The 121896-nt window shown below is 37.5% G+C and overlaps 1 protein-coding gene across 3 annotated transcripts; it reads right to left on the bottom strand.

Moving 5' to 3' along the window:
* Positions 1–1634: 1634 nt before the first annotated feature.
* On the bottom strand, positions 1635–55160 carry TNPO1 (transportin 1). Of its 3 annotated transcripts, none has more exons than XM_088054343.1 (26): positions 55088–55160; positions 54779–54995; positions 54524–54637; positions 51887–51962; positions 34812–34961; positions 31192–31298; positions 29957–30090; positions 27635–27716; positions 26838–26960; positions 26242–26360; positions 23888–23948; positions 23080–23248; positions 21398–21550; positions 19982–20207; positions 17267–17438; positions 15936–16022; positions 15044–15151; positions 14709–14867; positions 14528–14615; positions 13491–13589; positions 13182–13277; positions 10306–10381; positions 9410–9509; positions 7972–8046; positions 5106–5248; positions 1635–3594 (listed from the first exon to the last, which is right to left on the bottom strand). In XM_088054343.1, the coding sequence occupies exons 3-25, from the start codon at positions 54626–54628 to the stop codon at positions 5141–5143; spliced, it is 2673 nt and encodes an 890-aa protein (XP_087910469.1). In that variant the 5' UTR covers positions 54629–54637; positions 54779–54995; positions 55088–55160; the 3' UTR covers positions 1635–3594; positions 5106–5140. The 3 variants fall into 3 exon arrangements, with proteins under 3 accessions (XP_087910469.1, XP_005522771.1, XP_087910468.1); XM_005522714.3 differs by having other exon boundaries at positions 54813–54995; XM_088054342.1 differs by lacking the exons at positions 54779–54995; positions 55088–55160 and having other exon boundaries at positions 54524–54767.
* Between the last annotated feature and the right edge of the window lie 66736 nt (positions 55161–121896).

Here is a 121896-nt window from a genome sequence, read left to right as displayed (position 1 = left end):
ATGAACTAGTCTAATCTAATTCCAAAATGAAATGAAAATGAAATGAGCAGTTTCCTGACTGTGTTATGAAAAAACTTAACATTGAACTTCACTTAAGACTAATTTAACAGCAATTTTGAACTGCCAAAAAGATGCATTTATAAGGATTTTGAATACACTTTCTGTTACCAACTTAGGTTGATCAGCAGCTTTTTTTCACTCTCAGAATCCTCAAAACAGGAAAAAGGCATATATAAAAAACAGTAAACACTGACCTCCTGAGGTTCCTACAACAAAATTATTCAAGTAGAAAAACTACACCATTACGTAGCAGCGGCTATTTCTGTAGTTTAGCACACTAACAGCACTTTTTCAGTGTGTAAGGAGCAAATGAAGTAAGCCGTGCTTTTAGCATGCCAAGAGGCAAACACTGGAATGTAACAAAGACAAACTCACAATTCTACCAGTATAAACATTCAGTCAACATTCATGAACTGTCAAGACTACACCACAAGAATTAAGATGCTTTTTATATATCCCATGATGCAATAATTCAGTTTTAAACATTAATGCTGTTTCAGAACTTCTCTTACCTCACATTCCACTAAAAGGCTTCTGCAAATCTCTGGGCTATATTATGCATTAGGAATGTGGTTTATTTGCTTTAAAATACACCACGACAGAACTTACTGATACAAAAGACTACTTTGTTTATTCCTGTACTGGTTATTCCTGCTCTTTTAAATTATTTTCCTTGCTGTCATACCAGATCAGTTCACATTTGTACAAATATGTATTAAAACAAATATGTACAAAAGTGGCATCCTAAGATAATCCAGGGTGAGGTGGATTGGTTTTATTTGGCTAAAGGGGCTTTCTAAAATTTAAGTTAAACCCAGATTTTAGTTGTTATGCTACTATATTTTTTGGGTAGGTTTTCTATTCTACAAACTTTTTAATGTCATTTCTCTGTAACTCTTCCTTAATGTTCAAACACACTTAAAATTAAAGCAAGTTTGGGTCTAAAATAATACCCCACCTTGCTAAACATTGGGCTTGGGATATTCCCTTTCAAAATTAAAGTTTTTATTGAATTTTACTGATTTATATCAGAGTTATTAGTTGAGAAAGTATTTTTGATCTGCTATCAAAGTAATGTAACTTGAAAGCAAGTTATCACATGCAATTTTGATCAAATTCAGTAAATACTGAATGTACTGGCATTATCAAACCTATTTCATACAGTACATGTCCAAAGTAGCTTCAGGCATAATCCACTAAAATTTGCAAAGCCAAAAAAAACAAGGAGGGGGAACATAAAACATGCATGTGATCATGCACTGAAGGAAAAAAAAAGTCTACACTCTTTAAACAGCATTTGTAAGTTCACACTCACACAGCTCAAACTTCAGTGCAATGGCTAGATCATTCAACAGTCAAAGAACAGAACCATGCGAAGAAGAGCAAGTTCTTAAAAAAGCCCCAAACAAAAAAAAACCCAAAATAACTCAAACCAAACAAGAACAAAACCAAACCAAACAAAAAAAACAAAAAATACCCCTAAAAACCCAAACCAAATAAAAAAAACCAAAAACCAAAAATCCCCCACCCCCCAAAACCCACCTTAAATCCCCCCCCCAAAAAAAACAACCAAAGGAGAAAAAAAAAACCAAAAAGAAAAAAAAAAAAAACAAACCAGAAAACACCAGTTAAACCAAAAACTGTTATCCAGTATCCATTCTGCAATGCAAAGGTGAGAAACTAAATCTACAAAAAGGCTGTTATGGCTTAATTTCGTTTTGCAGATTAATAATGCAGCAATTGAAAAATGGAAAGGTGTGGCTTCACCTCTGACCAGCAGAGTTAAAAATCTCTCCATTTTCCTTTATCATCATGGGATACTCTTTAGGCAATCTAAATTAAGAAAGACTTGCCACTTCCAGATGGACACAAGATCAAGTGTACCAGTTACGATTTCACATTCACAGTACATAAGAAAATACACATGGAAGGAAAAGTAAAGAGTTAACTTAACAAGGATTTATTCACAGGAATACATGTAAGTAGAGAAAAAAAACCACAACAGAAAAGCTAAACAAATGAAATGAAGAGGATCCAAACCAACTTTCACTCTGTAGCTTTAAACTTGCACCCTTGTGCATATAATTACATCACAAAGGGCCACCAACATGCGCCGATACAGTGTAGATACCCTGCATTACATCCATTAACTTAAAACATCTCTTTAAGATCATGCTTTGAACAAAAAGAAAGCATAGAAGGTAATACGTTGAGTGGGAATAAACACAAATATAGCAATCTTGTCATCAACTTCTACAATTGTCTTTACGTGCCAACTAACATTTATGCAGCCTTTAACGGGTCTTACCATGTAACTCATTTTAGAGATTCTGATAAAATCACTAGTATATAACCATGCAGAAAGCACATCACACTGACAGCACAGAGGCAAATATTTTGCACAGCTATATCAGCTTTCCACATTGTGCAGGTTACACACAATACAATATCAATCTTATTCTTAACAGATCCTAAAAAGGTATTTCAAGGCCTAATTGTTAACTACAGTACTTTATATCTATATTCTTAATAAAAATAAATTCCACTGAATCTTAAAAACGAATTTTAAATGCAGGGCTATATTGAATTGGTAAACTGCAACACAAAACTGGCGCAACATAGGTAAATGTATACCAATTTCACTCTATTTGATGCAAGCATGCTACTTTCCCACTAATTAAAATTACTTCTGATCACTATGAGCCAGAACGCATGCCTGAACCTTAAACTGCAAGTTAAGAATAATTCCTTACTCTAGAAATCAAAACTAACAAAGTACAATAATAAAATCATATCCACTACCTTGGTTGTTTTTCTTAATGCAAAAATTAAGATGTCAATCTTTCCTTTGCAGTGTCCCTCTCCTTACCCCAAAAATGAAAGGAGTGACTTATTTGGCAGCTTGCAGGTTGCTTCATTTTGTCCAAGTTAACCTTTATTATTTTACGATGGGGTTTCTATACTGTACACCACAAGTGCCTGTTCCTAATACAGACACAAGCTGCATTTTAACTGTACTAACTTTGTTTGTGTAGTTCTTCATTAACATGCAAATACCTAGGAATCCCATCAAGCAGGATGAAATAATGTAGAAAACCCTTACTTAAAAAAAACAGAAAACAAAAAAGAAAGCCTTTTACTGTTTGTGACCCCCATTCTTAGGTTTCCTTTATTGTGCGCAAAATATTTTTCCTCTTTACGTATCCCTATAGTTCAATTATATGGTTTCTTATTTTGGTACAAATCCCCACAATATTCCAGAATGTGCTGTTTTGTGACTAGATTCTTTTTTTTTTTCTTCTTCACATCCAGTGCAGAGGTGTAATAGGAGACAGATTTCCACCCACAAAGGCTCCAGATGTTAAAACATTTCCCAACATCGACTTAATACAGTGACGGCAACACCTCCCTCCCGCCCCTCCCAGTAGGGTTGGGATTGTACTGTATTCCCTACTGGTTTACCCTTCCCCCCAGTAAAGGGTAACATTTTCCCTGGGTGCAGAGGCTCCCTCATAGTCTCCCAGACTGAAGGACCTGTAAAAGGAAAACATAACAGTGTAATTAAATCTTACCTTGAACCTCTGGCAGATAGGTACATAAACAAAGAGTCTTTTTTAAGCACTAAGTGCCAACCTCTAACTTAGAAATGGATTTATGCCTAATGTTCCCTTCTAAGTCTGTTAAGAAACCAGCCCATGTGTATCAGATAAATTATTATTCATGAAACAATAAATGCTTTGAAGCTACATTGACAGTTCCACTATTGTGCTAAACTCAGACCGAAGATAAAAGCAGCCCTATGTATTCTAACCAGTTTTCCTATTTTTAACACAAAATTATGAGGCAGTATGACATTGAGAAAGAATATTAAACATATATGCAACTGACCTAGCAACTTCCCTTTTGAGTGGATTAAATAAGATAGCCATAGCTTCTCTGCAGTTGAAGCTAAGAACAATGGCAGATTTTTTCACTTTGGTTTCCTTTTCATCAGGAAACCCTTATGTCAGAACTGAAATGCCCTCTTTGATAAGTATGTAGCTGTTTTATTTTTAATCCATTGTTCTGATCAAACATGTAATGCAAATAGGATGTTTTGTGACACTGACTTTGAAAAAATCTTAGGCTAACTTTTAAATAGCTGTCTGTTCCAACACTAAACAGAACAGCATGACACACTCTCATAATTTCAGTATAAAAATTCTACTAGAATTATCAAATTTGTATAAAAACTAAAAGAATAAACTAATTCACTCTCTTTTTTGGGTAATAAAATAATCTCTTCACAGTATCACACATGGGAAATTTGCTCTATACAGCATACACGTGGCATACAAAGCAAGGTGGTGTAATAACAGAGCTAGTCTGGAATGCATTTTCACTCTTCTTTGTCAAAGCTGAATCATTCTCCACACAGAAGTGTCTAACAATTCTGAGCTGACACAAGAAATGGAACATGGCAATAATAAATATATCAGCCTTCCCCAAACATCAAGCTTTAAAATTACTACAGTTACTGTAGTTACTAACATAGCATTCTTTATTCAGAGGAAAGATAATTTATTATGTAGTTAGGCAATTAGACTTCTCATAGCTACTGTGTTAACAAACCTGCTCTTTTATCCTAGAAGAGCATTCCCACTTAGACCACATCTGCCATCTATTAATTCATAATATGTAAGGTAGCCTGTGTCTTTAGTACGATGACTTGAGGATCATATTCATCACTCTGTCTATTAAGCTTGAACAAGCACTATGCTATACCTACACTTTCAACTTTCTTGATAAACTAATGTGTGTATCATGGACTCAGTTTTTCTTTCTCTCTCTCTCTGTAACAATAAAAAAAATCAGACAAATGCTTTTGCTACAGTCACCATTTAGGTACACTATCATCCCTTCTTTCTTTCCTTCATATAGGAAGGAAAGACAGCTCCTCCAGTGTAGGTCAGCAATTCTAGACTGATGAATTATTTATGTTTCATATGATGCAAACAGGGAGGAAGTCCCAGCTCTCTTTGGCAAGCAAAGACTCATGTGCTTACCTCTAATTATGGGACTGCAGCTACAGTGCATGAGGTTAAACTCCATAGTAAGCTGCAAGGCGCTCTTTTAAGGGAAGAGGAAACTGGTCAGAGAAACGCCTCCAATTCTCATCCCCAACTTGATTTTTAAATCCATGAAGAATCTAAAAATGAGAAAGGGTAAGTCAAAATAAGCAAAAACCAGAGGGTACATTCTTTACCAGCCTCATATGCAGTAAGCCACAAACTGTTGAGTTGTGCATCTGGCAATTCGAATTCTGCAGTATCATACTAAAATGCTACAAAGAAGCAAAGGAAGTAGAAGAAGGTCCTTCTTAATGTGTTTCTTTAAAGGTGACATAAAGAATATAGCTACCCACAGAAATTAGTGTATATATACATATTTATATATTTTTAATAGGTAACTTAAAACGTAATGTTAAGCCATTTCAGAACGTTTATTTTTATTTTTTTTCAATTCATTTTTCATCCATCCATCCATCCATCCATCCATCCATCCATCCATCCATCCATCCATCCACCCAGTTAATGTATTTTAAGACTACTGTGACACATTTATTTTTTAAGAAATGTGAAGTATATTCTGGGAAGTTGAGTTAAATGGCAGCCAGTTTTAGATAGAATGAATACCTGTCAATTTCTAGCACAAATATAAAATCTTTGAGAACTCCATTTTCTGCACAGAACCTGTAAGACAACTTCACTAGAAATGAAGCTCTTAAAATCTTCTTTGTTTTGAAAGAACAGGGATCTGCAGTCAATGGCAATCAAAAGCCAGTGAAAGAGGAAAACAAATAATCTACAGATTTCAGTCTGAATCTTCTGATGAAATAAACGAACTAAACATGAAATTACACTATCAGAAAAAATCTTAGTATGTTATTTCTTAAAGCAGCAAATACAAGACAAACATCAGAAATTACAAAAGCAGACAAAATTACTGTCCTTCATAGAAAATTATACCAAAAAAATATAAAGTTTGGTTTTCCCTTTTTACACTCAATGTAACTGAATTCTGGAACAGTGTGTCATGAAGACATCCTCAAATAAAAGGCAACATCAAAATTCAAGCTCATGGTAACAAGTTCACGCTCAACACAAGACTGCCAAGCAGTTTTTAAACAAGATGAAGTGGTAATGACATTACATGTACCACTTAACTTGCTGCTTTTCTCCCTCCCACAAGGATTCTTTCCTAAACCCGAAGAGTCACATTAACCAGCTGCTAAGAAACTACTGAAAATCTAAGAATGCTCAGGTATGACAAAAGGTTATGAGTCAGATTTTAACACTGGCAGCTCATCTATCCTTGCTCTTAGAAGTATTTTCTCTTCCAGTTCTAGTACTAAGGAATAAATTTAAAAAACAAACTAACCAAAACCTGGACAAATCCACTTTCTTTCCCTTGTTCCTGAAAGTCATAATTACTGTTGGAAAAACATCTAACTGGACTACAGCAATCACATATTCATGAAGAAGTAGTCTAAAAACCCTGCATGCAAGCACTGAAGAAAGCTTTGTCTCTTTTCCTGCAAGGCAAAACCCACAAAACCATTTTAAAATTTCTTAAGAAAGCAAGGATGTCCTTATGCCAAGTGACCAAGAACCACTCTGTTCAGTTTGAATGCATTGTATCCTAAACGGGTAACTTGGAAAGAATCTGAAAAAGAGAGGTTTAACATGCTGAAGGACCAGTGTAAAAACATGCAGTGAGACTGCTTTGGACAATCATCGCAGATTCAATCAAGGCCCTCCTTTTTAAGTTGTAATTGATGTTTCATTCTGCTGATATTAGAATACTCATAGCCGTGCCTTCTCCAGATCTAATTGGAAGCACACCAGTTACCTGAGGTTAACTAGGACACTAGGACAGTGAGATTTCTGTCTTTGCTCTTAAAGATGGGATAGAAAAGTTCTAGCTTCTGATTTGATGCCCACACATATCACTAATGGAAGAGTAAGTGCCAATACCAATTCAGGATCCTAATAAGTACTAAAGAATATGCCGTATTTTTGCTTGATAAATATCATGAACCTTATTTCTGACACAGAACTTCCTAAAAATGAGGATTTCACTTTAGAACTTGTGAGGTGAACCATTTCTCCCTCGTTTTTTCATTTAAGACACTAGTATCAAAATACAATGTATGGCATTCTGGTGCAGCCTTTTGGCTTTTACTACTTAATACAAGGTAAAAACTTTTCAATTTCAAAACTCAGACTTTTAAATAAAAGTTAAATAAATAAAAGTTTAAACTTTTGTTTAAATTCTACTGACACTTTGTCTAGGGATGTATTCTTGGGGCATGTTAGTTTCTTGAAATTTACTCAACCAAGAGGTATTCTGAGAATTAAGCAATCTCTTATTTTCAGCAGGAGTTAGGAGAAACAAGTAAGATACCACTGGGATATTTTTAATCTGAAACTTTTGTATGTCTCCAAAATAAAGTAGCCAACTTTGTGGCAAAGAATAGCCTTCAACTATACAAATCTTGTTTTCTGAAAAAAAGTCTTACATGTAGTATAAACTCCACTGTTCTTCCAAATGCAGGAAAAACATAGTAGGCTGGACATTATGAAAAGCTGTTTGAGGATCATTATCCCTTCAAAAAACACCTCAAGTGAACCTTGCAACTACTTACAAGAGTTTGGAATAATCCAAATGCATATAAGAAGATATAGGTTATAAAATGAAGTCAGGATATTCATGTTGCTTTTTCTGACATTTTATGACCTTGCATGAACCATGGAGGGCAGAGAAACCTCCATGACCACAGAGTAAGTGCTAGCAGTGAAACAGAAAGAAAGAAACGAGAGGATGTAAAACAACCACCACTAGAATATACTGTTATCTTGGCAACCTTACCTTACAGAACATGTCTCGAAGATCATCTTTTGGGCTAATCCACGATGCAACAGCATCACAAAAAAAAATAAAGTCCTACAAGATTAAATAATCATATAGGTTAGAAACCTCAATTTATACATCTGAAAACAACACTTGATGTTCATTCTGTGAACATCACAGATGGTCTTTGATCCTAATTCACAACTGCTCTTGCCTTTATGTATTTATTTTCCAGTTAATTCAGACAATGGTAAATTATTGTATTTGTATGAAATAATATGTATTATTGTATGAAATTGCTGAGTGTCTTAAACTAAACTACAGTGTAACCAACCCTAACTCTCCCCTCTGCACCATACTAGTATAATTTTAATTCTTTCAATACACGTACAAATGCAAGATCTACTTACTTTAGTCACAAGCAACAAATGCATCTCTCACACATTTCCATTTAGGGAAAAAAAGCTGTTTTATTTCTTTAAGTAGGTTTTTTCTGGGACATAGAAAACATTTATCATACAGGTTCAAAACTAAAGCCACCTCAAAATCCCTCTACTCCAGACATCTGCTGTTATGCTTTACCTCCTCCTACACCAATAGAACACCAGTCTCCAAAAATAATGTTGCTAGTGCACATAATAGGAGCTGGGGATGATGACTAGAGAGGAGGGGTGAGTTAATGAAAGGAGTCCTTATTTAACCCCTCTCTGTAACCTACATGAATGAACAGACAGTAGAAGACTGAAATGTAAAGTACAGAATAAGACTAAATGAAAATAACTGAAAATTTCAAAGCAAGGTAAACATTCAATTTTTGTGAAGAAGAATTCCAGAAAGAGGAAAGGGAAAGATCGGTTTTATTTTCCTCTTAGGAAATATTACATTGATACAGCTTTACTTTAGAGGTGTGGAGACTAAAGATCAAGTCATATTCTATTCTTCAGTTGTACCATTTATCTTAAAGAGATTCTTGTTCATTGTTCCATTGACTATTTGAAAAAATTACCCTAAGTTGAAACAGAATCTTCCCTACTCAAGTGTTAAGAACGAAGGGGTGGCTACTTGTTCTGTTTCTTGTTTTGAAAATCTAGGTTACATCTGGAAAATGGGTTTAAGAATATCAATTTTTACCTTATATTTGCATACAGATCCTGATCACAACCTGTCAGAAGTCTCAAAATACAGTTATTATAATCGAAGTTCATTGTTTACACAGTCATTGCCAGTAAAAAACAAAAACTGATTTTAACAATAATTCTCCCCTTCAGACAAACACTGAAGCATCTTGATATGGATCAATGACAATATAAACATTTTGGGCTCCTTGACCTTAAAATAAAGCTACATCATGTACTGCAGGGAATCTCTTCAAGGTAAACTTTTTCATATTCCACACATAGCTTTCACTAGGTTTCACATGCGTAAAGAAAAATTAGCATCTATTAATGTATCTTACTTGGACTACTCCACTGGGGTTGACTGTAATCATGGTACATATCCCACGGAATGCTGAATCCTTTTCCTCATTGTCTCTTATGTTTCGCAGAGAGGTACACCTAACGAATTGGAAAGGAAAACTTAGATAACTCTATTACTTTTCTTCAATCAAGTCAAAACTAGATGACAGTATCTGATGGAATAAGTCACACTGATAAGACAATCTGAAACACAATTATGAACACTTAGAAAAATACTTGTTGCACACAGTTTTTACTAGCATAATCCCATTAGGCATCACCTCCAGAATCTGGCTTTTTTGTTACACTGCAGTCAGAAAGTGTGACCTCTATTCCATTAAATACAAAAGAAACATGTATCTGAAATACTTATATAAACTATCATTATTGGAAGCGGAACAGAAAATACTGTCACAGTATGAATTATGTCAGATACCACTTACAGAACAGTTATTGAACTTTAACAGCAGCAAGCAAGCTATTTTATACGTTACAAATCTATAAACATATATTCCTTAACAGCATTTCAAGCCTCAGACTGAATTTTAGGTAATGCACAGTTTAAATTTTACAATATTTGCATGCATTGTATTATCATTCTGGTGGATTTTAAAATGCTCTTTCATAGTCAAGCTTTAACACAGCAAGCATGTGACAATCTTATCCCATGCATAAATTAGTCGTTAGCCACAACATAAAGAATACATGACGGCGCTACTAAAAACTCACAAACCTGATAGGACAAGATTAGTCACATGGTTGGCAATGATTAAGGATTGAGATTTTGTAACCAACTGAAAATATATCTAAAAGTGAGATAGAGAGAAGAAAGAAAGAAAGAAAGAAAGAGAGTGAAGAAAAATGAATTAAAAAAAAAAGATTGAATAATACACACCAGGGTCTTATAAACTGCTGTAGCATGGGGGCCACCTCTTGAGGACAAACGTAACCAAGACGACCAATTGTTATTGCTAAGGTAACGCAATCACGGTTATACACCACCAAACGCCAACCAAGACATGAGCAAATGAGGGGGAAGGAGAAAAAATAAAGAAAAAACAACAAATAACTCAGAAACAGAGGCCAACAGAATCTGTATATGATAATAAACATAAGATTTCACCAGTGCTGTTTATTACCACCCCCTAAATAAGAGGCAGCAACATATATGGTATACTCTCCAAGGTAAAAGAAAAATTAAAGAAGTATGAGAGAACACCAAAAACACAATTTTAAATCCAAAGGCGTTCTGATGTAAGCTATGATTCTGTCCCTCTTTAGAGTAATCATTTGCAGTAAATTTACCTCTACACATTCAACGTTTTTACTGAAATGTACTATTAATGAATATTGTTTAAAAAGGAAGTTAATAATTTTCAGTTTTAGTATCATGTTTTACTTTATCCAATATTTAGAATTCAAGGTTTTTACAGACCTAATATATCAATAAAAATACGTTTCCAAATACTTTTACATAGAATATATTGTGGTCTGTCTGAAAATCCTAAATAGACGGAACACTTCTCAAAGAGTAAAAAATGTTTGTCTTTTTCATAATCTCACAGAGAATTTAATTAAAAATGGTTGCCAACTCAAAGCAACTGACTGCAGAACATTAATTCTTTAATCCTTGTTTTTCTCCTGCTCACAGAAGTTTTCCTTATAAGACATACAAGAATCTGACTTCTCATACCAAAGCATAAGGACACGTGAAAAGCAAAATTGTTTTACCACATGATTAGGTATTTTTGTTCTTTCTTCTAAGGGATAGATCAAAGAAAGTATCATTATGCAAATGTGTTTTAATGGTGTTTGCTCAACTCACGAAAGATTAATCTTTAGAAAAAGGAGAGGGTGGGGAATAATGTATCAGAATTACTTGAAGCAAAATACATGAATAATACTAAAATCCAGCAGATTTGTATGAAGCAGAAAAAGGAAACCTATGTTCAAGGGACATACTATGCAACACTCTAATTAACAGGCATTTGTGAACAGTTTCATGAAACATGCAATAAAGCAGATGATGCTTTCTCAAATAAAAGTTTGGTGTAGGATATACTAGCAGCCTGAAACATTAATTCCATGTGATGCAATTCACTGTTAATGTAGTGATGTTACTCAATTTCCACATACAGTGTATAAATTTTTTTAGTATTTTACAAAACTTCACTGAAGTCAAATAAAAATACAATTTTAAGTTTAATCTGTAAATTCTTACAGCGACAGCCTGAACAGGGAATAGAAATCTCTGTCAAAGTCTTGTGTCAAAGTTGTTTTCACAACTGTTTTCATAATTAATTACACAGAAAGCTACTGCAAAACCAGTAATATTCTTGCACATACTAGTGGTACACAACAAAATATCCCACAACAAACTTATAATAAGTACACCACACTCAACATTTATTTGCAGTTATCCATCCACATTTAAAATAACTACTAAGAGAATTAAAAAAAAAAAAAAAAACCACAAAAAACTGTGTTCAGATGCTTCCAAAAATTCTCTTAACAATGATGGAAGCATACATTTAACTATTGGATGCCTCTCAGTTACAGGTATTACACAACTATCAGTGCAGAGGAGGGGAGTCAGGGCAGGGACAAGGAAAACTTAGATTGTTATAGTATTATATTGTTATACTATTCCACGGTATATTTCACAACTAGGTATTCGATTCAAAATTTTCTTTTCAAAAAGTAGCACCTATAATATGCTGTAAAACTAAGTAAATTTTCCTTCAGGTTCACCTTCCATACTAAATAGGATAGAGGGGCAGAGAAAGTGCAGCTTTTAAGTTTAGAAAATGCTGAAGGAAAAATATACTTTGCAAAAAAACTCTCTCCAAATTATCTCTTGCTTTACTCAGAAAGTGTAAGTGTACCATTGTATTTGCACCATATTCAATCATTTCAGATATAGCAATGAAACTGTCATTTTCTTACAAGACCATTTTCAAACAGAAGAAAAAAAAAAATCCTCAATTAGAAAAATAGTAAATAATAAACCCATCACCTATAAAACAATAAACTCATATCATCTATATATTTTTTGCTCTAGTATGGAAGGTGCTTTTCATACCAGAACATGCCCTCTATAAATGCAAAAGAAACAAGCCTCAGAAATTCCAATTCAGTAAGGCAATTGGGAATCACTCCCAATTTGGAATGCAAAGCCAGAACATAACATATGAATCCCATTATTAGAATTGTTTTCAAGAATTTGTTATTACATGACCAGGTAACAGAAATTAAACATAATTTCAGTTACATTGTGGTAAAACTGCCATCACAGATCTAGATTTTTGTGTGTGATATTTTAAGTTTGTCTTTCAAAAAATGTACTTTTAAGTAAATTCAACTCATTGTTTTATATATGCCAATTACACTTTTTTCCAACAGTAGACATATATATACAGTACACGTGTAAGGACACGCACACATCAAAATGAGTGAGAAAGTAAGTCCTAAGTGTTACTGCATACATTTGTCGTATTTAATACACAAATAAAACCAGAAGCATTATTAAACAGATGATAAACAGATATAACAAATGTTATAAAAAGAGAAAGCAATTAGAATCTAGATATATGATTTGCTGCAAGACTGAGACTTGTAAGAGCTTGTGCAAAACAGAGTTGCTTTTGCTTATAAAAGCCAAGTACATAAAAAAATCAGTTCTGGTGTGGTTCCCCTATACAAATTCAAAAAATAATTATTAAAAAAATTCTTCTAATTCCCTTCACCATGTACAGGTTATTTTTTGGGTACCTGTGTTCTCTAACAACGTCTTTGGTGTGTTGGGTCTGTTTATTATTTCTACAAGCTGGTGCAAGACCATTGGAATATAAGGCTGCATTTCTATACCTGAAACAACAATTAAAAAAAAATAATCAGAAGAAAATGACCATTAATATACATAATGTAAACAGAACACGCACTTAACTTACTAACAAGGACAAGGATCACAAATGTTATTTAAATAATAACATAAAGGTATCACTTTAAAAAAAATCACCCAAAATATCCAGACAAATAATTCTAAATGTGCAGAAATTTAAAGAAAAAACTAAATCTTACCCATCTGGATAGAGATTTCTCCAATTGCCCAGGTGGCATTGTTACACACAGAAATGAATTCAGGATTTAGGTTGGTTCCCAAAATTGGCATGAAATCAGCTAGAAAGAATAATATTTTAAAATCTCATCACACAATACAACCATCTTGTCCCATTACTTTAGGATTGTAAGGGGGGAAAAAAAGGGATACTTAAGAAAAAGAAAATGTAAGCCTATTTAAATACTTGGAAAGTATTACATTTGAATTAACAAGAGCTATATTCCAGCTCAATATTATATCAGATTAACCTAAGGAATTTAGAACCTAAGCAGATAAATGCAAATATTTTCAAATTATGCTTTTCAAACCTTCCTAACAGGGTTTATCTTCATGTAACTTTCATGTAGAAATCTTCTCTCCTTCCCTTGCTTAGGTGAGAGGAGAGGAAGAGAAGGAAAAAACCACAGCTGCAAGTACTATTGGTTTTATCATATGATTTAACATACCCCAAATCAACTGAATAACCATATATTAAGCTGCCCTTGAAAAAACAACAAAGACTAGAAGACAATCACATCTTTAATTAAATTTTAAGAAAAGTGAGTCAAAAAGGTCATTATAACATCTGCCAAATTAATTTGGTAAGTGTATCTCAAAAGTGTCTGTGGGAAAAAAGAGCAAATATTGTGGAAGTGTATCACTGATGCTACTTCCCACACAAATAAAAAACAAAACAGAAAACCAAGTAAAAGCTATTCTCTAGACCTTTTTTGATTTATGTATTATATCTATTTTCACTTAACAATAAATTCTAGCACAACAAAATGAGCTATAAAAATAAAGAAAAATGAACTTTTGCACTGTCCACAAAAATAGGAGCATGTTTTCTTAACATACAATTCAAGGGACAAAAGACTACAGATTCTTGTTACTAAAGGAAAATTACTATGTACAATACCATAAAAAGGCAACCCACAGAACAGAGAGCATAACAATGGCTAATACAACCTCTTAGACATTTGCAAAACAAGTTATTAAACGTGTAAAAGAAACCTACCGATGCAAGGTTTGACATGCTGAAAACATGCCTTTGTCAGGTCACCTAACAATGCAAAAGAACTCTGCCGTACCTCAGGCATTTTGTCCTAAAGAGAGGAAGAAAAAAATTACAATTCTAGAAGAGTTTCTGATTTTCTGAATAAAAATAATGTGTGGATCAAATAGCTTACTCATCTCACCTGCATGCATTGATACATTAGTGTCAGGATATTGCTGCGAGCCACTAGCTGTTCAATGTTGCCTCCAAGTCCTTCAGCTAAACCACTGAGTAAATCAAGAGCCACAATCATAAAATCTTTATCTGGAGCCTCATATTGGTCTGGCTGAGCATTATGCAACTGCAACAAATAAGTACACATTTTCAAAATTACACCAGATTTTCTCAGGAATATACATAAAAAAGTTGCAGAGCTGCACCTTCATTTAGCTATTCAATTTCCCCATACACCTCTAATTTTACATAGTTAACACTTTGGTTCAGTGAAGTAACTTTGGAATAGTTATAGCAAAATACCATGGCTTGTGCAAGCGTCTTCTGCACCAGATTTACACAACGCTGGTACACAGGTTCACAGTATGGAAGAAAGCCAGATTGCAAGGCAGTAGCAACTGACGACAGGCACTGGAATTTAAAAAAAAAGAGGAGAAAGAAAGCAGTCACTACTTGTCCTCACATCTCTGAAGAGTCTTTTACTTGGGAGAGGCAATTTGGAAGATATTAGGATTTTAAGTACACCAACATGTAACTGGTTAAGTAAATACAAACATAGAAAGGCAGTACCAATTTAGCTGAGCCAAGGCAACTATCAGCAAGTTGTTACTCACTCCTGTGTAAAACAGTTGAGAAAATTTCTCAGCAGCAGCATCTTCATAGAGGTAGCCAAGAAAATGCATACAAAACCAGTTACAATAATTCAGACAGCACTTACACTAAGCTGCAGTATCTTGGCCATGAACAAGCCCTTATATAACCTAAGAGTTACAAAACTAATTTTTCTAGAGGTGTTTTCCTCTAGAGGTGCTTCACACTCAGCAAGTACAGAGCATTAGACTACATGGCCTGGTTCATACCTTCAGCTTGTCTGACAATAGTTTTAATGGAGGGATGAAGGGAGAGCAAGGAGAGAGAAGACAAGAATAAAAGGAGGATAAAACCCTTTTTTTTCTAAAATAATCCTATCAAACAAAACCAAAATGGCAGAAAAAATCTAAAGGATTTCTGCTCAACCTAAGGACATTAATTCAGTCATAAAATTTTCTTACAACAGTCAGAATAATTTTTCTCCAATGGAAAACAGCTAAAACTATATAGTTTTTATAGTCATATTTCCTAGGAGGAACACCTTCAGTAAAAAACATAATTTCTAAAATAAGCTGATAAAAAATATTCACATTTTAATATTTACCTCTAATAAAGGGAAAAGATCTTTATCTTCATCCTTCAGCATGTTCCACTTCTGGATTAATGGAGGCATTAGCATCTGAATATATTCCTGTTTAGGATGAAAATGCATCAGCTGCTAGAACACTTTACTGCATACCACTTTATTTTAAAGTTAAAAAAGAACTGAGATATATTCTACTTTTTCCAAAAAAGGAACAAACAGGTGTACTGTAATTAAATTAATTGCTGTAATTCATAGAAATATTTTAGTACTAGAATTCAAAATTTGTGTTTGATATTTTTTTCCTAATGCACATAAAGTACCTTTACAGAGGGAATTTCCTCCTGCAGGTGTGGTTTCAGTATAGCTGCCTGGGTTATCTATCTGACTGCCACAAGGCATATAGAAAGCATTTTTATATTTACATTGTGGCTCCACATCTGCCACCTGCTTTTCTCAACCATCTTCTACTGCCCTGATGCTACAACCCTATCTCCACGACCACAAGTTCTGAAATATCTTCCTCAAACTAACCATGAAGAAAGTAATTTCCTATCCCTCCAGAAGGAGGCACTTAGCCCTCCTATATAAAGCTGGCTTCCTTGGCACTGCGCAGCCACAGTCATAAAGACATTAAGCAAGACACCTCAAGAATGCTCACAGAAGGTACCCAAAGAGCCAAGAGATTTTTCTATGTCCAAAGGTACAAAATTCTAACCAACTAAACAAAGTCCCACACTCATGAGGAGCTGCCATTTAGCTTCCTCCTGGTACTGTCAAATGTCAGGGTGGCCAGGCTCAGACAGAGACTGAAAAACAGGTCCTTTGATGATGTGGGGTCCAGAGGGCAAGTAATGCCCATGGAAACCATGGAAAAAACTAAAAATGTTTTTTTCTAGGGCATCTATGTCATTTGAAGCGCTACAGAGAAATAAAACAAGTTTCAATAACTGTCGTAAGATGCAAACATATGACAAGTACATCTACTAATTAATACATGTACACTACATGTAAAAAAAACCCCACCACATTTCCCTGTGTTATCTGTGCTTTATCCAAAGGGGTATCTACACTGATATCTCCTCTGAGCTAAAAAACTTGAAGCATGAAGACCATGATGAACAGCATATTTCACAACACACCACACTTTTGCTTGTTTACTCAAAATGGCAAATATCTGTGTAGTGGGAAAATTATGTGCAGTCTATGTATTTTATCTATAAGCATGTAGCACTAATACAAGGAACACAGAAATATCAGCATTTCTGGTTTATAACGTAAAGTGTAGTACAAAAAACACTGAAAAAGTTTTTTGAATATGGCAAGTCCTACAGAACATTAGGTATACTCACTGGTTTATTTAGATGATGTCCTACAGAATCTGCTAGGGTTCCTATAGCATCATAAAGAATGAGCAGGTTTTTATGCTGGTATTTACTAAATGCGAAGACCAAAGTGTCAAGTATATATGCAAGATAAGGAACAAGCTCTGTACAAGCCTCCTCTTCTAGAGTAGCAAAGGCACTAAAGGACAATAAAACAGGTTAGTACCTTGGAAATAATGAAAAAAGACTACCCCAAAATGTCCTACTTAAAATGCCATTTCTGTTTAAACATAAAGCTGTATTGAAGTCCTCAAATTCATGTAAAATATTCTTCCAAAAAGGTAATACTTAAATAACTTTGATCTTTTTTTGACTGAACACACAATCACCCATGAGGATCCAGCTCTTCCACTGTCAAGAACAAAATTTTAAATATTGCCATAAAACTCATCGGATACACAGAAGCCCCCACTAAAAAGAAAAGCATTAGCAGAAAAGTTTATTTTATACTAGCTAAAATAGAAAACACCACAACAAAAGCTGATTATTTAAGTTAAAAATGGACCACTGTCTTTAATGTACACAGTAGCTGCACCCATAGATTTTGGTGCTGCTGTGCCAGTAAATGCAAACGTTACCCTGTACCCTAAGCTGTTCACTGCATAGAAAAAGATACAGAAAGACATGGAAAACTAAAAGCAAATATAGAGGATGAATAGTTTTAGCTGCTTGTGGTCAAAGCACACATCATGACATAATGGAAACTTTTCAGTTTGTCTATCCAGTGTTTCAACAGCAGCTTTAAGAAAACCCATCCAAAATGAAACAAAACCAAAACCAGCCCCTCACACCAGAGACACTACTTCAAAGAAACATAAAGGAAAGAGAAAAAATTATGGAGTTATTGAAGATTTACTGGCCTAGCTTTGTCAATAAGATTATTATCAGCTTGTCTCTGCACTAAAAATGCATGCATCACTGCATGAAGTGAACAATCCACTGTGTGCTACCAAATACAGAAACACAGTTTTTTTAACACAAGAGGACTGGGAACTCTAAAAGGCTAGCATTCTTACTTAATTTATTTAATTATTTATTTTTATTTTATTATGAAGTATTCTTTCAGAAAGGCATACAACTTGAGCAGGAAAGCATTTCAATAAAATATCATTCTGTGTGTCACCAACTAAAGCAGCAGCTTCTTGAAAGTACAGAAGTGAATGTTAGACATCTGCTACCATAACAGACATTATGTTACATAAAAACATCCTGTGGCCAATCTTCAATTCGGTAAACATAAATAATGTATGCAACTATTCAGTGTTGGGATGAAGCTCTTTGTTGTTGTCCAAAAAGGTTCACTTTATTTCCTTACAATTTAAAAAGCTAGTAAATATGTTTTGACTCGTAACAACTCTACATTTTCCTTACAGTGATGTTTCCCAGTTTATTTTTAGCTGCAATAGTAAGTTTAGTGAATCTCTGCTCTAAAGAAAGTACCTCGAAACAAGAGTATGTCTGATACTGGACTTATAATAATAAAAAAAAAATCAGGTGTACTGTAATTTTTAATACTTCCTTTCTAGATTTCCTGGTTTCCATGGCCCATTGCATGTCCTTCATAAACACCACGTGAGGTTATTTAACTACACCATAACACAGCTGTGTTCACCATATGCAGATTTTCAGCCATGCTTTGGACAAGGAAAGCTTGAAGAGAAGTGGAAGACTTCCCTCTGGGTTTTTTTTTTGGTTGCTTGTTTGGTTTTTTTGTTGTTTGTTTTTTAGGGTTTTGCATTTGGGTTTGTTTTTTTTTCAGTAGAATAAATAGAGAAGTCATTAAAGCTACTCAAACTTGCTAGCCAAATTTTTGCAGATGTTTGGAGACAAAAAGGAAACAGTGTTTAATTCCTAAATTTTACTAACTACATTTCATAAAGTCAGTGTATCTGTCCTCAGGCAAGGATATATATTCCTTTTGAGCAAAGCTTAGCCCAAGAATCCTGAACTCATCACTGTCCTTAGGTACCAATGACATTTGGGGGTGGCTGATGATGATGATGTTTCTGATGTTCAGAGGCAGATATAACTGCTTCTTGAAGAAACACTGAAAGCTTGCTGTATATACTCCAGTCTGATAAAAACTGACACATAATTTTTTTCTTGATGCAATAGGGGATGTACACATTCCCATTCCATTAATGCTGTGTCCACTAATTAAGCAATTAATTTTCACTTTTTTTAAAGTAGACAAGGGGAAGAAGGGAATCTCACTTTCCAACATCTCGCTTCAAGAGAAAGAAAATACCCCTTGAAATAATCATAACTGAAATGTTTTGGTAATGCTGAGCTAAGTACAAACAGTTCAAGTAATCCAACGATAGGACAGCTTTCCACTGTAATCAGATCTGAGTTCATGGACGTTTTTAAAAAATGCCAAATTTCTGGTCAATGACACAGCAACTATTGAAAATAAGCGTTGCAAACAGCTAATTTAGTACAATAAATTATTTAGGCTGCTGTTCTACACACTCTGAAAACAAATTGCACAAGAGAAATAGACATTAACTTTTCCCATGTTATTATTATTTGGAAGAAAGTTGCCTCTACTCCAATTTAAGAGAAGGAATACATTAAGAGCTAGAAATGGAGTCATGCATTCACTGATAAGGACATGAAAATAGCCTATGGGAAACAAAAGCAGTGTCACGGATAGTGATGTTTGCTTAAGCTTTGGCTTACCTGCAGGCAGCTTCTTGTACTCTCTTGTTGCTATCCAAGATACGCTTTAGCAACTCAGTCATTAATGGCTTCAAGTATGTGTCTGGGGGTTGACTAACTACCCAGTGTGCATAGCGACTAAGAGTCCAGCATGTAATGGAGCGCACAAGAGCCTTTTTGTCAGAGAGGCACTGAATAAGGTGAGGGATTAGCTCTGGAAGATATGGAATCATACCCTGCATGCAGCCTGGAAAGAAAAATACAGCTAGTGAAGTATCATAATGAATGAAAAATTCTATTGTTTTGTGTTTTCTATGAGAGACAAATTTTCAATCTCTTTCACATAGGAACACAATATGCAAAGCTAAAAATACAAGTATTTTAACAAAGCAAGTCTACCTAATTTATATAATGTTCTAAAAACCCTTACATAAACAATAATTATAATTATTATAATATATAATAATTGAAATTATTAGACAATTAAATCTTCAATTAAAGTTACATTATTTCCAATTACATTTCTACTTCAGTGCTTCCCCAGTCTCCAGAAATTCTGCTTTATTGAATGTAGTATAGCAAGTACATCCAAATAGTTTCTAAAGCTGGAAGTTCCTACTTCAGTCTACTCAAGATTAAGCAAGAAAATACCAAGCAGAGAAAGACTGCCTTGACAACAAATCATCACATGAAAAAGGATTCCTTAAGAAATTCAAATTTCTTTGTTTTTCCTAAAATCATTCAAATATTGATCAAAAATAAAAGCTGCACCCTTCAAGTCAGCCAGGGAAGTAAGACACTGAAATTTGCCAGAAGTACTAACTTCCACCTTGCTGGACTTCAAACCAAAACGAACTAAAACTTTTCTAGTAACAGTAAAAAAAAGTATGTTCATTAGACAGTGAGGAGAAAAAAAAAAGATAACCCAGGCATGAACCCAAATCTACTTCAGCTTGCAAAAGGGACAGAGACGCTGGAACTTCAGGCAAAAAAACAAGCAAGACTGTGAGTAAGTAAAAAATAATGGAAGTTAGCCTATTTGAATTGGAGGACCACCTACAAAAGACATTTAGTGTACTGAAATGACAGAAGTGGTTTTCTCCGTTTCTGAAAACACTTAAAATCTAAGGCTAAAATTTATTAAATATTTATCTCCTATGAAATCAAGGTAGTATTTTGAGAGACATCAACAGCTCTATACCACAAAATTTAGAAAAGGAGAAATAAAATAAATTATGTAATCTATTTAACCTCCCAAACATGCATAAATTTGAAAATGAAAAATAAAATAATAGCAACCACCCATGAGCAGATTAAGAGAATAACCACCAAAACCAAACCAGCTAAGGACATATACTTGTTTGCATTATTAAATTCATCCAAGCTACTTTAGAACCAATTTAAAAATCAGCAACCTGGTATGAACTGTTGCCTTACCTTCAGCAATTGCACCAAGAACAAGGATACCAGATTCTTTAACTACCCACTCAGGGTGGAAGAGCAATTCCTTCAACAGTGGCAAGATGTGTGGCAGAAGTTCATCACGAAATACATTAGCTAGGACATCTAGAGCAGCAGCTGAACATTTCCCTGAAGGGAATTAACAGTGTTAATCTCTGCTTATTATACAAACCATTGTAGTTAGACAATATAATCCCCTTTTTAACTCTGAGCTGCCAGTGGATTCTCAGTGCACTAGGAGGGAAAATATTCACTACACTACAGAGGGATTCACTGTGCTCCTGTGCAAAACCATAGCTCTTAGAAAGCCATTTTTATTATAATATCAGTTCCTTCTTAATCTGTCATACAGAATTGCACTGGTCTAATTAGTAAGCAATGCTGCTAATTGTCAAGCTATGCTGGTGCTTCCTCTCTGTTCAAACTGGAAGTCAAATATAGAACACTGGATATAAAATAGGGCATACAATTATGATTTTCAGATAATACAAATTTTCTCAGATCCAGATAACAAATGTCATTACAGATTTCTGAATTGTTTTACTCTTTCTCTCTTGGATCACAATTCCTGAATAACCTCCACTTTCTCACTGTTTTAATCAAAACCATGGATCACAGGACACCTTATGTCATTTGAGCTCTTTCTCAGAAAAAGTGTATTTAGTTCCGCAATCTCCACACACAGCAGTGACAAAAAGAGTATTAAGAATATAAAACTACACATTTTTCCAAGATGCAGCTTTACAGAAACAAGCATATTGTACTCATATTTTCAACAACAATAATTCTTCAGATACATCAACCATAAGCCTGAAGTTATATTCAGCTGTTTTGAAAATTTGTGGCCTTGGGGAAAAAGACCTTATGTGGCTATGCCCACATCTCAAAGCATTATTCCACAATGAGTTTGCTTGCAAAGCAAATTCAAACCAGATCTGTCAGAATTTCACTAGCTATTTTCTGTCAATGAACTTAGAATAACAGTTTGTACTGTTTTCTTTCCTTATAACATAGCCTACTAGCCTACAACCCTCGACCTCCTACGACCCACACAACAGGCCGTCTGAACTCCGGTTTCCTCAGAGCCATCTCCTATCTTCACAACTAAAGTATTGTATTGAGAAGCAAAATCCTCACCGAGAAAAGAAATACCTGTAGTGGACATAGGTAGTAGAATGTTCACATGGGAATAAAAAACAAGCCAAACCAAACCAAACACAACCCAATTTTAGAGGGAAGACTGAAATTAAAGAAAGCATTATTAAGCTTGCTCCAGTTATCAATGTGCAAAGCTTTTTTTTCTCTTTTTAAACTGAATTTAAGCAAGTGATACAGGATTTTTATTATTTCACACAGTTAAAATTTTAAGTCTGAAAGCTCCATTGAATTGGATCAAATAAATATTTGTAACTCCATCTGCCATATTCAAAATAAGCTTACAGATGGATAGCTTTTGCCAGTACAGTTAAAAAAGTCCAAGTGTCATCTCAAAGGCTCTCCCCCTCCAATATACCCACCAATTATGTCAGCAGACAGTTATTTTTGAAGTCAAAAACAAAGCCTTGGTATTCCTTATATACAAACTTGTCTTTTTACTGTGGCTCTTGTATTATGCAAGTAGCTCTAGTTAAAGGATTTCACACATTACTTTGACCTACTTAAATTCCAGTCAGAAATAGTATCATCATCATCAAGTTCATCATCATCATCGTCATCATCTTCAATACCATCTTCTTCATGTTGCTGAGCTACAGTCTTCGAACGATGAAAACGAGGCCTTATATCCTGCTCACTATCTGGTATAGCTTCGTCTTCTTCAACATCCCCCTGTCATCAAATTGTTTTATTAGATAAACTAGTCGAACTGTATTGCCTAAGGAAGTTAACAATGTAGTTTTAGTTCAAGATTTTGTAAGTGTATAAAAGATTCACATCTCACCTGAGCTGCTCAACTAAAAAAATGCCAGTTTCTGTGTTCTACAGCTGCATTTACCAGAAAAGCAATAGGAAGATACAAGCAAGAGAGGTACGCTCACCCCCAAAGTAACCTTCTTGTTAAGAAATTACTCAAGGGCAATGAAAGAGAAAGAAGTGATAGAGAAATTTTGACACACAGACATATGTAATCATGGAAAAAGCCATGTATTCAACATAGAAGGCATTAGAATTAGCTCTGAACATTTTTTTAATACTGCATTCTTGCAGTAGTTCATGGTAACAGTATCGCAGCTCTGCCTAAATTTTGTGGGAGGGGACTGAGGCAAAGCAGGAGAGCCACAGATTATTTTCCAACAAACACAGCATCAATTGCATTTAGTATTTGCAACACTATACCTTGCCCCAGAAAGCTAATACTCTACTAAAGAGATGGTAGGCTAGGTCTGCCTGTTCTGATCTGAATCATTCTGATTTATAGGTCAGAGCCTAACCAACTATTCCAACAGAGTAAAATAAACTGATGCTCACCTTCAACAGAATAATATCAATCTCTGAGTATTTCATACCGTTTACCAGCACAGGTATCAGCCTACAAAGAAATATTTACACATATTAAAGTAACACATAAAATAGCAAACCAATTTTACCATAATTTTGGTCATAACTCTCACCTCCCAACTCAAAAGAGAAACACCTCAGCCTGATAAAAAGAGCTGTTATCTAAACTTTGTTCCATGTCATAAGCTTCATCAATACTTTGTGATGAGAAAAAGTGTTATTCCAAATGACAGATTTTAAATAGAAGTACCCCAATGGCACACCTGATTAACTTATTCTGAAGCACCTTTCAGAAATTACATCTACAGATTTTCAGTACGAGTTCAAAATCCCTTAATACGCAGGATAAGTTGACTCTTGCCAACAGCATTTGTCACTTTATTTACTTGTCAATGAAGACACTACCTCATTACTATTAAAGATGGAAGCCTAACTACATTAAGCTCTCTTATTACCTCGTGATTACTTTAGTAAGACAAGCCTTAAACACTGCAGAAATCTTGTCCAATCCATATTAGCATGTACTTAATTATTAAACAGGTTATGGTTATGGAACTCCAACTGTACAGATGTACAGCTAAGAAAGTACTAAGGAAAAAAGTCAAGTACTTCCCATTAAAACATGTTCACCACAGCAAAAGAAAAAATGCATAACAATATATAAGCCAAATTAAACTAATAATAACCACGGATGATGCAGCAACAGTGACAGACTCAGTCTTGCTATATTTTGCAGGTGAATATTGTTTTTGAAGGTATCAGGGTCTAATACTCACACACTGCAATGCCACATTATGTTCTAAACTTTAACTGAAGGAATAGCAAGTATAAACATTATCACTGATTCATTGGCATTTCTGCAGCATACTTTGTGAAGTATACATTTTGTGAGAAAGCCTACAGGCATAAAATGGAAGAGATGTCAGAAGCCAGTGAAAAAGTTTTAAGAAGATCTTGTCCCATTTTCACTTTAGCATACAAAATTTTAAGGTTATTGAGTACTGACAAACTTATATAGCTCCCTAATCAAACAGGACTTACCAGCAAATAAGTTGCCTTGAACATACATGACACTGAAAGATCATGAAGAAAATGTGATGTGACTCTTATTAATTTATTTTTCTAGAAATTGAAAAGCTTTTTTAAAAAAAATCAGTATGATGCTGTCATTGTGTCAAGGTTCATGTAGGCCAAAAGAGATTTAATACTAGTAGTTATTAACTATGTGGTGTGTGTTGGGAACTTGGTACTATGTACTATCATTATTTTGCCTTTTGAGCTACAAAAGTAGGAATTAAATCAGACCATTTTGAAATTTAAGAATAACTTCTCATAACACTTATTCTCCTGGTTTAAATTCCTAGCCTTTCTCTGAAACAATACATGTTTTAATCTCAATTTTCTACTTTTTAGTTGGTTAGGAAAACCAAAAATTTGCTTTCTTTTTTTAATTACTTCACATCTCTAATGCTTATTTTTGCTGAGAAGGATGTGTCTCTTCTGTCATTCTATTATTCCACTCAAAGTCTTAAAAGAACTCTCCTTATTTAAAAAATCTTCATATATGAAAAGAAAGAGTACTCATTTGCTGGCAGCCCTGAAGAACTAATTTCCTGTTGTAAAAGACTTCAAAATAGTCTGGATAAAGTTGCAAGCACTGTTACAGACAAAAAGATATTTACACAACCCACATGAATATTTACTTCCATTCAATCGAAGATCTGTCTCTTGAGGTATAAGAAAACTTTTTGACACTTTGAAAAAGTAGGTTTTGAAACCTGAACTACTCTCAGGCTGCAGAAGCGCAAAGGAACAAATTTTACAGGTTTTCTTCAAGTTTAACTTGTAACAATAATTGATACAAAATTGATTTCTAAATCCAAGTTGTGTCATTTTGTTTTATGCTTTTTTTAAAATGAAGAACCCTTTCCATGACTATGCACACTGAAGCACTGCACCCACATGCCTACATTACCAGTAGTAAAGACAACATGTTCATGGTCACCAGGTATTATGGACTAAGTCACGGGGAGTTGTTCACTTAAGGGCATTTTACAGAGTCTTTGCATTCATGTGAAGTGTAACACCTTGTTAAATTCGAGGTAAGCACTACAGTGACACAGTTAAATTGTTTCTGGCATTCACTGGGTCTGAAACCCTCAGAGGCTTTTGCAATTTTACTGTGCACAAGAACTAGCTATGGAATTCTTCCAAGCATGCTTCAAGCCATATATACTGTCTCTAAGAGTATCCATGAACAAGTCAACTGAAATTTTAAGAGGACTGTCTCAAAATAAATATGAGTTGTAACTCTTGATACTTACTTAGTAAGATGCCGACATAATACCTCTTTACAAATTGGCTGTTCAGCCAAAGTCAGCCAAAATTCACATGCCTCCAAAGCCACATTTTCATCTTGGTCCTGGGTCCTTTGAAGCATGTACTACACAATATAAAAATAAATTACTTGTATAAAATAGATCATTTATGTCAGAACCTTTTCATTAGTAGGTCAAAGAGCATCTCAGCAATGTAAAATAATATGCTTTATCCCGTTTATGGTCAATACACCCAAAAAAGCGACAACTTCAATGTGTAAACTGGAGCAGTTTCACCACCAGAGCCAGATTTTGAACATAATCTTTGCACTTAGGGTCAAGCAATGCCTGGCTGTGATCCCAGCCACTTTGGGATAATTGATTTAATGAAGAATAAACAACTACCATATGCACTGCTTGTCAAACACAGTGTGTCAAGCTGCAATTAGGTAAGAATAATGTTTTGCAATCTCAGTCTTGGAGGGAAACAAAGAACCAGCAAGTGCAAGAGCAACATACCTGTTCTGATGAATGCTTTTTGTTTATTATTTCTGCAGTGTCAAACAGGGGAATCTGCAGAACACCTAGGAAATGAGACTCACCTCAACTATACTAATCATATGAGGAAGAAGGCGATCCATCCGAACTTCCAGCAACATTACCAGAGCACGGCAAACATTTTTGCGTACTTCAGGCTCCTCATCGCCAGCCAGTGCAAAAAGATTCTGTTGGAAAGTAGTAACAGTCAAAAAACCTCAATTCATCAAGTTCAGCTTGGATTAGAATTGACATTACTGGCTGACTAAAGGAGATGTACTTCTGTACTTGCCTAATGCACACCTCAGAATACTATTTTATTTTCTAAAAAATATATGGGTTAGCAAATTAACTCTTGTCTCTCAGTCTATGTTTTATACATAAATATGGCACTGTGTATTAACACTGGTACAAGAACAGTACTTCTGGATTATTTTTTTCCTTCTAAACATAAATGGTACCAGTACCTAACAGGAGCAAATCAAATACTCTAGACAACCCAAAACCTTCTCATCCAAGTTCAGTAATAGTATTCAGACAGGCAGACAGGCCCAAAAACATGCACTTCTCAGGATAGGTATGAGACAGACTGCTGCCATTACTTTTGCACCTTTACACAGTAAGAGCTTTCCCTATGTAGGAAAAGGGAACATTTTTGAAATACGCCTACTACTTTTGCTTAGAGTGGTTAGCTCTGAGCACAACCATACAGAATGAACTTCAATCCATGGGGGCTGAAGCTAAGAATGGGCAAAGAGAAATTGAGTTCAAGGGCAGAGGTGGTTGTAAAATTCAGTTCAAGCCTCCTGATAAATAAGATAGGTAATTTGATTTAAACCTCCAACCAAGAATACACACCTACCTCAATAAAAGAATCTATGTGCAACATAAGAGCTTGAGTTCTGCTGATGATAAATTGATTGACACATGCCACTGCATGAGACCTACAACAGAAACAGTTTAAAATACATAAGTTTAATGAGTTAAAAACATTTTTTAAAGTGTACTCAGGCATCGAAAGCATAAACCAAATATCTTCCAAGGCAAGAGAGAACAAATCTATGCATCTGAAGCATTACAAAGCAAAATTACCAAACTACATTTTAAGTAATGCCTTATATGCTGATATACTTAATAAATACTTTAAAATAAAGTATTCAGTAAATAGGCTAGGATGAGATGACATATTTGTTCTGAACAGTATGTATGTTCTTTTTGAGCATATTATGACTGTGATCTTCTCGGATAGTAATAATTCCATACTAGTCAATATGGTGAGATTTTAGCCTGACCTTCGTTGTGAAGTATGCAACCATCTTTACATTATGTTTAGAATTTGCTGAGATAAGAATGGGCTCACAATATACATGTAGCTTATAACAAAAACACACTTGTAGTTGGATACATACTAAAACACTTGTAGAAGAAACATTCTAGAAAATGAAGCACTTTTCTTCTATTCCGTTTCATGCAAAACCATTTCTTACAGGTGTTTTTCATTCTCAGACACTAAAGTCAAATTTTCAAGTCAGAAGCACAAAGCAAAACTACCTGTAGAACCCTCTGAAGATTCATTACAGTATTTTTACTACTGAAACTTCAAATTTCTATTCTGTTAAGACATTTCCCGGAAGACTGTGTCATAAAATATTGTCTGAAAGTTGTCTTTTGATAGATGTGAAGTACTGCATGTACACTACTAGTCCTTTTATACCTCAGCATTATGTACTGAAAATAGTACATAATTCAGTATTCAAGTTCAGTAGGCAGATAGCCAGCTTTTAACTTGAAACTGGTTTAATTGTCAAAGCCATGAAGAAAGCAGCACAGGAAAGAAGTGAAAGACTGTACAGTGTGGTAAGTACAGTGTGTTTTTCTGCCTCTCTCCCAGCTCCAGAGAACTATTAAGTTTATCTTTCCATAAGACCAAGTTCACACTTAGTTTCATAATTTTCTTAGTGAGCATCTTTTATAGATGACTTTCTAAACTGTATTAGAATTCTATCATTAGTCTTAGTCTTCACTATCTACTACCCCTGGCAATAGATTTGCCACTTTACTGCAGTCAAATGTAATTTTCAAAGAGAAGATAAAACACATTTCACAGAACCACAAAGAATCATATAATGGTTGAGACTGGAAAGCACCTCTGAAAGTCATCTGGTTGATGACTATGCTCAAGCAGGGCCCCCTACAGCCAGCTGCCCAGGACCACATCCAGCTGGCTACTGAGTATCTCCAAGGATGGAGACCCCATTGCCTCTCTGGGTAACCTATGACAGTGATTGCTCATCCTCCCAGTAAAAAAGCTGTTCTCAGATATTCAGAAGGAACATTCTGAGTTTCTGTTTGTGGCCACTGCCTCTGGTTCTGTCACTAGGTGCCACTGGAAAGAGCCTGGACGTTTTTTTTTCTCCCTCTCTTCAAGTATTTACATATGTTGATGAGTCCCAACTCTCTTGGCTCCTCCTGATATGGCCCTTTGCTGAGTCTTTCCAGTATATCCATGCCTCTCTTGCACGGAACAGTCCAGAACTGGACACAGTACCTCAGATATCATGTCACCTGAAAGTTGAAGGGAAAGATAACCTCCTTTAAACCAGCTGGCAATAGCCCAGGGTACCATTAGCCTTCTTTGTGGCAGGGGCACTCTGTTGGTTCAATTCAGGATAAAAACTACTGTTCTTTGTAACGAATACTAGCAACAATTTAATTCTGGAATTTTTCTTCTATACTATTACTTTGGAGAGATTAATACAGTTTTGTAGTAAAGGGATGATGAATCCATATATTTTGAGTCAGTTAAATGCAGAACTTGTTTTTTCTATCAGAACTCAGAAGCTTTTGTCAGCAAAAGAATTTTCACTCTTCCATTGCTGATGCAATTATAAAAGGAATATAAAATTGTTATTTCTATTCAGAATATTAAGTTCCAAGCACAAGAGTGAATTTTTTGTAATAATATGCAAAAACCTGTAAGAAACTAATTGTGTTAAGAGGTAAGATTCTTGAATTAATTATGAAGATAAACATGGAAATTACTGATGTATGGAACCTCTGTGGGTCTCTGCAAGACCATTTAAAAAAGCTAAGCAGATTTTAAACAGATGTACAAAACAGCAGCCTTGCTACTAATGTAAGCAGAATTTTAACAAGTAACTGCAAGTACATCTCATAAACCTACCGTATTTTTGGACTGCTATGCTTGAAGAACTGCAAGAACTTCGGTATCATGATATTGAGTGGCCGGTCCAACACATCACTATCTAAAATTTCAGCAGAATCTTCACATATCTTTTGAAGAGCGCCAAAAGCACCCTGTTTAAAAACAAATAAACAATTAAGTACCTTCTTTCACATTCTGAAGAAAACAAAATTTGAGACCTCACATAGAATGGATAATTTAAACACAACACAGTAAATGTAGCTAGTTAGTGCTGTAAATGCAGTTAACTAATTAATGATTACATTGAAATATTCTTAAAGACATTTTATTTAAACCAGCATCTGAGCATCTGTCAGCTCTCAAGCTAAGAGAGTTAGCAATGACTAACTGATAACTTCAGTTTGATTTGATGCTCATCTATCCAAATCTATTTAAAAGAACACTCAAAAGATAATTTATTTGAGAAGTAAGTAGAATGAGGCAGAAGTACCCAAATTAATTGCAAATATAATTGTATTTCCCTTCATAACTCACTATGGGGAAAAACAGGGATAATGGTCAATCTGAATTTAATTTTCAAATGTAGTGTATTTTTTCCAAGAGAAAGAAACACCGAAACACTACACAACAACATATCATCTTGGATCATTAGTCATCTCTGAAGTTCACTTTATACAAAATGTTTCACACTTTCACGGAGACTTTATCAAGTTATTCAAATGGTGTCATCATAATCCTTATTTTTTTACATTAGACATAGCTTTATATTTTTTCTCTTTGTTTAAAACTGTTATTTACTTGTTTCCCTTCATACAGACTAAACAAAACACTTCATTTCACCTTGATACAGCAATTGATCACTTTTCCAAGTTACAAGAAAAATGAATACTACTTCTATGTAAGACGTAATTGAACATCAACTTAATGATTCTAATAGTGCCTAAAAGATTAGGCATCACGGAGCAGTAATTTCAGGAGACTTCTCAGCTAAGATACTGTGATTATCCATCTGCAATCTTATTCTAGTTTTATGCAAAGAAAATCAATTTGTTTGAATGAACAGTAAGAACATGGACTACAGGTAGAAGAAAAATTATCAAATCTGAGTCACTGTTCCTCAAGAAGAACACATGGTCATGTATAAATACATACAGACATACACACAATACTACACATATACATAGGATCTGTGGAGAGAGATAAAAATAATGAAATTCAGATGATCATTTTCTATTTTTTATAAATCTCCTAACCTCACAGGTATTGTAATCTTCAGAATCCAGCAGGCTGCAAAGCTTTGGCAAGAGTTCAGGCCAATTCTGTAACTCCCCTTTTGAGGCAATGGTTGTTATCAGAATGCCTAAAGAAAGGAAAAAATGAGATCTCACATGCTTTCACTTGTTTTGTATCAATTTTTCATATTTTTCTTGTCTCAAATATTTAAAGAGCTAAGAAAGTTATAGTTTGGTTAAGGACTGGCATGCATAAAAAGAGTGAGTACATTTAATTGCAAATGTTATTTGAACGGCTTTAACAGCAAAGGTGGGTTGCTCCTTCCTGCTGGTATGAAATACTCAAACATTAGAAATCAAGCACCAAGTAACTTCATTTAAGGAAATTATAATTTATAACATTTATATATCTGTATAATTTATAATTAACAACACAGCAGGGCAGCTTTGGCTCTAAGTTTACTAAACACCATACAAATCTGGATGTTTAATAAATACAGAGTATTCATCCAAAGTCACTCTTTTTCACTATGATAGGAAAGCACGAATGTGGAAATCTGTCATTCAATAAGCATACAATCTAGTAATAAATTCCATGTTCACAACTTTACTGTGTTTACATGAAACATTAAGGACACATTCTAAGACCAAGATACCTACTAAGAGTTTAAACACTATGGTAGGTCATCCAGTTAGGAAATGTGAGAGCCAGCAAACAGACAGGTTTTGTTTTCAGCAAATACAGAAATCCTAGGCAAAATTAATTAGGTAACAGGGATCGAGAAGGTTACTTATAAACTAGGACTAAATTTGTATGAGCCCATTTTGCCCCAGTGCAAAACATAACAGCTAGCACAATCCTTTATGCTACTGGCATTCTAAGGAGTATGAATATAGAACTTAGCACTACTACAACTAGTAGGCAAAAAGTGATGGAAAAACTTCAAGTTTTGCCTTGAGCTACTCACTCATTTTTCTTTGGAATAAAGTACTAAAATTCTTGTTTAATACACAAGAATAGAGGACAACATTACAGAGCAAAGGACATTCTGGACAGGACACACAGTAACTAATAGATATTTTGCATTATTCCTTTGATGCGATATGCTGAATCTTTTCAAGGTCCTAGAACTGGTTTCAGAGGATGAAATGGTCTGGCATGCAATTTGGACCACACATCTCATTATAAACCTTCTGTGCAAATTGTACTTTGCTTCTGTAACTCCTGAAGCTGATTTCTGAGCTCCTTAACTTTTAAAAGCTGAACTTCATAACAAAATTCCCCCTTATAGGGCAATCATTAGCCTTCAATCTCCTCCTGCAGTGAAGGTCTCTGGTTCCTCCACTACTTTCAAATACTTAAACTATTCTCCCTGCTTGGTTTCAGTTAGGAGCTACACTAAGGTCCTGCCCAGACTAGAGTCCCCAGGAAGTTTTAAGAACAGTTGCAGATGCTATCTAAAGAGATGTACTTATATCCTGGTAGATTTGTGGATCCTCAACAAATGCAGCTTGAATCTTATATACAAAATTAGCACATGGGGTTTTAAAACCTGTACCAAAGGTTAACAGCACAGAGAAGATACACTCTGTTACTCATCTGGGAATTAGAATAAGGATAAAGTAAGAGTAAAACAGTGTGCAGTTATCATTAAAGTCACGTGCTCATTCTCCTTAGCAAGGTGACTTCTGAAGATGGGATTAATCTATTTGCCTCCATCTTGGCCAAAAAGCATCACCTTTGGCACTAGATGTTAGAGACCACAAAGGAGAGTGAATACTACACTAAATCTTCTCTGATGCCATTCTGATGTACTTGCTTATCTTGCTCTCAGAATTCCTGAGATGATATTTGCAATTGACTCATTAAATTGACAGTGCTTGAACTGCAAAAACATGTGTTCATCAGAAAGAGCAGCTCTTATCTCCACCTGCCAACCAGGACAAACCAGGATATCATGCTAAGAAGGCAGTCTACATAGGTAGTAACATCTTTACACCTCACTAGTACCAAGAATCCAGTGGGTACCGGACCAAGGTCAGACAGCTAAAAGGATCCTACAATTCAAACAGAAGGGTGCCAAAAACATGCGGAACAGCAACACGCAAGCATGCAGTTCATCAGCTGCTACTCATCCTCAGCATTCATACATGTCTAATAATCCCTGCAAGGATCACTTAAAGCTGAGCAATAACTGAGCTACTAATCCACAAGCATTTCCTATCAGGAAAAATTAAAGAGTAATTGCTTGAAAACAAACAGCCCCTACCTCCCCAAAAAAACACCACACAGACCATCACCAAATAACCCTAAGATAGCAAAACAAACGGAGCTGGAATATGTTCCTTAGCTAGCTCCACTGTACTCCACTGAAAACTCCTATGAACAAAGAAGTAAGCACGACTTCTACAACTTGAAATTCAAAGAGTACCTGACACTCAAAGACTTGTTTCTACTCTCATTAGTAACACTGGTTACTAATGAGACTTCTACAACTTGAAATTCAAAGAGTACCTGACACTCAAAGACTTGTTTCTACTCTCATTAGTAACACTGGTCATTAATAGAATTCATAGTAAAGCAGCTTTACAACTGGCAAAATAGCAGGAAAAAGCTAAGAAACAAGTAATTTTCTCTAGACTTTAATCTATAATCTGAATGCATGGTGAAGGAATCTTATAGAAAAAGCAAGTTATTCTAAACAGTAACTGGTAGATTATTTTATAAGAGGAGTCAACTGAGAGAAGCTGAATTTCTTTCTGAACTGACACCCACACCCATTTTCAGTATTCAAATACATGTTTTATGTTTTTCCAGTTTTTTAGCAGACCAGGAAAATTACTACAAGGAAATTGTACTATCAAAGAGAAGGCTACTTATAAACTAGGACTGAATTTGTATGAGTCCATTTTGCCAGTTCAGATAGAATTTCTATCAGTTCAGATAGAAAAGCAACTTTACCTTGAACTAAGTAGAAATAATACAAATATGCATATTTTATGAAAGATGTGTATCAAAACAAAGTATTTACAAAATCAAAATTTCATGTAACAAATAAAACTTCTCACTGGAACTAGATCATCTTTACGGTCTCTTCTAAGACCATTTCATGATTTTATGATACTATGAAGTTCTATACACCACACCTTATCTGCTGCTGTTTTCTGACAGAAGCTCTTTACTTGAATGCCTTATGCATGGTACGACAATTCCCTGACGGGATGTGCACAGGTGTGCATAGAAGGGGTGGGGTGTAGAAAATCAGCTAACAGAAGCATTTCAATGATGCAATCAGAGTACTGCAATAGTTCTTAAGTCAGACCTTTACCACATTCCTGTTTTTAGGTATATAAGCTGGCAGCAAGCTCAATTTAAGCAGATTCAAATAAACTTATGTTCAGTTAAATTTCAAAAAATATGAAATGAATTGCTGTATCACTTCTAAGATAACAGGAATCTGAAGTATGACATCTCTATATTTACAATAAAGAAAAATTTCACTGAAACATGCTGAGGTTGTGACAATTACAAGAAACAAACAATTCCACAAATTTAGTAACTATTTATGTCCCTAGTACAGCTCTCACCCATATTGGGAACCTTTCCAGTATGCAGAGGACAGCATTAAGAACAAACTTACCTACAGTAGCTCTAATTAAGGGGGAGGAATCACCAATGTTGTTCAGACATTCACTTTTAATGAAGTCAGTTACCCCATTCGGAAAGTTGTGAAAATGTGCTTTTACATTATTCTTCAGGATAAGACCACTCAAGGAACGTGTTGGCTCATCTGCAACAGAAAGTATTTACAGTCATTCTTCAATCAGCTCACAGAAATAAAGCAGATTTCCAGAACAATGCCACAAGATCAAAGCCTATATATAGATATTAATCTTCATTTCCTTATCTCTCCTTGTAGCTACACCCATCACTTCATGTAGCAGACCTTTTCAGGTTCAGAGTACACAAATTAATAACCAACTATATAAAGTTCAACAAGGGTAGTGCCAGATGCTACACTGGGAATGGGGCAACCTTGGATGTGCAGACAGACTGGGGAATGAGATGCTGGAAAGCAGTGTCACAGAGAGGGACCTGGGGGTCCTGGTTTGAGGCAAGCTGAACATGAGCCAGCAGTGCCCTGGCAGCCAGGAGGGCCACCCGTGTCCTGGGGACATCAGGCACAGCATCAGCCAGGCAAGGGAGGGGATTGTCCTGCTCTGCTCTGCTCTACTCTGCTCGACTCTGTTCTGCTCTGGGGCAGCCTCACCTCGAGTGCTGGGGACAGCTCTGGGTGCCACAATAGCCTAATGTAAAGCTATAGAGTGCCCAAAGGAGGGCCACAAGGATGGTGAAGGGCCTTGAGGGGAAGCCGTGTGAGGAGCAGCTGAGTTCACATAGTCAGTTCAGCCCAGAGGACACTGAGGGAAGACCTCATTGCTGTTACGGTCTCCTTGTAAGGGGAAGTGCAGGGGCAGGCACTGATTTCTTCTGTGGTGACAGAAACAGCACCTGAGGGAATGGCCTGGAGTTGTGTCAGGGGAGGTTTAGGTTGGCTATCAGGAAAAGGTTCTTCACCCAGATGGCGGCTGAGCACTGGTAAAGTGCTCAAAATCCTTGTTGATCCCTTCAATCTCAGCATATTGTTTGATTCTGTGATACACTATTTCTGTTTATTCAAAATTAGAATATGGATTATGAACTCTACATTTTAAGAGAAAGTCTTGAATAGACATATGGGCAGGTAATAGATCTGAAGTTACATGATACAGGAAATTTATTTAAGACGTTTGTCAGCCAAAGACATTCAGACATTCTGATTATACTGACAGGCTTGCTGCAATACTTAGTTACTGATACTGTAAGAAAGTGGTGACAAACCACAGTAGGATATGGAAATGATGTAGGGATTGTGCAGTAAAACCTCTACCCCAATACTCACACAAATACAGTGTTCCATTTTTCTAAAGTAAGGTACTTTAGAAATTCGAAATGCTGATCTATTTTATTAAATAATTAGAGGAAGCAGGAAAAAGAAACATCTGTAGACAATGCAACAAAAAGTTACACATCATGAGCTATAAAATAAATGCAACCAGAACTGACCTGAATTGAGTAAGAATTAAAGTTCAGGCAACGGTTTGAGTTCTGTTTACTAAGCTCTCTCTAAATTACTGGGCCAAGTAGAGGAATGGAAAAAGAACAGTCTAGATTTTTCATTTATAGTGGAATAGATTTGTTTCATTCATAACCAAGGGCATGAGTAACTTGGTATTACTTCTGAGATATGCTGAAGCATCAGAATGCTCTATATAGAATGAGTTAGCTTACAGTATAAGCAAATTTAAATTTACAGTTTACAGCAATCCTCATAGCACTGGAAGCTGATTTTAATCAGTATTTTAGCCACTTGTCGAGTTTTTTCTAAGTGCTGGTTTAGGCAAAATAAGGAATTCCTTTGTGCCAAGAAATAGTCTACACATAGATCTATTCCAGCTCTCCAGAACTATTATTAAGCCAAAAGAAATAAACATAAGCAAAATAAGAGATTTCAAATATAAAGTACTTTCAAACTAAAGCTACTGCACCACAACACCAAGACTCCCTCAATACTGCAATGTCTGACTGACAGCTGACTAACGGACACTGGACACTTTAAACCAGTAAGAAGAGAAACAGAGCTTTTCAGAAGAGAGGGGATTGTTCGGCTAATCAGAAATTAAAATTCATTTTAATCAACTCATTTTGAGTGCGAAAACCAGAATGCCTTACACTTTTTACATTCATACACTTTTTAATCTTGTCTTTTACGTTCATATCTCAGTTCTTTTAAAGAAGCATAAGTTAGAATGCTCTGGAACTACAAAGGTATTGCTATAGAAACAAACATGTCCCTTAGAATTCAATAACTTTATAAACCAAGAAGTCACCCAATGAATACATATGAGACAATTCTACAACTTTACCTACACTATATGATTTAACTACCAACTTCTAAACAACATAAAAAATAAAACTCATTTCATTTGCACAGCACTACATTTGCTAGCACTTTTTCTGGAAGAAGGAGGGGGAAAAATGGTTTATTATTTTAAATAAAAATCTAAAGACTGTATGTGTAGACAACCTCACAACTTAGTTGTAAGCCATCAGGAGTATTACTATAGTTACTTGGCAAGCCAAATCAAGTAATTTTGAGATAGTCTCTGAATTAAAAGTAAAATCTTTACAGCAATTCTTGCACCAATAAAGTATGTCAAAGTGATTGCTTTACATGACTGTCATCCATTGATAGGCACACACATCTTCAAGAAATTAATTCATAAATTACTACGATGATTTAAAATTGTGCCTGGGGAGAAAAGAAGCTAAAGGAATCATCCTTTACTTTCCACATTTTAAAACTTTCGCAAATCACAAAAAACCATTATTGTTAGCAGCCACAAACAACAAATACAATAGTTACTGCAATTCTTGATCATCTAACACGATCTTCTTGGTGTGAAAGAAATCAGTGAAAACCAAAATTAGTAGTCTAGTCACTATAAGGATAAACTCTAGAATGAAAATACTAAACACTGCATTAAGGAAAAACATTAATCCATTAGAATGCCTGGCTACATCTACAAAAGGGACAAGGCAACAGCTTCAATTTAACCAAGCAGGAGATACACACATTATTAAGTTCCTTTTGTCAAAAACAGACAGATTAGTCAACCAGTTTAGATAAAAATAAAGGTCACATTATTTCAGGACCATTTTTGTCTTCACACACACAAAAAAAAAATCTATGGTATGCAGCAATATGAAATATTTTTAATCCAAACTTTTAGCCAAGATAACAGAAAAACTAGTCTTCATAAAAAGTGATTATCCCACATATCTGCAACTATGATTCCATGGGATTCATAATGGAAGTGGCATCCCTGACAAATGAAAAAGAAGTAACAAAATGAGAAAAAGAAGAAAAATTTTAAAAAAAAAGCAAAATAAATTATCACCAGATTGAGAGGTGACAAGCAGAAATCACAAAAGACTTTGTGCTAAACAAACATTAACCATTTGAGAAAGAGAAGCTATCCAGAACCTGATATCCAAGCATTAAAAAAAACCCTAAGAAATAACACTGCATCTTAAAATCTTAGTTTGAGAAAAAAAAAATTCAGATATGACTGGACAAGGTTATTTATGGAATACAGGGTGTTCAACAACTTAACAGCTACACCATCAGAAAATAGTAATATAGATCTGTACGGAATTCTTGCTGTAACACCAAAATTACAGGCAGATGGCTTAAGAGCTGAGTAAGACCTCCTTAGTTTTCATAGATTTTATGACTAGTTCTGCCAGCCATATGCTTCTGCCATCAAAAAAGCTCAGTCTTTTCTCCTTTTGTCTCAGTCAACTTGGAAGTACAGTTGACAAGAACTTATAGTACAAGAAAAAGAAGGAATGTGAAGCAGACCTCTGGCGTTTGGTATAATTTTTGGTGCTAAATCATTTAATCAGTTTAGTTCACTGCCTCACTTTGAAATAAAACCATATAACAAGTATTTGTTTCTAGTAAATTTTCAATCCTAAGAGTCTCATGCTAGTTCCAAATTTTAATAACATACAGAGCAAATGGATACATAGCCACATTACATGACTTATTTCAGGGTTACTGCAGTGCTTTTAAGAACCAAAGTGTGTCTTCAAACAGCCACACTTCCTCTGCTGAGGGTTTGTACGAGAAAGGTTGCATATGTGAAAGCAACAAGGTTTTTGGAGTCCACCTACAAACCCAGGTAAGCATATGTTTCACCATGCCTTTTAGAATCACAGAATGATTTGAGTTGGAAAGCACTTTAAAAAAGTTACCTCATCCAATGTCCTTACCATGGACAAGAATGTCATCAATTAAATCAGGTTGCTCAGAGCCCCATCCAATATTGTAATGTTTAAGGGGATGAGGCACTCACTACTTTCCAGGCAACGTGTTCCAGTGTTCTACCACCCGCATTGCAAAAAACTTCTTCCATACATCTAACGTAGCCAACCTTTTTTTAAAATCATTACACCTTGTCCTATCACAATAAGCCTGGCGAAGAAGTTTGTCCCAATCATTCCTATATGTCCTCTTTCAGGTATTGAAAGGATGCAACAAATTATCCTGAAAGCCTTATTTTTTCCATGCTGGATCACACCAGCTCTCTCAGCCTTTCCTTACTGTAGAGGTGTTCCAACCCTCCAATGGTCTTTGGGGCCCTCTTCTAGACCTGTTCCATGTCTTTCCTATGCTGTGCCTCTCCATCCACCGTCTGTGCATTTCCTTTTGCTCTTCAGTTTGATGAGCAGGTCAAACATAACTTGCTAGACTGCTAAAAGAACTCAGTGATTGGGATGAGAACATTTGCCCATTCACAAGCTGTGATATAATGATTTACGAGCATGGCTATATTTTGCTGTGACATCTTGTGATATTGGCAACATTAGATGTGAGGATGAGACTTTTTCTAAGGCAAAACTGCCTGTCAATCTCCATCTTAAAGCTGTAGTCTTTTTCAGAAATAAGCTGTCATTCTGTATTTTAACTATTGATATGGATTTACTATTACAAATACAAAACATGTATTGATAATGATTAGTGTTACTGTTTCACATGAAGATTTTTGATGTGTTAATAAGACTGACTGTTAAAAGAGATAAAACCAGAAAAATAAGAATCCTGCCAGAACTGTGTAATATGGGAAGCAGAAAATGAGCAATTTCTTCTGTCCTAATATATAAGAATATAGCATAAAAACAGCTTCACAAGCTTCCTAGCAGAAAAAAAAATCCTGGTTTTTTTTTGTTTTTGTTTTTTTTTTTGTTTTTTTTTTATCCTAGACTATGCCTTACGTGTAATACTTTTGACTCAAATGGATATGGTTACAATCACGTCAGGAGTGGAGCGATGGTATTTCAAAACATTCAGTTTATGTCAACACATAAATGACCTTGAAATGTAGACTGAAGTTAATCAGTGCTCTCCATTGACTTATGTGAGTCATGGAAAATAATTTAACCCAATTGCCTAAGCTTGGGAATGTCTGTAAGAGACCAAAGCAGAGCTGGGAATGTTCTGCTGATACTGAGTTTTGCATATTTACTGCATAGTACGTTACACTTCTTAAGATGATGGTGTAAATAAAATTGAACTGTGGACAATACGGGAGGCAGTATTGAACTGCTGACCGAAAATAAACTTGTTGGTTAGTACATTTGAGTCAATGTGGCAAGGTTTTGGTAGTGGAGTATGACCTGCAGAGGTGACTTCTCTGAGAAGCTTCAAGAAGTGTCTCCCAAGTTCAACAGAACCAGCACCAAATGGCTCCAAGATAGACCTGCTGCTGGCCAAGACTGAGCACATTAGCAATGGTGGGAAAACAGTAGAAAAGGGGGTGCCCACCTCTTCACTCTCAAGATGGGACTTGGGGAATAGGCATGAAGCTGAGCCAGGCAAGGTTTAGGTTGGATATCAGGAAAAGGATTTTCAGCCATAGGGTGGCTGTGTGCTGGAAGAGGCTCCCCAGGGAAGTGCTCACAGCACCAAGCCTGATGGAGTTCAAGAAGCACCTGTGTAACAGCTTCAGGTACCTGGTGACATTCTTGGGGTGTCCTGTTCAGGGCTAGCTAGACTCAATGATCCTGATGGGTCCATTCCAACTTGGCATATTCTGTGACTCTGATTTAAGAAAGGAAAAAAATTACTATGCAAGGACAATTGCAGCCAGAGTAGAGTGAGAATGTGTAAGAGAAACAGCCCTGCAGACATTAAGGTAACTGAAGGAGAGACAGGAGATACGCCAGCAGCTGGAGCAGAGATTCCCCCCGCAGCCTGTGGTAAAGATCATGATGAGGAAAGCTGTCCCTCTGCAGCCCATGGAGGTTCATGGTGGTGGAGATATACACCTGCAGCCCATGCAGAATCCCACACTAGAGCTGATGTATGCGCAAAGGAGGCTGTGACCCTACGGGAAACCTGCACTGGAGCAGTTTGTTCCTGAAGGACTGCACCCCATGGAAGGGATCCACACTGGAGCAGTTTGTGAAGAACTGCACCCTGTGGAAAGGACTCATGTTGTAAACACTTGTGGTGGAATGTCTTCTGTGGGAGGGAACCTCTCACTGGAACAGGGGCAAGTATGAGGAGTGCTCCTCCTGAGGAGGAAAGAGTAGCAGAGAGAACATGTGGTGAACTAACAACAGACTTCATTCCCTGTCGCCCCACTTCACTGGGGGAGAGGAAGTAGAGAAAAGCGGGAGTTAAGTTAGGCCCTGGAGGAAGAGAGGTGTTTTTAAGATCTGGCTTTATTTGCCATAACCCTAATCTGATTTGATTGGTCATAAACTATTTCCCCAAGTCTGTGACAGTAACCAGTGAATGATATCTCCCTGTCCTTATCTCAATCCAGGGAGTTTTGTTATGTTCTCTCTCCCATGTCCTGATGAAGAAGGGAATTACAGACCAGCTTTAACAGGAATCTGGCATCCAGCCAGATCAACACACCACAATTAGTTTTGGAAGGTTTTGTATTCTAACTAATATTTACCATATATCAATCAGAATGTCAAATTCTGTGTATCTCTACATACTTGCAAAACCAAGTAAAGGTTAAAGAACTACTGGTCTCATTTCTACTTTCAGCTTCTCTATCACAAGTCCAAAACCTGGTTGTCCCAGCACTTTTCCTCTCATGTAGTCTAATGTGTTGTCGCCTGATGCAGCAGCTAAACCAGTCCTAGAATTCTATCAAGAGCAGAATAATCATTAATAAGCAATAGGGACTTAGTATGATGAGAACAAGATTCACTGCAAGGTCCCAAACTATACAACAAATGCAGGACAGTGCTATAGTTTGAAAACATTTTAAAAGTAATGTCATGTCTCTGGCATTTACTTTTTGAGGGCGGGGAGGACGATGACATGGACTTGCGCTTAGTCAAGTGCAAAGGAAAAGGAAATTATGATGTTCCCAATGGAACTTGCTTAGACAGCATCTGGCAGTGAATGAATACGGATGTAGAGTCATTAATCTATCTGAAGAAACTGCCTTGTCAGATGAGTAGAGGTTTTGTCACTCTCTGAATATCATAAAGATGAATCTTATATATTAAAATACGTGATAATCTATCATTTGAACAGCTGTTGGTACACAAGGCTTACTGGAATGAGCAAACTAAGATTGTGTTATCAAAATGAGTAATTCAGAATTCTATTCAAACTGGTAAGTATTGGGAAGCACAAAATACAGGACACAACATTGGTGTTGTACTGGGTGCTGCACCATGGAAATTTTGCTTAGTTTTACTTCTGTCTCTATCCTACAGGTATAGCTTAACAGAAAGTTGTGTGGTAGCATGCAAGTGTAAATGTTGGTTTTAAGGCCAGACTGCTTTGTTTCTCTGATACCCTTACCAGCCAGTAAAGCTTTTTTCCCTAAAATGACCACTTAATGAAAGGAAACCTCCTCCTTTTTATTTCCTAAGTCTGTACTCAGTGTGCTGCTTCTTTTTTTTTCCCTTCATTCTGGCTGACTTTTCTGAACAATATTGTCAGACTTTTAATTAGCAGTATCAGTTTGCACTCTGGTAAACATCAGAGTATCTAGCTAAAATAAGAAAATAAAGAACACAGACCTGCTTTTTAATTCAATCCACTTTCATACATTTAATATTTTATTATTGTTATTATTTTAGGACCTTAGATTTTTTATTTTGTTTTTAAATTTTCCTACACAAGAGTTCTTAACAGGAACTTTAGTTTTCAGTTTCTACCTACGACTTCATCAGTCTTCTTTCTTTATAGGGGAATGAATATGAGAAAAACTGGGAGCTCTTAGCATTTTGCAACGTTCAAAGCTCCTGAGACTTAGAGTTTGCCAGTCAGAATTTTTTCTTACCAGTATTATATCTATTGATTCAGAGAAAAACATTTATCACTTGAAGTTATGTGAATGCTTTTCCTTGTAGACATCAAACAAAATTTGTCCCATTGAATCTACACTTGCTTGAACTGCCAGTGTGTGACATTTTAGATGAAGCAGACAACTGCTGTAGGGCAAAGCAGTTATAAAATCCCTACACAGCCTGAGTGCAGACTGCAGTCATTGTTACCTGGGATCGAGTGCTCCCTTAGCATATTGGCACAAGACACAAAGCTAAGCAAGGCAGTTGACACAACTGAATTAAGGCGTGCCATCCAGAGTGACCTGGACCAGATTGAGAATGAGTCCATGAGAATCTCATGAGGTTCAACAAGTCCAAGTGGAGGTGCTGCCCCAGATCAGGGCAGTCCCAGATATGAGTACAGACTGGAAGAAGAAGCCAGTGAGAGCAATCCTGTGTAGAAGAACTAGAATCTGAAAAGCTGGACATGAGGCAACAATGTGTGCTGACAGCCCATAAAGCCAACTGCATCCTGGGCTTTAGCTAAAGCAGCATGGCCAGCAGGGTAAAGGAGGGGATTCTCTCCCTCTACTCTGTGCTTGTGAGACCCCACCTGCAGTGCTGCATCCAGCTCTGTTTTCTTCACCACAGGAAGGACAATAACCTGTTGGAGCAAGTCCAGAGGAGGGCCACAAAGATGATCAGACAGCTGCAACACTTCTCCTGTGAAGACAGCCTGAGACCTGGGGTGGTAAAGCCTGCAGAAGATAATAACTTGGGGAGACCTCAATTGCTGCATCTCAGTACTTAAAAGAGGGAGAGTGACTTTTTTCACTGACAGTGGTAAGACAAGGGAGAAGATTTTTTAAACTAAAAGAGCAGAGATTTAGATTAGACGTTAGGAAGGAATTCTTTACTCAGAGGATGGTGAGGCACAAGAACAGGTTGCCCAGAGAAGTAGTAGATGCTTCATCCCTGAAATTATTCAAGAGTCAGATAGGGCACTGAGTAATCCAATATAGTGGATGGCATCTCTGCCCATGGCAGGGGAGTTGGAACTAAATTTTACTGTCTCTTTAAACCCAAACCACTCTATCATTCTTTGATGATTATCTAATTCTGTCATGGCACAGTTGCTCCTCAGTGCCTGTTGAAAGCAGAAGACCTGAGCTTCATGGGGGTTCTGAAGAGTGCATATTATGTTATTATAGAAGAAGAAGAAAGGGGTTTAAAATGCTTTGCAAAAGCAGTAGTAATGCTTAGCCTATTACTGGTATTAGCATGAAACTGTGGAGTCAAGATGTGCCTTTCCTATGGACAGTAAAGATGCTCAGCTCTGGAGCTGGTAAAACATACTGTAGATATTATTACTTGTAGTATGGAAGTATTTGGATTTTTGTCTTCTAGATTCCACTCTCTTGTGACATTAAAGGAAAGATGTTTTAATTTGTACATGAGCAGTGGTAATGGGCATTCCTTTATTTAAACAGATTTGGCTTTATAAAAATGGTTGGCTATCCAATTACATCTGTCCCAGCACTGCAAGATAACATACATGCTGAAAGCTTTATCATCCTAATGACCCACAGTAAGTATGCTTTCTGAAAATCTAGAAAGAAGTGGTGAAATTGCTTCCTAGTAGCCTAAATCAGACACCAGCATACAGCCTTCCAAACAGGAGGCACTTCTGAACTGCACTGAATCAAATACAGCCTTGTCAACAGAACCCCTTCAGAAATACTGGCAACACTTTTGCTTTCTGTAGGAAAACACCCCATAGGAGTGCTTGATACTGGCTAGGTTTGATGTAAAAAAACAATCAAACACCACTATGAGAGCTGGCTTTTTAAAAAAGCATAAAAAGAAATACCCATTGCAGCAGACTACATTCAGCTTGTAAAGAAACATCAAGGAAAGGCTTGAAACAGCTGATTAAATCTCTCCACCTTACACCTATAGATTTATTTAAAGGCTGAAACAGATCTTATACTAAAACGAATCAAAAACAGCTCTTATACTACTTAAACTACTTGAACTTCAGACAATGACATAGCAATTCTTTACTTGTATGGGCTTTAGAGACAAGGAAAGAAATAACAATGGAGACTTCGTACTCTTGATTCTGGATGTTCATAATAAGGAATTCCAGGAAAGTGTTCCTGAAGCATTTAATCACCTCAGAAATCCACAATTTAATTCGGTTTATTTCAAGACTTTAAATAAAGAAATAATCTGTTAGGAGAAGACTTTTCTTAAGCCTGCACTACCAAATCCCCAAAGAAGCATGGAAAGGAATAATTAAAGAGCATATTGGGGAAAGCCATGAAATTTTTACTAACCTTACAAAATTAATTATCTCACAATACGTATACTTAGTAAGTCTGCTGATAATGCTAAATTGGGAGGAGCTGCTGACTTCTTCAAAGGCAGAGAGGCCCTGCAGAGAGACCTTAGTGAATTGGAGGGCTGGACAATCACCAACTGTATGATGTTCTAATGAGTGCTGGATTCTGCACTGGGGATGGGGTAGCCCTGGATGTGCAGACAGACTGGGGAATGAGATGCTGGAAAGCAGTGTCACAGAGAGGGACCTGAGAGTCCTGGTTTGAGGCAAGCTGAACATGAGCCAGCAGTGCCCTGGCAGCCAGGAGGGCCACCCGTGTCCTGGGGACATCAGGCACAGCATCAGCCAGGCAAGGGAGGGGATTGTCCTGCTCTGCTCTGGGGCAGCCTCACCTCGAGTGCTGGAGACAGCTCTGGGTGCCACAATAGCCTAATGTAAAGCTATAGAGTGCCCAAAGGAGGGCCACAAGGATGGTGAAGGGCCTTGAGGGGAAGCCGTGTGAGGAGCAGCTGAGTTCACATAGTCAGTTCAGCCCGGAGGACACTGAGGGAAGACCTCATTGCTGTTATGGTTTCCTTGTAAGGGAAGTGCAGGGGCAGGCACTGATTTCTTCTGTGGTGACAGTGACAGCACCTGAGGGAATGGCCTGAAGTTGTGTCAGGGCAGGCTTAGGCTGGATATCAGGAAAAGGTTCTTCACCCAGATGGTGGCTGAGCACTGGTAGAGGCTCACCAGAGAAGCAGTCAGAGCACTGAGCCTGACAGAGTTTAAGAAGTATTTGGACGGTGCTCTCAGGCATATGGCGTGATTTTTGTGGGTATCCGGTGCAGAGCCAGGAGCTGGACTCAATGAACTTTGGGAATGAGTCCCTTCCCACTCTGGATATTCTAGAATTCAACTCTTTCCCTTAAGATATTTAGGCAACTCAATTATTAGATTTATGCACTGATTAGTAAAACTCAATCTTTTTGTAATTCTTCTTGTATCTGAACTTCAGAGAAGAAAATGCTTTGCTGTTGTTAAGTAGGACACTATGTAGGGTATGCAGATGCAGCATTTTAAACTGTAAAGGCACATTTCTGAATGGTAATGCAATCAGCTTCACTGCTTGACAACTATTTTTGTATATTTATTAATGATACGGAGAATGACTGTACTGGGGAAAAGTGGTAGGGGAGCTTTCGTTTTAACAATTAAAGCTCCTGAATCACTTTTCTGTATTAATCCTTCTCATCAAAGATGTCTTCTTGAAATGGGTATCTGGCAAATTGACACATAATCCTCATATCGTGGTATTTTTCTTGCTCAGCTTCAATTATCTTTCAACACCAACACTGGGATCAAGAAAGATCCTAATGGAATGGATTAATCAAAACTGCTCTCTGGATCAAGTTTAAATTTCAAGACTCATCTTGAAAGCGTTCACATCAAACCCATGTGATCACTTTGAATTCCAGTGTTATCTTATAAAAAGCTGTTTCGAATTATATGTGCAAAACTAGATTATTAGCAGTTATGATTAGTTAGATTAGTTATGATTACCAGAACATAAATTACCATCTGTGAAAAGCTCGGTAGAGACAAAAACTTGGTAGAGGGAGGGAGAGAAGGGAGTAGAGTGAGGACAGGACCAGTCTCCATGGTAATGTTCCAGATCAAAGTAAAATACTCTGAATGACCAGGTCATCACATGAACAAGACCAAGAACTACAGAGACCATGCTCTTCTCCCTTCAACTGGTTTATAAAAATCCAAAGTATTCTGGAAATAAGCTCAAAAGGCCATCCTTAAAACCTGTGACAAAAACAGTACTAAAGTAGTGCTCCCAGTTTCAGCTCATTCACCTTCAGAATAAAATATCATTTTAAGGACTCTGATACTTGACTGCAATAGCCTTAACACCACTGACTGTGACCAATTAATCCACTGAGATAACAGTTTGTGGAGAATTAACAGTGGAGTTCCCATGTTTGTATAGGGTGAAGAGTCTATCACTAAAACACCTTCACAAGATCACAATTGTGTAACTATAACAGACTAGACAACTACAGTTATACAAGCCAGCAGAAAGTATCAGAACCATTATGCATTTCTCTCAATATTTTGCCATTAACATAAGGACCTGCTGAGAGCCCAGTAGACAAGAGGGGGAAATGAACACAGAACTTTACAGAAATGATGAAAAACTAACCATGTCCCATCTGGGGCCATGGACATCATCCTTCAATAATTTAGTGCAACTACATCCACCTCCAATTCACAAATTTCAGGATGCTGTTTGGAATAAAGTGAGGTGTAATTCTGCACTGAAACTAAGCAGAAAACACCAGAAAATTGATGAAGTTGTCCTACAATAAGACACTGCAAATTAAGAAGGGTGCTATTTCTGTCTGCCTATTTTAGAGTAGAGGGAGAAAGAAATATCTTACAAACATTGATTCAAAGAAGGCATAAACAAAGCAAGTTTTCATACAGGCAACTTTGGAAATTTCACCACTACAGCCAACAAGGTCTAAAACAAACTCAGCATTTCTGCTTGCAGTATGAATTGTCCATATTATGACATCTGGAGGTTCTGACCTGCCTCAGGCTTCATATACCTTGGAAAACTGCCTCAATACACCTTAACCGAAGAAGAATGGGTCTCAGCAAGATAGTAAAGAGGTTGAAATTAGGAAAATACATACTTTCGTTCAAAGAAACATACTTGGACTGGGGATGCAATAATGCAAACAAGGAAAGGGGGATTTAGATGTATGACTTGGGTCAAAGAAGGGAAGATGCAGTTAAATGAAAAAAGCAACAACAGAAGCAGAACTGATGGTTCCATATAGCACTAGACTGTTTCAGTCAACCACACAAAATCCAGAAAATTATCTGAGAAGCAGAAGCAATATGCATACAACAGCCCAGAAAACAAATTATTACCAGAATACAGAAGAGTACAGGATTCTGAGCTCGCCTCAGGGAACACTGGAAAAACAAAACCACAAACCCAACACCAAGGACAGAGCAGTGTGACTACATTATCTGTGATGTTTACCTTCCAATCCAAGAAGGAGCAACTACACTAACAGTGCCTACAAGTAATATTTTTATTTACAGATAAATTAGTAAAACAACCCTTTTTTCATTCAGACTACTTTTCAGTTAGCCTGGACTCCATCTTACCTACCTAAGGAAGATATCTAAGCACCATATTTCATGGGAAGTACACACTAGAGATCTATATCTTAAACTTTAACAGCTTAGGATCTTACTTTATTTCATCAGCCTGCCTACTGTCTAACTGAATGCTGTTTCCTTAACAAGTTTTATATTGTGGTATTTTTAACATGGCGGTATTTTAACATGGGGTATTTTTTTAACATCTGTGTTTCATCCAGATTCCCAACTCTATCTTTACAAATGCACATTGATTTTAAAATACACAAAACAAACAAATGCTCAACAAACAAAAAACCAAAAAAACCCAACAAAAACCCCACAAATAAAAACAAAGCAAACAAGAAAAAAACCCAACAACCAAACCCAAAAAAACCAAACCCAAAAAAACCAAGAAAGAAATTAAGTACTTAAACCTTGGGCATATATATGCTGTAGCAGTTAAGTAGGCCATATATTTTCACTGATGAAAAGGCAGCAGGGCATTCCTGCTTCCAGAAAGACACAAGCTTAACAAGCTTTGACAGGGACCAGAAAAATTTAAAAACCAAGAAAACCCCTACTTACATGTAGGCTTGTCACAATAGGTCTTAAACCAGTAAGTCACAGGTATTCACAAACAGAAGCCTGACAGAACTAAGATTAGAGGAAAAGAACGTAATAGTTTGTTCAACTGAATAATAATGGTGCTAAAACGAAGCAAATTTCCTACACATAAGGTTTACTTAAGTATCTTAAAGTCAGGATTCAGTGAAATCCAGTTTTGTAAATGAAAGATTGTGGTTGCAAAAGAAGTTTTCTTGCAAAGTTAATTGTCCACAGAGGTGTAAGACTCAGGTCAAAGGTAAGTTGGTGCAATCTTCACTGCAGTAGACACACATTCACACATTAACACACGTTTCAACCAACAAAATGACAGAATTCCCACATTCAGGAGCTGTCACCTAAATGTATCCTTAAGCACCATTTTCTCAGCAGAAGTTTCAACAGTAGCAAAAACTAAATCAAAGTTCAGTTCCAACTGCTACCAAGCAGAGATCTTTTTCTCCCAGACTACGAAAACAACTTAATTTTTATTGAATAAGCTGTCAGAGATGTTATAAGCCTATTTTCATTGCTCCTTCTGCTGGAATAGTATGGACACAATAAAAACATGAACTTGTAATAGAATGAATATCTATGCTTTGGTCTGTGGCAAAGCCATAAAGACAGACAGCCAACAGAACCCACTTCAGGAGGCACAAAAACCAGAATGCTTTCTGAGTCCTAGTGAAGACAGGTATCTACTGGGATGAGTCCACCCAAGTATTGTAGCTGTTGACCAGCAGTTCTAACAGTCTCATTACCATACTTGAGCAGGAGGGAAGGTGAAGGGCTGTTGGTTGGATTCAAAGGAAACCAAATCAACAGACTTCTGCCATTCTTCATGAGTCCTACCAAAGCAAGGCAACAGAATTTGAATGTTTAGAATTCAGAATTCGGCAAACATTATGAAAAATACCAAGACCAGACTTGGTTATGGTACCTTCGATATTTTGCACATTTCCAGAAATAGAAAAACAAAGTTAAAAAATAGGTGCTTTGGACAAAAGTTTATGACCCTAAAAATGTCATGATTCAGGACATGAGATCACCAAAATAAGAGATGCTTTCCAACAGTCTCACAAAAGACCTGATGTATTTGTGAGAGGTATCAATGCAATCTAATCCAAAACACCTCTCCCTGGAAGTTAGCGTACTACTTGTTCCCAACCTGCTTGGCTCCTCAGTCTGCCAGAATACACCTTTTCCCCCTCACAAAAAACAGCTATACAAAACCATTTTACAACAGCTAGCATATCCTAACCTTCATCCAATTCTAGAGGTTGATGTGATTAAACATAAGGAAGGGAAAAGATGACTACTGAATAATTGAAAGAATTCTGTTAGGAAGATAGAACTTAACACACCACTAAAAGCCAAACATCTTTGACAATCTACAGCCTCATGCTCAAATGGTGAATGAAGAAAGTGAAATTAGGAAGATGTGTTAGTGTCAGAAAATTCACAGACAGAAAAAAATAAGTGAAACATCCTTCTTGTCACATCCTTTGTACAAATTCCATATCCCACTACTGGAATTGCTTTGAATTTTTCTGGTAATGGTATAAAGGATATGATATCTACACTGGCACCTTATTCAAAGATTCAGTATCCTGGCTGACTCAAGTCTCGAAAATGCTCTCAAGACTTAAGGTACTCCCCCCAAGACTTTACAGATTATTAGGTGACTTTCTACTGCGAACACACAGAAGCACTTAGATATATACTCTAGCCTTCGAACAGGAAAACATACGTTCATACTCCTCTCTGTTTCCCTCCTCCTAAAATAAGCTGATTAAACCAAAACAGTACTTAAAATGTAGACAAACATTCTTGAAAATTCTTTGAATGTTACAGGGCCACACATAATTAAAATCTAATTCAAAGGGAAAAAGCAAGCATTCACAAAGACGTGAAACACCAAACAGCAGAAAAAGCACTAGTAGCAGAACACTAAAGAAAAAAAACCTAGAAAATGACCCAAACAACCAAACACGATTACAAACAAATGTAAAGAAACAGATGTGCTAAAGCAGACCTTGAAACAAATTTCCTTTCTCTACCAATGACATCTCAAAACAATAGCTACAGTATACTGAAAAAAAAATCTTTCACCCACCCTGATCAAAAAAGGAATTGGCTGAATTTACCAACTGGTAGAGGCTATACACAATGCCATATATAGTCTGTATGGTAATGTCCATAGCAATTAAACAACATGATTGATTTCTAACTGTATTTTACTACAATTAAATTTTCAGAATGAAGATTATCACAGACATCTTTGGACAACTCTAAATACATAGTCTTCAAAGTATTTAGCAGTCTCATTACTATGAAGATAATTATCATAATTGAAATTAGCAGTATGTTTTATAATGTATATAGTCATGATTCATCACAGTTATTCCACAACTTTACTGCAGTCCAATAGAGGCATGATGTGCTAACATTTCTCAGAAGATTTCACTGGCCATTTAGAAGAGATTCCATTCTAAGATTGATACTACAAATACGAATAAGTTATCAGATTTTTTTCCCCACAAAGACCACTGAGTGCATAAGTGAATTTCACATGACTATGGACAGCTCAACCAGCCAACCAGCCAGCAAACTGACTACAGTCAGCTTTCTATTTCTTTGAAGCTAAATAATACTTTTCTTTTAAAGGCCAAAAAAAATAAAATAAAACAATTACTATCTCAAGAACTTACCTTCAGACTTCAACTTTGTAAGAACGAAAATCAGGTAGTTGTTGAAATCTGGATACTGATTGAGTTGTTCTAGTTTCTGAAGAGAGAAACTGTTAAGGAAAGTTGAATCTTTACATACAACATTTATAGCTTTCTGGATACAAAGATTGTTGTACTTGTTATGTACTGCTACATCACTTCAATCAGCTGTTACTATAAGCTCAGGATATACAGAGTATGAACAACCCAAAAACAGTTTTTGTAATTTTTTTACTGAAACAATAGCTTTAAGTTATGGGTAAAGTCTAAAAATAATCCATGGACAGACATAAAAATTAACAGATCCTTAAAAAAAACTGTAAAGCTGTATCACTGCAACAGGCAGCTGTACATTACCATCTGTGTAGTCAAATGGATCAAAAAGTAACAGAAAGGAAAAGAAAGAACAGAAAGAGCAGTATTTAACAGAAACTTAATGAGAAAACACTTAATTGGTCTTAGAAGTGAAGACTAGGTCTTAGACAACTTTTCATAACTTCTTCATACACTTAACTATTTCTTTTTTATTCAACAAAATACACAATAAACTAATTTGAAAAACATCTGAAATCATACCAATTTATAACTTTACTAACTAAGGCTTTCAGCTAACCTGTACCTCCCACTTCATTATATTTGACATCTAAAAACCCAAGTGTGCTAAAACAGCATCATAAAGAAACAGCATTACAAAATATACACACAGCTTTTTTGATTTTTTTACAGAAATTATGGACTAAGTACTTTAAATTTGAAATCACTAACCACAACTCTGTTCGGACATACTATTAAATAACATCCTAGAATACAACAGACATCACAATTTTTTTTGTGTGTGTGTGTGCAAACAGTCTCAAAGGACATGCATCATTTTTTTAGGACATGGCCTGTCAATTGCATTAGATAATTTTCCCAAATGTATAATACACTGCTAAAACCATCCCATTTCTCTAACCTTTACAAGACAACATATGAGCACCTACTGTAAAGCACAGGTATCGACACAGCAAGGAGTTTTCACTATCACTTAAAAAGAATTTCAAGCATCACTTGAAAGGACTTTTTGTTCAGTCAAGTTCTATACATCATCAAGATAGACAGCATCACATATACTGCCCATCCTATATATATGATGCTATAGCTCAATAAGCAAACCAGATGTAATTAAATTATTTGAAGCAAAGCTTTAAAATGTAATTTACACTAAAGCTACACTATAAACACTGTTCCTATAAACATTTTGATATTTTAAATACTAAAGAGCAGTGGTTTAAGCTTGGTGGATTATCAGAACACTGCTTCTTTAGACTCTTCTGTTTAGGATTTTTCAAAGTAAGCAATCATATTTTAAAAATTTAAAACACAGCTGAAAGAATAAGATGATCAAGATGAAATCCATTTTCACCTTTCAGACAGGAGAAGAAGCCTTCCTGAAATTCCCTGCATTTGCTACAAAAGTCCGTAAGTGGACCAAATTTGGCTTAAACACTTAATATAAATATATACAGACGCATATGTTCTTACCCACTTAAACAAATTCTGTTACTTTCTGTGGAGACCTTCAAGAAAATGCCTTAAATAAAAAGAGATCCAAATAACAAATTCATATCCTTCATAGAATTTCAGCACTTCTATAAATTTCAAAGCACTTACGGCTAGCTCAAGGAGCAGGACACAGTAGATCAGCCCTTTATTTTTTAAGGCCTATGCTTCTACTAGTCTTAATTTAAAGTTTTGCTTTCACAATCCTTGCTTCTTAAAATCTTGCTATTCTTTACTTCTACAATGAAGAGTGGGGGGGCGGGGGGAAGGGAGGAGGAGGGGCAAGGGTAAAAAACCATGGATCCACATCAACACTAAATGTACTGCAAAGCGCTACAAGAAAGCACATAATGTAGAGCTCCCCTTTTTCGTGAATTCTAACGAGCCGAGTTTCAGGATCAGGCTTCCAGGCAAATAAAAACATCCTCATCACGTACCAAAATGCGCAGTGTCAGAGCCAGCAAGCCCACGAGGGCGCGCAGGCAGCGGCTCTGCCAGCGGCACTACCCCCACCAGCTACGGTTTTCACCTCGAATCCCGTTGCCAGATTACTTCCAGAGCCCCCTCCTTGCCCCTCTCAGCCGTGGGGACGGCGGGCACACCACGCGGGGCACCCGCGGCCCCCTCGGCGGGACCCGCCGGGCCGAGGGCCCCGTTCCCGCCTGACCGCCCTGGGGGCTGGGCGGGGGAACCCGAAAGAGCGGCGGATATCGGCGGAGACGCGCCAGAGAGCAGGCTTTTAAAATAAATAAATAAATAGAAAAATAATGAAAGCCCGCCACGGCCAAACCCAACCCAGCCCTTGTCTCTGGGCTTGCAACAGGTGCCCAGTGCCCGCCGGGTAAAGGCGGCCCCGCGGCCCACAGGCCGCCCCGGCGGGTCAAACGCCGCGCCACGGCCGCCCGCTCCGGCCAGGGCTCGGCCCCCCGCGCTGAGGCGGCTCCGCGGCCGGGCCGAGCCGGCCAGGCCCGGCTGCCGCAGCGCCGGCCCCGCTGCCGCGCAGGCCACGCTCCCCCCGCCCGCTTCCGGCGGCCCCCGGCCCACTCTCGGGGCCCCCCAAGCCTCGGCCAAGGATACTTGTTGCACGGCTCTCTGCGTCGTGGTGTCCGGGGACTGGGACTCCTTGAGAAGCTGCAAGATCTGCTGGAGTCCCTGCTCGTCGGGCTTCCACTCGTACTCCATCTTGGCTGTCTGGAAAACAGCAGACAACAGGCGGTCGCGGTTGGCGGCGCGGCAGGGCCCGGGCGGGGGCGGGCGGAGATGAAGGAAGGCCGGGCCAGGGAAGAGGTGCGGCAGTGCCCACTCCGCTCCGGCTCTCGTGCTCCCACGCACCCCAGCAGCCGCCGGATAGACGTAGGACACCGACCTGTTCCCGCTGCCTCCGCGCCGAGCAGGGACTGAGTCACGACGAATTTGTGATCCGGACCGAAGAGCCGCCTCGCGTCCTGCTGGGTCCTAGCGCCGGGCACGGCCCCGCCCGCCCGGGCCGCCTCTGGGCCGCCGGCGCCGCCGTCCGCCTCTCCCCGGTGCGTCCCACACTGCCGGGAGCCTGCGGGCGACAGAACGCGACCACCTCAATCCTGGGCTTTTACCGACGGGAAACGGGCAGCCCACGCCGCCCACCCGAGAACAGACAGAAACCTCTAGCAAATGAGACAGGCGAGGGGCGAAGGGGCGCCTCGGGCCCGGCCCAGCCCCCTGGGACAGCGCCCGGCAGCGAGTGCGGAGGCTCCCGCCTTCCCCCACGGAAGTGAAGTGCAGGCGCGAAACCAGATCTCGGAGTCAGGAACGTGGTACCTGCTACACTTCTACGTCATTTGTCTGAGTGCTGAGCAGATCTCAGAAGTTCCTAATTCCACATGTAAAGAGGGAACAGATCGAAGTACGCAGGGAAGTAAGGGGAAGCTAGGACGTACAAACTCCAAAGAAACTGCTTTGAATACCTACAAAAGTATCTGAAACTTAGACCCAAAATATATCACGCGAGATCTCGGGTTAAAATTGACAATTTGGATACATATATACATATGTATATATGTAAAATATGCATTACACGTGTATGTAAATAGTTATTTTTACATATTATACTAACAGAAGAAAGAATACATGCTGTTTAAAACTGGTCTAAAACGTCAACATGAAACCCAGTAATTCCCTGATTTTTTTAAAATAATCTTACTTTTAGTCACTGTGTTTGTAAGCACCTCACTTGACGTGAAAACTAGTTTCTGCTGCTTCTCCTGTAATATAAAACATTGCATGTCTCAGCCATAACTGTTCAGAGGCACTGAGGACAGACAACAATACTGATTCCCAAGGGTGCATCCCAGCTAATTTGCTATATGGCTATTTGTCTCACCTCCCCAACAATGACTGTCCAGTCCAAGATACTATGAAGTGTCCTTAGCTAACTTTCCTTCTATTACTATGTGATGATATTCTTGAAGGAGACAACAAAACTTGTCTCCAACAAAACAGCAAAAGAAGCCATCGTAGGCAAGAAGATGGGTAGTGTACTTATACTACGTATGTGGATAATGAGTACAGTGAAAGAGATTTTTTGATGAACCAGGAAAGAGTGCACACTGGAGTAGGAAGTAGAGAAATATGTAGAGAAGTACTCTGTGTAGCATACAAGATAAAAGCAATGGAGAGAACAAAAGCAGCTTATAAAAAAAAAACCACAAAAAACAATCCAGAAACTAAATCTATTTATTAAGCTCTTTCTATTTTAGAAACTGCTGTAGTTATCACAGAACTTTTTGGGAGACTACAAAAGCTGAGCACCTCTTGAGTTTACAGCACCTAAACGAGATGAAGTCAGTAAGACAAGTACATAAAGACATGCCACTACTTAGTAGGAAATAATAAGCTTAAGATTTACATGAGATTTTTCTGATCAGAATGACTCTCCACTCATTTCCTTCTAGTCAAAAGAAAAGGATTTTGAATCAGACCATTAAAACTCATGTTAATGGCTCACACTGTGTATGGGCCGGAGATATCTTTCTAGGATGCATGCATAGCTGCAACAAATGAAAGCTGAAGTCCAACAAATCAGGGAAGAGCTAATGTAGGCCTCATCCACCTAACTGTGCCTTAGCAGTAAGACTGTAGAAACTTGATTTTTCTTTGAGACTTCTGTCCCACCTCTATAAAGTTTGTTAGAACTTGATTAGAGCTTTGAAAGTTACTATTCAGAAATTATGACACAAGGATTGTATCTGTCTAATATTATCTGGAAACCAAGTGTGCTAAAGAAGAACATTAAAGATGGAAAACAAGGGAAAAGATCAGAGGGGAAGAGTCTGAACGGGAAAGAGCAGGTAGAGAAGCATGCCATACTTAGCATCCATAACTAATAACAATGTAGGTTTCCTTTCCAAGAATGCAACTAGAACTCAATCAATCCTGGTAAGAATTTCCACTTCTGCAGTGGAAAGGACAGGAAAAGGCCTACAAATTGGAGCCTCTATAGAAGACCTCTAGTGGAGATGTCTAAGTGCTTTATATCATCATCCTCCAGGACAGGTAAGAGTAATTTATCAGACATTATCAAGAGGAGAAGGTATTCTGTAAGATGAGGTGTCTCCTGCAGCTTCTATGTATGAAACGTGGGTGAAACTTGAGGAGGAACCTATCTCTAGTCCTCCAAATTATGTAAGGAAGCAGAAGAAGTCAAAATAATTTCACTGAGACAAGAAAAAAAATTCAGGTTTAAAGCATTACAGAAAAAAAAAAAAAGATAAAATTGCTTATTTCTGTATGCTTTGCATTTATATATCTGTATTCTTTGCCTTTTTTGTTTTCTATTACCTGTTTTCTCCAAGAAAGAACCTTGTACAGAAAGGAAATCAACGTTAAACAAAGTACCAAGGCATGCATGCTACCCTCCAAAACACAGCCTGATTCATCCTACTTGATCAGCAAAATGCAGCAGAACTACACACTTCATCTATATATGTTAAGATTACAGAAGTTCTCTGAAGACAGAAGCCTTGTACAAATGCTGAGGAATATTTGATTTCTCTGTTACCAAGGATTCGGATGTCATGCACTAGCCATAATCCACTGTTGAAACAATGTGTAATATTGAAAACAAACAAACAAGCCAAACAATTACACTGCAAAACACTAAACTATGTCTTAAGATATAAGGACCTTGCAATTTTCTACTTAAGTGTCCACAAAAAGTCTATAAATTTTTTTTTTCTATCTTCTGTTTTCTTGATCTCTTCCATTTCTCTCTCACAATTCCCCCTTAATTCAGGCTGAAATGACATATCTAGCATACAAGGAAACAAAAGAAATGGCTACAATATGTACTACTACTAAAGGATTAAAAATCCAAGTTTTTTAGAGTAGTAGCTGTGAATGTACAAGAAAGGCTTTGATTCTTGCTTCTTCCCAAGGTGATTAACCCAACTTTTTTTCCGCCAAGTGTCTTTATCATCACATTAGAGTGCATTTGGTGCTAGGTCTTTTCATCTCTCTTGTTGCTTTCATTGTGTTATAAACAGATACTAACAGGAACTTGGATTAGAATCTGGTTTTTGATAAACAACATTTATTAATTGACAGTTGATACTCAAAAAACACAAAGACAGATCAAATAGGAGATTCATAACAGAATACCCACCCCATCCCTCCATAGTCTCAATGCACTTAGAAAAGAACCAGGAGACCGGTGCAAATCCCTCCCAACAATCAACAAGTCAGAAAAGAGACTGAGATCTGCACTGCTAGGAAGACGTCCCATCCCTCAAATGCCATGGACTCCAAGCTGTACATTTGGAAACTACAATTTGTCACTGCCAGTGGTTTTGAAACCAAATAATTATTCTCAATAAAAATTAATTCTCGAAATAGTCTTAATTTCCCAACTGTTACAGTTTTAGCCACTTTACCCTTTAGAAAATTTTCCCCATTCTTTAGTTTTATTTTTTGGATTTTTTTTTAATTTTGAGAGAATTCTAATAGCAACCTTCTTGTAATAAAATTCAGGCATTTTAACCTGTAACATTGGTATTTAATAACGGTAATCAACCATTGATTACCATTTCATAATGGTAATCAATTACTAAGATCGTGCCTTCTGAATTTCCATACAAATTGCTCATAGTGTTCCTCTGCATAAGGTTGTATCCACAGAGGAAATAACAGACGTTCCATAATAGCTTTCTGTGTAAATCCTTTTATGGCAAGCTAAGAGTAATGTAGATTAAGCAAAGAAGAAAAAAAGTTCTCATGACACCAAATAAATGTGTTTATATGAAGGAGCTCATGCAGAATAGCTACTGCTATACTATTTTGCAATGCATTGTGCCTGGATACGTGCCCTAAGCTTTCACTTTAAAAAAATACTGATAGTCCTCACATCCAACATATCAAATGAACATCCATTCTAAAACATTTGATGCAGTCTGGGTTCAGCCATATGATACAAGATTAACATTTATTACACAACTAATTTGAATAGTTTTACAAAGAAAACAGTTTGACCCTGTGAAGCACCAGAGAAGTTACTAAGGTGATGATATGAAGAGAGTTTGAAATGATTTTGTGTTCCTGACTGAAATGTCTATGAAAGTAATTTTCTACTTTTCCAGAGCTGATTTGTTATGATATAAAGATTGTTTTAAGCAGAAGCCCAAGCAAACTTTAGAAAAATATTTTAAGATGGGGTCTCAACATTACTTTGTATTTGTGTTGTTTAAAAATAAGAGCCAGAAGAGGCTGTAAACTTACTGTTTTCTAATGCAACACTAACCAAGTCCACTACTGCAAGTGTAATTCTTTTGAAGGTAGAACTTCCTAGTTAAGCCTGGTACAAAGGGTATTAAGTTGCCAGATGGAGTGGAATCTCTTCCTGGGAACTAAGGTTGCAAAAACACCCTTAATTTTAAAGAGTTCTTTAATGTCACACTGGATGACAAAAGGCTAAGAGGAAAACCACCTTGCAGAAGATAAACCAAATTCAACATGGTCTGTCATATAGTCATAAGTCTTGGACTAAAGAAAAAAGTTTTGTGGAATGTACCAAACTAAGAATGTGTTTCATTGGTAGGGTTAAGACCATCTTAAAAAATAACTTTTTTTCCTATCTATAGACAGAATTTTTTCTACCTCTGACGAGCAATTTGACAACAACATTCAAAATAGCAAATGTATGGGCTTTCAGGTAACATAACTTCAGATTTGTGTACCATTAACTGACCTTTCTTTCCTACTGTTATTTATTCTTTCTGGTCAGTAGGTCTAGGAGCAGAATAAGAAGCTGAGGAAACTGAGAGAAATGTTAACTTTCTAACCTCCTGAGATAATTCTAGCTAGAATTTGTTCTGTCTTATACTGTGTATGAAACTATAAAATGTGTGTGTGTACAAATACTCCCATAGTACAACACCTCATAATGAAGCTGAAGTCAAATTTCCTGAAACGCTGACATTTCAATATTCAAGGCAAATCAATCTGTAATGTGATTTGCTGTAAGTGGAACACCATGAATTTGATGATAAACTTTTTCTGAGTGTATCTAAAGTTACAATAACATATCTGCTCATGAAATCAGTTATATTGTTGCCTGTGTGAAAGGGAGAACTGTTCTGGCTCAGTATTGTTGCAGTCACCATCCATGATTTCATGGCTTCTTTTCTCAAAGGTGAGGAGCAGTATTTCTTTTTGCAGATAATGTCTGTAAAAGCCTGCACTGTGGAATCCCATTGAAGAGATGAAATAGTACTCAGGATAAACTGATGGCCTGTGAGTCCACTCTACTGACAGAAGTACATTCCCTCTTTATTTAATGAACACCTCTGCTTCTCATACATCAAATGAGCATAGAGGAAAGAACAGAGAAATACAGTTTCCACATGGATATGAAGGTACAAAACCATCCCAACATTGCAGATAAAATAGATGACCAGCCTCAGCATGCATTAATATTTCTTGTTTTTTATAACAATTAAGACTTAATTCAAATTAGGATAACAAACACCAATATATAGCACAGGCTTATGTATATACAGGTCAGAACCGAAACCCAAATCTCTTGCTGCTCATGGGTTAAATTAGACACATAGCATTTTCAGCTGCAGGGACAAAAACTTGTCAAGCTTTCACCAAGTAGAACATCATCACAGGAATTTTGATTTTGAATTCTGCTTTGACAGGATGGAACACCATTTTTATAATTCACGAAATGTCCAGCTGAATGAAGTAGTAGACAGTGCAAAACTGCAAAGATCTCTAGATTTAAAATGCCTTTGATCAACTAATCTGGACAAGGACACACCATCTCTTCAAATATATCAGTCTGAGAAGACAAGAGGAAATGACCTTGAGCTGAGACAGGAGAGATTCTGATTATTAGAAAAAAAATTTCACTGTTAGGGTGGTCAAGTATTGTAACAGGTTGCCCAAGGAGGTGGTGGAGTCACCATCCCTGGAAGTGTTCAACAGGCATCTGGACCTGGCACTGAGTAATCACTGAGTTTAGTGATTTAGGGGTGACAGTGGTAGTGCTGGATGGATGGTTGGACTGGATGATCTTCTAGGTCCCTTCCAATCTTGCTGATTCTACCATTCCATGATAATTACATTTCCACAGCTAGAGATACCAAGTGGAAAAAAAGTGTGTGGCTAATTTGTCCCTCTGTAATCATGTTGGATACTAAAATGGCAGTACATGCTTTTAACGCTGGCAGTCAGAAAACAATCTAAAACTAAATGGAGAGCCGTTTGAGATAAACACTACCTCATGAATTTGTGACAGAAAATACCAGAACAATCAGCTGAAATCTTACATGGTAAAGGGAGTAAGTGGGTGTACAAAGGATGAAAGGCATCATTCTTGAGTCCAATCTTATTTAAACCTTGACTGTCAAATTTCTTGTCCGAAATCCAGCATGCACTTTTTACCTACCTAAAATTAAGCATGATTAGAACCCTATTCTACTCCCTACTTAAAGTATACAGTAAGATTTCTTTCTCTGAGCAGTAGGAGGCAAAGCAACTGGTACCTGCTGGAGGATTTTTGCTGAACTTCAGTTTTTCTAACTGGTAATACAGGCTTCCCCAAGATGCAAATAAAAATCAATATGATACACAGCTCTTGAACCTGTTCCTTGTGATAGGTCAGAATGCAGACTTTTGAAAACATCTGAGGAAAGTAGCAGTTATAATTTAAAAGTTAAGTTACAGCTGAAAAACCCCATAAACATGGATGGGTATAAGGCTGTGAATAAAGAGATGCAGTCCCTGAAATTCTAGCATTCACTTTCTTTCAGATATACATTCATTCTTATCAACTAACAGTGATTAATAAAGACGCTAATAGATGCATGATTCCTGTTTTGACTTACTACATGGCTGAGAAGGTGGTCCTAGTCCCTGCAAATCTTGGAAGGAAAGTCATAAAATAAGAAATTCCATGGTTCCTGTTCCTCTCACAATGGCTCAGCCAAGACAGACAGGGCCTTTGTGTGAGCCCTGGTGGCATAGGCACGTGATAAACATCTGTTGCTCTTCTTTTACCATAATGTTTGCAGACAAAATCATCCCTGCTACTAAAAACAGCAAATATAAAGGAGATTACACCTCATCATGGGACAGTGCCAAATTTGGTGAAGTTCTGAAAAAAAAATGCGTTTATTTAAAATTAAGTTATTCACCGTTATTTAAAAAACTTAATCTAAGTAAGCGATGATCTGTTTTTAAGCTAACTTTGAAAAAAATCTGCACCATGATGAACCAAAATACATCATAGTTCTCCAATTGTTGTCAATATGTAGGCACTTATAAACCAACCAAGTTTAGTACAAAGGATATATAAAATACCGATACAGCCCGCATGAAACAGTTCACTAATTTAAATTCCTTTTTGTACAACATTATCTTAACAATTATAAACAATAATAATACATAATAATTACATAAAATTAGGAATCTCATTAAATAAGAAAGAGAACTTGTAAAGGTGCTGAAGACCCTTTGCTAGTAGAAGTACCAAATACAAATCAAATGGCATATTTATTTGTAAATATGTTTTGATTCAGAAATGAGGTAAAAAATTATCTATTGTGGGAAAGAAAAGCTAAATTAAAACAAAATACAAAAATTTAAATCTCTTGGCCTTCCAATTTCAATTATTAAAATTAGTTTGTTTACACTGTTTAAATCATACCACTATCTTTTCATAGTATGCACCCACTGTAAAGAAACCAACTGTAAAGAAAACTCAAAATACTGGAAGTCTCCTCTGGGAAGCCCATCAGGTGTAATTAGGAATTCAGTACAGGGTTCAAAGCAAAAATTATATTGGAAGCCTTAAGACCTGATTAATCAGGATTAGGTTTTATTTTTACTTCTTGGCAAAATACCTTGCATCCCAGGATGCAGAGAATTCAGAACCACACACTCATCTACTTTCCTCCCAGTCTTTTTCTGAACATTCTGGGTTTTAAAACCTTTACACACAGAACATCGACTAAGACATACACCTGTCAGTGACACTACCACTGTCTGATCTGTCATTAGTGACAACACAGGTGATTTGGTGATACTTGCAATACTGTCGGCAACAGTTCTGGCTAAACCATCATCACTGGTCATTGCAATAGAATGCTAGTTTATTTTTCCCTGCATAGCTGATTAATTTCCTTACTGCAATGAGTGGCCTATCAAAGACTTTTAAGATGCTGTTGCCTCAAGGAAATGGCAGTATTTCAGTTTCTATTAGTCCCTCTGTGTCTCCAGTGAGCACACTCCCTGTTCTGCATAGGGATTAATGGGTGGAGTCATATAAGAGCTGGCAGGTACACAGGTGGAAGATCGACAAACCTTGAGAAAGAAACTGGAATTCAATCTTATCCAGTGAGCCCGAGTACTGGGTGTTCTCTAATGTCATATAAATATTCCAAAATTACATCCTTGTGGAAAAGAGTGAGGAAATAATTACTGATCTTACTGAATTACTGAATGGAGCTCCTTCCATAAGAGGATGTGTTCATCAGTGAGAGCAGTCAACTGCTCCAATCATACACATAAAAAAAGGATGATACACTATCCACCCTAATCAAAGAAGAAAAACTTTTAAGGTAAATAAGCAAATAGGAGTTATTGATCTTAATGAAAATGCTAAAGAATGACTGCACATTCCTTTTCAAGCCTCAGACGAACTAGGGAGTAAAAAACCAATGATGGATAACGGCAGAAGTACTTCCACTCCCAAACTGTTCCTGCATCTATATACACAGTGGAATTTGCAGACATATCAAAACCAGTGTTTCTGCCTTCTCTGAATATCGGTATTTTCTAATGGCAAGCAATTATATAAGTTGAATGTATGATTGTTTTATACAACAAACAGTTATAATCCAAGTGCTTCAAGATTAACTTGGCAGAAATTTTGTGAGACAACTATAAAAGAACAGAGAAATGTCTGTCTTATTAAAGACAGATTATTAATACAAATTAAAACAGTATTAAAAATTCCTAAAGAAAATTTCCAGTTTTCATCTGACCAAAGAAATAAAACTGATTGGATATTGTGACAAGGAAAGCAGGAAAATCTTAAGAGTGAAGACTATTTCAATTAATAGATGCACAGTGAATAATCTAATAGAAATGGCCAGTGGAAAAATGTGTCCGCTTTCTCAGTTTAAGCATATTCTGTCATACTCTAAATGTCCTCGGATATGACATCTGAAGATGAGGTTTTAGAGAGGTCTCAGACTTCCAATTAAACAAGATATTCAAGCTGCTGTAGTTTGAAGCCAACAGAAAAAAGAAAACCTAAAGAGTTCTTCTACACAGATCTTCATGGCAATGAAGATCTTCCAGCATGAGTGTTAAGAGATCACTGACTAATTACAGGTAGACAGTGGACTTACACTGTCTAGTTAAAAAAAGAGCACAAATACAGGAAGCAATTTAAAAACAAAAGTGTAACAGTTTAATTCTTACTGTATTGTCTCATTTCTAGCCTGCTTTTTTAAGAAGTATTCTCACAACTGTAGCTATGAGATCAGTTTTGAAGCAACGTCAAACCAGTGTAAAGGAAACTGCAAGCAAGTCTGAATATAAGCAGTTCACCTTAATTAAAGCTCCTGTGCTGAAGTGGCTACATAGCTGTTTCTGCACAGATAAAGATTGTTATTGTACAGATGAATGATCCCATAAAATTCCATGGGCAGTTTAATGCAGACTTAATCAACTTAAGCCTCCTTAGCAATTCTTTTACCTTTCTGGTCAAAATGCAGCATTTCACGAAAGAAGAAACATTAGAAACCAAAACCTAAACTTAAAGTACATTATGCATTCAGGTTAGAAAAGAGACATAAACAACCTGAACATATAAAAATGTAATTCGATGAGGAATTTAGTTGTAATTCTTACCTAAGTTTTTAACATTTTAGTCATTTAAATATTTATATGCTGGTTTGTGGAGAATATCAGAATGTATTTGAATCAGAGACTAGTTGCTGTAACCAGTTGCTTAGTCAAAATGATACATAAATCAATTCATTCCCTTAAAATGCTACTAACCAAACAACCAATACAAAACAAAAAATTCAAGATTTTTAAAGGTTTGGTTTTCTGTTTCCCTTGCTGAAAGATAAAAGAAATTTATTCAGTGGAAAAACTAATTTAAATAATTTAATCTGCCTCAATGCACAGGTCATTTAATAAATTGAAGGCCACTTAAATACATTTTTAATAAAACCTGACTGCAAATAATTGCCTACATTCACCTACTCCCCTAAATAAACTTGCTGGCACTCTACATATCATCTTTGTCTTAAAAAAAGTAATGCAATCACTACATGAAACATAAAGCTATGAAGAGTTTAAACTGCAGTCACAGGGTAAACTATCTATAGCCAAGAGAATAAATTAACATCTCTCCCCTATATAACAGTTCTTATACATTACCATAATGCAGAATATGGGCTTTTTTTCCTGCTAGTGATTTTATGAACTTCATCTTGAGGATTAATTTATTGACCTGCACCATGCTTTCTCATATCATGCCCTTTAAAACATGTAATACAAAAGGCATTCCAAGATACATTCTGGCCTTTCTCACATTTTATGTGGAAATTCTCCTTAGGTGAAATGTTCACAGAGGTCTTAAGTCTCTCTCATACTTCTTATTCTCCCTGTATTTGCCTACTGAAAACCATTTATATCCTGTTTTGTAAATCAGTTGTAAACCATATGCAGAAAAGGCTGTTTTGTTGCACACCTGACGTGTTAGAGCCTCACTTCTAGAGCTTATGGGCACTACCATAAGTGAAAATTAAATATAAAATTATATATTGAATTTAAAATAATAATAATAAAAGCTATTTTCTGCATAATATGTCAGGTAAGCTTTTTTAACATCTTTCAAATTGTCTTCCAATATGAAAACTGACTGTATGACAATGTAATGAATGTCTCACATACACAGTGTTTTATAAACAAATAAAAACACTTTTAAAAAACTTGGTCTTCCCTGATAGTTTAACTGAGAGTGTTAAAGCTGTTCAGCATAGATAAGACCAATATTGATTTTTAATATTTTTTCAGAATTTCAAAATAAAACGTAAAAGTCTAAGTGAGGAAATCAGAGGTCACTTTCAAACATATGTATAACTAAATTAACATAATCTTAAAGGATATTTGTATAATAATAATTTTCTCTATTTAACACCTACTGAAAATGTAAACAGACAGCTGAACCTCACCCAAATAAAAATTGGTTTCCTTTCAGACCTACCTATAACAGGGCTGAAGTAATTAATCTACATACTACTGTTGCAATGAACTAATGAATTTTATTATCTTACCTTGATATCATCTTCTGGAGGACCCATGGATTAAAATGCAATGAAAATATTACACTATATCTAATCACTCTGAACTTGAGGTACCTCTTTTTAAGTTCCACAGAAAACACTAGAAGGCATGTTGCAGAGCTCAGAACCATGTACTACAGCACCTTTTCTAGAATTCCTTCTGCATGTAATATTTTATCAGAGATATCAAATTCTCAAATTAATTTTTAATGTCTCACCTTCTTATTTATCACTTTATCACACTTAATTCTAACATTTAGGATTTCTGCTATTATCTCTGATAAGAGAGCAAGAAGAAAATGTCAAGAAAAATAGAAATATTATTTTCTATTATTGTTCTTCCCACCTGTAAAATTTTAGAACCAAATACATAGAAAAATCACGTTTTATTTGTGAAAGCAGCAAGTCAGATTACAAATAATTCACAGACCAACATTTAAAATTTCCATCACCATTTAGGTCCAACTTGTATGCCCTCAAAAAATTCAGGATAGTTTATTGTTTCCATGAGTATACTCTTTCTCCTGAGCTCCAATAATAAACAATTAAATTGTCCTTATGTTCAATTAAATCAGCATTATTACTCAAAGCGAGACCTACAAGGAGATCATCAAAAGACATTCTCTGCTATCTCAATTAACCTTAAAGAGAGAATCCCACCCCAATGGAGCTAAAATTATCAAAGCCTCACTATGATCCATTAGCCCTGTTACCTAGAACAAAAGAAACAAAGCAAGGGCAGTATTCTCAATGTCTACTGATTATCAATCTCATGTGCTTATATACTTAACTATTAAAAAATATTTAAAAATGCAGCTCCATATAGTCTATTAATTTTCTCATACCTAAAAGAAATATTTCATCTTTAAAACATTGTACAACAATTACTAAAACCAGAAACAACTAACAAAACAACCAACCCAAGAGCTGAACTCTGTGGTGGTTATATGCAAGATTAACCTAGAATTCCCTTATCAGCATCATCTTTTCCACCCCACATCTGAAAAGACAGAGCTAGAAGTAGCAACCAAAACAAAGCATACCTTGAAATGTGCAGTGCAACTGAGGGATGCTTTGAATACTGCCAATTGTGCTGCATTTGATTTTTGCTTGCTATTTTGATTCTGTGTAATCACCAAGAAATTAAGAGAACCACTGGAACGAACAATGCTTGACTTAGGACAGGATTCCTTGCTAAACTGAAAAACATACTATCATCACAGATTGTGAAATATGATACAAGCACTCATTGGCTCAGAAAACCCACAGTGTTATCTCCTGGGTGAATAGGAGATTCTCCAGAAGAAAAGAATTGTGAAGTTACAGTTTTTAGTGGAGTAACAGAAGGCGACTATACCAAGCCTTCTACATGGAAGATTTTGGAAGGAAGGTGTCTGAAGTCATTTGTCAATATAATCAAATGACCAAATAAATTCTTACTTATGAAAGGTTAAAAGATATCTGAACATATGATATATAAAATTACATACATTTGCACTTAGGGAATACATGCTCTTTATGTTAGAGAGAATAATGAAACAACATAAAGAATTTTTAAACCAAGCATTTCCTGTCATCTGTTGACCTACTTCTATTCCTTTTCCAAAGGGCTCCAAAAGCATCTCTGCTCCACGCACCAATGTGGTGTCTGTTTTCTCACCTACAAGCAAAGAATGCAATTAGATGACCCTTGTGTTCTTGTTAATGTGATTCCCATTTGTTCAAAATCTCCCATTCAAAGCTCATCTTGCTTGGTTTTAACTACTTTTCATGGGCCACATTCAACAACTGAAACTTCTGCTTCTTATGCAAAATTCATCTATTTGCATTACACTTAATGGACTGTAGTCACTCAAGATTTCCAAAGACATGGCTTGGGGCCTACCTGCACAACCTTAATTTAAGGTTGGCTTTTTTTTCCTGATGAATTGACTCAAGCAAAACTGATGTAAAACAGACTGAAATATCTGTTTGTATTTTAGCACTGATTTAGCTTATCTGGTTGAAGAAGCAGATGTGTGCTTTTTAGTCTCTTAAGAAAATTACTCTTGCCTTTCCATGCATGTCTGCTACTGATTTTTCTTCCTCATCTATAAAAGAGGTGGCCAAAGTGTAGTGCAAACACCACTTATGCCTGCTTCCACGCTACATTCAAAACCTAACTGAGCCACACTTCTGGGTCTCACTGCTCCTATACAGCCAGCACAGCAATGGCCCCCTGGCCTCCATAAAACCTGTTGGGAACTACTGCAGCCACCACCCATATTCAATACACAATGAATAGCTCTGGTGTTCCCACGCAGAGTACACTTCTGGTTCAGGATAGAAGAGGACCAAGACATGGTGAAGTAGGAAGAACAGGATTAAGGAGGCACATACATGCAGGGGAAGCCAAGGTTCCACTTTTTGTTTCTGGAAGTGAAGGTTGCTGATAGGGGTATGTGGCGGAGAAATTATATGACTGAAGTCTGAAATTAAGAATAAACTTGTAGGGGTGCAAGAATGCATAGAAAAGCTTAAATGTGAGTATTAGACTGCAATCCTAACTTGAATGATCTGAACATGCAGTAGGGAAGGTGGAGAAAGGCCATAGATGAGGCTCTGGTTTGGCATGGTTGGAAAAGCATGTGACCCTGGGTGCCAGAAGTCATAAGGTGATGATTATTACAGACCTACTTAGTCTGGGAACTTTTGGCCTGTACTATCACACCATCATTTCCACAAGTGTGTTATTTTTGAATTCTAAGACAGTAAGTTTTCTTGCATCTTTGTACCACCTACTATCTATTTTCTATTCTCTGCCAAAATCAGTTTGTCTTGTCATTTCCTCTTTCATATGTAACACTGATCTATTATTTAAACCAATGCACTTAGTGCCATGCTCACCATAAGCAGCACGTTTTCAGTGTTTAAGGGTATCTCACAATAACTTGTAGAAAATGCTCTACAAAATTAAATTACTTAATAGGAGAATAATTTAAGAGTAATTTTCTGTTCTATAGTCAAGATTTAAAATCCAAAAATTTTATTTAAACACAAATTTTATTTGATTTTATGCCTTGAGATTTGACTCACATAGACAAGGACATACACACTAGATGCAGACATATACACAAACTGAAAATTTCAGATGCATTCAGTACACAGGAAATTAACAAATAATTGTTTAAATTTCACTCTGGAGCCTGGTAGGGACCAGGCTAAACCACCTAAAAGCTGAAAGTAACATTTGGAGGTTTATTTCATAATGTTACTAGAAATGCCATATTCAATGGCATCCATGTATACATGCATAAATATGTACAGTGTTTTACCATGTACATGACAGGTCACATACATAAACCAAACAGTGGATCTACACAACTATATCTCTTTCAATGAGACATTTGAAATAATTTCAGTATGAATTGAATAATATAGCTATAGTAGTATCTTTCCGAATATGAATATATTATTACTGATATATGTAAAATACATGCAATAAAAATTGTATAGTATATATTTAAAATCTTTTGCTGTATGTAGAAAACCTACCCCAATTATCCAAATCAATATTATGAAACAGTGAGTGGAAAGCAGTGGGTTCAGTGATTGAAACATACTACGATTGTATATACTTAAATGCTTGTAGAATTTGAACAAAATGAATGGGGAAAATTAATTTTTGTGATCAAAATTGATCACAACTACAACATATTAAGACATGAAAGTAATGGAAAAGCAGTCCTACCCTTTCAGAAACAAAGCAAAGAAAAAATCCTTCCTGTTTCATGCTACTGGCACAGCTTGATAATAATGCATTGATCAGTGCATACCAAGTTCACAAAACTGTTGTAAAATTTTTTATGGCAAAAACCTGTTTTATGACACTGACAACATTGGGTCAATGAAAGAAGATCTTTATTATTAAAGCATTTCGAAGATAAAATGCCTGATCTTTAACTGGAAAAATTCTGAACATCAGCTTTGATGGAGGAAGATTGTACTTGGCCTTCCACCACCCTCCTTTGTAGCCACAGCATCTTGGTGTGCCTGAATTATGAATAGGATATACTCTACCAGAGCTCCGCCAGTCTGCTGAACAGTTCTGTGCATACCTATCACCAGACTATAAAAGGTAGCTCAATTCCTGAAGCTAAAAATTAACCATACATGCTTTATCGAATAACCACATACAAGGACTTCTAAACTGGATTCTAAATAAATATAACAGAAAAGTGTGAGAGATAATCCAGTAAAAGCCTACATTCATAAAGCCATTATTATGTTGTTTCAACCTCCCTGTCACAAGGCATAGCTCAGTTTAGCAGCTGTACTTGCACCTGTATTAGTCAATGAAATGTGACATTGCCTGTATCCAACAGTAATCATGGTCCTTAGTCAATATCCATTCTAACCAGAGGTCTCCTCCTTTAACAAAGTCAATAAACTGTTTTTGTAACCCTGTTTTTGCAGATTATAATTATTTTGTCTTATCTCTGCTTCGAGTATAAGCTAGCTAAAGCTTGAAAATGCATTCTAAAGTAATTTTGCTCATAAACTATTCTTCCCAACTGTAGGCACCTTTCATCCATCCTCCCACATATCACTCAAAAATAACTACAATTCACACAGCAGATGCAGAATGAAGACTTATGGGCTCAGTTTCCAATTCTATCATAGGCTCCTTTTAAGACTTTGGGCATATGACTATTTTTTCTGTTCAATTACTCATTTACAGAAGGAACACAAGTCAACTTTTTGTTCCAGTGTGTTGTAAGGATTTAACCATACTTTTATGTATTCGAATGCCACATTAAGGACTACTTAACTATGCAAGAGGACAAGCAGACAGGTTAAGAAGCTGTGGTGGCCTGAATATATCGCAGAACAATCCTAACAGTAGGAGGATTTCTCAGGTCTTGAACAGAAAGTTAAATGAGAGGAATTATAACATTCACAGCAAGGAGATAAATATCTTACAGACTAAACAAATCATTTGTACCAACCCAGAAAGCATTCCTGTGCTTTGTACAGTCACCCCACAACAGATTCACAAGTTCCACTATCAATTTCCACCGAGTACTTAAATTAACAACCTTCCTAGGCAAACGAAAGTACTAGACTAACACGAGATTTCTCGCCTCTCTAATATTTTGCAATAAAAATCTAAAACCCCACCTAGGCAAATCTTTACAGCACGGACCCCACGCACGCCAGGAACTACGGTAAGAAAAGGGCCAAGTTCGTCTCTCCTGAAGTGACTTTCACTTTCCGGCTCGCTACAATGCTGCGGAAACGGCGCCAGCCGTGGCACAGGAAGGAGCCAGGGGAAACGGGGGACGGGAGGGGATAACTCGGGGATCTGTCCGGGTCCTCAGGTTCCAGCCGAGCCCCGTTTCTCCATCCATGCATCCGTCCATTCATCCATCCATCCATCCATCCATCCATGCATCCATCCGTCCGTCCGTCCGTCCGTCCATCCGTCCATCTATCCGTTCATCATCCATCCATCCCCGGTAGGAGCGGAAGAGAGCCCACGGCCGGTACCACGGCTCTCCGGCCAACAGTGGCGCTGAGGCCCCTGTCATCGGCCGGGGCACGCGGCGGCGGCGGCGACGACCACCGGGGATGGGACGTCCCAGCCCGCCCCTCGCAGCCCGGACACGTACCCACACCATCCCAGAGCCCGGCGGCAGGGGAGTGGCGAGGGAGCGGCCCGACCTCTCCCTCCACAGCTCCGCGCGGCGCCACTCCAGCCCCCGAAATGGCTGAACAAAGGGAACCTCGCTCGGCCTCCGCCGCCCCTCGATTGGCCGCGGGGCGGGGCCGGGGGCGGGGGCGCCGCTGCCCCGGTCACCCTGGCAACGGCGGGCGGGATGGAGGCGGCGGTGAAATGGCCGGCAGGCTCCGCCCGGGCTCTCAGCGTCTCGGCCGCGGCCCCTCAGGGCGAACGGGCTCCTCACAAGAATCCTTTCTCTTGGGCCCTGCCAGGCTCCCCAGGCCGGCCTCCTCTCCCCGCACACCCTCACGGCCGCACCTCTCCGGCCTCAGCCGCTCTACAGGAGGTATCTGACACAGGTGCCAAAAATCATAGAAAACCAAAAATGAGGCTGCGGGCTAGACAGCAAAGGTATAGGTAGCACCTTAGATTTCATCTTAGGCAGGCAGTACAAGTGCACGCAGGGTCTTGCCAATGGGTTGAGTGAATGGTGTGAGAGGAGCCTTGTGAAGGACTTGGCAGTACTGGTGTACAAAAAGCGGGACATGATCGGGAAAGGTGCATTTGCAGCCTAGAAAGACAATTGCATACTGGGCTGCATAAAAAAACACGAGGCCAGCAGGTTGAGGAAGGTGATTCTTCCCCTCTGGCTTCTATATCCAGCTCTGGAGCCCTCACTGCAGAAAAGGCATGAACCTGTTGGAAAAGGTCCAGGGGGGAGTACTTCCAACCCAGACCACTGTATTCTATAATGCAATGATGTGTGGCCAGCTGTCATGGCAAGAAGACTATTGAACATTCGTTCATGGCTGTGGGCACCTGTTGGGGGTTAGGTCTTAAACTTCCTTTAGTTCTGCCTCACCCGTGGAATTTTTACCCATTAGTTGTGGGGAAAACCTGACTGTTTCGTGGGTGCTTGAGAAACACAGAGTTCAGCTGGGCCTAGCGGGGAAGGAGGGCAGGAAAAAGGGAGGGCGGGGGCAGTTTTGGCGGGCTCCTTCGGCTTGAGAGAAAGAGCTGGGAGCTGTTGCTTCAGAGAGAAGGAAATTCGCCATCACCCAGACAGAGCTGCTGCTTCTCCTTCCCTCTTTGCTGGTGGCCTCGCACCCCCTGTCCTGCCGGGACGTGTGGCAGTGCCAGCCACCACCTCAGAGCTGCTGATCCACCTCAGCCACGGGCCCAGGATCTCAGCTCATCCCTGCTGTTCCAGCTGAGTGTTCCTCAGAGCCCTGCAGGAGCACTGGGACTGCCTGCCCGAGGGGGTTTGTGAAGCAAAGCCTCTCCTCCATCCTTTCCCGACTCAGCCAAGAAAGCTGTCACGGGGTCCCTGGTTCTGTTTTGTTGCTAATGCTGTAGTTATTGTTGTTTGCCTTGTTATACATACTAGTAAAGAACTGTTATTCCTATCCCCAGATCTGTGCCTGAGAGACCCTTGATTTCAAAACTGAAATAATTTGGCGGGGGGAGGGGTGTCTACATATTCCTTCCAAGGGAGGCTCCTGCCCTCCTTAGAAGACACCTGTCTTCTAAAACGGAGACAGCAACCAACAGGATACAACAGCAATCTCTAATTGTGCTGCAATCCTTGACTGTAAGCACTACTTACTTTTTAATTAAACAATGAAAGCTAATAATTTTCACCCAATTTCTAAAGCTTATGGACCATTTAGAAAAGCATGTTCTTGAGACAAACTCAGCTGGTAACTTAGCTTAAGGTCCTGTTGTGTGTCTTCTGGTCATGGTCTTCTCTCAGTCCTTGATTAAACAATCCTCTCAATCTGCATCTTTGGCATACACATAACCCTTCCACAACCCCCACATACTACTCTGATTTCATTACAACCAAAAGCTTTTGACAGGGTCTTCCACAAAGGGGATTGCTCTCCCAGATGTTTGTCTAAGTCAGCAACTCAAACATTGCTGTATAAGTTCAGCTGTAGCATTGTGCCCCACTATATTTCCTAATTGTTGCAGAGGAAACCTTAAAAACACAACTGGTCTGAACACCAGAATTTTACACCCATAATGCATTCATCTGTCTATTACTCCAACACTTAACTCAATTGGTTTCTTTTCATGGGATCTGTCTGTTAATCTTGCAGATACTGACACTTCTATACTGTGTCTAGATCACATCATGCAGGAAGATGTGTGGCAGATTGTAATACAGTTACAAACTGAACTGTGATTTATACCTTAATAGTGACACCTGCAACAATCACTGTAAACTCGTTATCTCATTATAAAATATCTCAGCTAACAAGAAAGTAGGAATGTGGGGCTGTATCTTCCAGTTGAGCCTTCCTGACAGCAGCCCATATGTCCTGTAGCTTACTTCCAACCTTTACCAGCAGCCTGCTGGCAAAGTCCTGGCCTGCTTTCCTCCTGAAAATATTCTCTGTGAGCACAGTCTGCCGGGATGTCTAATCCTCTGCTATTCTCTTCCTGATAATTTTCAACCTGTTGGTCACCTGCAGTCAAATCTAACTGACATGAAAGGGTCTCCAAAAGACAACAAAGTTCAAGTCTTGAGATAAACAGGAGGGAGCCAGGTTTAGGAGAGGGGCTGTGCTAATGAGGAAATGTTGGAACTGATTAAAGGAAGATAGTTTCTGCCTGTTTGATATCCTGTCAGTTCATCAGTACCAACATACTGATTGGTCCAGCCCACACATGTAATTTAAAATGAAAGTTGTAATACTGTTTCTGGCCCAGCTGTCTGCCCAAAGATGATGGAGTAGGCTCATGGTAACAGGATTTAATGGGTATGGGAAGGGGAGCTACAGATACTCAAATTGCAGTGCATTTTGAGCACCTGATATAGGTATTTTAAACCAGTTCATAGTACAAGAAAGCTACAAAAGAAGCATAGTCAACTACTCAAATATTCCTCTAAAGTGAAGAGAGAAACCAGTGTGGTCACACTGCCATTGTCCATCACGATCTCCAACTGCCAAACTGCTTTTTTGGGGCATAATTAAAATGATCCAGGCCCAGTGTGTCCTTCCACTGCTAGAGATCAAGAGATGGAAGAAAGAAAGATAAGATCTACCTTTGCCTGACTTTACCCAGATTTAAGACAAATACATATTACTAACTTCCTGACAACTTTCTGAGGATTTCTTTGTTTAATTAAAATGAAATATTAGAAACAAGCAATGCGTTTTCTTAGCTAGACTTCATTGAAATGGACTTTCAGACCTGATGCACTAGTCTGCTATACTTAAACAAGGCAAATAAAATTATAATCTAAGTATCCATTTTACTCTAGTGACAGATTACAGCAGAGTATGTTTAAATAGTTTTGCTTTCCATGAGCATTTGATACCATCTGTGCAAGGCATCTTCCATAGAAAGGAAGGTCCTTCCCTGGTGGTCCATTTCAGCTGCTGATTATGTTCTAGCAACAAAACATAAAGGAAACAGGTTATTGCAAAATTAGCATTGTCTCCATGTTTACATACAGGCACTGAAGGCTTTTGGGATTATGAGGTGCCTGGGTATTAGACACAGCCTCATCATGATAGCACATAGCAAGCCAGAGCTAATTTATTGGTTTCCTGATTTTGACTGAGAAAGGCAGAGGTCTGTGCTGAACAATTCCTAAATGTCTTTGAAACCAGCTTAATCATGTCTACATTGCGCTGATAGTACATTACACAGACATATATATATATATATATATATATATATATATATATTTAATTTGAGGCTGCAATTCTGTCTGTGTGACTGCAGATTGTTTTTTAGGAGCAGACTTGGTTATTTTCATTATGATTTGTTATAATTTGTTGGTTTTTAAGCACCTGATTTTCCTTGACAGGCTCAAGCATGGAGATTCATCATCTAAAAGCACGGAGATATATCATCTGAAACTGCAAGGGCAGTTTTCTTAGTAATAAAGGAAGCTGTGCAGCTCCCATGAAAATTTGCCCTCCAGCTTACAAAGAATGACTTAATTGAATTTTTGGGTTATTGTACAGAGCAATTGGAAACAAGTTGAGGTGTTCTACAGATGATGAATGTGTCCTGTAATTTTTCCAAGTTTGTCTTCCATTTATAAGTAAGCATAAAGTTAGGATTGAATAAACCCTTGAAATTGATGTAAAGGTGTTTTGGTATTTGCATGAGTTTGCAATTTTGAAAGCAGCAGGTGGAAGAGGAATTACTGCCCAGTACATATCAGTGAGACACCAATTTACATAATCATGGACCAATGCTAGTACCATTGTTTTGCTGATCATCAAAGCAAAGAGGATGTGTTTTCATCTTTTAATACACATGAAATTATGACAGCAGGATTGTGAGCCTTTTTTTAATGTCAGAGGTGGACAAGAACTTGGCTTTGGGCAGTATGTTTGAATTTGGTGTCATTGAGAAATTGAAACACTGAAGATCTGTAACATGGGGAAATTGACAAAGTATCCACCAAGGTTTTTGGTGGTTTCTCAAAATGGCCATTTGACAGCAGTTTTACCTCTACTTAGATATCCAGTATCTGTTCTGGTCTTTCTTCGTTATCTTGCTCGATTAAGTATGCAATGGGACTCTGATGTCCAATTACCGTACTGTAGTACAGAAATGACTTAATATGTTTACAGGTGAAGGCTGGGCATCTGATGTTGTAAAATGTGTGACTCTTCACTAAATATGAAGAGAAGGCATGTTTGCATATCCTTCCCTGTATAATGACGTTTCTTACCTTGTTAGGTCTTATAACAACTTCTTCTGGGAGCCCAATATTCTATCTCAAGATTAATTTGAACAAAGTACAAATTTATCTGTTGGTTTTTTTCAGTCAGTCTCCAGCTGTTGTAGTCTGTTTGTCCTTTAGTTTCTGACACATCTTCCAAAGTATTCAGTGGTTGTGCTACAGCTGAAGTTCTGTGGGCACTTTACAAAGGCCCTTTCTGAGAGCAAAATGAAGAATTACTGCCTAGTGATGCACCTCTGGTTTATGCTTTCTGGATTGTAGAGACAAAATAACGTAGGAACGTCTGTACCCCATACCAGTGTGAATGCTGATAAATTGTTTCTCCAAAGCTTTTTAATACAGAGTGTGGGAGGGAGAGGCAGGCGGGCAGGAAGGCAGGAAGGAAGTGCGTCAAGCAGGAAATGAGGCGGGAGGGAGGGAGGGAGGGAGGGAGGGAGGGAGGGAGGGAGGGAGGGAGGGAGGGAGGGAGGAAGGAAGGAAGGAAGGAAGGAAGGAAGGAAGGAAGGAAGGAAGGAAGGAAGGAAGGAAGGAAGGAAGGAAGGAAGGAAGGAAGGAAGGAAGGAAGGAAGGAAGGAAGGAAGGAAGGAAGGAAGGAAGGAAGGAAGGAAGGAAGGAAGGAAGGAAGGAAGGAAGGAAGGAAGGAAGGAAGGAAGGAAGGAAGGAAGGAAGGAAGGAAGGAAGGAAGGAAGGAAGGAAGGAAGGAAGGAAGGAAGGAAGGAAGGAAGGAAGGAAGGAAGGAAGGAAGGAAGGAAGGAAGGAAGGAAGGAAGGAAGGAAGGAAGGAAGGAAGGAAGGAAGGAAGGAAGGAAGATTTAACTAGTAAATTAAATATATAAATATAGATAGATAGATGCACAGTTAATTAGTATCATAAAATAAAGCAGGATTTGTTCAACAGTATGCAGTTTACATACTTTGGAAGCATTATATATGAAGACAAAGTAAGATGATAATCTTAGCCAAGACCTTGTCACTAAATGTGAGAAATACATGATTAGCTAGCATAGCTAGTCAGACAGAAATAACACAGATTACTTAATTGATTTCATAGGCATGATTAATTCATTTCATAGACAAAATTTTGAATACATTTTCACTATGTTAAAAAATGTTTCCTGCTTTGCGAGAGTCTGAAAATATCACCGCTATTTTGCATTTTCAAAGAGTATTTCTTTTGAGTGAGGTTCATAAACTATCTCTATTCATATAGGGACTCACTGTTAAGAGAAATCATATATCAATTTTTTGTCTTCATGTCATTGCTTGTAAGAATTTGATCCACTATTTTAGCTAAAAATATTATTTCAAATACATACTGGCAAGATGGTGTTTAGTGTTAGCTGTTAGATATTTTTTCAACTTAATTTCTATTTCGTATCACTACAAAGGAATAAACTGCTTTCCTAAAGGTTTTGATTCACAGTTCTGGATAAATTCAGCAGTAGCAACTAAAGCTGTTATTGCCTGAAGCAATCTACACCAGCCACTTCTCTGAGATTAGTCATAGCATGCCAAGTACATTTTAAATGGAATTTAAAATATAAAATGTTCTGGATAAATGTCAAATTCTATTGATTATAATGTGTTTAAACTTTAAAACAAATTAAATATATGCTTTAAGCATATAGTTTCATTGGGCTGGCTGAAGGTCAGAATGGTTAATATTGGGCTAGCATGTTAAATAAATGAATGGGAAAAATTTGTGAAGCAGGAGTAGCAGGAGCAGACATAAAAAAAGCCAATTATCATCTGTCTAGGTACCATTTTTAACAGAAAATTCTTTATGAACATTTTCTGAATCTTCATGTTGTTCTTGATTGGCCTACAAAGAGATACCCAAGGACACACCTATATCTGCTCCTAAATGTTCTGATAAAAATACATACTTGCAGTATTTTTCTCACGTAACATAATTTATTTATTTCTCAGAATTCTGTTTAATGAATCTTTATTTCATGAAAGAAAAATCCCAAATCATAAAATTCCATCTGTAGACAGGTCAGCTAGATTTGTGCTGGGTTTGACACAGCTGTCATTTATATGTCCTCTTATACATTATGATGCATTAAGAAGAAATGCAATTACTGAACCATTAGGATACATGATCCCAAGTACTTAGCCCTGATGACATAAAAACAGAGAAATCAATTGTTTGCATTCCAGCATGTCATGTTTGCAAATAACTTAGTCCTGAAAGCCAAAATGATGACATGACAAAAGTAACTTTCAAGTAGTATAAGAACTATATTATCAAACATCTCCATATTACAAACAAACTTAGGTTGCTTTTCTCTTCTGTTTAAATTGTTGTGGGTTTTTTTTTGTTGTGTGTACAAATATAAAGAAGAAATTATTTGTGTTTCATAATTGCAATTTAAAATATTACAGCATTCAAGTTGTGGTGGGATCTAGATAGTCAGGAAAGTTGTATAGTAAATAAATGACATAGTCCCTAAATAATTCTGGCGTCATCAAAGGCATTGGTAGCATTCCCGCATTTTATGTGGTACCATGATTTCAGTCAGTGCCCAGTGTAGAGCAAAAGGCCAAAGAATTGAATTTATCAAGGGCATCAACTTTTTAAACATGGGAATATCCACCTAGATTTAATAATGAGGTCAAATATTTAATGAAATTCATATGTTTAAGTCAGAAAAATAATTCCAAAAGAACTCTGTGTTGTCTCAGTACTGCTGTGGCAATGACCACTTCTTTAGAAAAACAAAATCACTATAATTTTAAAAGCATCACTCTCTTTTCTTCCCAGTAAAAATGACTGTTGAAACAGGGAATTCACATCTGATTAAAAAAAAGAATTATGAACATGTTAGGCATGAGAGAAGAAGTCTCTCCCTCTTCCCCACAAGAAAGAATGAATAATTTGACTTAAGTTTACTTGATTATTGGAATTTGTCAAAGGACAAGCATCCCTGGAATAGATTTACTGACCTTTCCCTTCCAAAATATCGTTTTATACAATACCAGAGATGAGCCTGAAAAAAATCATAGTTCTTAACTTCAAATAGATGTTAACCAAGCTAAGTTAATTTGCAATATTATAAGGCATTAAGTTTGGTTGAATGTCAGCAGAGCTCTTGATTTGATATGTATTTCATCACGATCTCCAGAGGCACTTTGACTGCTGTCCAGAACCATTCGAGAGATTACTGAAAGCATTTATTGCACAATCTCCCTTGAACTCACTGCTGAAGTTTGAAAGCAATGATAATTTTACTATTTGTGAGCAAATTGTACCTGAGTATATTATAGATATAAAAGGAGGGGTGGTGGTTACATGATGGCCTTTTATTCCCTTCGCATACCTTTGGACATGTAATATGGCTGGTTTTCCCCTCCATCTCAAAGGTAAAGGAGTCAGGAGGACACGGACGCTGTGGACCTATCCCACATGCCTTACCAATTCCTCTGGGAGCCTGGACTTTGGAAACGATACTTCCAGGAAGAAACACAAATGCCCTCAGGGTGTATTTCATTCTGCATCAGGCACACATCCCTTGGAGATGTGGGAGCTCAGGAAAGGAATGTGCCCCATCAGGGATCAAAGTCAGCTGTCTGTATCTTTCAATTTTGGTAACACTGTTTTTAGATAATGATAATGTGTTCATTAACAAAAGACAAAACCTATGCCCTTATCTACTCTTATGCAATGTCTGTGGCTCTCTTTTGCTGGCCTACAGTAAAAGGCTCCTATGATCTTCATCCAGTGCTATTTTCTAACTTTGATTGTTGAAAGGAAGAGCAGTCACAGTGGGCAAAATCTTAGAATACTGGATTTTCTCTTTCTGTTGAAAAATCAATATAAGCATAAAAAATTTAGCCATTAATATTTTTAGTTTGAAATCTTTCAAAAATCCTTCTAGGCTGTGAAAACCTCTTTTTCTTCTCCAAGTTACTTAAACAAGTAACTTTAAGTTAGTTTTAAGTCTCAAGCATTTATCTGTTCTTTAAGGAAATTCTTTAGGTGTCTTAAGAAATTCTTTAAGTGTCTCATCCCTTGTCATATTCAGATTGTGAATTTAGTTTATATGTTGATCCTTTAGTCATAAGTAATGCTTTCCTGGCGTTACTGCAAACTCTTTCCTACACACTTTAACTGACTTCTCTCACCTCTCTAATTTTCATGTGGCCTTCTCCCCCTTTTTTTGCACAGTTGAACTTTACATTTTTTAATGCCACATCTTTGTTTTTGCTGGCTTACATTGTTCCTTCCCTATATGTCTGTGACCAGTTATCACAACCACATGGATCATCAGTGTTTTTCTGTTGGAAATAGTTTCCGTAAACATCAGCTTGCTGCAGAGCTCAACAGCCACTGTGTTTACTCCATTGGAAATACCACATACTGGTAAACCTATTTGTTTCTGTGCATAGGGGGATGAGCATCATTTCTGCCTGTCATTTTAAATAAAATTTATAGTTATCAAATATATTTACTGCCGTAGCAATTAAAAATAAAATGGTTACTGAAGTTTCTTCCACAAGATTTGCATTGCTGCCTAGTTTGAGAAGGGTGTTTTTTTCTTTCTTTAAAACCTATGCCAATTATTTTCTTCGTAGATATAATTCTTCAAGACTCATTTCCCTTGTTTGTAACTTTGTGCTACATCCTTTCTGAAAAATAATAAAAAACTCTCTCAACATACAAATTAGAAAAAAAATTGTTATGAACCAGAAAATATGTTTAGATACAATAAGTCAATTTAATATGTTCCGTTCATTCCTTTGGCATGCTTAATTTTAGAACTGATGAACTAAATAATTTGCTGTCAAGAGAAGAAGCATATGGCTATGGCAGTTCTAGGTGAGAAAAATCTCATTTCTGAATACATAACAGCATATGATTCCACATAAACTTCAGAAATGGCTTTATTTTATTTTGGACATATTTTTCAAATCCTAATGTATTTCATACATAGAATAGTTTGTGTTAGAAGGCAGTTCTGGAAGTCGTCTGGTACAACCTCTGTGCTCAAGCAGAGTCCTCTAGAGCTGGTTTCCTGGGACCATGTCCAGATGGCTTTTTATGATCTCCAAGGATTGAGATTCTGCTACTTCTCTGGGCAACCTCTGCCACTGCTCTGTCATTCTCACAGTAAAAGCAGTTGTTCTTTACATTCAAGAGGAATCTTCTCTGGTTCTGCCTCTGGTCCTGTCACTGGGCACCATTGGAAAAAGCCTGGATACCTTCTCTGTGTACCCTTCCTTAATGTATATATATACATTGATAGCATTTCCCTTGAGCATTCTCTTCTCTCCTCATCATTTTCACATCCCTTCTCTGATAATACTTCTAATGCAGCCCAGGGTATCATTAGCCTTCCTTGCAGCAAGGTCTTTACATAAGAAATCCAATTCTTGTACTGTTTTTGGGTTTTTTAAAGCGACTTGCTTGTAGAAAATTAGCTTCCCTTTTTCCCCCCCAGAGTTTAAGACATTGTTTTTGTTATTTCTGTGCTTTTCTTGGGGACAATGTAATGATAGTAATTTTTCTAAAAACAAACATAAACAGGATTTGCTTCATTCTTTAACTGGTAATACATAATTAGAGATAGTTTCCAAGTAATACTCCACCTCTAGTGCATCAGGTTTGTAGTTCAGCACAGCTAATAATTTCCCAGAACAAAATTCATGAATGAATTATTATTGACATGCAGAATTTAGTGCTGAAGTTCATACAGTGCTTTGAAAACTTGTGCCGTGGTAGAACTGATTTTAATCTATCAGATCAGAGACTTGCGCTTTTCAACTACAAAACTGGGATTGCTTCATTCATATCTGTCACCAGGTTTCAGCCACTGTCTTCTTGTTCCAGTGTTTTCCATTATTTAACAGTTACAATATAACACCTGGCAGATTCTATTTGTGTTTATATTTTTGTTCTTTGTCTCTAGCACTGAGAGCAGTAAGTCTTAGCAATTGTATGCCATTTGTCCTTCAAGGAAGGCAGCTGATATACATTCTTCCCCCACTTAGGTAAAGAGCAGTTTAATGAGATTTACGTGCTGTTTCTGGTAAGAGGCCAGTGCCTTATTAGTGAACCAGCAGTATACTGACCTTTTCCTTTAACCTGCTTTATATTCACTGCATGTTGACCTAGCAGTGTAAAGCTTAGAGCCAAATATTTAATGATGTGTCAATTATTCTAAGCCCAAATTTTCACTCACAGGTACTTTGATGTATGCAGCAGGCTTACTGAATGTTATTTGATATCCTCAGTTCATCATTGAAACAGAGTATGTAAATAAAAATGTTAGTTGCATAGAGATTCTGTGCCTCACATTCTAGATTTTACGTATTTTGAAGTACCTTTAAAAATATTCTGATAATTAAGATTTCCTAAACCATTTTTTCTTTAAGCACTTAAGCATGATTTGAAAAAAATATAGTGCATTTGGATTATTCTTCACATGATGAATCATACCTGTGCTGTTTTTTTCATATTTGCAAGATAAAATTTCAGAGGAATACCAGAATCTTTTTAAGGCCATTCAACTGATATTTTGGCTTGCATTAAGTAATGGGTAGAAAAGAGTTATTATGGAATACATCTAAAAAAATTCTGCTCTAAATCAAACTATGGTGGAATGTAACAGTTGCTGCCTTCGTGTCAATGCTATTTGCTGATGCAGCTCAATGCTGTTGAATCACCACAAGGGAGACATTTGAAGAGCTTGGTATTCAAACATCTCTTGGATGAAATCCATAAAAGAGCAGACATGAGCTGTGTAATAAATCCCGTAGACATGTATGCTGGTGCTATGAAATGGTATCAGTAATCCTATCCAGAGTAGCAATTAAAATATCACAGCAGTAGTCTTCTTTTCCTTTTAATAAAAACTCTAATAATGACAACAATGAAGTAAGAGATGATAGAAATTTTTATATAACAATGATGTTCTATTTCCAGTTAACAATATAACACAATGGTGAAATATATGACTGTCTTTCTCCCTGTAAAATGCTAAATATAAATATATGACAATGAAGTCCAGACCATTAAGCTTTCTTATGCACAGAATCACGCATGAAAAATTCTGCATATATATCCATTGATGTGCCGACACTCTCAAATTCCATAGTAGTGTCTAACAGCTGGTAGTATACACTGTAGATTGAAGCCTCTTAGCTTATTAAAGTCCACAAAAGATTTTCAAACTTAAACAGCTAGAAAATTGCAGTCTGATTTTTTCAAGGCTATGAGCAAATAAACTTTGGTTTTCAGGACAAATAAATCAGACTTTCATGACCATTGTTAACAGGCTATTACAGGAGCAAATACTGAATCATCTGTAACTCCCTTGGTCTCTCCCAGGACTTCTGAGGTTGCTCTGACAGCTGTTGTCTTTGACAAAGTGCTTCCTAAAGATAATATCTGAGGATTATTTTGCCAAAAAAAACATAGGTAGCAAGCAAATTAAAACAAATAGAGAAAATCTTCAGTGGCAGGTATGCAAATAGTAATTAAATTGCATTAAAAATAATGAAATAATGAATAAATCACACATAGGTAAGTTAAAAATAGCAAGTAGTTTTTGAGCATGTCCAGAAGAGCTTTCAAATTGACTCCAACATGATCCATTTATGTGTTTCTCTATTAACCTTATTAACCCACAGACTTTGGGCCCACTTATTTGCGTAGGAGAAATACAATTCCCTTCACATGAAGTATTTTATAATTAAGAACAGAGAGATATTATTTTCATATATTTTCATGTCATTCAACCGTCTCTTCTGAGTGGTTCCATTGATTTCACATTTGTTTCATTGTAAATTTGCCTGAACTAAATTTGACCTTCATATCTAAGTCAGTATTTTCATGTAATTACTTAGTTGGCTGAGGTCCCATATAGCACAGTAAGAGCAGCATTAACCCTCTCTGTGCTTACATTTTCCAGTACCTATCCTATCTAAAGAAGTGATGTTAGCAATACTATTGTAACATGGATTGTTATCCTAGTGAAGAGTGGAAGGGAATTTTGTACTTAATTTTGAAGGTGTGCTTTGAATTATTTTCCAGCCCTTTATTAAAAAAGTAAGTTCTGTTACATGATGCGTAAATAAAGAGTTTCAGTGTCTGTGTGTATAAATGTTAAGACATGTGCACAGTGTTTTCACCACAATTTCATCAAGTTATCTCCTCCCAAGAGGAGGGATCAGTGAATTTTGCACTCAGCTGCTGCTGAATAGAGTTTTTTTATGAGCCAGACTTCTTGGAGAATCCCTTGAAGTGGACTTGCTTTGTCTGGTCAGAGCATGAGATCTTGTGGAAGGGGCATTTTGGTGCACAAGAACTCCAAAGGAGTTCCTTCTCTTCACAATATTTTTGATCCATTACACCGAATTTCACATAGCTGGGGCAATGCCTGAGCCTTTTTCTGCTCTGTATTCCAAGGAGAATCAAATCTCCAACTTGCCAAGAAAAAATGAAGTTTGCTTTGTTAAAAGTGTTGGAAAAATGTTGTAGGAGGGAAAAATGGTCAAGATAAAGACCTATATGAAATTCACTTGGGAATAGAAAGGATAATAACAGCAAAACCCCTATACCAAGACTACTCAGTGCAGTCAGTCCAAGACCTTCAAAAAATTTGAGCTTTCTTTTTGTGCTTCACTGTATTATTGATCAAATCTGCCCTAAAATACATCATGACTTAAATATATGTAGGCCAACAGTTGTTATCTTGACTTAATAATTAGTTTCTGTAAAAATCTGATTAATTTTTAATTTGTAACACACCTACATTTCACAGGGGTAATCATGTAATCCTCATAATCTGGAGATAATCTGTTGATGACCCTAACCCAGACTGCACTGTGTTATACTCTGTGCTCCTGTCCATTCATGAAGCTATTTTTAACAGTGTAATTAAGAGAACAGTCTTTACTATAAATAAAAAGGCACAGCTCCACATCACAATTAAAAAAAAAAAAAATGTATCATGAATTAATGAAACAAAAGCTCGAAGTAGCCTATCAGGAAAGCCAGACAACAGATTCTTTGTTGATTCTGTGTTAATTCTTTTTATTTATGACAGAACACCTTGTCCCATTTTATCATTTAAAAAATGCCGATTTACATATTGTTTTCTTAATGGTTCTAATTTATGAGTCTGTAAAGAGAATGTTTGGTCATGGGATAAGAAGTAGCTTCACTTTCTAAAGATTAACTTGTTTTTGCACATACAAACACATTGACCTACTTGCTTGGATACCTTTTAGCCCCTTATAATAGAATTAATGATATTTACATTCTAAAAGTAACTTTTTATACTGTATTTAGAGACATTGTAACAGATATGAAAATGTAAAGAAAGAGAAGAACCACCATTTGTATAATATAAGAAATTTGCATTATTTTATGACTAAAGAAATTGCAATTAAATAACTAGTTTATCTTTCTAAGTACTCTGCTGTTTCTCTGCAAGTAAATATTTGAGTTGTCTCATCAAATCGGAAAAATTTATTCTGTGGTTTGTTTCTTTGCTCAGTAGTTCAATTATTTTTTTCAACAAATCTGAGACACTAAAAATGATGTTCGGATTTGCAAATTCCTAAATGTATTTTGGAAGTCAATAATAAAAATATAATAAAAATATAGGACATTTTACCTGAATATTTGCATAATTTTGTGACATAAGATAGCATATAATTCCAGTTATTAATGTGAGATTATAAAATTGCAGTGCTGACAACATCCTGAAGTGTTTGCTGAAATGGTAAATGCTTTTAAGAGCAATTTTTTCCTGATTCATAGCAATCTGGTAATTAATGTGGCAACCAAAGCAAGCTTGTATACTAAAATGACCCAGTAAATAATAAAATTATAATGTAGTATCTTCTGCAGGAGTTTCTATGGAGTATAAAAAAGAAAAAAACAGTTTTAAACAAATTGGCAAATTGATTTTTTTTTTCCAGTTACTTTGCTTTAAAAGTTTACATTGGCTCTGTGCTAAGGGATTATTTGAGGCCATGGAGAAATCAAGAATGAGCTGATTGGGTTTTGAATGAAACCAGAGTGAAAATTTTAAAGTTATGGACCATTCAACTTGAGAAGTTTCCACAGGAAAGAAATGGTTAGGAATAATACAGACAGACTGATGCAGGTACATAATTACATTGTACATAATTACATTGACTCAATAGAACAAAAAGATATATATAGATATGCATTAAAATGCATTAAATGTATTTTAATGCATAAATGCATTAAAAGATATGCATTACTGGGAGAATGAGACACCAGGAACTAAGGCTACAGGTATAGGTAGTTTTCTAGAAAATTATTGCAGCTTCTTTTCCTTTTCCTCATATATACCCATGCTTTTTTTGCCTTCTCTATGTATCCCCTATTTTCTCTCTATCCTTTGGAACTTCAAGAGGTCAATTCTGAGGCAGCCTGTATGCAGCATAATGCTGGGGAAACCATCCAAAAGAGCTCCCAAAATATCCCAAAAAATCACAAGAGTTCTGAAGAGCACAAAAAATCTTGTTTGTGAAAGAAAAGAAGGTACTGCGTCAAATGGTGGGTATTTAGGAGTCTGGCTTCCAATAATAAAGATCTCTATTTGCAATAACCAGAATAGCACATCAAAATTTTATTTCCTTACACCTGACACACCCAGGCTGGCAAAATTAATTATCTGGGAATGTCAACAATGACACAGTGATGGTGTATGAGATTGCCAGTAGTGTGAATTTTTACTTCCTCTTCATGTACAGGGTTGTATTACATAAGATGCCTAGAAGTGGGAAACCTTTACTTTTCAGCCTTCACTCCATTCTCAGCACTTAATTGGCTTTATTAAACTCTATTAATGAATCATAGGACTTCTTTGGGTTTATTAGTCTTCTGTTTGATGGAGCAACTTGAGCATTTACAAGACACATAATTTTTATCTATTCAAACTTAAACAGCCTAAACCTGGCTATAGCTGTTTAAGTCATTAGTCAGACAAGTCTGCCTCATGCTGGGTAAATGCAATTCTGATCCCAGAAATTGTTCTGACATAGACTTGCTCTGCTCCTTTGAAGAGAGTTTAGTGTACTCAGTGAAGACAAAATTCATAAGGCTCTGGTCTCTTACACCCAGTGTAACAAAATTATTCAAGAGTTGTATTCACTGTATTCACTGCTTTAAGAATTCACAGCTTAATGGACAAGGATCTGTACAATTAAGAGAGGGAGAAAGGAGAGCAGGAAAAATGAAAGGATCTATCATTTGACATGCAGGGTTGCCTTCAAAAACTTCTTGAAAGCTAATTTTGTTCTAGAGACCCTGCAAAAACTGTGCTCATAGCCAAGCCTTGCTCACTTGGTGCTAGAATTACCACCTTTACCTACCTTCTTTTCTTACTCTGAGAGTCTCTTTCTCACCAAAAATGGGTGAAAGAGTTGAAAAGACAGTGAAGGGTAGTAGCTGCTGCAGCAGGGATCAGTTTCTACTACCATTTTAGGATTTTGATCTTTGATGGTGATGAAAGGTGTCTCAACTTCCACTCTATGATTATGGAGGTGTATTATAAAACATGTTTATTCAGACAATTCCATGACCTGTCAAAAATCACATTTAATTTAACATTGTGTCTGATGCTGCAGGAGTTGACTCCTTTGGTTACACTGAGCTGAAGTTTATGTAAGAAAAAGGGATGAGTGAAAGCACCCACTAAAGACAGCATTTTCAGCACTTCATTTTCAACATGGAAAATACAACACTATTACCTGCTGTTGCAGGGAAATACTTACTTTGATATGGGCAGACATGGCTAGTGACCAGTGACATGCTCAATAGGACAAAAGATCTCCAGAAGCCAGTAGGTAAAGCAATGGAAGAAATTTGCACTTTTCCAAGAATTTGTGCAGGAGCTGTGGTCAGAGATAAGGGCTGAAGGTCAGGCAGCTACAAAGCTGATGTGCAAAACAGGCTCCATGAAGAAAGAAAAGACATCAGTGAAATCAGGAAGACATAAGGAGATACCAAGGCTAATGAAATAGAAGAAGGAGGAAAAGATCAGTAGTACCCAAATAACACAGTACATGAGAGAAGAGTGTGCAACTCATGGCCAGCATTTTCTTTCTCTTCAGCCAGATCTGGATTTTCAGGTCTTATTCATCACATATGGGGGGGTAGCTACCCTGTCAGTTGCCCAGGCATATGTATTACTATGCAGTTAAATTTTAAAAAAACCTAATATGCAGAGCTAGTACTCAAGATTGCTACAGACAAGTGAAGCTCTGTCTAAAACATGAAAATTATGCGTGAATTTTTGGAATTGGAACACTGAAGAAATCTTCCCTCCCACAAAACCCCAAATCAAACCACAAACACATAGAAACAAACAAAAAAACACCAAAGCAGGAAAAAAAAAAAAGGTTAGAAAGTTTATTTTATAGTGGCTTGCCTGCAGTGTGCAAAGGAGGTCTTGAGGAAATGTGTTCTCTTGTACTCTGAAATTACCAGCTGTGAGGTGGGAAACTCCATGATGCCACAGAAACTGGCCCTACACAGGTGTTTCCTCTGCTGAGATGGAAAAACTTACCTGTACTTTACTGTGAGAATGAGTTCTCACATACCTATGTTTGTCTTAGCTGTTCTTTATTCTAAGAAGGAATGGGCTATGTGTACCCTGGAGTTAGACCTGCCACTACAATTGCTATTGACTATGTGTGTTGTAAGGTATAGACTATAAGATGTTTGTACTGTACTCTTTTATGTTGTTTTCTTAAAACAAGTTACTTTTTAGTAACTTATTTCCACTTGATGCATTGAAAATATATGTGCTTTGGGAATAATGAAAACCCACTAATTTAAGCACCTTATAAAAAATATTGAATGTCAAATACCAGCCTTAAGGAAGTCTCTATACTTAGTTTTCAGGGTGAGTATGTAACTCCTGAATGCACCTCAATTTTGTTTAAGCTGTTGCTTAAGTTGGCCATACTCTGCAGAATTTCTGTGAATGTATCATATACTTTGCTCTGTCTCTTAATAGATTTCCCAAAGAAATAAAGTGTAGTCATCTGTAATCCTCACAGTCTGTGAGTCCAGCACTTGCTGAAGTACAAATACATAATATCACATGAATATTCACAGCTACAATCAAACCCATGGTACATCCCTATGGCATTAGTATCGAACAGAAGGGACTTCCCACTGGAAAGCTGGTGCAAGTAGGCTTAGGCAGACTGTTCATCTGTCCATTCATTTACTGTCACGTGTGTCATGCAAAACTGACACAACAACTTGTTAACAGGCATAATATCACTGCAATATATCACTACAACCATAACTACAGAAGCACACATGTACACCAGATTGTAGGAAATACAGCAAGTAGACATGTTAGGAACAAAATTCTTGGCCAGCACAGTTTATCTTAAACTTGCATGCTTAAATATTAAATAATATTTATAAAGTATCAAATAATAATTTTATTTACTTAATCTAGCTCTCTAACATCTTTAAATATCACACATTATCACAAATATTTCTTTTAATACTGCTGAAGGGAAACTGACAGAGGGAGATTTAAATTGCACTCTTCAAAGTAGCACAAAACAGACATCCTCAGACAGGATGTTCATATTACCTGAATGTGTAAAAGTGAGGGGACAAAAGCCTTTCCAGTCTCTCTGAACTCCCATCAAAACCACAGCTAAATAATGTTGGAGAAGAGATTCACTTTGTACTTTCAAATATTTCTTCCCATAATTTTAAGCTCTAACTATGAATTAATTAAGAAAAACAAATACATAATATTTATATTTAATAACATAAAATTATGTTAAGATAGCATGACAAAAAGAAAAGCATTTAATTTCTATGCAGTTGGTTTCCTGTGACAAGGGGAGTGATACCAAATTTATGCTTCTGTAAAATGTGAAAAAAATATTTCACACTTTAAACCCATCAGTGCCAAATATCAGTCTTGTGAGATATTGCCCTGGTTTTGGCCAGGCCAGAATTAATTTTTCCACATTAGCCACGAGAGGGTGTAGCTGCAGCCATGTGGGCATGTCTAGGTTGTTATTCTATACAATGAACACACTACTGGGGGTGGAACTGAGAGATTCTCACTTCCAAGAAGAAGGCGTGTGTCGATTGAAGTTGGAAAGAAAAGCGTGGGAGGAGAGGGTTAGTTTACCATTTTGCTCATTGTCTCGAGGGTGGGCTACAGTGGGTCAGGGTGAGCATATTTTGTATGTAAATCACCCTCTCTTTGTACACTTTTTTTTGTTAATATTGTTGCTGTTCCAGTTCATTTTCTTGTCCCATTGTTGATTTCAGTAAATTGTTCTTATCTCAACCCTTAATCTCTGCCTTTTGTCTGTCTTGATGGGGTGGGAGGTGGGGAGGGAGTAGGAAGGGCAGCTGTAGTGCTGTTTCTAAACCATGATAGATGAATTGAACTTCTGGGGATCTGGCTGCTGCTGCAGTCCAACAAGAAGGGATGCAACAATGAAAGCTTGAGAGTGTATTCTGCAGCCCATTGCCTGGCTCTGATCATCTCTGACAGCCACACATCAGTGGGACTCAGTAGGATGTATCAGGGTCTTGGGGAAACTGGCTGCTATTTCTACCAAGCTACTCTCCTTTGCTCTTGAAAAGTCGTGGTGGTCTGACAAACTCCCTGGTGACTGGAAAAAAGGAAACAGCTTTCCCATATTTAAAAAGAAAGGAAAGGAATATCCAGAGAACTAAAGCCTCTCCTCTGTACCTGGGAAAATCATAGAGCAGATCCTCCTAGAAGATACATTAAGGTACATAAAAAGGAGGGCATGATCTATGGCAGCCACCATGATTTCACTTGTCCAATCTGATGTTCTTCTGTGAGGGAATGGCTGCAATATTTGAGAAGGGAAGACTGACCAACGTCATCTACCTATGCCTCTGAAGGCCTTTGATGCAGTCCCACTGGACATCTTTATCTCCAAATTGGAGAGACACGGATTTGATGGATGTACTATTCAGTGAATAAGGAATTTGCTGGATGGACACAGCCAGAGAGTTGTGCTCAATGGCTCTATGTCCAGGTGGAAGCTGGTGAGGAGTGATGTTTCTTAGGGCAGACAGAGGTCTGGGGACTGTTGCTCTTCAATATCTTCATCAATGACGACATTGAGTGCACCCTCATCAGGTTTATAGATGGCACAAAGCCAAGACTTTGAAAAGACAGGATCTTTCCTGGGGGAGTGAAGAGGGACCTGGACAAGCTTAAGCAATGGGCCCACGGGAATCTCAGGAGGTTCAGCCTGAGAGTATCAACAGTGAAGTGTGAAGTGCTGCCCCTGGATCAGGGCAGTCCCAGTTATGAGTACAGACTGGGAGAAGAACTCATTGAGAGCAGCCCTGTGGAAAAGGGCCTGGGGGTTCTCCTGTATGAAAAGCTGGACATGACCCAGCAGTGTGTGCTCACAGCCCAGAAGCCAGTGATGTCCTGGGCTGCACCATAAGGGAGGAGCAGGGCGAGGGAGGGGATTCTGCCCCTCTGCTCTCATGAGACCATACCTGGAATGCTGCATCCAGTTGTGGGGTTCTCAGCAGAAGAAAGACATGGACCTGTTAAGATGGAGAGAAAGATGATCCAAAGGATGAAACGCATCTCCTGTGAAGACAGGCTGGGGATCTCTAAGTTTTTCCTCCTGGAGAAGGCTCTGGGGAGGCCTCAGTTAGCCTTTCAGTACCTTAAGGGGGCTTATAAAAACAAGTCTTTTTGTATGATCAGATAGTGATAGGACAAAGGGTAATGGTTTGAAACTGAAATATAGCATGTTTAGATTAGATGTTAGGAAGAAATTCTTTACTCAGAGGGTGATGAAAGATTGGAAGAGGTTGCCCACACAAGTCATGGATGCCCCTTCCCAGAATTGTTTGAGGCTAGGTTGGATGGAACTCTGGGCAATCTGATCTAGTGAATGGCATCCCTGCCCATGGCAGGGGCTTGGAACTAGACAACCTTTAGTATCCCTTCCAACTCAAACCATTCTATGATGCTATTCTGGTTGATCCTGGCCTTCTCTTGCCTGGGTTTATGCCCTCTTGTTTTCACAAAAAGTAGTTTCAAAAGTAGAATTTCAGTGCTCTAAACTGTCAGAACTCTTGTTTTGTTCCTCCCCCACCCCCTCCCCTTTCTGCATGTAAAAATATGTTGTAACAAACTTGTCTTTCTGTAGAATTTACTGTATTCTTTTTTATCAAAATTAAATTTTGGTTATTCTCTTGACTCTGGCTTTTAAACAAATAAAATGCCTTGTTCTATGTTTAGATGACTAAAATATTGTTTCAGCTATCTATTAATAACAGACACACCAGGTCAGCCCAAAAAACTTCCTTTAACAAGAGAAGTTTTCTCCTTATGGATGAATAATGCATATTGGAGAAATAACACCACTCCTGCATTTTCTGTGTAGGCTGATAATGTCCTGTCTTTCAGCAAATGCATTAGGCAAACGAGAACACTTAGGGGAAACAGCCATCTCCCAGAATAGAACATTGTGTTCTTGCTTTAGCAGAAAGTAAGTTACAGTGGTAGCAACTTCATGGTTTAAAACTCCAGATGACTTGTCTTTGCAGTCATAACTGGAGCTGTGAAGCAGGAGGAGTTACATATTAATGGTCCTCTTTACTGTCAGAAGAAGCAGCTGGCTCCAAAGGGCTCATGCCATCCTCAGCAGGTGAGAAAGCAGGGTAATGCTTGATACTTACAAAATAAAGTTGCAGGGAGGTGCAGAATGTGTCGCAAATATATTCTCATGCCAGCATTTGGTTTATTTTACTGACACTAGTCTTCCCAGCCGGTCCTTAGAAAATGTGATAACGTTCTCTGGAAAAAGACAAGATATATCCCTATTCACTGAAGAGATTTCCTATGATTTGCAGGCTTTGAATGCAGAGGTTCTCAGACTCTTTAAGGGCTTAGAGAAGGGAGTCCTCACTGCCTCAACCAGCTCAGCATATCCTATTTCAAAGAAAAATCTTCTTAGACTGGCATTAAAACAGTGGATTTTATATGTATTGATAGCGAAAAACCAGAAAGATATGCATCTATAAGCCTCACACTATAAACTCTTCCAGGCGGGGACTTTCATTATGAGAATTCCTTTACATAGTAACAGAATATAAACATATGTATTGTATGCAACATATAAAATGCAACATGCATGCTGCCTAGAACACATACATTTTTAGACTGTATTGTATTGTTCTGAAATACATGGTAATTCTATTATTATTATTATTATTATTATTATTATTATTATTATTATTATTATTATTATTATTATTATTACCATCATCATCATCATCATCATCGTCGTCATCGTCATCATCATCATTAAAAATTACTTCTGTATTAAACAAACAGCAACACAAACAACACAAAAACAACAAACCAAACCCGAGTGTCTCTGTCTGAGAAATTTAGGAAATAAATGCAGACAAGTTAGAATGTTCTGACACTCCCTTAGAAAATGTCACCAATTTTCCTTTCATTTTCTTAATCTTAAACATGTGGGTGGTGAAGGCAGCCGATTACTGTGTCTGTGAGATCATAAATAAACTGTGTCTCTGAAAAAGATCTGAATAGAAAGAAAGCAAGAAGGTGGTGTGAACAGAGACAAAATCAGAAAATTAGAGAAGAAATAAGCTGATGCTACACTGCCATATTTGATAGCTCTGTATTGAGTGTGGGGAAGATTGAATGCAACACAAAATGGGGCTAAACTGAAGATTAAATTTTTAAATGTAGTTTGGAAAATAACTCAGTGCATTAGAAAGTTAATCCAAAGCTATGTTTTATCAGTGAAATGGTATGTACATATGTGATGTACATGGTATAAACAAAACAGAAATAATTTGGTCATTTAGAACAGTTTTCCCACAGGAATATAGTGAAAGGTATACCTATGCAGAAAACACCAGGTGTTTTTAGTGCCCACTAGGAATCTGCATCATGGGTTATCGTTTAGTCATGTCCTGTACATTTTGCTTACATGCTTACAAAGGTACACTGTCCCTTTCTCCTCTGGGATAGAGACTCCTGTCTGCAGCCATTTGCTCAGTGCCCTAGTCTGTATCACCATAGTCTGGTGATGTGCTGGAGATGTGTTGGGGTCTTGGATGGACTGCAGCATTGCCTAGTGGTGGTTTCTTGGCTCACTTGCCAGACTGAAGATTTACTGAATATTTTATGAGTATATAAAGAGACTCTTTAAAAGAAAACTACCTCAGAAGCTCTGATTATGATTTATGGCTTTTGAAACTCAAGAGTCAAAATGAAGAAGAGACTGAGAACATAGCAAGGATAATTCTTCCTTCTTATTTCTTACTTCATCTAACAGGAAAGAAAAACTGACCCTCTGTTTCCACAATTTGATTATTTTCTCTGTGTTGCTGATGAACATGATTTTCATCCTGACTCTAGATGCAGTAAGGCATCTGACCAGCACATAAAAACTTTCTGAATATCATGTTTATTCCTGAAATACAGGCAGAAAATATAGTGCAGCTGCGAGTCTTGTCAATTTGTATTGCTGCACTGCATAGAGTCTCAACCAAAGCGCTTTTTCATATGCAGTTAGCCAGCTACAAACTGGACATGAAAACCTCTGTGCACCTGTCCTTGTGCCGCAGTCCCATAGTTTTACATAATTTCTCCAGATGAATTCACTTTGTTATGATTTATTTCATGGCAGTACCCATGAGGATCAAAACAGAAATATAAATTTCTCCATATATAAGCTATTAATGTATACAGAAAGAACCACTGTAGGGCTCCAGTATTTTGAATGGATTAGAATTGTTTAGTATTGTACATGCCTTCAGCAAAAAGAATTATAAAAGAATGTAAGAGTATGCCTTCATACCAATTCTCATCAGAAATATTGTATTTTTATACCTCAAAGCTCCCTGCTAAAACTAGAAACTAATTTGAATCTTTCAGTGTAAGTGCTGATGTTTTCTCTCTTCTATTTTGCTTATTAACTGTTTTGTAAATGTCACTTTAAAAATCTGATTTCCTGCAGTTAAGTCAACAGCAGGTCAGTTTATAGCATATTGAGGTGGAATTATTTAATCTAAAAATACATAACAAAGGTTTACTTTTCACAAATAAATAAAATCTTGTGGAATAAATTCTCTGCTAAAGGGCTTTTTGGAAGGGCTAAGGAAGTTCTATCACTCTACTTAAACAACAAAACAACTGTGCCCTCCTTGTCACAGCTCATATATTTCCTTTTGTGATTGCTCTTATAAACCATGAAATTTGCAGTGGTAGTACCTTATGTGGAGATACAGGGAACTGTTTAAGAGACAATTTTTGAGAGCAGAGAAACATATGAAACACCTTCTAATAGTAGAATACCTGCTCAATTTCTATTGAAGCAGACCAATAATACAATTACAAATTGAAACCTTGATTTGAAACTTTCCATATGATAGACGGTATATACACATGTAAGTTATGTATACTACTGTAGCAGCAACCATTAAGAGAAAAATCTTTAAGGATTGAGAGAAAGCCAGTCTGGGAACTGGGACTTATTTTGCATTCTGGGCAGAAGGACAAATTTCACCGTACATCTGTCAAAACCGGTACAAGAAGCAGCTGACTAAATTAACTCACAAAACACAAGTGGTAACACTCTCTAAAGATAAAATTTTTGAACACCCTTGGGCAACATTCTTGTACAAAATTCTTCTGTTGTGATTAGCAGATTAATTAATTAAGATCAGGGTATTAATGGAGAATTTTCTATATCACTGCATTGAGTTCGTTAATACACAGTCATGTTGAAACTAGCTACAAAATGTCCAAATTTAATAGGAGAAATCCCTGAAGCTGCAAAATACCACTGAGAGCAAAACCCCAAACTTTACTGCTATTAGTCATTCTCAGTAGTAGTTACTCCTTGAGTGGACCCTTGAAAAACAGAAGTGTTTTAGAAAAAAATTGCTACTCAGCTGAGTAATATGTGAGTAAAAGGAATGAACAGCTTGTCTAGTTGATCCCAAATCTTTTAAATAGCGCACAGCAGTGCAACAGTTGTAGAGACATGGCTTTTTTGGCAACAGTTCAACAGCTCCAGCACTGTAATCAGCTTGCAGCCCTGGCATTTACAGGGGCCTATGCTGCACTGATCACCAGGCCTTGCCAACAGTAGCAAATCACGACAACATGCAACCTAGTAGAGCTTTGAGGCTGGAAATGTCCCACATTTCATTCAGAGGTGAAAGGTACAGCTGTGACCAATCCTTCATCTTACTCTTTGCCTCAAGAGGCAGTTCGTGCTCTGAAAGACTCCTGTATCAGACAAAGTGCTGTGTAGGAGCAAACTTCTCTTAGTTGCACATTGAAAATGTAATGGAAGGTTATCTGTAATTGGGACTAACTTGAAGCAGATTGTGCTCATCATATTTCAGCTAGAGGCTCCTAGGTATGCTGATCCAGGAGTCAGAGACTGAGGCATGCCTGTCGAGGCAGCTGGCTTTCTGCCCACTTGAAAGAGTGGCTTGAGAAGCCAGCTGCTCGTACCATAAGTGATGAGTCATTTATCTGGTAATGCACTGGTAGTGAAGAATCATTACAACTAGCAGTAAATTACTTAAAACAGAAAATTGTTTCAGTTCATTCTGTCACTATCATAGACATATTTTGTAGGTTCAGGGAACTTTGGCCCATCTAAATTTGCCTTAATATCTTGTTCACCCAGCCTACATTTAATTCCATATGCCAGGTGTTTCCAATGCCTAGCTGTACATTTAGGGTCTCTGAACTTCTGAGGACATTAGAATATTCATTGCATGGCTCAGACCTGGAAATTTATGTGTCAATTATATTAACTTTTGACCTGAGCTTATGAGGCAGCAGATGACATCTACTCAGGGCACTTGCCGCTCATGGAGTTCAATGTATCATCCAGTTGAGCTTCTCAAAGAAGGCTTGTCGTGTTGTAGACCAGAAGTATAGTAATAGAAACCTTTTTTAATACTTGAACCCATGAGCGCACCCTTTGAACACCCATGGCTGTGCCCAAAGCCACTCATATAAGGCACACCTTGCAGTACAATTTTCATGCAGGACAACCCCTGCAGAATGAAACCATCTGGAGAAGTATCTTGGTGGCAAGAAATGCTCTACAGCATTATGTAGAAATGTAGAAATACAGAAAAGTGCCTCACATTTGGGCAGTGGCACATGACCAGTGTTCTGGTTGGAGGCCAGAATCCTGACTAGACACTAGTTTACACAGTTTCTCAGAGGCTCTGCAGACAGAAGCACCTCTCAGCCTTGCCATGGTCTTAACAAGCAGATACACTTATCCTCTGCATTGCTTGAAATTATGAATGGAACAAGTGTACCTTGTTAGGTAGCAAAGAGATGCTATGAGCAACAGATCACGTGTCTGCAGCCAGGTAAGGTTTTACTGGCAAAAGAGAAGAAGGAATATTTGTCAAGCTGTTAGGTGCAGTGATGGTAACTTTTGGGTTTGCCTAATGATAGTAGAGAGGGATGTAGGTGTCTCGGTTTTGGGAGACAGGTGTCTGCTAGGGAGGGCAGGAGCCTCCCTTGGAATGAAAAATTTAGACCCCCTCCCTCCGAATTATGATAATCCTGAAATCAAGGGGCTCTCAGGCAGAGATCTGGGGATAGAAATAACAGTTCTTTACTAGTATGTATACTAACTACATATACTTTACTAGTATGTATAATAACTACAGCATTAGCAAGAAAACAGAACCAGGGACCCCGTGACAGCTTTCTTGGCTGAGACGGGAAGGGATGGAGAAGAGGCTTTGTTTTCACAAACCCCTCGGGCAGTCAGTCCCGGTGCTCCTGCAAGGCTCTGAGGAACACTCAGCTGGAACAGCAGGGATGAGCTGAGATCCTGGGCTGGTGGCTGAGTTGTATCAGCAGCTCCGCGGTGGTGCCTGGCACTGCCACACGTCCCGGCAGGACAGGGGGTGTGAGGCCACCAATGAAGAGGGAAGAAGGAGAAGAAGCAGCAGCTCTGTCTGGGTGGTGGCGAAATTCCCTTCTCCCCACCTCAACAGCTCTGCGTGCCCAAAGTGTCCTTCTCCGAAGCCGAAGAAGCCGCCAAACTGTCCCCATCCTCCTTTTTCCTGCCCCCTTCCCCCGCTGGGCCCGGCCGAATTCTTTGTGCTCTTCTTCTTGGTGTGTATCCACCGAGTACCCGCTGTCAGGTTTTCCCCTCAGCTAATGGGTAAAAATTCCACAGGTAAGCCAGAACTAAAAGAAGGACACCTAACCCCCAAAAGTAGGAAAGGTCTCATGTTAGAGACAACATGTGGGACAATTTCCTTCATTATTTCTTCTGCTTCTTCCTGAAAACGTAGTCATTGGCTTTGTCTGTGAAAATGCATCTTTTTGAGGAAGTCTGTCATTCTTAGCTTTCCAAGCACTCACCCAAATCACAAAACCATAAACTAAAGCTGTCTTCAACATTTTCTGAAAGATGCTTTTTTTCAGAGAGAAAACTCATGCAGAGATAATGTAAACAAACTGCTTGAATCTTGATTTGCAGATAACATGTTAAACCTGATTAATTAAATGACTGCACAGATTTAGGTACTTTCACTTAAGCTTATTTTTCAAGTTCTCATGGCTGCTAACTCTTGTGAAAGGTTATAATACTTTTTCAATGTATCTGAAAGACAAGGCACATAATTTGTCAAGTAACCAAATTACACATCTGGATTTTGTTTTTATACATTCTGAGACTTAAAGTGTTGAACATCTCTTTTGTAGTACTTTTCATCAACTTGAAGATGTTACCAGAGGATGACTGAAACTTTACTATAATTTTCTTAAATTAGAGATCCAGGAAGATCAGGAAGATTCAGGCACAGAGCAATTCCTACTGTCTTATTTTTTCATCATTCAGCAGTTAAATTTATTTGGTTCCTTTTTATTCAGTCTGCTGCTGAATCCATTGCTTAATGGATTATGCTGAATGCTTAATCCCATTGCCTTTTGTAACCTTCCAAATGTCCTGTTAAGGGGCAACAAGCACTTTCAAACACAATTCCTTTTTTGTGAAAAAGAAATTCACAAGGCCCAGAAATCTGTTCAGGTTTTCAATTTTATCTTTATCACTATACTTATGAAGACCAGTAGAAGAAATTACATTTATATAGAATCTGCATTTCATTAAAATTTTAACCTGGTATAATGACCTCCATTCTGTTTCCCATTGTTGTTCTTTGAAATCCTCTAATTGCTCCTACTGAACATTTTGTAAAGCAAAATAGATTAATTTATATACACAGACATTGGATGAAATAACTTGTTTTACAGACTCACTGAAATCCATCACCTGAAGAATGAGCTTGGTCAACTGGTTCAATCTTTGCTGTCACTTGCCAAATCGAGATCCAAATTTAATTTGCTAAATCATGGCATCATAAATCAGCCCTTTTTGGAAGGGACCTTAGATGTTCATTTGGTTGAATCTTTCACAGTACCTGATGAGTCTAGCAAGGATCCAGAATTCGACATAAGGTTAAATTCAGGTGGTATACTGCAGCTCATCTGCAAAATATCTAGGAGAGTTTGACATGCAGTTACTGAAAAAGCATTTGTATTTATGAAAATAGTAAAATGGTTTTATCTGTTATTGTTATTACATCAAAGTCAAGAGATTTCAACTCAATTCCACAGAGCAAAGCATTTTGTAGCTATGCAGCAAGCTCTGTCAAGAGCTGGAGGCTTATGTTAGTATCTAAATAGAAAAGAAAGAGGAAGAGGAAAACACAATCATTTTCAAAACACCTTGTAGCAGGTCTGTGAATGAGAAACCTGTTACTCCAATCTGTTTTTTATGACTTCATCTCCCACAAGATCTCATCAATATAAGCAGATGAAGCTAGCATCTTGACACATGAAATTTCTACTTTGCAATTTATGTGTGTGTGCACTTTATATATGTGTGTCTACATGTGCATGTGGAGGTATGCAGACACATACATTCCCATACAGATGGTTTGTGAGCTTTTTTGTTTAGATGAGTTGTTTTGCCCATAAGCTTTGACATTATAAGAAACATAAATATATTGACTATCTCCTTTCAGGATAAATTGTAAGGTTTTTTTAATCCTTTCTATTTGTTTATATACTGCTTCAGTAACTTCACTTGTCTTTTTGTTGTCTGTAAAGTAGTAAAGAAAAAAAGCTATCTAAACAACAGCACCTCAAGGGCAAGCTTGGTACTACCACATAGCTTCATGATTTTTGTCTTACTGTGATCTCTGCTTTTTTTGACTATGTTACACAGGTTCAAACCACAATACAACAATTATTTATGCAAACAGAGGTTACATCACTGCCCTTGCCAAGATACATGGGTGTGTGAATACCTGAACTACTGTATTAGTACTTTTGAAAATGGTAAGGAAATCGGGTATTTATTTGTATATTTGTACAATATATGCCTTAAGACTCCAGTTATGAGACATCAATACATAATTTCTGTAATACATAAAATACAATATGTAATTTGACAATTCATATATGCAGTTATTTACATTAGGGGAACAATGCCTGTGTTCTAGTTCTAAGGTGTTCTATTCTGTGTTTAGTGTTCTAAAAACTGCAATTGGGATGGTCAGTATAGAAACTTCGCATCTGTCCTGATGCAAGTACTTATGTAATCCTCAGTTCTGGGTGTTCAAGCCATCACTGAAGATCTGTCCGGTATGTGATGACAGGAGAACTTTTTCATCCTTTTGTAAGGATAACAACATTCTTTGTCCCCTTCCATCTTTTCTGTCTCATCTCAGCTTTTCACCCTGCCCCTCATTCATCACCTGAGCTTGAGCAAAGGTGGATTTGTACATACTGGCTTTGAAGGGCCTACATAGATACTAATGACCTGAAAGTGCATAGACTCCCTCAGCTACAGAGCATGTTTGTTCAACCATTCAATATGATGCTCTACTAAGTTTAAGCATTTACCTAATTTCCAATTACTGTGTCATCAAGAACTCTTTAAATTGTTTTTTCTATCAGCACATCCCCAAGGTGAGACCAAGGGCCTGCATTTTTAGAGGTCTTACTCTTCTCCAAATAATTTTGACAACTTCTTTCCTTTTCCGGAGAGATGTTTAGAAGCAGGATTCCTGCAGATGTGGTCCACCACAACAATCTCACCAAACCACAACTGCTGATGCAATACCATCAGCAGGTGTGCAGGTTTGTGTGACTCCCTGCTGCTGATGGCAACCAACAATCAATTGGGCTGTGAGAGAGCTGGCCCAGGTCTGCCAAAACCTGCAGGAAGAGATGCCAGCCTACCTCTCAGCAGACTCGTCTCAGGGAGCCCTGATTGCATGAACGTTCATGTGCACGTGCACATACTCAGGTGTGCATTCAGAGCATTTTTCTAATGATTGTCTTCTGTTGCTGTGGGTCTCCACCAAATGAAGCTTACCAACTTTGAAGTACCACATGTTCAACGGAAGTGTGACAGTAAAGTAGCCAACACCTACCAGAATTGCTTGTAGAGTTTTACATGTAATTGGAAAATCGAAGTCCTGTACTAGGCAAGCTTCTGTTTTGTTTCAACCTGACTTCAAATTTTGAGAAATTTTTATGTAATCAATTACCATAAAGTACAGCTTCCCCAGCACAAAACATAGCAATGACCATGACACTCTGCAGTACCCTGTGCTGCTGAACTACACTGTTTGGTATTTCTTTACCATCTATTTGAATACAAGAACCCTACAGCAATATTTTTTTCATTTTGGTGATGGAAATTGCACAGTGATTAAGTTCAGTATCTCTTCTGATGGCAAACTACTGTCATGCAAGATCTGTGAGGATTAGGTTTGACACCTTACCAGATTCTGAAGCTGACAAAAAATGAAAGACCTGTGAGCCTTTTTGAATCAATAGCAAAATACCATAAATTATTAAAATGGACATGAGCACTGAAACTCAAGGTATAAAAGTGGAGTTTGAATACCACACCCACATAAACACATGCTCCAAAGGCCTCAAGACCCTCAAGGAATGGAAATTTGGACTGAAATAGTATTGTACTGAAGCTCCTGCTATTTGGATTTAGCAAGTGTGACAACACCACATGGTTTATGACTTATGTGACTTATGGCAGATGCCTCCTGCTTTTGAGATACTGCTGTTTTGTGTGTCTGAGAGGTCGGTTCTGAAGAGACAAGCAGACCTTTTACACGGGGCTGTTACAATCTGCAGCAGAAGATAGATACAGCTATCTTTGACTATATATCAACTATATAGTTGATCCTGCTTCTAATACAGATGAAAACATTTCATGTGGAAGTTCCTTATTGTAGAGAAATATTTATACTCTGAGCGGGGATCTAGATACAGATGTATGTGAACTCAGATATAGCTCCAACTAAAGTGGATTTAAATACCAGTATTACATCTTGTGCTTAAAAGGAAAGTTGCTGTTTCTTCTGCTGTCATTCTCTTTTCAGGTTTAGAAAACATTAGTAGGAAATGTTAATTAGCTTAGCCATCTGAGAATTTTACATCAAAATTATGTTTTTCAGAAAATGTCAGCAATTTTCTTACTTTTTTTTACATGAAAAAATAAATTTTTTTCTGAGTCACATTAAAATTCCATTTTACTACAAAGGGATTATTTTCTGGTCATCCATAGCAGGTGGTGTTTTATTTTGTATAAATTTTATTTTAAAACAGCTGTATCAAAAATAACTGGTCCATTACTGAGAATGACACTAGAAATGGGCATTAAAACCTCAAACAAAAAAACAGAAGACAATTATAATGACTCTTAAAAATTACTAGCCTTTTTTTTTAAAAACCCACAACATATGTAGAGGGAAGACTTATTTTCTACTAAGATGCTGTCATCAGTAGTTACAGTGATTGCTTACAGAGCTTTCTTTCCTAAGTCTGAGAAGTTCTGTTCAACTGTCAAGTTCTGTTGCTATTGTTGCAAAACACTGTCAAATTCCAGGATGATAACAATAGAAAAAACCTGGGTTTGTAAAAGTTTTATAGACAGGGTTTAAGAATAAATCCACTTGTATTGTCCAGCAGATCCCTTTTAAAGCTATAAAACTGAACATTTAAGAAAGAGATTGAATATTTATACATCATACTATATAGATTTTAGTAGGAAACAGGTCACATTTTTGCCTTGTAGATCTCTAACCAAGAACCAGCTGGACTGAGGATGAAACAGTTTGGAAAGTATATAGCAACTAAATACAGTGATTAAATGGTTAAAACCAGTGCTATAAGTCAACTGTGATGCAACTATCAGTCAGATGAGATGATAGTAATAATATAGTTTTCCTTTATATATTATACCTTCTTCCCACACAACGTCTTTTAAAAACTTTCTAATATTAAGCACTTAACATTAACAGTTGATTCCTGTGTTTTGTTAATATATCTGCCTGAGACTAGGCCGTCTGTCTAGCTGACTGTTCACTACCTCAAAATGGCTTGCTTTCATCATGTTTTCCCATCTCAGGTCTGTGGGACTAGAAGTGAATATACTGGTGACTTCCGTGAAACATCTACTCTGAATAAAGGCTGCAAGGGATACACAAGTCAATGAACAGATTGCCCAGGAAGGCTGTGGATTCTCCATCTCTGGATAAACACAAACCCAAACTCTGCATGACTCCAGCAGGCTCCTCTTGGTGACCCTGCTTTGAATAGGAGGCCCCTTCCAATCTCAACCATTTTGTGACAGCAGAGATGCCTTGGCTTTCACAGCTCTGAAGGGAGTTGAGAGACTTTGGAAATAGATGCCAGTACCTTTTAGTTGTCTCTCACTGAGCTGAATAAATCAGAAAGGCACCAACAGGCTGAAAGTGCAGATCATATGTAATGGGACATAGATTTCAAAATAGCTGAGTGTACTATTGTGGGCAACAGATCAGGAAACTATTTCATATTTTGTCAGATCCCTTCCATATCAATGGCTTGTCTTAACTTCCATGGTCCTAGATTTCTTATCAGGAACTTAAGAAGACAGCATTTTTCTTTTGTGACTATGATTGCATATATATATGTGTGTGTGTGTGTAACTATAAATCACATTGCCCATGTTTGGTGTAATATAATGGGCCTTAATAGGTGACTCCTATGGTGCTACAACACACAGTTCTTTTTAAATGAGGATTTTAAATGGCAATGTAAGGTTGTGTAGAGTAAAAAAGAACACCAAGTTGCTTAGGTTGTATTTGTGGTGACTGCTTAGTTAAATTGTTTAATCTGAGTTATCATTTAAACACCCTGGTTCCCAAGTATGTGGCTTCATAGCGTAGTTTGTCCTCTGGTCTTAACAAATACAAGGATGTAATAAAATCCTTCCATTGACTGTTACATTACAATGATTTGACTTACCATTTTCCTTGTTTAAAACAGCTAATGCACAGATCTGATTTGAAATGAGCAGTACTTTGCACATTGAATCAGACACTGCATGGCATGGTCAAGAAAACACAAAAATAATCAAAAAGTCTTCCTTAGTAATGAAATGTGGACATTTAAGTCTTTAACAGCTACTGTGAATCCTTCTGCAGGACAACTATTGCATATCATAGCCTCAGACTTCTCTCTCTAGTAATTGCAAGACATAAGCATTTCACAAGACACATATTGTGCTTCTAGTTTAAGGAAATTGCCAGGAAACCAGTGAATTAAAAATATAGTTTGGTGTAAAATGAAATTCTGATTAAGGTTGACTTCAATCAGCAGTGATTTTTAAAAATTTATGTAAACAGTTAAATAAAAGCAGAAAAATCTGTTTTATTCCTAACATTATAAACAAACCAATAAATACTTAAAAATAATAGGCTGTCCTCAAACTATAGTTGTCAGATCTCAACAACCCAAAGAAAAGCACAGATGGTGTTGAAAGGTATCCTGTGAAAGGAGCTGTATCTGCTGCCTACCCCAGGCTGTAGTGACTCCATGTCTGAAAGTGAATGCATTTCAAGCTCTGCCAAGATTTTGCAGCAAATTTAAATGGAATAACTGAATATATTTGTCAGTATCAGAACACTCAACCACTTGGATGATCTCTATGTTGTGTGAATTTTCTAACTGGTACGTGGAATTTGGCTGCTGTTATATGGAGTGGTTTAAGAGTTGTTTTCTGGATTTAGCCCAGTTTTAGGGAAGGCTGCTTCTGCTGTAAATCTGGAAGTGTTATGAAGGAATATCTGCTAGGCTGACTACACCAGCAGGGAAGAATGAATAGCTTTAATCATGAAAGCTCTTCTCCAGCTGAAGAGCAGAAGCAATGATACCAACAGCTGTAGCAGCCCTGACAAAGCTGCTACTAAGCTGTCTTCATATTCCTATTAACCCCATGCCCTCCAGTCACTCCGTTCTTCTGTCTTGCTAATGCTCATAAAGATCACAACACTCCCATGTTTCCAGTATTTGCACAATGTAAATGGTTGAAATGTGAAGGCCAGTAGGAGTTTTGTCACTGCAATCCACCAGTACCACAATGGTGAGGATGTTTAATTCAGCTTGGGATGAATCTGGTGTAGAAGCAGGTGCACAGCCTAGTGCCCAACCATTTGTGTCTCAGAGCCTTACCAGCAGGACAGGTTACACAGCAGACCCTAGTGTGAGTGGCACAATGCCATGGTCCTGTGCACAACAAAAGTAGGCAGAATGGGAATATAACTATGCCACCTGCTTAAAAGCCAGAGCTCTTTCAAAGCTGCCCACAGGTGTCTGGGATTCTAAATTTCCCACCCATTTTGTGGATATCCACTGGCAAAGCTCTCAGAACACCATTGTGCAGAGCCCTGCTCATCTCCTTTGGTCATCCTCACCACGGAAAGGTGCAGCAAACCTCCTCTGTTGGCTTGCACAACTATAAGGCTCAGTCTGGTGCCTTGCTAAGGAAAACAGTCCAGTGTGGCTGTAATTGAGCAGCTTCTGTGCTCCAGCTCCTCTTGAGGCCACATCTGTACTTCACCAAGAAGCTTCATGTTTATCTGGGTTTACTCACTCGGCCAAAGGGGACTGGAAATCAGTGTCTTCTATAAACTAGCATGTTTTCTGGACAAGCTCTCCGTATGGAGCACACAAGGTGGAGGGTGTGGAGATCTAACTAACCTCACCAGATACAAGCATGAGTAATCAGAGGAAGTATTTTCTCTGCAGCTAATTATTTGGTGGATTAGCCAGACTTTGTACATTTTGCAAAGGTAGTTCATAGTCTAAAACAAAATTCACAAATAAATTGGAAATTTAGGGTTGGAGGTACTTTGCAGCATTCTTATGGCAATACAAACCAGTTGTATATAAGCTGAAACTCTGAAAAAAAAAATCAAGTACTTTCTAGGACTCAAAGCTGTCCTAGATTTTGCTGTGCAACAGACTATTGAGAGTCATTTTATTAGCCAGTTTTTCTGGAATATCACAACTTACTGATGAAGGTTTTCCTCTTGTAAACCTCTTCTTAACTTGAATAGTGAAAATATCTTTTAAAGAAATAATTCACTACTTCCTAGGAAATTGCTTTATTATATTTGCATCCATTACTTTTCATTTAATGATCAGATTACTTCCAAATATTGCAGTTTTTCACTGCACATGTAAAGAGAAAAATTAATTTTCCCTTGTCTAGTTTAAACACTTTTTGGTTTTCCATCTTTTTTACCAACAGAATAATGAATTCTGTTTATATAAATATATAAAGGATATAATATTATTGTATATTATTATTATGTATTATTATATACTATATATCTAATTATATTATATTAATAGTATCTATATAATATACACAACATATATAATATATAAAATATAGAATATTTACAGTATATTATATACATTATAGATATAATATATATTATATGTGAGATATAATTGTATATAATTATATTTATTATACTATATATTATAATAATATATAATTATTATAAAATAATAAATTAGCACTTTTTAAATACTTGATTTTAATAAAAGGTCTCTCTAACGGGATCCAATGGATGCAATGTAATATCAGAAATATTCCTCTGTGTGTGATATTCAGATGAAATAGTTGTTGATCTGACACACATTTGTATGAATTCAGGATTTCTTAAAAGATTTATATGATTGAACACCCTTCCATTAGATCAGATTAGATTATGAGGATTCATTCCTTGGAGACAGTCATGTTGCATAAAATGCAGAGGACAAGTCAATCAGTGTCTCCAGGCACTGGAATGAATAGAGAAGCAGATGCTACAGTTCCTTGATCATTCACTTATCATGTAGTCAGTAATATGCATAATGTGATATTATTTTAAATGCTGACAAAATTTTCTTTCATATAATAATTAATAATTTATTTTTTTTCAATTGAGTAAAACCAGCTTGGGCAAATTCTACAAACACAATTGGAGATTCACAGTGACTGTAATAAAAAAATATGCTAGAATTATCAGAATAACAGAAATTCTATTTCAAAGAAATGCTTTAGGAACACATAGTTATCATATATTATAACATTATTTATACATACAATTACATATTATAAAATAGATACTTATTATATGCTCATAAAAATGAGGCTTTTGATCAGGGGCATATAACTTAATTTTTGTCTGTGTCAAAATGAGAGTGGTGTGATTTCTCTTTCTCTTTCTAGAAAAAATATATATATAATAGAATATAGCAAGAAAACATTTGAAAAATAATATCAATGAAGTTGTAGCACCGGTGCATAAGCTTTACACAGATCCTTCTGTGCATGACAGAATGCTCTTTTGCCACAAAAAAAATGATGACTCTAAAAGCCTCGCATTTTCTAGCAACTGATCCCATCCCTTGACACCGGGAAAACCCCGTGTGTTTTGGAAAAGTGCGTAAGATGTAATAATGCTCTATTCTTAGAAATCTGATTATGTGCTTCAAGAAGCTTAAAACAAATCTAGCAGTGATGCATTGTCAACAGGAACGTAGAAGGGCTTTTGTGTTCCTAGGGAGGTTAAAGCCATTCTTTCCTCTCTATTAAAAAAATAAAAGTGGAAAGTTAAACAAAAATTGAACCAACCCTCCAAACTTAATAGTCCCTGCAACACAGTCATGCTCATGCTGAGCAAACACGAACACAGCTGTTACAGCTGCGCTGTTAAAAAACAAAACAAAACAAACAAAAAAAAAAACCAAACAGCTGTACATTTGTTTACACAGTTTCTGATATTCGGCCAGGCCTCGCAACTCTCAGCTGAAGTGAAATACAAAAGCCATATGCTGCTGGCACGCTCAGCTCCCCGAGCTGGCATTCCTGTGCCTCACGTGGGAACGGAGAACTTCGACCAAATTAACCCATAGTCGTCTCAGAGCGGCGACTCCCCGGCCAGCCTCCAGCAGCCTGAGCCTTCTGCTCTCCAGGGTGCTGCCGACCACTTGGGAAGTCGGAGGAAGCCACAGCAGAGCTGCCTGCTGAAGAAGCTTGGGGCCGGGGACCCAGGAGACGCCCTCAGCTGCGTCCTGGAGGCTGACAGAGGTCCCGACAGGATGCGGGAAGAAGAACTTAACCTCACCCCCTGCAAGCAGGCATGCTGCTCACACAGAGTCCCTGGGGACTTGGATGTGTTTTACCGCCATACAAACCTGATCCTTAAAAATTAAAAATTAAAAATTTAAACCCCTTAAAGAAAGGGGCCTCCAGCAATTCAAATTTCAGATGATTTCACTATTTCTGATGCCTCATCTGAGACACCCTAATTTTGAAATAGCATTAAACGGAGACTTATGGTTTCACTGTGCACAGTTTCAGGATCCCTCAAAATTTTACAGAGGATGTTTGGAGTATATAAACCTATTGGCTGCAGAGATGACATCCTTAACTCCTGTTTTTTGGGCACTGTAGAAATAGTCTACAAGTCCCCAGGGTCCAGAAGCATGGATTATAAGTGCTGCTAGAATACAACAGCAAAGATATTTCTGCATATTATTATGTCTTCCCATTCATTTTAATTTGCACCTATATCTTGGAAAAACTGTGAAAACAAACTTGATTATATGTAGATCTAAGAAGTTTCAGCTACTTGCTATAACCTCATGGTTCAGTTATTTAATTCCTGGACACTGTTCAGAGAGAGGTAAAATCAACATCCACTTGGTAGAATTTGTTTGCTTTTCTGTTCATCCCTCCATTGTTTTTCCAGTCCATCTAGATTTCTACAGGAAAACAGTATTTGTTTTCTTTTGGAAGTTGACAGAAGGTACAACATGTCACCCATAAAACAAATGGAGGCCATATGTGTCACTGTTTTCCTGAGCTTCATGACAATTAGCTATGATAGGTTTGACCTATACGCTGTTTGCACATATGTACCACCTCTCCCCCCCTCTTCAAATAAATGGAATGTAGAAATAGTAATGGAAAATATCTTAACAGAAATGGTTCACTTTTTATTTTTCTTTCGCTTCAGATTTGTATCTGATCCTGTAGGCTTTGATCTAACTTGCAGGAAAAGGAATGTATAGATCAAAGCAAAATCTGTAGTGACATTCTAATAACATAGTGTTCTACAGGTTACATTAGGCATATGAGCAAGAGGATTGAATTTGAATATGATTTTAAAATTTGTTGACAAGCATATGTAAAAACATGCTTACATAAACATGTTTTTGCTCAATTTAGGATTACTCTGGAGACCTTGTGGTGCATTAGATCAGATTCTAGTAAAAATGATATCATGGTGACCAAGTGGTGGCAGTGATTAATAGCTAATTAATGCAGGCAAAAATTGTAGCTGAGATACCAAGTATGTTAAATCCTTGAAAAGAAACAATGTAAAAACTTGTCTGGAATGTGGTGATTCCACCAACTCCTGGGTCAGAGCCTGCAAACAGTTACAGATGTAGAAATTTGTTCATAGCTATATGACAAGGCACTCATCTGACTACAGACAAGTTCAGACTTGACATGAGGGAGTGCAGAACTAATTTAACCAAGTGGAGGCCCACCAAGGATGCAGAAAGGCCCTTGGTGAGTATACTCCAGCTAACAAAGCTCTGTTCACTCAGAGACAAGTCTTGCTGATCTCGCTCTTTAGGACCCTGGCATTTCACTCGATTTGACTGATAAAGTAGAAGTGTTGCACTGAGATCAGTCCTATGAACTGAGTAGTTTTCCAGTGGTTGGGTCTGGGAGAAGGCACAGCCCAGAGCACAGCCTGGGAGACAGGCACAGGAATGATGCAGACTGTTTAGGCATCTGATAAAAATACCTGATAGAATATAAATATGAAGGTATCTCTCAGGGCAATAAACTTATGTTCTCTGTAATTGAAATAAATTCATAAAAACCTTGTTAATGGTGGTTTTAATTTTATTTAGTGTGTTTTGCAATGTTAAGTAATTAACATCCTACTTTAGTGCTCAATAAGGAAATCAATAAGAATATTGGATGTGAAAATGATAGAAGAATCTGAAATAGTTTGGTGATTATGCTTGTCATTCTTGACTTAGTGTAAGTCTGTTAAGGAAAAGACATGATATCAACATTCTGAGATTACTGAAAATCTGAGAAATGGCTGAGAATATACACAGTATATGTAAGCATTACATTCGTCATTCTTGTTCAGAACTCAGAGGTAAAAGCCTCCACTGCCAGACACAGATTACTAGGGCAGGAATTATGTGGCTTTGATTCTACTGTTATTCTATGACAGTTGTTCCAAGTGCACTAGGAATGAAAAAGGGAGATTTTTATAATTCTTGCTTCCTTTGTTCAGAGAAAGATCTAGTGGCTCCCCATGGAAGTGACTCACTGACACTAGTTCTGTATCCTGCCATATCCTCAGTGGGGTCTCCTGCAGGGTGGGCTGTGTGTTAGAGCCTTCCTACTCTCTGTGAAGAACTGAAAATGAAAACATGGGGAAACTGTTCTGTGAAATAGATACGAAGTGTACATGCTACTATTTCCCTTATGGAAAAAGAAGTCCTGAGCGTTATGGTTTTGAATCTTCACTGCAAGTATGAGATGTCTAAAATTTGTTGTTTACCTGTAGTATGCATTCTGAGAAGACATTACTTCCCACAGCAGTCAACGCATTTCAAAGTTTAATGCGTATACTTGCAGTACTAAGGATGTAATGGTAATTGATGGAATATAAGGAATGTATTGATGGAATATAAGAAATGTAAAGCCTTTTTGCTTCTTTGAGGTTAATGGCAGAAGGATAGGCTGAAAGACAAATCAAGATAGTTGAAATTGTTCAAGAGAAATGAAAATTTCAGCTCATCACAAAGGATGATCTGGCTCACATATGCACTTGGAGCCATGGAGTGCTGCTTTAGCTTAATTTTCTTATATCTTTTAAATCTGTAGCCCTTGCTTTTCCACTTAAAGAACAAAATTGTAAACACTTTGCTTTTTAAGTTATATGCCCCTGATGAAGCAAGTATATAATTGGTTAATTATTTATTTTATATATAAAAATATAGCTTTTAAAATTCTTATTTCAGATATTATGAAGTTACGGAACTTCATTGAAATAAATGAGGATACTTCAACAGATAAGCAGTCTTTTCCTCTTGCTGTAAAATCATTTAATCAAATTCACTACATCAAAAGTATTTCAGTAGCAACACCTGATTTTAGGAGTACAAGATTAAGCTTTTGCTGCTAGAATATGCAAGTGCAACTCAGCTAAATGGAGCTGTGCAGTCTATGTCAGCAGTGGGCTTGACCCCAAGGCTTCATTATTTAGATTGTGAACTCCTGATGTGAGGAACAATCTTCCTGTTTGTTTGAGAGATCCTTGAGCTTCTTTATAAATAATAAAATCACAACTCAAAGCCTCAGGGAAGAGGAATACTGACTGTGAGAGAGAGAGGCTTTGTACAGATACAGGAAACTGTCATTTCAGCTGCCTTGCAGGTACTTGGAAATTAAAAAATAGTTGAAGTATTTATTATGTATATTGGTCTTTAAATAAAGCTTTGTATAATGTGTATTTAGATCTCTGAAGATACTTCAGCATGGGTGCCTCATACACACCAGTGGATGGTCCTGCAGATCTGAATGTATTTATCATATTTTGGGTAAATACAACAGAGGAGATAAAGTTAGGAAGAACTTTTATGGTCCCTTTTTCAGATGCTCTTGGGAGAGGATTCACGGTGAAGGGTCTGGAAAGATAGGAGTCTCACTGCTACCTTCTGGCAGTGTGTCTCACCATGATGTGATGCTAATGAAATCATCACCTCTTGGAGTACCATGACTGTCCTGGTACCTTCCCACCTGAGACAGCTGACCCACATGCAAGCCCACCCTACAAAGACAAATCAAACAGCCAAAAATTTGTCTTGGCTCATCAATGCCAAACAGCTAAGCAGTACAGCTCTGAAGAATTACATACCATCGGTCACATTTGCTAGTAATTGGTGGGATTTTTCCTCTAAGCTTTAGTAAAATAGAATCAGGAAAGCAATAGTCTTTATCAAGAAATGGTTTATATTAGTGAACCAGAACACAGGCATTTGGTGAATAGCCTAGCCAAAAAGTTTTTGTCTGTGGCATTTGTGGTACCAATTTCAAGATATTAGCAATCTAGGAAAGCATCACTGTCTCTTGGAGCAACCTGAGAATATGGCTAAACATGAGCTCCAGTAGAGAGAATACTATAAGATGACAAAGCAGTGACTTTACAGGACTGAATTTGTCTGAATACTCATTAAATAAATGTATAAATGTCATTATACAGTCAAATTATTGGTGGGAATTTGTAAGAGCCCTCCTGTTGCAGAAATTATCAGGAGATGATAATCACAATATCTCTTTTTCAACACAGACCAACACAATGCTTGGAATTATATATGGGGAAAATCCCTCAGGTCCAGATGTAATTCTAATTTATTCCCACAGAAAATGCTAAGAAGAAATGTGTTTCCTATAAGGGCCACTAGAGTTATGTATACAGTTAATTGCTTTGAGACAGATAGAAAAGTAGATGCATTTGCAACTAAGACAAGGACTGCTAGGAGATTTCAAGTCCTTCCATGTGTTTTTTTTCTAATCTTTGAAAAGCCAGCAAGATTTTATGTCAATGAGCTTCTACTGCCAGAAGTGTTACTTTGGGCTTTCTGTACATTAATGTATTGTAGACCTATGTTAAGAGAGACACATGACCTCCTTTCAGGTTATCTAATCTGATACTCCTTTCCTGCATGAGTGTTTTATAGATTCACCTTTGAAGGCCTGGGGAAAAAAAGGTTCTGTGTTTTAGAGGTATGAATGTCATGAAAGACTGGATGAATCAGAAAAATAAGTCTGTTATAAATGCAAAGGCAAATTTAGGTTAAATAAAAGAACAGTTTATTATAAAACAATTTTTATAATAAAAATAAACAACAAGGAAAAACCACAATAAAATAAACAGCGCAGCGCTGGGTGGACAGGGGTCTATACCCAAAGGTATAGGTGTTCCCAAATCCACGCTCGAGGGTTCTCTGGCCTGGGTTTTTATAGGGATTTTGTGTCCTGAGGCCAAATTCCAGGCAGGCACCATTCACCAAGGGTCCTTGATTGTTGGATGAATTGATTTCCTGGCGTTGGAGAATAGAGTCAAATAGACGTCCGGCAGAGTCTCCTCATATGTAAAGAAGTTCTGAGTGTTCCTTGATTTCATTTTGGTTCAGGCCATCTGGATGCGATGGTTGGATCCGGGTTGGAGCTGATGGATATCTTGGCTGGACTTTTCCCTTTGTCAGCCTGATTGCTTCCCCAACAGTGGCCTGCAAGGCGGGGTGTTCAGGTCCTGCGATGAGTATCTCGTCTGAGCTCGTTCCTTTGTCAGCCTGATGGCCCGTGTCCTGCTCATTCTTTTCCGTTGATGGGCGCCGGCTAGGATTGTTATCTCTCGAATGGGAATTCACGACTAGATCTGGGGAAGGACTTGTTGGCCACACTGTATTTTATATTTTATATTATTATAGCTACAAATATATTTATTTAGACCTCTACGAATTTTTATTCATAAGTTCATTTATCACAAGTCTGTATTTGGATGTACAAAGTTGAATGAAATGTATTCTTCATTACTGTTGGAAAGAAATTGTCAGTGAATCACCAATAATGATGGTGATGGTGGTTTTACTAGAGAACTGACTCAATAGTATACTGTCAGGGAGGTGATAACTTTGACTGCTTCTTTTCTAATAATGCAAAAACAGTTACTGTAGGTCCAAGTGAAAAAAACAACTGCTGAGTATATCTCCCAACTTGCTCATAATATGTAATTCATTACTCATCATCTGACCAAATCATCTGCTTTCCAATTTCTTGGTTTATTTGTTGAGAAAAATAGCCTTTTTCAGCACCCTGCAGGACAGACAAGGTTTAAAGAAACATCCTTCTGTTAAAAAGATGCTTCAATAGAGCAAACACTTTTTTCTTCGTATAGATCATTTCAGAGAAGAATGTAATTTACATTACTGTCTTGGGTTGCAGTGCAAGATGTAACCAAAGGCATGTATTCTATTACCATCTGTTAAAACCAGGTGGGGCAGTGTTCTTTATCTCTTTCAAAACCCATCCTCCCTCCAAGGAGATATCTTCTGTTAATGGGCCATTGAGTCTCACTGCATGACTGATAAATTACATCATCCCACTGTGAGATGCTCCACCCAGGGGGAGGAGCCAAGCATCTAAACCTGGATCTCTTTGGATACTCAAAACATTACAGCAGCCTTTCTCCACTGAATTCCCAGAGGAAGACCAAATCCATCTACACCGCCACTGGACCTTCAGAGGAAACCTATGCACATCTTCAGGATCATTGCTTCAACAGAACCACATCTGTCACTCCAGGAGGATTGCAGCCACCATTTAATCAGACTGCTACCAACACCCTGACCAACAGGGTGTCAGTTTATATTCTGACTCTGTCAGTGGGTTGTTTTTGTACTACTGCATTTTTTTTCAATATCCTTAGTAAAGAACTGCTATTCCTATTCCCATATCTTTGCCTGAGAGCTCCTTGATTTCAAGATTATAATAATTAGTTGGGAGGAGTTACATTTTTCCATTTCAAGGAAGGTTTCTGCCTTCCTTAGCAGATACCTGTCTTTCAAACCAAGACAATTACTGTAAGTGGAATAATTGTGTGCTTCTCAAAAAATTAAGGACCATCCAGAATACATTATTAGTTAAAGATCAACAAGGCCAAGCAATTTAATCAGAGAATTTAATTCCTTTTTCTGAAATGTCCAAGAACATATTTTTTTTCAAACTTATTTAGCCAATTTCAGTTTGTGCTGTTTACTTTAAGGATTACGCATAATTAAGTTAAATCTTATCCATTTTACTCAGTTGTTATGAAACAGTGAAATTATAGCAGTAACATTGTTTCTGTTCCCAGACGTGACAGAACTTCTGATAGCAATTACAGAATTCAGTTTTTGGTTAAGCATGCAAAAGACAATCTCACTTATGAACTATAATGGGAATAGCTCATATAAAGAGAATTCTGAATAAAAACTGGTAGGCTTTAGCTTTGAGTTGAAATCAACATATAACAGAACTTTTCATTTCAGATAGAAGGGAGCATGTGTGTGAATTGTTTGGTGTGCTGTTTAGAGGGGTGGAGGCAAATTAATTATTTAGTAGTCACAAAAACATTTTGGAACATAACTTGGCCACAAAAAGAACTTACGTTATTTGATTGAGAAATACATACTTCTGCAGGTATTAATCTTTCAAATAATCATCTACAGAAATTAGTTCTACATTTAAGTATTTTAAGCTGAATTATTAGCTTTTACTCTTCCATGCTATTTGTTGAAAATTGTCTCCACTTCAATCCACACAATTTGGTCAGAGAATTCAAAAATAAAAAAAAACCCAAAACCCAAGCCATCAACCTTAGCCTTTCATGTCTTCAAGACTGCATTGTTCCTGCAAAAAGGCAGAATGAAACAACACAGTTTATTAAATTTCCTAGGGTCCAGTGCTTGTAGTTGATTTTGTTCTCCTATTGCCAGGAAATACGGAGTTCCCTGAGTGTCTCCTAACTTATGAGTGTCACTCCAGGCTCAAAGGAAGCTGTTTATGACCAAAATATATAGGCACTGAAGTCTTTGTGTGCATGACACTCAGAGGGAGAAATTTGGGAATAAGAAGCTGACACAGAACATCTGTTCATTAATAATAATTAATTCATTGTTCATTAATAATAAGAGATCATACTGTGGTTTTGTGGTCTAGTGCAGGCCAAGTGTTTTCTATGAAATTCACAACATCTCTCCTTCATCTTCCCTGTGTTTGAAATGGTAGCAATGTCTCACTGCTTTAAGCAGAATGGAAGAGCTAGCAGGGTGTAAGCAGTGTAGAAGAAACACATTATAAAAATAAATTGTAAAGCAATGTAGAAGAAATATAGACAGGCAATAGAAAGCCAAGTTAAATAGCTGTACTGAAAATTAAATAGAAATTTTTGGGAAGAAGTCCAAGAAAAAAACATCTGGCAAAGGAGGCATGGGAGGCATGACAGAAGGGACAGAAAAGCAGGATTACCGGTTTGTTTTTCTCTTTGTAGATCAAACCGACATGTCAGATGCAATGCAATCTGTTGTTTTTACAGGAAAAATTGGGGGAAGAGACTGGGAACATCCAAACTAAAGAGTGTCATAAAAATTAGCTGTACTGTGCCAAGAAGTAGATGAAGTGTTTGGATGGAAGCACAGGGGTACATGGGAGGATCTGGCATTGAGCTCCACCAGTCTCCTAGGACAGGGCTACTGTAAGAGAGAATCCAGGCTGGGCTGCTGTGTTCATGGGCAGATGGAAATAGTTTTTTGAGTCTCTACAGGGAAGTGAAAAAACATGGCAAAATGTCTACCATCCATCAGCTCAACTTGATAATATAGTATATCAGTGAAATGAGCTTCCAGAGATTGTAGAGACTTGATTTTTTCATATTGTCTTTTCCCCAAGCTCCCAGTTGTTCTTATTTCAGTTTCAGCTTCACTCTTTCCTTTTTGTCTCATATTTCTTAATTTTTCCTGTACTGGCTTAGTCTTCTGTCCTATTCCTATTTTTCTCTTTTCTCCATTAGCTTGTTTATTTCTTCTTAGCATTCCAGAATGTCTGATTTTCCCAGAGCCTTGCTGTGTATTGTTTCTTCAGTAAATAATAGCAGTGATAGCTGTTCAGCTGTAGTGGTCTTTTCTTCTTGCCTGGAGGTTATGTTCCTGTTTAGAGAACCAAAACCAAACTGCTGTCCCAAAACTTGTGGCTACATACAGAGGCTTCACTGATAAAAAATTGGCAATTCATTGACAAAATAAACAAATAGTGAATTACAAGGTTGAAGATCCTACCTGATGAGCCAAAGACTTAGTAACTTAATTCTAAGAAAAATACAGTCTTTCGTACGTGTCAAGAGGACAGGGGATGAGTCTGATCTGAGGCAGAGCAGAACCCCTAGGAGATGTAAAGAGCAACAAAACATAAAGCAGCGTCCAAGTCCTGGACAATTTTCATCATGGTGGCTAGTATGGGATAATGTTTTGGACTTGTGCTGAAACACCTGTGTTGATAATACAGGGATATTTTGGTTATTGCTGAGCAGCTAGCTACTGCACATCATCAAGGCTTTTTCTGCTCCTCACACTACCCTGGTAGCAAGAAGGTTGGGGGTGCACAAAGAATTGTGAGGGAACACAGCCAGGACAGCTGAGCCCAACCCACCACAGGGATTTCCTTTATTATATGACATCATATTCAGCTAATAAAGCTTGGGGGAAGAGGTAGGAAGGATGGCACATTTGGAGTGATGCCATTTCCCAAATCACCACTGTGTACGCTTGAGCCCTGCTTTCCTGGGAATGGGTGAACCACTGCCTGCCTATTGAAAGTGGCGACTGAATTCCTTGTTTTGCTTTGCTTGTGTGTTTGGCTTTCGGTTATCCATTATAGTGTCTTTGCTTCTACCCAGGAGTTTTCTCAGTTTTATTCTTCTGATTCTCTCCCTAGTTCTGTAAGTAAGGGAATGAGTGGGCAGATGAGTTGGTCTTAATTGCCAGCTGGGCTTAAATGATAACCTGAACAAACAGAAAAGGGCTTATGTTGAAGATCCATCATGAAACTCTGTAGGATCATTGTGAGTGATCAGATGTGGGAGTTGATCTTGTCATACTGAATGGGAAATAGAGACGCCTATAGAAGGCCTGTGAAGAGGAAGATAGTTAACTTCTCTCCTAAGTGTTGGAGAGAGAGGAACCAGCAGAGTGGCATGGTTGAAAAGATTCAGCTAGATGGGTAACCCATTTCAAGCTTTTTTCTTCTTCTTCTAGTTTAAGCAACTTAAAAAACAAAAACAAACAAACAGAACCCAAAAAACCCCCACTCATATTCACATCACAACATTATTTCAAAAGCAGTGGCTAAAGTTAGCACTGAGTCTTGTGCAACTCAGAATCACAGAATCACAATAATCACAGAATATCCTTGAGTTGGAAGGGACCAAGAGGGATCATCAAGTCCAACTCCTGGCCCTGCATAGCAACATCTCCAGTAGTCACCTAACATGCCTGAGAATGCTGTCCAATGCTTCTTGAACTCTGTCACGCTGATACTGTGACCACTTCCATAGGGAATCTGTTCCAGTGACCAAACACGTTCTGGGTGAAGAACCTTTTCTAATATCCAATCTAAACCTTCCCTGACAACTTCAGGTCATTCCCTTGGGTCCTGTTACAGAGAAGAGATCGGTGCCTGCTCCTCCTCTTCCCCTCATGAAGATGTAGATTGCTATGAGGTGTCCCCTCAGTCTCCTCCAGGCTAAACAGAACAAGTGACTCCAGCTTCTCCTTGTAAGGGTTCCCCTTGTGGCCCCCCTTTGGACACTCCGATATCTTTGTACCTCTCTTTTACTGTGGCACCCAGAGCTGTCCCCAGCACTCGAGGTGAGGCTGCCGCAGAGCAGAGCAGAGCAGAGCAGAGCAGAGCAGGACAATCCCCTCCCTTGCCTGGCTGATGCTGTGCCTGATGTCTCCAGGACACGGGTGGCCCTCCTGGCTGCCAGGGCACTGCTGACTTGTGTTCAGCTTGCCTCAAACCAGGACCCCCAGGTCCCTCTCTGTGACACTGCTTTCCAGCATCTCATTCCCCAGTCTGTCTGTACATCCAGGGCTGCCCCATCCCAAGTGCAGAATGTTGTTCACCTTCATACAGCTGATGATTGTCCAGCCCTTCAATTTGTTTAGTTTTCCTGTAGGACCTTTCTGCTTTTGACATCATCAACAGTTCCTCCTATTTTTGCATCGTCTTCAACCTTGCCTAGTATTCCTTCCAGTCCTGCATCTAAATCAGTAATGAAGACATTGAAGAACACAGAGCTTAAGATGGAGACCTGTGGAACCCCACTAGTGACAGGTCCCCAGTCTGGTTTCACCCCGTTCACCATAATCCCTTGTGCTGACCCATGAGCCAGTTGCTCACCCATTGCTCTATGTGCTTACCCAGCTGTGTGCCAGACATTTTGTCCAGAAGGATTATGTGACAGACAGTATCTGAAATCACCTGGATTCCCTTAATCAATTAAGTGTTACCTTGTTGTGAAAGGAAATCAGGTTTGCTAAGCAGGACTTTTGTCTCGTGAACTGGTTTTGGCAGTGACTGCATTATCTATTGGTGATGGAGAGAGATGGGGACAACTGAGTGGTGATCAGAATCTGAATTTACTGTGGGCTACATAAGCTTATATACCATTCTAGGAATTTTTTATTACAATGATTGGGTTAAACATCATACAAATATTTTTGCAACATCTCTTCTACTTGATTCAATCTTCTCCCTGTCTCCAGGCTTGATTCAATCTTCTTGCAGTCTTCAAAGTTCAGTTTGTTCTTGCCAAGGCATCCTGATTATCAAATCTCTTGCACTAATCAGGTCCTAAGTACTTTCTGTCTTTACAGTTATTATCCTTCAGGTATTTTTCAATATCTCCCAGAATAATCTTGTCCATAACTTGACCAGGAACTGAAGTGAGACTGTAACAGGACTTTAGTTTCCAGGGTCCTCCATTTTTCCCTTCTTGAAGACTAGGACAATACTCGCCAGCTTCCAGTCAGCTGGTACTTCTCTGAATTGTGAAGACTGCTTAAAAATCATTAAGAGAGGTTTTATGATGACATCAGCAGCTATTTGAGGATTCTTGGATGAATCCCAGTATGCCTAATAGATTTATAGGGATCCAGGGGGAGCAGCAGATCCTGCACAGGAATTGATCATTCTTGCAGTCATGGTCCTTCAGCTCATGGCACTTAGACCATTGATGCATCCTCTGTGTTGAAAAGGCAAAAAATGTATAAATACCTCTGCTGTGTCCCTGTCTCTGTTTGTGATGTGACTACCCTCATCCCATAATAAGCTTTTATTTCTACACTGCCTATTGTCATTAATACACTTAAAAAAAAATCTTTTTACTGTCCCCCTAAACTGTGGCCAGCTTCAACTCCACTTGAGCTTTGTCTGCAAAAATTTTCTCCCCACAGCGATGAGCAGCATTTTTGTATTCCTCCCACATCACCCGACCTTGTTTCCACTGGGCACATGTCTTCTATTTTTGCTGTATTTCTAAGAAAAGACCCCTGTTCAGCCAAGGTAGCTTGCCTTGCCTGCTTAACTTCTAATATTTGGGAACTGCCTGCTCCTTTGCCCTTAGGAGGTAATGTGTAAAAAGTGACCAGCACTGATAGGACTCAGCACCTGTGGAAGCATTTTCCCAGGGTACGTTGCTCACTTGTTCCCTGAGCAGTCTGAAGTCTGCTCTCTTGACATCCAGAGCTGAGGTTTTGCTGGCGCTTTTCCTTCTGCCAACAGAGATTTTAAACTTGATCCCTTTATGGTCACTGTGGCAAAGACAGCCACCAATCTCTACTTCACTAAGAAGACCCTTTCTCTTGGCAAGCAGTAGATCAAGCAGGACATCTTTCTGAGCCTGCTCTCTAAGGATCTGTTCCAAAGATCTGTCATCCAGGATTTTTAGGAACCTTCTGGCCCAGGCTATACCAGATGTGTGATGCTCCCAAGTAATTTTTGATGAGTTGAAGTTGCCCATAAGGGCAAGGGCAGTTGACTTGGAAGAAACCCTTAGTTCCTCAAAGAATAAATCATCAGCACCTTCTGTATATTTTAGAAGGGTTAGAATGTATGGAGTT

This window comes from Pseudopodoces humilis, chromosome 4 (genome assembly GCF_049639895.1).
Source record: "Pseudopodoces humilis isolate 2021_Gansu_Grassland_sample_001 chromosome 4, ASM4963989v1, whole genome shotgun sequence".
In the NCBI taxonomy this organism is placed as follows: Eukaryota; Metazoa; Chordata; class Aves; order Passeriformes; family Paridae; genus Pseudopodoces; species Pseudopodoces humilis.
Note: the sequence above shows the minus strand (reverse complement) of the source record. Positions and strands in the feature narration are given on the sequence as shown.

Coding starts and splice junctions, on each gene's coding strand:
- TNPO1 (XM_088054343.1), bottom strand. CDS start 54,628: ATGGAGTACGAGTGGAAGCCCGACGAGCAGGGACTCCAGCAGATCTTG. Junction 15,152..15,935: donor ATCTTTTCCCTTTATTAGAG/GTAAATATTAAA, acceptor TTTAAATTCCAG/TGCCTGTCGTCAGTTGCTAC. Junction 14,868..15,043: donor AGACGCTTGCACAAGCCATG/GTATTTTGCTAT, acceptor TATTTGTTGCAG/TTGCATAATGCTCAGCCAGA.